This window comes from Balaenoptera acutorostrata, chromosome 11, assembly GCF_949987535.1.
Source record: "Balaenoptera acutorostrata chromosome 11, mBalAcu1.1, whole genome shotgun sequence".
NCBI lineage: Eukaryota > Metazoa > Chordata > Mammalia > Artiodactyla > Balaenopteridae > Balaenoptera > Balaenoptera acutorostrata.
In genome coordinates, this window is record NC_080074.1 from 88,519,534 (window position 1) to 88,663,712 (window position 144,179).

Sequence of the window (144,179 nt, forward strand, 5' to 3'; positions counted from 1 at the left end):
GTAAATGACAGAGTTACTATTTTTTTTTAATTAAAAAAATTACTTATTTATTTATTTATTGGTTGTGTTGGTCTTCGTTGCAGTGCACGGGCTTCTCACTGAGGTGGCTTGTCTTGTTGCAGAGCACGGGCGCTAGGTGCGTGAGCTCCAGTAGTTGTGGCACGCGGGCTCAGTAGTTGTGGTTCGCGGGCTCTAGAGTGCAAGCTCAGTAGTTGTGGCACATAGGCTTAGTTGTTCCACAGCATGTGGGATCTTCCTGAACCAGGGCTCGAACCCGTGTCCCTTGCATTGGTAGGTAGATTCTTAACCACTGTGCCACCAGGGAAGTCCCAGAGTTAAGATTTGAATCCAGGGATATTGTCTTCTTGCAAGTCCTTGGCAGTCCATTGAACTTGGGAATCCACCAAAAGCTCTTCTTACAGAGGGGTACAACAGTTTATTCAGTCAATAAAAATGTGTTGAATTGCCTACTGTGCGTAATGTGCCAGATATGCAATGATGAGGCAGAAATGGACAGTGTTTGATTTCTCAGGGCTTATGAAGTATTAGGGCAAAGTCTTTAAACAACTACTTGCATAATTAATTATTTAGTTACAATTATTTCAGTATCAGAAATGGTAACTTAAAGTACTATGACACTACACCACAGGAGACAGTAACCTAATCTGGGAATTCAGGGAAGGTTTCTCTGAGGAAGTGACATTTAGAGTGAAACTGATTCCTACTCATCTTTCAGATTTCAACCTAGATGTCATGAGCACCCCAGACACAGGATGATAATTCATGGTAGAAGAAACTTTAAAAGAAAACTTTTATTATTTTTATGTATTTCTTGTAAGGGCAAAAAAATTTCTCTTCTAGGTTCTTTTGCTTGTCTAATAATTAAGACAGAATAACAGGAGAAAAACACATTTAAATACGTATGTACAGGAGCCCCTCAGAGACAATGAGACTCAAAGGAGGTCAGGAAATTGAGGCTTATATACCATCCTGAGCTGAGGAGAAGGGGGTAGGGGTCTGGGGCTTCAAAGGGGAGGAAGACAAGTCACAGGAAGAGAAGAGTGGATGTTTGGTAATCAGGTATTTGCCCCACCATGAAGGTAAATCTTTCAGATAGAAAAGTTATCTCTGGTAATAGCTCTCTCTCTGGGCCAGGCCCCCTATCTAAATTCTTTTAGGCAGTTGAGAGAGAGAGAAAAATTTTTCTTGAATCTGTTGGGTCTTGAATGCCTTCAGCTCAGAATAATCCACATATGCAAAGGGACATATTTTGGGGTGGTGTATTCTGCTTCCCTTCACTCCAAAATACCAAGAGTTAAAATAGCTATGACACTGTTATTATGCCTAAGAAACTTGATAATATTATCAAATTTCTGGTCAAAATTAAAATTTTCCTGATTGTTTCAGGATGTTCTTGCAGTTGATTTGTTAACATAAGGATCCAATGAAGATTCATACACTACATTTGGTAGAATTGCTTCTTAAATTCTTTAAAGTATATAACATTTTGTCACCTTTTTTTTTTTTTAAACAATATGTTTGTTGGAGAAATTGTTCTATAGACTTGCCCTTAATTTCAGATTTTCCTGATTGCAGCCCCATGATGTTGTTTAACATGTTTCTTTGTCCCCTGTATTTTCTGTAAAACTGGTAATTAGGTATAGAGATTTGATCAGATTCAGGTTCAATTTCTTTTGGCAGGAATACTTCATTGCTGTTGTACACATCCTATGGCATCAAATCAGGAGACATATAAGCCTAATTGTCTCTCCTCTTGTGATGTCAGGAGCTATTGATCACCATTGCATAAATCCAGGATTTCATTAGGGTTTGCAGTCTGGTAATATTTTTGTTGTTGTTTTTTAACTTTTTAAAATTGAAGTATAGTTGATGTAAAATACTGTATGTTACATGTGTACAATATAGTGATTCACAATTTTTAAAGTTATACGCCATTTATAATTATTATAAAATATTGGCTATATTCCCCATGTTGTGGAATATATCCCTGTAGATTACTTTATACCTAGTAGTGTGTACCTCTTAATCCCCTACCCTTATATTGTTCTTCCCCCCTTTCCTTTCCCCACTGGTAACCACCAGTTTGTTCTCTATATCTGTGAGTCTGCTTCTTTTTGGTTATATTCACTATTTGTTGTATTTTTTAGATTCCACATATAAGAGATAACATACAGCATTTGTATTTCTCTGTTTGACTTATTTCACTTAGCACAATGCCCTCCAAGTCCATCCATGTTGCTGCAAATGGCAAAATTTCATTCTTTTTTATGGCTGTGTAGTTTTCCATTGTGTATATATATGTATGTATGTATATATACACACACACACACACACACACACACACACACACACACACCACATCTTCTTTATCCATGCATCTGTTGGACACTTAGATTGCTTCCATATCTTGGCAATTGTAAATATTGTTATGAACATTGGGGTGCATGTATCTTTTCAAATTAGAGTTTTTGTTTTTTTCTGGTATATACCCAAGAGTGGAATTGCTGGGTCATATTGACAGTTCAGTTTTTAGTTTTTTGAGAAACCTCCATACTGTTTTTCACAGTGGCTACACCAATTTATTGATACATTCCCACCAACAGTGTACAAGGCTTCCCTTTCTCCACTACCTCACCTACATTTGTTATTTGTGTTCTGTTTGTTGATACACATTCTGACAGGTGTGAGGTGATATCTCATTGTGTTTTTTTTTTAATTGAAATATAGTTGATTTACAATGTTGTATTAGTTTCTGGTGTTCAGCAAAGTGATTCATATATAGTTTATATATATATATATATAAACTATAATGGAAAAGAATATATACATATAAAGAATATAAAGAATATATATATAAAGAATATATATATGTATATTCTTTTCCATTATAGTTTATTACAAGACATTGAATATAGTTCCCTGTGCTATACAGTGCAGACTGGTAATATTTTAATATTACTATTCTGTCTTCAATTATGAACTGGAATACATCTATATAGAGAAACTTTCCCTTATAAACTATTCCCTCAGGTTATACTGAGGTGCAGTTCTTCTAGGAAAGGCAAGATAAATGCTTCATTCATTCTTTGTTTAGTTTCTGTCTTCAGAATTATGTGTTGGTTTCCTAGCATTCTCCAAAGGGAACAATGAGGCTTTTTATTCTATTGTTGTAAATATCACTATGACTTTTACAAATTTGAAATGTTCCAATAAAAGTATACATACATTGATGTGGTCCAAGAATAAATGTATGTATATTACATACATGTATACAACACCAATATTATTACTAACAATTTGATCACAGAAAACAGATTAAGATTTCTTTGCAGTTATTTTTGTCCTTAGGATACTTCTCAGTAGGGATACATAGATAAATTCTTATGTTGTAAAGACATTTGGAATAATTTTTTTCTATGTGATTAATCTGCCATCTTTCTACATAATTAGGTTTATTTATTTTATTTTGATTTCAATTATTTTTTAAATTTTACTTTGCTTTAAACTTACATATTTCCAAAGTCTATGCTACAAAACAAAGTACTTTTGTGAAAAGATTAGCTTCTTTCCTATCTCACACACCCTGTCTTCTCTATCCCCTCATGGCTAACTATTTTTATTAGTTTTCACTTATTCTTCGTTTAAAAATAATATATGTGAATACATTTCTCTATATTATTATTCCTCCCCTTCCTTAGATAAAAGATACCTGGTGTTTGGGGAGGGTGGGAGGGAGGGAGATGCAAGAGGGAAGAGATATGGGAACATACGTATATGTATAACTGATTCACTTTGTTTTAAAGCAGAAACTAACACACCATTGTAGAGCAATTATACTTCAATAAAGATGTTAAAAAAATGCTGCAATAAACAATCTTTTAAATAGTTGTTTAAATATCTCAAATAAATAAATTGCTTTTCTTTAGCAATTTACGTGTCAAAAAAAAAAAAAAGATACCTGGTGTTTTATTTTTTTTCCTAAACATGTTTGTTTTCTAAACATGCTTGTTTTTCACGCTTAGCCAGTATATCCTGGTAATTACTCCACAGTAATATACAGATACTGTCTTTATTCATTTTACAGTTGTGTACTATTTAAACATGCAAAATAACATAGTAGTTTATTCAGCCTGTCTTTTCATGATGGGCATATATGTTGTTCTTAGTCTTTTGCTGTTACAAAGAGTGCTATCATTTATAGCCTTGTGCATTCAACTTTCTGTGTTTTTGTTAGTGTTTCTTTGGGATAGGTTTCTGGAAGTGAGAGTTTTGGGTCAACACAAATCCATTTGTACTTGTCCTGAATATCACCACGTTCTCCTCCATGTGGGTTATGTAATTTTGCATTCCCACCAGCAATGTATGGTAATATCTGTTTCCCCACAGCCTTGCCAACAGAGTATGTTGTCAAGCTTGTGGGTTTTTCTCCACCTGATATGCAAGAAATGGCAACTCATAATGGTATTAATTTGCATCTTTTTTTTTTTATTATGAGCAGCTTTCTATATGGTCAAGGATCATGTGATTTTTTTTTCTGTGAACCATCTGTTTCTATTTCTTAATCATTTTTCAAAAGCTCTTTTAGACGTTCTTTATACATCAGGGATAGTGCTCCTTTGTGATACAAGTTCCAACTATTATTATGTGAGGAACATGTACAATTTTTCCTTTTCCATACAGCTATTCAGTTATCCCAACATCAGTCATTAAGAAATGGAACATGGCATTGTTTTGCAGCTGAAAGGGGACCAATGTAGTTGGAATAGGTCAGTGGGAGAGTCATGAAAATAAAGCTAATAAAGTTGGCAAGGGGTAGATTATATAAAATTTTACAGTACAGATTAGAAATTTTCATTTTTATCTTGGTAGCAGTAGATAGACACTGAGGAGTAGTATATGTCAGGGGGTGTTTGAGCAAGCTTCCCTTGGCTGGGGGTGGTGGCAGTGGGTCAATTTCTTTACCCAAGTTGGAGGCAAGACAAGCCACAGAGGTTAAGTAGTAGCAAAGGTCCCAAGGTATGTAGCTGAATTTATACTTGGAATATTTATTCAAATCCCAACATCCTTAATATTAAAAGACATGTAGTTGACTCTTCTTGTTCCAATATGGTTCCCATAGGTATTGCTAAAATTTCAACTGGCCGCATCTGAATTGCAGTAGCTGTCTGCATGGATGGTGCCTGTAATGTGTGAGGCTGCTCCCTCCTGTGGGAAGCAGCTCAACCTACAGCAGGTCTAGAAATCCCTTATGCAACTGTCTGGAACAGACTGCATAGGCATCGTATCACAGTGGGCTGTACAGGGACACTAGCCATAGATTCGGCTCACTTCTGTTCTTCCCGTCAATTGCAGTAATTACTAACTGCCCCACTTGTTAGCACCCCTCCTCTACATAGTCCACAGTGAGTTCAGCTTGGGAGCTGAATCTTGCTCAAGACACGTTTAGTAAATATACATCTCTAGCTTTACTTTTCAAGGTACAGTGGATACATTATTGGACAGCCCCTCTAACAAAAGGAAAATATTGGAAGTTAACAAAGGGGTTGGGAAATGATGTATCAGTGTAATCCAGTCAGTGTTACAGTCAGTGTCTTTGTGAAGATAATGGCCTATAGCAGCGGTCCCCGACCTTTTCGGCACCAGGGACCGGTTTCGTGGAAGACAGTTTTTCCACAGACAGGGGGTGGCCGGGTGGGATGGTTCAGGCTGTAATGCGAGCGATGAGGAGCGATGGGGAGCGGCATATGAAGCTTCGCTCGCTGGCCTGCCGCTCACCTCCCGCTGTGCGGCTGGGTTCCTAACAGGCCTTGGACTGGTACCGGTCTGCAGCCCGGGGGTTGGGGACACCTGGCCTATAGTATCCTAAAAACTCTCTTAGTGCCACCTAACTGGCAAAGGAAAAATCATGTAAATATAGCGTTGAGTTAAAACTTTTAAGGGTCAGGTTTATAACTTGTAATGAACTGAGGTGAATTGGGATCTATTTCAGTTTGTATATACTGAAATGAAACAATTCATTTGAAAAACAATCCCCTTGAAATGGAACAATCTAGCACTAGGTGATAGGTTAACACAGGTGGAGAATCATGGTTTGACTTTAAACAAACCCAACAAGGCAAAAATTGAATAAAAACCCCACTTCTGACTGATGCTCTTCTCTTTAAGTTCTGAACATTTTAACTTTCTTATGAAGAAAAGCGTCTGACAAGAATTAAGGGGCGTCACCTGGTCTTTGGCAAAAAATTCCCCTAAAATAGAGTGATGCAAATATATTCACTATTTAAAAACATCACTTTGGCTGCTTCACGGTGAATGTATTAGAGGAAAGCAAGAGTGGAAGTGGGATACCAGTCATCCAGGTGATAAACAATGGAGGAAAGCAGATGGATTTGAGAGATGTTTAGGAGTTATAAACCATAGGACTTGGTGATTCACTGGATGTCAAGGGTAAGGAAGAGGAAGAGTCAAAGGTAATTGTCAACTGTGGCTAGACTTTTCCAGATAGACCTTAAATACACATAAATGGAAAATCTCTCAGCTTTGCAGTACAGACACTAAAAAAGGGAGCTTGTCCTGGTGCTGGCACGATAAGAAAGTCAAGGCCTTTAGCCTGCTTATTACACTTGGGTGACATGGCTCACTGAGTGCATTGTTGGTTACTGACACAAAGCGATGTGTGTCACTTTAATAATCTAACAATCTGGAGAACATCTTACTCAATGTGGTGAGGATGCCCACCACCCACTGGGCTTGGCTTTATGAGATTCAAGGAAACCAATGGGAAGATGAGCCTACCTAGCTGCCTATTTGGCTCATTTTTATCCTTTATGCAGCTGATTTGCTGCTTTAGAAGTAAATCAGGGGCTTCCCTGGTGGTGCAGTGGTTGAGAATCTGCCTGCTAATGCAGAGGACACGGGTTCGAGCCCTGGTCTGGGAAGATTCCCACATGCCGCGGAGCAACTAGGCCCGTGAGCCACAACTACTGAGCCTGCGCGTCTGGAGCCTGTGCTCCGCAACAAGAGAGACCGCGATAGTGAGAGGCCCGCGCACCGCGATGAAGAGTGGCCCCCGCTCGCCGCAACTAGAGAAAGCCCTCGCACAGAAACGAAGACTCAACACAGCCAAAAATAATTATAAAAATAAATAAATAAAAGATGACTATTAAAAAAAAAGAAGTAAATCACTGCAAAAGTAACTGAACCGAGTTCAAGTTTTCATTTGTATCTACCCTCAGTCTTAAACCAGTGAGTCTCTGGTTTGAGCACTTGACTAGGCATCTGGTTACGCTACCGTTTGAGATGGGGACCAGAGTGGAGGAGAACTGGGCCTTTTATTTTGCTGCTGTTGTTGTAACTGCTGTTGCTGCAGCTGTGTGAGAGGTAAAGAAAATAAATTCCATTTTGGATATGTTGAGTCTAAGGTCGCTTTGATATTCCAAATGGAAATAGGAACTAGGCAGTTGTATATATGGGTCCAGATCCCAGAAGAAAGTTGTGGGCTAAAGATAAAAATGTGAGAATCCTTAGCCAAACAGATAGAAATGGAAATTATGAACATGAATGAGATCACCTAGGGAGACAGTATAGTCAGAAGCGGAGCAAGAACGGGACTCTGAGAGAAACACATTATTTGTCAAGGACAGAGAGCAGGCTGGGAAGACAGATGTATATAGCAGAATAGGTAAGAGAAGCTTGGGAGACTGTTTCAAGGGGAACGTGATCAACTGTCAAATGCTATGGAGAGTCATGTAAAATGCAAACTGTCCACTGGATTTAGCGAGCAAAGTTTATTGATGGCCTTAAGTGAAAGCTGTTTTGGTATAGCGGTGGTAGCTAAAGCCAGATAGAAATAGTTTTAGGAGTGCCTGGGAGGTGAAGAGAGGACACCAAATAGAGACACCCTTGAGAAGCTGAACTTTGAGGGGATAGAGAGAAATTAACAGGTTTTAGGAAGCCAGGAAAGAAGAGAGAGCGAAGTAGTAATAGTATATGTGTTAAATGTTATGTAAACTTAATTCCACAAACATTTGTTGATCACATGAGGGGCACAGGGCAGGGAACTGAGAATTGCGAGATGAGAGAGTAGAAAGCAGTCCTTCCCCTCAAGGTGCTCAAAGTTGAATAGGGGAGAGACAACTAAATAATTATGTATAAGGACAATGCAATAACACATGTGCTAGACACAGTGGTAGCATAGTATGTTTATTATGGAGAACAGGGAAGACATTTGAAGTCATGTTTAAACTGAGTTATGAATTCTTAAGTGTTTTCTCGGATGACTATGAGAAAGGTATTCCAGGCAGAGAGAAAAGCATCATTTACTGGAAAACTGCATACAGCCTTTAAAGAATATGGGTTCTTGGAATGGCATTGTCTAGATATAAATCCTGCCTCCAAAATTACCAGCTCTGTGACTTTGGGTAATGACCATACCTTTGCCAAGCCTCAACTTCCTCATCTATAAAATGAAAGCTGATAATTCCTATGTCAGATTTTTAGGGAGGCATAAAAGCTGAGATGCACCGAATTCAGCAGCTGGTACACAGTAAATGTTCAATATACATTAGCTCTTGTTATTACTGTAGGATCTAAAATGCAAGAAGTGTGGCAAGGTATGAAGCTAAAGAAGGTAATCAGGAACCAGATCATGATGGATTTGTCAGGAAATTCAGCATTGTGCCCAGCACTAATGAAAAGAAACTGGTGCAATTATTAGAAGACAAACTGAAGTCAGGCTTAATTCCACCAAAAAAAAAAAAAATCTTCAGGAAGCGTCTTAATTATAATCTCCTGTTGATGAAGCCTAAGGCAACAGCTATGTACGAGTACCTCTCAGGCTACTAATTAGGAGGCTGAACTGCTAACCTCTAACTGTGCAATTTGCAATTTTTTTTTTTTTTTTACATTACAACATCTTGTAACACAATGCGTTATTTTCCATTAAGATTGTTGCTAAACTTCAGTTTTCTAATTCTTCTCTTTATATTTTTTGGTATTTAAAAAGAAAAACTGGTAGTACGGCAACGCTTTGATTTCAGTAAAAAAAGCTCTTTCACCTCTACCACCAAAACAAAACAAAACACACTAGGATTAGCTGATCATGTACTATAGCTGACCTTGAGAGTATGGTAAGGGCATTTTTAAGGGTAGAGTTAGACTCCATAAAAAAACTGCAGGTAGATCTAAGGAAATTTGCATTGCATGTGGTCTCTATGCTTTTGTCATAGTTTGGATGGATAAAGGTTTCTCTAGTCCAAAAAGTCAGTGGTTTCTCTTTTAGATTTTTATTTTGAGGTAGTTCAACTTCTGACTTATGTAAGCAATATTCCTTCTGTAGAAGAAATTTTTGCTTTAAAAAGATAATTCTGGGTCACCACTGCCTAGAGTACTTAATTTAACCTGTTGAGTAATTTTTTTTTTATTGAGGTAAGATCGGTATGTAACATTACATTAATTTCAGGTGTACGATATAATAATTTGATATATGTATACACCACAAAGTGATCAACACAGTAAGTCTAGTTACCACCCATACAATTGACCACTTTGACCCATTTTGCCCACCCCCAACTGTCTTCTTCTCTGGTAACCACCAATCTTTTCTCTGTATCTATGAGTTTAGTTTTGTTTTGTCTGTTCATCTGTTTTCTTCTTTAGATTCCACATATAAGTGAAATCATACGGTATTTGTCTTTCTCTGACTTATTTCACTTATCATGATACCCTCAAGTTCCATCCATGTTGTCACAAATGGCAAGATTTCCTTGTTTTTCTTTATGGCTAAGTAGTATTCCACTGTATATACATACACCACATCTTCTTTATCCATTCATCTATCAAGGGACACTTAGGTTGCTTCCATATCTTGGCTATTTTGTAAATAATGTTGCAATTCAAATGCATACATCTTTTCAAATTAGTGATTTTGTGTTCAGCAAATACCAACAAGTGGAAGAGCTGGACCATATAGTAGTTCTATTTTTAATTTTTTGAGGAACCTCCATAATGTTTTCCATAGTGGCTGCACCAATTTACACGCCCACCAACAATGTACAAGTGTTCTCTTTCTCCACATCCTTTCCAACATTTGTTAAACTTTCTTTTTGATAGTAGTCATCCTAATGGGTGTGAGTTGATATCTCATTGCAGTTTTGATTTGCATTTCCATGATAATTAGTGATGCTGAACATCTTTTCATGTGCCTGTTGGCCATCTGTATGTCTTCTCTAGAAAAATGTCTATTTAGATCCTCAGCCCATTTTAAAATCAGATTGTTTGATTTTTTTGCTATTGAGTTGTTTTAATTCTTTATACATTTTGGGTATTAACTCCTTATCAGATATATGATTTGTATTCCCATTCAGTAAGTTGTCTTTTAATTTTGTTAATGGTTTCCTTTGCTATGCAGAAGCTTTAAAGTTTGATGTAGTCCCACTTATTTTTGCTTTGGTTACCTTTGCTTTTGGAGTCAGTCCAAAATTTCAATGCCAAGACCAATGTCAAGGATCTTACTGCCTATGTTTTCTTCTAGGAGTTTTATGGTTTCAGGTCTTACATTCAAGTCTTTAATCCATTTTGAGTTAATTTTTGCCTATGGTATAAGATAGTAGTCTAGTTTCATTCTTTTGCATGTAGCTATCCAGTTTCCCACTGTATATTCTTGGCTCCCTTCTTGTTATTTAACTGACCATATATTTGTGGGTCTATTTCTGGGTTCCCTATTCTGTTCCACTTATCTGTGTGCCTATTTTTCTGACAATATCATACTGTTTTGATACTATAGCTTTGCAGTATAGTTTGAAATCATGGACTGTGATACCTCCAGTTTTGTTCTTCTTTCTCAGGATTGCTTTGGCCATTTGTGGTCTTCTGTGGTTTCATACAAATTTTAGTATTGTTTGTTCTAGTCCTTGAAAAATGGCATTGTAATTTTTGATAGGGATTGCATTGAATCTGTAGAAAGCTTTGGGTAATATGGACATTTCAACAATATTAATTCTTCCAATCCATGAGCATGGAATATTTTTCAATATTTTGTGTCTTATTTCTTTCACCAATGTCTTATAGTTTTCAGTATACAAGTCTTTCACCTTGTATTAATTTATTCCTAGGTATTTTATTCTTTTTGATACAATTATAAATGGGATTGTTTTCTTAATTTCTCCTTCTGATAGTTGGTTATTAGTTTAAAGAAAGCAACAGGTTTCTATACATTGATTTTGTATCCTGCAACTATAGTGAATTCATTTATTAGTTCTAACTATTTTTCCGTGGAGTCTTTCTTTTTACAGTATCATGTCATCTGTAAATAGCGACAGTTTTACTTCTTCCCTTCCAATTTGGATGCCTTTATTTTTGAGTATTTTTAAAGTTAAAAATATCATCCTGATATCTTCATTTGGGAATTTTCCACTCCTGATGAATCCAGTGGTATAATCTTTTTACTGGAATGGTTAATGCTGAGTTTAGTATTTGATATGCCATGTATTGTTATTGCTACTTTTGATGCATGGTATGGAGTGATTTGTGTTACCTCCTGCGTGTGTGTGTTTCAACTTCCCTAATTTTTTTCTGATGGTCTGAGCTTATAAATTAGGCCTCATTTTAGCATGTTTATGTATATATACAATTGGGTCGATTCTTCAAGACGTTTAATCAAGCTTATCTGGTCCAATTAGTCGAACACAATTTCCTATGGTAGGAGGTCCTGAACTACTGCCAGCATTGTAGGTCTTATCTTTAGGTTTGCAGATGTTTAATAACCACATTGAGATGATCTAAGAGTGCAGGGCAATTTCTTTCAAGCAGTGGCTTTGGATTTCGAAATTTTTTGTTTTTTGTTTTCCCCCAAGATCTACCTTAACATCTGTCACCTAGTACACGTGTACATGACTGAACAGAGTGTTAACTGCAGAATAATTACGCGACTATCCGAGAGGTTCCTTAAATTTTTCACTCTGTTTCAGATATAAGAAAAACTGTTCCCTTCCCAGGTGGAAACCAGTTAAGCTGATTTCACGAACTACTAGTGGGTCGTTAAAGGCAGACTGAAATCGCTCCTCTAGCAGTCTCCTCTGCTGCTCCTTCTGTCCCAACATTTTGGAAATGCATTGCAGAAGTTACCGAGCCGCAGCTGCGCTTCGTTCCTAGAGGGTGGGCCGGTTTTCTTCTTCCCGGGAAGCAGCAGGGCGCCGACCTACAGCCCCAGGCTCGGTGGATGATGCGGGGCTCGACCCGTTTCCCTGCCTACCAGCTTCCTCGAAGTCCGTCCCACCTCCTTCATCTGCTCTCGGCGAATTTAGTGCCTCCCCTGAGAAGTGGGCCGAGCGCCGAGCGATCGATGCCTCCTCCCCGCCCTGGGAGCCGCCATTTTGGGGGGAGGAGAAACACTCGTAGGGGCGGCTGCGGCTCAATGGGATGTTGACTGGCTTCTCCTTCTCTTGCCAGCGCTGTGGAGCCGGGTCAGAAGCCTCCACCGGGGCCGCTCCTCCGGCTGCCTCTCCGGAATGAGGCCTCAGTTCCCGCGCAGGACGGCTCCCTTTTCCTTCCGAGAGTAAGTGGCGGCCGGCGGCGCGGCGCGCCCCCGCGCGCCCTCCGCTGTCAGTTACCCCGCGCGGCCCCGTCCCTCCCCCGCCCCGCTGGGCGCTCGGCGCAGACTCGCTTGTTTATTTCTGCAGGAGCCCAAGGAGAGGCCGAAGCCGAGACGATGCCTGGGAAGCTGAAGGTGAAAATCGTGGCCGGGCGCCATTTGCCGGTGATGGACCGAGCTAGTGACCTGACTGATGCCTTCGTGGAGGTTGGTGCAAGGTCCTGCCCCTCCAAACACAGGGAGCGCCGAGCCCTGTGAAGGATCTTAGCCACCTCGCCCGCAGCCTCTCAGCCCATTCCCCTGTGGACCGCCCTGCTGGGTGCCGTGCTTGTCCAGCCCTCCCTGGAGGGCTGCCTGCCGAGACTGTAGCCCATGTGACGGGGGCAACTGCTCGCAGGCGTCCGCGGCGCGCTCTGCCGCGCGGGGAGGCTTTTACTGCTCTGCCTGCAGGGTGACCCTGATGTCAGGACTCCTAACAGGCCACCTGCCAGTCAGGGCATCCCGAGGTGTGACCACGCGGCCACTGAAACACACACACACACAGACACACACACAGACACACACACACAGACACACACACACCCTTCTTTGGTGGGGGGAGGGTAGCTAGCTTTTAATGCTACAGTGATGGAGATGATGTTTAAGAATGTAGATACGGTCCGTTATGGGCACTGGGGGAGCTGCAAGGCGATCTCCTCTTTAACATATTATTTTCTGAATCATCAGTGTAAGTTCTAAGACCCAAGCGCAACACTTTTCTTCTCTCGTATAGACTGGTAGGTCGAGGAGCTGTTTCAGGGTAATTTAGTGCCTTGTGGTAGGAAGCCAATTAAGTGCCATGGATTTAAATTGCAAAATTGCTTTTTAAATCTAATGATTAGTTTAAAACTCATGCTAATTAGCACAGGCCCCGGAAAGTAATAATCCAGAGAAAGAAGCCAAGTAAGATTGTAATAAAAATTGTCACGGTGAGTCAGAGCATTAGAACGATAATCGTTTGGGCTGTTAATGCTTAGAGTTGATAGATACATGGTAATATACAGCCTGATTCCATATCAATATAAAATACTGTTGATGTTCCCTAAAGATTCTCTGACCTAATCAGACATTGCCATTGCAGTTCTTAAGCTCAACTTCATTTTTATGTGAGAAACAGTTACTGGGTGTGTTCTTGGGCCAGATGATAGGTCATGGGGATACACAGATTGCCAAAGCCTAGTCTTTGCTTTCTGGTATCTCAGAGACTGACCCACACAATTTAGGTTAATAAATAATAGCTAATATGCAGTGAGTCTCATTATTGCCAGGTCTGTGCTAAGTGTTTTTCAATTCTTAGTCCTTATAACAGTCCTGCTATTGTATTATTTTCCCATATTGTAATTGAAGTCCCTGAAAGACACAAGTTTTTTTTTTTAATTAATTAATTTATTTATTTATTTATTTATGGCTGTGTGGGGTCTTCGTTTCTGTGCGAGGGCTTTCTCTAGTTGTGGCAAGCGGGGGCCACTCTTCATCACGGTGCGCGGGCCTCTCGCTATCGCGGCCTCTCTTGTTGCGGAGCACAGGCTCCAGACGCGCAGGCTCAGTAATTGGGGCTCACGGGCCTAGTTGCTCCGCGGCATGTGGGATCTTCCCAGACCAGGGCTCGAACCTGTGTCCCCTGCATTGGCAGGCAGACTCTCAAGCACTGCGCCACCAGGGAAGCCCCTGTTTGTTTTTTTTTTTTTTTTTTAAAGGGGTGTTTTAGCTCTATTTTTAATTAATTAATTTATTTATTTATGGCTGTGTTGGGTCTTCGTTTCTGTGCGAGGGCTTTCTCCAGTTGCGGCGAGCGGGGGCCACTCTTCATCGCGGTGCGCGGGCCTCTCACTGTCGCGGCCTCTCTTGTTGCGGAGCACAGGCTCCAGACCCATATTGCAGAGAATGCACCCGGAACAGCGTCTCACTGTGGCTTCTCCTCTGTCCTTGGACGTGGGGTGTCCTCCTTGGTGAAGTCCAGGGTCTTCCTGTCAATGATTGTCCAGCAGCCAGTTGTGATTCTGGTGCTCTCGCAAGAGGGAGTGAGAGCACGTCCTTCTGCTCCGCCATCTTGGTTAATCTCCTCCTGTTTGTTTGTTTTAATATCACATGGACTTTTGTTTCCAAGCAGTATATACATGTAATCAATCAAAACATATCTGAAAGGAACCATGAAACCTGAGAACTGCTATGGGGACTTGCTGGTACATAGGAACCTAGCAAATTCAGGAACCACGGGAAAATGTTTTGAGATAACATTTGCGTTGTCAACCTCTATTAACTGTTTTCACAATTAAAAATATTTTATAACTTAAAAAAAAAAGCCTAGGAACAGTAAATAATTTGCCCAAGGTGCCTTAACCTTGTAAATCTCCAAAGCCTAGTGGTCTGTTAATCCACGGTGCAAATACTGCCTCTCCAGGCAAGATGATGAGTGTTTCTGCAGACTGTGGAAGCTTAATTCTGTCTCTGAAGGTTTAGGGAGGCTTCCTAAAAAAAGTGACATTTGAACTGGGCCTTGTAGGGTACCCAGGATTTTACCAAGCAGAGGGAACATCGGAGGCACATAGTGGGATACACGGTGTGTTAGGAAACCATCTTAGTTTGGGATGTGTCTGGAGTCAAAGCGGATGTGTGTGTAGTGGAGGTTGTGAGGGATAAGGCTGGGAAGGTAGGTTGGCGCCAGCGCCCTTTTCTGTGTTTTTTGTAAATAGAGGGTAAACGGGGGAAGTTCTTCAAGCAGAAATGAAGTAAGATCATGTTTGGATTAGGTTGTTTCTATGTAGAATGACTTGAATGGTGATGTTATCGATGGACTGGATAGATGAGAGATGAGGCAAGGAGATCAGTTAAGAAGGTGGTAAAATTACCCAGACAATATGTGCACGTTTAGAATGGCAGTGGGAATGGATTAAAGGGGAAAGATTTGAGGGACATTTCTTAGGTAAAATTCTCAGGCCTTGGTAACAAATGGCTTTTGCTGGTGAGGGAGGGGTTGGATTCAAGGGTGACTCATTAATTCCTTCTTTCAACAAATAGTTACTGAGTGTCTGCTCTTTGCCAAGCCCCATGCTAGTCACCGATCTAGCTGATGCAGATGTGATGGTGAACAAAATAGACTTGGTTCCTGTTTTTACGGAGTTTATATTTTGGTGGGAGAGCCAGACATTAAAAAGTAAAGAAAGAGTACATTTATTTATTTATATTTTTATTTTTTCTTTATTGGCTGTGTTGGGTCTTCGTTGCTGTGCGCCGGCTTTCTCTAGTTGTGGCGAGCGGGGGCTACTCTTCATCGTGGTGCACGGGCTTCTCATTGCAGTGGCTTCTCTCGTTGCGGAGCACGGGCTCTAGGGAGCGCGGGCTTCACTATCAGTTGTTGTGGCTCGTGGGCTCTATAGAGTTCAGGGCTCAGCAGTTGTGGCGCACGGGCTTAGTTGCTCAGCAGCACCTGGGATCTTCCTGGACCAGGGATCGAACCCGTGTCCCCTGCATTGGCAGGCGGATTCTTAACCACTGCGCCACCAGGGAAGTCCCAAGAGTACATTTATAATTACAAGTTGTGACGAGTGCCATGAAAGAAAACGACAGAAAGAGAATCTCAGGAACTTTAGGTTGAATTATCAGGGGAGGCCTCCGAGGAGGTGCCAGTTAGGCAGAGACCTGTGGACGAGAAGCAGCTAGCTGCTCACAGTGTGTGTGTGTGTGTGTGTGTGTGTGTGTCTGTCTGTCTGTGTAGGGGAGGGGCCGGGCAAAAGAGGCTGGAGGATAGGAGAGTCTCAGCAGAGGGAAGATCCTGAGGGTTTGCTTTGTTTTAGGAAGTGAAGGAAGATGTGTGTGCTGGCATGTAGTAAGTGAAGGGGAGAGTGCTGTAAGGTAACGTTGGAGAGTTAATCAGGGAGGCAGTTGTGCAGGATCCTAGAGGCCATGACTGAAGGTTGGATTTTATTCTCAGTTCAGAGGGAAGAAGCACTTGTTGAGATGAGCACTCTTGTTGCTGTTTGGAGAATGGACTGCAGAGGGGAAAGAGCTGAAGCAGGCAACTAGTTAGGAGATTCCATTATAGTTCAAAAAAGAGGCAGTGAGGGTCAAGGTGATGGTTTTGCTAGTAGAAGTGGATGGATTCCAGATATGCTTTGAAGATAGACAGTAGAGGATTTGTTGGTAGACTGGAGTAGGGATCAGGGAAAGGGAGACTGAAAGGTGATTCCTAGCTTTCTGGAGTCACTGGGGCAATTTTCTCAGTCTCCATAGGGTTGAGGGAGATGGAGTGGGTTGAGAATCAACTTCCATTTGGGCATGTTAAATTTGAGATGTCTTTGGTTCCTTTAATTGGAGTTGTCAAGGAGAAAGTTGGATTTGTGAGTGTGGTTTTTCGAAGAGAGGTATGAGTTAAAAATAAGCTCACACAGGCCAGTGCTTCTCAACTCTGTGAGACCCGGTCCTGCCTTTATATAGCAGGTATTTTGAAATCTTCCCTCTACTATCTTGGCATGATATCTATAGCTAATATAACCTATCTATGCCCACAGTTTAAAAAAAATCAATATAATGCTCTAACTGTAATATGATAGAGAAATAAAAGTATTTTTTAATGTGTTTCAATATGGAAGTGCTTGTTAATGACCACAGAAGACATGAAGTAATCAGGTTGCGCCCATGATATTTACTGAGCCTTTGTATATATCAGATACTATACTGGCTGTTGTACAGCATGCTGGGGATAGAGCAGTGAGCAAAATGAAAGTTTCTGTAGTCACGGAACTTAGGTTCTAGTGGGAGGAAGGAGTTAATCAAAAAAATAGTTAAGTAAGAGATAAAGTATGCTAGGTGGTGAGAAGCTTCCCATGTGGAGAAAATAAAGCAGAATTCAGGATAGGAAGTACCTCACCTTCATGTAAAATCAAGTGAACATGACTGCTCCTCTCACAGAGTGAGACAGTTGTGTAGTTTTGGCATCTCAGATGGGCCTTCACTGCCATTGGTTATCTGATTTCCCAAAATACACTATAGTCAACTCATGGGAAAGAGAGTTGTCCATTAATTTTCACAGTGGTTGCATTTCTTGACAGTTAAAGTGTATTAAAACCCATCATAATATTCTATCTATAAACCTGAGTTAGGGTCTAGGTAGGTTTTTCGCCCACGTGGCTATCTGGTGTGGATATTTGAAAGTCATGACATGAGACAAGTCTTCATTGTTGGGGACTGTCTCTTGAATTGCAGGACAGCATCTCTGGCCTTCCTTACTAAATACTATTATTCGTCCCAAAAATGAAATTTTTGAAATTTAGAAATTATTCGTTCCTAAATTTGCAAAGTTTCTATAGAAGTTGGTTCTGTCCCTTTTGCAAACCATTAACTTAGGGGAGAGAAGAGGGAGCGAGAAGAGGGATGGATCCTTGAATGAACACGACATTAAGAATTTATTAGAGGTGGAGGACTAGGGGAAGGAAACTGAGATTATTAGCCAGTGGGTGGGAGAAAAATCTAGAAAGTAATGTCTCAGAAGGCAAGAGAGGAAGTTTCTAGAAAGAGGAAGTCCTTAACTGTCAAATGGCACTGAGAGGTCAAGTAAGGGGACAGAGAAATCACTGGATTGGACAACATAAGGATGTTAAGGGTCCTGGCTTGAGGAGTGACAAGGGCGGAAGCCCATACTGTAGTGATTTAGAGGGTTAAAGTACACGGGAGTAAGGAAGTAGGAGAGGCATGAATAGGCAATTGTTTCAGGAAATATGGCTGTGAAGGGAGAGGAGAAATAGTGTGGTATTTGGGGGGAGTATGCAGCTTTTAGTACTTAAAAAAAAATAAGTTGGAAGGTATTAGAACATACTTGTGTGCTAACAGGAATAACCCAGCAGAAAGGGAAAGATTAATGCAGGAAAAAGGGGATAATGAAGGATTACAATATAATAAAGGGGTAAATTTTGTGATATGGACTCCAAGTACCATATAAGCTCACAGCAAAGGGACATAATGAAGCCCGAGCTGGTGATGAGAAATCTTTGTGCTGGGCTTGAAAGGTGGTGGTGCCATTTCCATAGGCAGAGAGGAAAAAGGGGCGTTTTCTGGATGAAGAGGATAAACGATAAAAGCAAAAGGAGGGAATATAGCACATGTAATTGAAGGGAGGGTTCTTGTTAAATAGAAGTGGGAAATAAAATTTGGCTGGGTAGGGAGGATGCCGATTACTAAGCGGTCTGAAAACGATGGGGAGGAGTCTGTACAGCAGATGCTCTCTTAACCAGTTTCTGCTAACTGCCTCACAGCGCCCAGCGCTCTGCATTTCTGCCGTAAACACGTTCTTGAATACCCCATACGGTTAGATTATACTCCAGTGTGCCTGCTTCTCCCATCAGTTGGCTGATATGCTTTACTAAGAGGCAGTTGCGTTTATTCCCTAACCTGTTTATGCCAACACTATTTGTTGTTATTATTTATTTAAATCTTATACAAATCAGTGAAATAAGTGGGATAATGAAGTTGATAATGCTGTGTAAAGCATTATGGATACAGTTGCTAAAAATTGCTCTTGAATTAGATGAAGATTGTAAAGAATCTAGGATTCTCTATCCGTAGTTATTTTACCAGTGATTTTAAGTTTTACCACATTTTAAAGAAACCCAGACTGGCAAACACAGATGATATGTCATGAGTGTGGTTTATGCAAAAAAGATGACACAGAACTGTCAACAGTGGACCCTTACTCAAAGAAGAGGCTTCAGTCTTACGATAAAAGATAGAGGAATGAATATTTATTTATATGTTTTATTTGAAAATGTTTACTGTTTGTATCATTTTTAATGAGTATCTGATCTAACCAGATTATTTGCTTGAGTAATCAGGTATTGGTCCTGATTGCGTTGGGGTTGAGGGAATTTCTACTATATATGATGTGAGGAGTTTAAGGAAGCCAGTGAAGACCAAGTAGTACTTAAGGATGATTATTGTGGGAATCTCCAGGATGAACAGGATGGGATTCTGTACAAGGGGAGTATTAATCAAAATATATCCCAATATTAATGTGCATGTTATAAACTGTTCCGCTAAACTACATTATCATTTTGTTTATCCAGGAGCCTTTGAGGGAACAGGGATAGGAAAAGAAATTAATATTTAATGAGCATTTTCTACCAGACATTTTGCGAAGTCTCTACATACATTATCCTGTTTAATGCTTACAGCAACTCCCCTTTTCAGAGGAGGAAACAGCTTTAAATAACAGGTTAAATAACTTTCTCAAGGTAATTTAGCTAATGAGTGGGGAAAGAGAATGTGTTTACCTTACTAGGGAATCTTGTTAAAATCCCTGATGTTCTTTAACTAAATTGTAAGGCATTCATTTAATTGCTGAATAATAAAATCTCCTTCCAATTAAATAAGGCCAAATGAACTCTGATTCTTCTTTAGTAGAAGGGGAATCACCACAATGTTGGCAGAACATACACTCTAGCCTTTTTCTTCTTCTAAAATCTTGTCTTTTGCTTGTTTGTTTAGTATAGTGTGGGGACTATCAGATTTTTACTATATCTAGAACGGACAGTTGACCAAAAAAAAAAAAAAAAAAAAATCACAGTATAGCACTACATTATAATGGGACAAAACTGAAGAGGGCTCTGAAATCATAGCTTAAGAAATGATACGCTGTTTTTGGCAGTTGAGCCAAAATCCTTAAGTACATTTGGCTTTTGAATGGTTTTGAATGCTTTTATGAATCCTAACGACATTTTACTTCAAATAAAGCAGTATTTAGGTAAATTAAACGATAAGTATTTCTTTGATATTTTGAATATTGAAATGTAATGAAAACTAGATAAGTAAATGAGCAGATTTCTTCCCAGGTTTCTTTTTCCTTGTTTCATTTCTTTAACATTTGTGATTTAAAAGTAAAAAAAAAAAAATTATGCAAGTAATACAGTTGGCCCTTCGTATCCCTGGGTTCCACTTCCTCGGATTCAACCAACTGCAGGTAGGAAATATTTGGAAAAAAATTCCAGAAAGTTCCAAAAAGCAAAACTGGAATTTGTTGTGTGTGGCCGCTATTTACGTAGTATTCACATGGAGTTTACAACTGTTTACATAGCATTTACATTGTGTTAGGTACTAAAGAGATGATTTAAAGTGTATGGGGGGTTGTGCATAGGTTATGTGCAGGTACTGTGCCATTTTATATGAGGGACTTGAGCATCCACAGATTTGGGTATCTGTGGGGTGGGGGGGTGGGTGGGAGGAGTCCTGGAACCAATACCCGTGGGTACTGAGGGATGACCGTACATGAATAGCTCCTGTTAGAAAAGATTCAAATACTCAAGTAAAACTTGAAAACCCCTTCTTACCTACAACACTATCCTGTGTTGTCTACACCCTTATCAGTCCCTTCTTCAGAGATAATTGCTGTCACTTCTTTGGCATGTATTCATCTACTCCTTCTCCCCTGCTTTAAAAAAAACAAAAAACTTTTACATATCATATTTTTGAAAACAAATGTAATCATACTTTTTATATTCTACTACTTGGTTTTTTCAGTTATTATGCCATTGACATCGTCCCCTGACAGTACATGTAATCAACTCCATTCTTTAGTAGGGAGCATGTGATTTATTTAGTCATTTTCTTGTTGTCACTAGGTTTTTGTATATCTTTTGGGAAGGGGCCATATGTGAAAGTACTTCAGGATAAATTCCCGGCAGTGAATCCAGAATTTCATAACTGAATCAAAACAGTTTTTGCCATTTGAATTTTATTTTAATTTTTGATGTTTTTGAATTTTAAATAATCCATTTAAAAAATAGGTAATATATGTGCATGGCTCAAAATTCAAAAGGTACAGAATGAGTCAGCCTCTCATTGCCTTTCCTTTAACCGATCTGTCTTGTTTCGTTTAGTGGCCGCTGTTAACATTTGTTGTATATCCTTCCAGAAATAATCTGTGCATATCATATGCCTTATAACATTTTGTCATTTTTTTCCCTCCACAAAGAATGCCGTACACACTGCTCTGCAGTAGAGGGATGTATCTTGGACATTGTTCCATACTAGTGCACGGAGAACTGCTTCGATCTTCTGTATAGCACTGCATTGTGTGGCTTTCCCATACTTAATTTAGCTAGTTCCTGATTGATGGACTTCTAGGTTATTTCCAATCTTTTGCTACTATAATGCTGCTTATATATGTCATTGCGCACCTATGTATGAATATAAAGGATGTAGGCATTTAAAATTTTGATAAGTGTTGTCAGACTGCACTTTGTGAAGATTGTTCTAATTTGCATTCACAGCAACAGAGTATGAGAGTGCCTCATTCACACTGTGTTTTCAAACTTTTTGATCTTTGCCAACCTGAGTAGTAAAAATGTCGGTTTAGTTTGATTTCTCTTAGTATGAATGAGGTTTTCAGCTCTTGATATACTTAAAAGACATCTATATTTCCATTTCTTTGAATTTCCTTTGTTTGGTTGGTTTGTTGATCTTTTTCTTATTGCTTTGTAGGAACTTGTTAGAAATTGAAGAAATTAGCTGTTTGTGACATATTTGGCATATCCTTTTTCTCAGTTTCTTATTTATCTTTGACTTTATCGTATTCCTTACCGTGCAGGAACTCATTATTTTTATGTAATTTCTTAAACCTTTTCAACCCTCTGACCAAACTGCCTAGGTACCAAATGGTTGGTATCATTCCTTGATAATTCAAATTGCATGATAAAATAACTAGAAAAATGTACAGAAGATAATAACTATAGGTTTGGGTATTTTGCTTTTAGAACATTTTCTGGACTGATTAAACATTAATATCTACAAGTATTATAATACCAATAGTAGGGTTGTAGGTCAAGAAGGAAAGGAGATTTCATAGATTATCTGATTGAACCAGCATTTCCTAAGTGTCTACAACATGCAAAACTCTTTGCTGGGTATCGGGATAAACCTGTAGTGAATTTTGAGGTTAGAAAAGATACTTCATGGTGATAACTGATAGAATTAGGGAAGAGCTTAGAGAGATCAAATTTAGGAAAGGTGAGACAATCTAGGAAGTAGTTTCTTAACTGTTTTGCTCTTAAGCTTCCTGACCGCTTCTCAAGTCCAGCCTGAGGTTTCACAATCTCCATTCTTTCTTAGAAGCAAGTCCCAGGGATTTAGCCTCCTTTCTGCCTTCTTCCTTTTCTTCTTGTTTACGTTTGCATTTTGATTTAGTGTCTGCCAAGACTGGCTATGAAAAGGTAGTCTCCCCATTCCAACCCCTTTTATTGTCCCTAAAGATAGAAACATAAAACCCTTAATGACCATAGTTTATTGCTGATCACTGTGTATGCACAGGTAAGGATTTAAAAAGTAACAAATACTGAGGAAGTGAGAAAATATGAGGATATGTTACTAAGTTCTTATAATAATGGGCTGTAGTTCTGGATTCCCTTGATGAGATGGTAAGAGTCAGCTGTCCTTTCTACCTTCTGATTATATTTTGCTGGTCCTCCACCCTTAAGACTTTCCCCTTTTGTCTGAGCTCCTGTTTAGTGAAGGCCATGTGATTACTTTCTCCACACTGACATAATGGTCTGATTTTAATTTCCCTGTAGAGCTAGTCAAGCAGAACAGTGGGTGATCCCTTGTTCCAGGTGTAGTTTATAAACTTGCCTGGACCCATCCATACTTTCTTTCCTTTTGTCTCAGGGGACAGTTGTCTTTTTTCCCCTGCATGGTCCTATTGTTTAGCTGATGTTAAATTTTAATTTTATTCACATTTTTAATATTTTTATTTGAACTGTTCTTACTTGTTTTTAGGTAAAATTTGGTAATACCACCTTTAAAACAGATGTGTATCTCAAGTCCCTCAACCCTCAGTGGAACTCAGAATGGTTTAAATTTGAGGTAAGTTTTTAAATGTCAGCATTTTTGCATGTGTATTTTTGAGGTGACCCTTTTTTCCCAGGAATGATTGGACTACGTTTTATTTCAGGTATAGTAGTTTTCCTACACCATAAAAATATTTCCTAAGAATATTGAGTTTTCAAAAAATTATGTTACAGTTCAGAAAATATCGTATATGAATAGGAGAACCCAGATTAAAAAGGTATTATATTATTATATAGTAATTTTCTCTGGATTTTAGCATATACCAAAAATCACTTAAGAATAATGTACATATTAAACATTTTTTTGAATTGTGATAAAAATACATATCATAAATATTGCCATTTTAGCCATTTTTTTTTTTTAATTTATTTATTTTTATTTTATTTTTATGGCTGTGTTGGGTCTTCGTTTCTGTGCGAGGGCTTTCTCTAGTTGTGGCAAGCGGGGACCACTCTTCATCGCGCTGCGCGGGCCTCTCACCGTCGCGGCCTCTCCTGTTGCGGAGCACAGGCTCCAGACGCGCAGGCTCAGTAATTGTGGCTCACGGGCCCAGCTGCTCCGCGGCACGTGGGATCCTCCCAGACCCGGGCTCGAACCTGTGTCCCCTGCATTGGCAGGCAAATTCTCAACCACTGCGCCACCAGGGAAGCCCAGCCATTTTTAAGTGTACAATACAGTAGCATTAATTGCATTCACATGCATACAATGTTGTGCAACCATCACCACTATTTCCAAAATTTTTTCATCACTCCAAAGAGAAAATATTCATTCAGCAATGACTCCCCATGCCCTCCTCCCTCCAGCCTCTCGTAACCTCTAATCTACTTTCTGACTCTGAATTTGCCTATATAAGCATTTAATATAAGTAGAATCATAAGTATTTGTCCTCTGGTGTATGGCGTCTTTCACTTAGCATAATGTTTTCAAGGTTCATCCATGTTGTGTAGCATGTATCAGAATTTCATTCCTTTTTATGGCCGAATAATATTCCATTGTATGAATATACCATATTTTGTTTATCTATCTGTTGATGCACACTTGGGTTTGTTTCTGCCTTTTGGCTGTGGTGAATAATGCTGCAGTGAACATTGGTGTACCAGTATCTGTTTGACTCCCTGTTTTCAGTTCTTTTGGGTCTATACCTAGAAGTGGAATGGCTGAGTCACATGGTAATTTCTGTGTTTAGCTTTTTAAGGAACTGCCAAACTTTTCCACAGTGGTTGCACCATCTTACATTCCTACCAGCATCTATGAGAGTTTTGGTTTTTCCATATCCTTGTCAATACTTGTTATTTTATTTTATTTTTTTAAAAAATGTAACCCATCCTAGTAGGTCTGAAGTGGTATTCACAGTATAATTTTAATGTGCATTTTTATTATGAATGAGGTGAGTTTGACTTCCTATGGCTAAGGACCATCTGCATTCTTTTACTTTGAACTGTCTCATATTTAAACCACCTGAAGAAGGTATTTAGGTTTCGGAGGTTGATTTCACCAGACTTGATGACCAGTTTAATACAAAGAATGTAGATGTGAGGTGTTATCTAATCGGTTTTGATTTGCATTTCCCTAATGACTAATCTCTCTACCTTTGCTTAGAGATAAATCTATAAGATTTTTTTTCCTGGAAATAAGTAATCTTTTACATTTGGTATATGTATACATTTATGGTAGTGAAGATTTTTAAATTATAAGATTTAATTTTTAAGATATACTTTTTTAGGTGGATGATGAAGATTTACAAGATGAACCTCTCCAGATCACAGTTCTTGACCATGATACATATAGTGCAAATGATGCCATTGGTAAAGTGTACATTGACATTGATCCTTTACTCTACAGTGAGGCTGCAACGGTCATCTCAGGATGGTTTCCAATTTATGATACCATTCATGGTAAGCAGTTCATTTTAAGAAAATAAGTCACAGTCTTTTAATTTATCCTTAAAGACTTTTGTGCTGTGCCTGGTATTTTTAAAATACGTATCTTCAAAAGATGTCTTCTCTTTTAATAGACACGTGGTAGTATGTATTGTTGGTAGGATTATACCTTTTCTGACCATAATTTGAAATAATGCCTGCTAAATTTGTACAATATAGTAAGCAAATGCATCATTTGAAAATCATCTAATATTGCTACTGTGTTTCTAAAACACATTTTAAAATGAATAATCTTGAAACTTTTCTGCTTAGAAATTCTTGAAAGGAAAGAAAATTCTTCAAAGGCTTTTTGTTGCCTAAAGCAAAGTTCTCAAAGTATGGTCTGGGGACATCTGTGGGTCCATGAGATACTTTCACAGGCTCTGTGAAGTGAGATGAGAACTGTTTTCAGGACAATACTTATATGTCATTTGCCATTTTTAGTCTCACTTTCTTACAAGTTGTACAATGGAGTTTTCAGAGGTTTTATGATGTATGATGTTACCACACATTGAATGTAGAGCAGAAATTAGAATCTAACTATTTCATTAAGCTACACACTATAGAGATTGGCAAAAATGTAATGTAATGCCACTCTTATCACTAAAATATTTTTGTTTTTCAAATTAGTTATTTTTATAAAAAATGTTTATTTTGACATAAATCGATTTACTACTACTTTAAATGAAGTAATAAGTAAATATTTGTCTAAATTCTCAATTTAAATTTATAATATGGTAAATATTGAAGGTTTTGACCCACATAGAGAAAGACTCTTTGAGATCAATAATTTTTGAGATTGTAGAGGGGTCCTGCAATCAAAAAGTCTGAGAACCACTAGTCTAAAAATATGTCATCTCTTTAAAATGGCAGATGGACCATTATGGGCATAAGGAACTGGCAGATGCTTCTGCCTCCAGTCTTGCATTTTTCTGTCTATTTTACATTTTTGACCTGGCAATTCCATTGATAGTAGTTTAGTATAAGAAGATAAGATGTTTGATGAGATTTATGTGTATTGTGACATTATTCATATTCTGTATTATTTATTGATGTTTAAAATGGTAAAATAAATTGGAAAACAGGATTTACTTAAATAAATTAGAGCATCTATAGAATGAAAATAATTAGGAAACAAAGTTAGCATTGCTGTTATGATATGTTATTTTTAAATCATTAATTATTTGCCTGATTATTTAATTATACTTTATTTTCTTAAGGTAGAAACTTGTTTTTCCTTTTGAAATTATAGGTATCCGTGGGGAAATCAATGTAGTTGTCAAAGTAGACCTCTTCAATGATTTAAATCGATTTAGGCAGTCGTCATGTGGAGTCAAATTCTTTTGCAGTAAGTAAAAATATTTTATTACTCATTTGACAGGAAATTTAATAATTGTTAAATGAGAAATCAAATTAATGTTTCAGAAGTCTAATGGAAAACCTATTATACCTTGGTCTTAATGCCAAAGAGAAAATTGCGAATTTTTCAGAAGTAATTACTGTAGCTCTGGGAACTGTTCATCTGATTTTAAAGTAAATGATATCTAATTTTTCACAAGTTCATAGAAAGTTTTTTTAGAAAAATCCAGTGGGGCATGTGTGTGCATGCGGTCATCATGACAGTGACACTGTGGCCCACAGGGAGGCTGCCTCTGGCTGTTCCCCACATGCCCCCTTCTCGAATCTCTGTGCCAGCCTCTGCCCGCAAGAGCGTGATGAGAAGGAATCCCATTAATCATTGCTGGTTACAGTCACTTAACTCCAGTAGAAAGAGGAACAGGTGAAGATTTTGGGATCTTTTTCAGAATTTTTAAAGAAGAATCCATATATTAATGAGACAGTATTTACATAAACCTTATGTTTAGTGATATTGGGTCTGAGGTGGAGAATTGATTGTTAAAGCACTACGTAAGATTACAGCTCTGAAGTACTTAAGAATGACTAGAAACAAGATTGAAGATAAAGGTGGAATTTTTTTTCCTGCAATGCAACAAATAATTCATCCTTAGAGAAATTAGATATGGGAATGCAAAGTGTACATTTGTAGGTGAACTGTGCATTTGCTACAGTCCTAACTCAAAACCCAACAATGAAGGGAATAAACCCAAACGGACCTATACAGAAAGAGTCCACAATTCATTTAGGCCACATGTTGAAAGAAAATCACTGCATTGTTAAACTAGGTATGTGTCTGCATAATATAAAACATTGTGATGTGAAACAGGTGGTACACTGTATCTGAACAGTAGCCTATGCTACTTTGATGTCAGCCGGTTGTCAGAGGTTAGCGACAACATAGAGGGAGAGGACTTGTCACACTTTCTCAGCCAATGAAAACAAATCCCATTAATGTCTACATTTGGGAAACAAATTTGATGAGGCTACACGTGTGGCGTATTCAGACTTAATTCAAGTGGGCTCTTCAAAACCAGGCAATACAGACGTGGAGCCATTTGTGGTGGATGGACGGGTATATCTTGCAGAAGTCTCAAATGGCTTTAAAAAGCAGAATTATTTTAAAAACATAATTACTGGACAGTAATTTATAGAGAAGATTGCAAGCTACTCCTCTAATGTAGGTTTTACTCTTGTACCAGTAGGTCAACAAAAGGTTAAAATAATTTTCACGTATTTGTCTTACTTTATAAAGGTTAATATTTTATTGCCTATTACATTTCTTTCAAAAGTCAGAACAAATTACTTTTGTCAAATGTGTAAAAGATCTGACTATAATTAAGCTTTGAATAACTGTTAAAAAAAGAAAAAGCCAGTGGCATTTTATGCTGGTATAGGATGCTGAAAGATAGGAGCGGAGCACTAGAGGCGGCACTGTGGTACTGTCCACAGTGACATAAGCATCTACAGGTGTGGAGCCCTGCGGATGCCATGAAATATGGGTCACAGTTCAACAGATCTGGGCAATTCATAGCCAGCCTGGACTAATAGGGTTGAAAACTCCTAGGTAGTTGAGTTAGTTTCAAGGCATGAATATAGTTTGGTATAGATGTTCTCACATTCTCCCCTTTTTAATAAATCCAGTGACGTTTGTTGTTCTATGTATTGAATGAGTCTGTTAAGTAGTACAGTGACTACTGAACCAATTGGCCTTATAACCATGGATTATTAGAAACTACAGGCCTGTATGACTTCTCAGATTATGTCAGAAAGGTAATGGTTTGGTTTTTAAGGCTGCAGTATGTGGTGTGCAGAACTTTTTCAAAGGGTTTCCAATAATTAGAGTGTTTTGGTATTCATTATCTGCTTTCTGATTTTTTATGTAATATCAGCTAGCTCACTTTAATTTTGACTTTTTTACACTTTGTATTGAACGCTATTTAAGATGGTCTGTAGCTGTTTTCTAAATTATAAAAATACAGTTTATATCTACTATGCTTGCTTGAGAAAGACGAGAGGCCTCATGAAGGAAAATGATTATTTCTAAGAATAAAATGGAACTTAGAAGACTGTTTGATTGAAAGTATTATTATGATTGCATTGAGGTTATCACAGTAAAAGATGTTCTTGTACTATGTATCCAAAAGGTGAGAACTTAGTTGTACATTTTTAAGAAGTTAAATTTAGCCTTGTGATAAATAGAAGCATAATAGATAATTTTTTTAACAGCGACATCTATTCCAAAGTGCTATAGAGCTGTAATAATTCACGGATTTGTAGAAGAACTTGTGGTCAACGAAGACCCAGAATATCAATGGATTGATCGAATTCGCACACCAAGGGCATCAAATGAGGCCAGACAGAGACTCATTTCTTTAATGTCAGGTATTTAAAAAATAATAATAATAACTTCATGGCTGATTGACTTAATCCTCCAAAATTCTTCACTTCCTTTTGACATGCTACTAAAACTTTACAATGAAGACTATGAATTGTTAACTGACTGATTCCCTATCCCTGGTCCCGTCCTCCTGAACACATGTGCATTGCCATCTTATAACAAGACGAAATCTGAATCCGAAGCTTATAGTTACTTCTTAACTAAGTAGTAAAAGGAAATTGTGCTTATGAAGTGGCATAGTGGAAAGTGCCCTGAACAAGGAGGTAGGACACTGAGTTCTAGTTTTCCTCCTTGGAGTGTGTATTTGTAGTCAGAGCTTAGGTAATCTCTCTAAGGTGTTTTGTTTAAATGTTGCCTTTTCATAGTCCTTCTCTGACAACTTGTACCTCCTTTTACCCCTACTCCCCTGCCACTCTTACCCCATTACTTTATTTTCCTTTGAAGAACTTATTTCCATCTAAAGTTTGTATTTATTATGTACGTATGCGTGAGTGTATATATACACTCACGCATACATACATACACACCCACACACTCTCACACAGATATATCAGATAATAAATATGTTATATTTATATTTAATAAGTACAAATGTTATATTTATAATAAATATATGTATTTAAATAGAAAATAGAAATATTTATACTTGTATTAACATGTTAATTATATTTAATATTTATAAATACATAAAAATGTTATATTTATATTTAACATAATGTTACACTTAATATATTAAATAATCTATGATTTTCTGGACTCTTTCCTCTTACCACCATGTCCAGCTTTGTATTATGCAACATGCAGATAAGAGGCCGACTGTGTTTTCTTCCTTTTTTCGTAGGTGAACTGCAGAGGAAGATTGGCTTGAAAGTACTTGAAATGAGAGGAAATGCAGTTGTTGGGTACTTACAGTGTTTTGATCTGGAAGGCGAATCTGGGTTAGTGGTACGAGCCATAGGAACAGCGTGTACACTGGATAAATTAAGTAGCCCAGCAGCATTCCTTCCTGCATGTAATTCCCCGTCCAAAGAAATGAAGGAGTAAGTATGAATCGATGAATTGTTCTTATGGAGCTTTTTATCTTTTGCCTACATATTTTCATTTGATTTGAAACATTTTAGTAGAATTGTTCAACATACATTTTTTCCTGCAGCAGTTTTCTTATCAGAGATGACTATCAAAATTTGAAGCTTAAAACTATTTAGATATTCCTAATATTTTATTTATACTGTCATGAAATTCAAATTAAGTAATGTAAAATTAAACTTGTTCCACATCTTTAGACACTGTATATCTAAAGCACAAAATGAATGTTTATGCATTCTGAAGAATTTTACTTGTTGTCTGGGGAATGCTTAATACCCTATGTCTGATAATCCAATTGTGCCTATTATTCGCAACACAGTATAGAAAGCAGGAAAGATTGACCTTTGCAGGGGTCTCAAACTCCAGTGTCTACAGAGGCCAAGCAGTTTATATAAATAAAACAGTTGGGTATAATGGAGAATACTGGGGACTGCATAAAACAGATGTTGGCAAACTTTTTCTGTGAAAGGCCAGATAGTTAACATTTCAAGCACTGGCCATATAGTTTTTATGTTTGTTAACCAAAAAAAGAAAAAATGCGTTTGCCGATCTTGATCTAAAGGAATTTAAACTCTTACATTTTTTAAAAAAGTATTTGTGATCCAACAGAACACTTCTGTTGGCTCCATTTGGCTAATGTGTCATAATTTGTGCCTAAGGCAGAGATTCTCAACATGGTGTTGGTGGTGCTATCAACAAAGAATGCTTGAAATGAAAATTTTCTGTCATAATGCCTGGGGTGAGGGGGATGATTCTTTCGGGGACCAGAAATGCTGACTGTCCCGCACAGCTAGGGACAACTCTGTACAACAGAGACTTGTTCCATACTAAATGCCAATAGCACTTCCATTGAGAACCATTGCTCTAGAGATTCTTCTAGATCAAGGGTCAACAAACTTCTTTGGTAAATGACCAGAATGGAAATAGCAAGGACTCAGCTCTGCAGATGTTGCATGAAAGCAGCCGTCAATAGTATGCAAATAAATGAGTGTGTCTTTGTTCCAATAAAACTTATTTATTTTTGAAACAGATAGCAGGATGGATTTGGCCTGTACTGTATAGTGTGCTGACCTCTGTCTTTTGTCATCAGGAGGTCAGAGTTCCGTAGTCAGAAAACCCAAAATGTTTCCCATTTCAGCAGTAGTCAAGAGAGGTTGCCTAGAAAGCAATCACAATTTGTTTTTTCAAACCGTCTATGTAAAAGTGAGATTTTTATCTCAACTTTTTCTTTTTGTTTAATTATTCCTTTCTGCTGGCCTTTAGTTATTTGGGTTAAATTTTAGTCACAAGAGGGAGCACAGTATTACATACATTGCCTAATTTTATTTGGAAATACATTGATAAGTGAAATAATTGTTTTAAATGATTTATTGAGTGAATTTGCTTTATCTTCCATTTAAAATCTGTCTTAAAAAAGATATGAACTGCTTTCTGCTACAGGTGAAGTCAGATTGCAGGTATAACTTTTTGAGGGATTTAGATTTTTTTTCTCTTTCCGTAGCAAATTTAAGTAAAGACCTGGGTCCCTCTTCCTTCTGCCACCCTCCAGCTTTATCTGTACTGCCTGAAGGGGCCTGGCCTTTGCAACTGTGATGTTTGAAGTTTTCCTCTTTTCACTGAATTACTTAGTGGAAAGAAAGCTGCAGTACCTGTTGGTGCCTTAAAGTGATATATGGATGGTAGGGGAATACATTTCGCCTTCATTCAGGAAGAGCTCCATTAATGTAAATCTGAGCTTGTCTAAGTTTTCTTTTTCTAATTTTGTTGTAGCCATTTGCCTTAAATTGTCAGTTATTCACACCATGAAGAATTTAAGTGGCTTCATTAAGATTTTCTAATGGCATCTTACTGCATAAGTCATGTTATTTAAAAAAACAAAAACAAAAACCTCAGGCTGCTTTATTTCAACCAGCTTCGTTGCATTTTTGTTAATGAATCAATTCGGGTGCTAGTTTAAAATTGTTTTATGAGTCACCTGATTATAATTATTTTGGTATTTAATTTTAACCTTGTTGATTCTAGACAGGGATTTGATAAAGGTAGTTTGGATTATGTTCTTGCCTGAATAGATTTAACGTTAGAAATACCACTAGGGTATTCTTGTAAGGCAACCTTTCATGCAAGGAGAGTGATATGAATTAGGACTCAAAGAATACATTATGGTGACGCTCTCTCCATTGTGCTTGGATTTTAATTTGATGTCATAATTTGAACATTTAATGATGTTCATTTTATTTTACTTTTATTAATGGTGTGTTCTGCTCCATCAGTTTGTGTTTTCCTTTTAGGTATTTAGTGTATTACGGAGTATAAAGCTCTTTGGTGTTTCCTAGCTGAACTATCTTGATGGTAGAAAGTGCATCTAAATATGGTTTATTGATTCTCTACTTTAAAAAAAAAGTACTTTCTAGGAGACATTAGTCATAGTTTCTCCTCTGTACGGCACTGATTCTTAGACTTTTTAACTCCATTAGCCACTTACTTCAACAGAGAAAGAAAAAACAAAAATAAAACCTCACCCAGTTGCTTGTGTAGAAATTGGTCACCAATGAGATATTTGATTTTTACCAGTTAAACACTTTAAAAATTTAAATTAGCGACAAAAGCAGAAACATTTGTCCTATAGTAAAAGCAGTGATATTTTCAGAAAGTAGATGGTCTTTAAAAGACCATTATTGCCAGTTAACGAAAACTCATGTTTGGATCTTGATAAATTGTGATTATTGGGAATGTTCACTGGGCAGCGGAAAAGGAGAAAAGACCAGGAAAAGTTGGGCTCTCGATTACTTTTAATTTGAATTCTAAAATATGGGAGTATGGTAGTTTTTCAGAGTGTAGCCACTTAATTCATTTCCCCTCATTGTGCGTAAGGGAAGGCATTGCACAATGAAATAGTTGCTAATATGAAGTCCAGGATTCTTAATTATATAATATACCTTTTTTTCCCCATCCACTGTAACTATGCTCTTTCAGCTGAATTTCTTTGTGAAAATTTTAAGTGCTATAGATGAATATATATCTGTGTATCTGGTCTAAGTATCCTTTACACGTGCATAGATGTGATCTATTGCAGGATATTAGTTGATATCTTAACACAATTTCAATTTAGAATGTAGTTTAACTAAATTCTGTTTAAGTTTAATAATCTATTCTGTTTGAAAGCTACACAAAAGTCATTATATTGCTTAATTAATGTTTTTTTTTTTTTAAGTGGTGTCCCTTTGCTTTGTTTTGTCCCCAGTGTAACATGGTTTTAAGCTATATACTTGGGGTGCTGAAATATGGAATAATTGGATCTACTCATTCATTCAATTCACTCATTTCTCTTTATGCTGTCATTTTTCATATTCTTATGTAACTCTGTCTTGATATGCTAGACAGAAACAGTTCTGTTAGTTAAACTTCCTTTGTAGAAAAATATAATTAATTATATCAGCAGTTATTCATATCTCACTCTCAAAGTAGTATAAGAACATCATATTTGGCTTTTCATTTTTATGTGTGTTTTCTTCCTGAAATATTGTTTAGTAAGCTCTGTGGTGATCAAAATAATAGCAAACATTTTAAAGTAACTGAAAATCCAAATTTTAATCTTTTTCTTATTTAATTCCACTGGCAGTTCTGCTTGCTATTTTTCTTATTCATATTCCTAATTTATTAATCTGATTCTTTGTAACTATTTCTTAACAAATTAATATTTAGCTCTTTTTTATCTCAACTTGTTTTGTGCATGCTAGGGATTAAAAAATAATTCCTCTACCCTAACTAAAAGCTCCTTTGAAATTATTTTAACATAACTTTGCTATCTCTTGTATGTATTGTTTTCTTTTCTTCCACTTTGACCACAAATTCCCTCAGGTCTCCGCTGGTTCATCCTCCAAGCCATGGATGCCGCTCGACTCACAACAGCCCAATTCACACTGCTACTGGCTCACGACTTACTCAGAACTTCTCTGTGTCTGTTCCCACTCTCATCTATACTGGTACGAGACTGCTTAGACTCCAGAGCTGGGGAAGCAGGCCACGGGCAGAGTGGCTGCAGAGGGCAGGCAGGCAGGTAGCGTAGGCAGGTACCACGAGTCTTTGCTTCCTCCTTTTCTCACTCGTAGTCCAGCGGCACTGAAGAAATCCTGTATTTAGCCGCCGCAGAGGCTCTAACTACATGGAAGTGAAAGTGTTCTTCCAGCTTCCAAAGTCTCTTCCATAGATCCTCTAAGAACCCTATCTTGTATGTGTATACTGTGAGTTTTTAGGAGGATCCTCCAGTATGTGTTTTTGCCATTATTTCTGCAGTTGGTTAGAAATAAAATTGATGATTGGACTCTAAGTGAAATAGCTGCCAAAGCTTCTGATTTGCTTATTTTCTTTATATACAAAACTTGTTACAGTAGGGTCTGTTTCATTCTGTGGAAGAGAGCTGTTGGAAAACAGGTAAGCGACTCTTCTGCATAAAATGCAATGTTTCTGTGTAGCCTATATTGATTTTCCACTCTGCTGTGTTTTTAGCTGTGGCACTCTTGATGCTATAGGATAAGGAAACATGTTTTTCTTCTCAAGATATCTGTGTGTGCAAATATAAAAAATATTGTGAATATTTACACACACCATTTGCAGTCATCATTTTTTCTTTTGTAATTTAAAAAAGCATTGTTTGTTTGAAAATATTTTTATTCATGTATTTATTCTTTTTGTTTATTTCTTTTAATGTTTTTTTACCCCCTTAGTCTGCCATTTCATGCTTTTTGGCTTTTTTACTTGGCTTATTAACTGTTTCAATGCAGATAATTACTTATCTGGAGAATGATGAATGGTTAAACAGCAATTGGATGTCTTTGGCCTCATACCCAGCTCCACACTTAAGAAATGACTGCTGGCCCTGCCCCAATACTTTCCTGGTGTTTAGATCATGCTGCCTCCGTCAAGTCCTTTGGCACATGATTACTTAATATTTCTCCACCTTCTTCTGGCAGGATTCCCTTCAATGAAGATCCCAATCCCAACACTCACTCATCAGGACCCTCAACCCCTCTGAAAAACCAAACTTATTCCTTTTCACCTTCCAAGTCCTACAGTCGACAGTCCTCTTCTTCTGACACAGATTTGAGTTTGACACCCAAAACTGGTAAGGCACTTCCACTCACTTTTTCTCTTTTTCTTTTTTTCCCAGATTTGTTTATGTTCCTTATTAGCTTTCCATCCAAGCCTTTCTTCCTGTTTTTGGCATTTAAGTTAAAAGATAATGTGAATACTGATCATTTTCAGTTACTACAATTAAAATGTGAAAATTTTGTGTAGTTCAGAAGTTATCCTGTTCAGAGAGTGACATTTTGTTGATTTAATCATAGTGTAGATAAGAAGGCCAGGATTTATTTTTGCATGTAGTCATTTTCCATTTCATGCTCAAATTAAGAGGAATAACATCGTAAAGCATTTGGATAGAAAGTAACACTAGTAGCTTGCAATCCAATTCCTCATGCAGTATAAGCATTTTTGAATTCATTGTTTCTATTTTGGAATTTAATTCTAATTTTATTATGAAAAAAATCTTATAGCTGATATGGTTATTTTGGAGTACATATATCTGTTTATTAGCTTATTATTTAAAATATTTGGTTTTGCTAGTCTTACTCTCTAGGTTAGAAAATAGCATTTTTGCTTTACTTATTCTTGCATATTTGCCAGTGTATGAAATTTATAATTTTTCCCTCTCCTATCTGTATTTTGTTAATCTCTGAGTTTTTGTGAATGTTTTATGATAAAAACTGATTAAAAAATCAAATTAGTTTCTTACTCCTTAAAATAGAATTAGCTTATTTAAATCATTGAATTATTATTCTTAAGAAAAATAAAAAATAAATAAAACATTTAAAAGTTAATAGTTTGCAATTTTTGCAAATAGCATTTTTGTCTGGGAGTTTCCTTGCCAGATTGCTGAAAACATTTTGCCTAGTTTATTTGCATTATTTTTAATTTATCATCTTTAATAACTTTATTTTTGTGTTAGACAAGAGATTTAGAAAATGACCCCAGATTTTATGAAAACAATGAAAAGAACCAGCACTACTTCCAAAGTAAAGAAAGGGCATTTAAAAAAATCCTATAGACATAATATCTATTTTTATAAATATAGTCACAAAATGTAAAGAAGATAATTATTAACACCTAATTCTTTGAAAATAATTGCTTTATTTTTACATGTATAATTATAAATAACAACTTAAAATAATGTGATATTTGATAGTAATGGATGCTTTGGAATATGGCATCTTCACCATATTTCTGTCATAAAAACTGAACCATTGAAATTGTAGTGAAGTGGGTTTTTTTGTTTTGTTTTGTTTTTAAATAAAGACTGAGATTCTGGCCTTGAAATTCATAACAATGAAAACAATAAAGACCTAGGATAGCACTTGAAGAGTAAGTTTTCTTAAAATATTTTTGAGGCTTTGTCCACTGGTTGTTTATTTGTGTATTCCAGGTCACTTTTCAGTATTTCTTATCTTCCTTTTTTTTGCCATACTACAGACACATTTTGAAAGTATTTCCTTGGTCTTTCTGTTTCTTTTTTTTATTCTCCAGAAAAGCCAAGTCTAAAGAAGATTGTCAAGTAATAAATTAACTGAACGAGACTTCTCTTCCCTTAGCTTTCTAGTAGGCAATCAATTGTACTATCAATGAAAACTTTTTTGCATTTTATTTTCTAGCTCCAAATTTTTAGTTTTTAAAAATTAACTTACAAAAGACGTATTATTCTCATGTATTTCAATATTTATAAGCTGTTGCTAAATTAATCATTTTGTTTTCCTATAACTATTCAGTACCTCAGTTGCATATTTATAGGATATTAACAGTTTTTAGTTGTTTGGCCTTATCATGGGTCCCAAAAAAATCTTTGAATACTCCTGAGGAGCATTCCTATTTCTCATGGAGATTTAAAGTGGCAAAATTATGAATGTTCTAAAATTTCTAGAGCTGTAGTTCAGCATGTATTTCATGATAGATTAGTTGTTTATGATTGATTTATTATAGGTAAATCGGAGAGCCAAAAAGAGAACGGAATAAAGTTAATAAAACTTAGACTGAGAAAGTTGTTTTTCTGTTTGTAGTTAAAGCTCTCACCCACCTTCAGATGGGTCTTCAGATGGGTTTTTAAAAAATTTCATATTGATTTAAATATTTTTGTAGAGTCTAATTTTTGACATTTTACAAGGTTTTATTTTCATTTTTTTTTTTCAAGTATTCAACTAGTAGGAGTGGAATTTTAGAATGCTGGTGTTAGGATATTGATGTGACACCTGACTCAAGCCAGTTTTTACTTTTTTTGGTCAGGCTTTTTGCCATGTATGTTTTTTGTGATCCAGAGGGTATTTCTTTGGCTCTTAGGTACTCAAATCTTTGTAAATATAAACAGTACTGTGATAGGACTTGTGTATTTAAAATTTTAGAGGAGAAAGAAAATCATTAATGTACATCTCAAAGATGGACAGAAAAAAGTTAATATTTTATTTATTTAAACTTAATAATGGCGACTATCTGCTCAATGGGGTAGCAAGTGTTGATTTTTTTTGAATGGGTATTCAATTCAAATACTCATAAGTGGTATGCTTTAGTTAATAACATTTGAAGAACTATACTTTGACCACTTTAAATAAGTTTTTATATTTGAGACAACAAATTTCTGGCTTTAAAAAATGTGGTACATTTTAGCTTTACACAGTCTTAAGCAAAAAATGGCAGGAAAGTCAGCTAAAAGTAATTAGAATGGCATAAAATCCTATGTTAGTGATTTAAAAAATTTTAATGAGGGCAGAGTTTGTAAAGGTTTTGTTGGGTTTTAGACTCTGCCTCTTATTTATATTATGTTGAATAGATGATCTTGCTGATGACTTCATATGCTTACTTGATTTGTGTATGCATTTTACAGTTCATTTCTACTGTTATGTTTTGCTTCATCATTGCTTTCCTTATCCTGCATTTTCTGGTCATCTTCTGAACCTGCAACTTTTCTCTGCTACTTTCCTCCACAGCACCTTACCCACAGGGGGCTAGGATTTACCTGTGTCCCAGCTCCCCCTCTCTCTCTTGTGGTTCCCTTCATCTTAAAAAGTCCTGTCTTCTCCTCTCGGAATCTAGCCTTCCCCCTCATCCTTCTAGCCTTGTCAGCCCAGTTCTGAGGAAAAGTGTTTCTTTCAGTGAAGAGCTGTTCCTGGCTGCTTCTGGTAGGATCATATTATGTCAGCTTTTTAATCCCTTTATTTTAAATCATCTTTGAAAAAAATTAATTATTTCATACCATATAGAAGTATTGGGTGTTTTACACAGGATGTACTTCTTATTTTTCTTATTGGCAGAGTTTAATGGTTAGAATTATTATGAGGACATGATTGAGGATTACTTGATGGATAATTATGAATATTCTGCTAAAAGAATTTTATGTATTAAAAAATTATATGTCTAAGGACACATAGATCTGCATATTTCCAATAATTATTAGATTCTCATTACCAGAGTTTCTGTTTTAGATGCTTTACTTTCTTTCCCTTCACACCAACTCCATTCATGTTGGACCCTATACCATCATGTTGCTAAACCATATGGTTACATTAGTAAATTATTCTGTTTGAATCAGTTTAAGTCTCATTTTGGTGGTATTCTTTCATTTTCCTTTTTTTTTCTGTCCATTGCATTAATTTTCAAGTTATTCTGCTCTATTTTCTGATATTTCATTTATCTCTACAAAATTATGTTTTATTTTATGGCTTTCAATATGCTTCATATAAAGATCTTTGTTTCATTTCTGTGTTTAGTATTGTATAGTCTCTAAAAATTATGTTTAGGTTACTACAAGAAAAATACATTTCTTTTTTATTTTTAAAGAACAGAATGGGACTATACACATGCTAACTTTTGTTTCCTTATCCAAGAACAGCTAAAAATATAAAAGTAAATTAGTTCCTTTTTTAAGTCATCGTAGTAAATCTGCCTGCATGTATCTTCAGTTTTAAAAGGTGGGACTAAACTATTAACTCTAGTTTGTAGAGTACTGGCTTCTCACCTGTCCCCTGCTTTCTATAATTCTTTGACCATAAATGGTCTATTAGTATTATCAAAAGAATAAACTAAGATAGGGAAAGAAATTTAAAATTAAGCCTTTAAAAAAATACATCTAAGAGCTTGGGAAATGTAATTCTTTCATCCATGACTGTGTACATTTGTGAGGTGTCTATTATATGTCTCTGGTTTTTTAAAAAAACTATGTTAATTTTTGCAAACAAGTGTTGAAAACTATGATATGAATATTAATACTGTTTTGTCATGAATGTTATGTTTAGGAATGGGAAATTATCAGAAAATAGATTGACTATATTTCAAAATTGCCTGAAATTCATGCTCTTTAGAGAATTTTGGAATATTTTAAATAAGCCCAATTAGTGCTTTTTCTCTCTGTATATTTACTTTTAAACAAACATTTAATTTTCTCTTATTTCTTTTAGTACTCTTAAATTGTTAGCATGGTATAAATAATTGGTATTATATTGATTGTTTTTTATTAGAAGATTCAACTTTTAAAATTGAATATTATATAAAAATTTATCACCTTAATATAATTTTATAAATGATTTTTAGAACAAATTAAGTCCAAAGCTTGCTGTGATCAGTAGGACTTTGGCATCTTGCTTCTAAAGAAACTTTGTGAATAAAAAAAGTAAAATATGTGCTTAGTTGCCATCACAAATACTTTAAATGTTTGGATTGTTTTTAACAGATTTTGACTCATGATATTTATGAAGATGAATGCAATTAAACTGTCTGTTTCTCTAGTTGTTTTTTGGTTGTTATTTATGTACTGATGTTCTGTAGGAATGGGAAGTGGTAGTGCTGGAAAAGAAGGGGGGCCCTTTAAAGCTCTTTTAAGACAACAGACTCAGTCAGCTTTGGAACAGAGGGTAAGAGTCACTCAACATTCTTTATTCTTATACTGTTAATATGATTTTATTATCATGCTTCCATGTACTTATAACTTATTTTTATAAACTAGTTTTGGTCATGTATCTATAATACTATAATTTCAATCCAAAATATATTTAAGGTATCAGAGTAATTCATTTATGAATAATTACTTTTAATTTGGAATAATTCTATAAATATTTTTGTTTTGTCTTCCAATATTATATTAGAAATAATCTATTTGGAAATATCCATTGAATGATGAAATCATTTCTGATGTTACATTAAAGTTATAATATGTAAAGGAAAATAGGTAATTTTCTAGAAAAAATTTTATTGATGTTATATTAAAAATAATTCTTTAGTATATTAATATATTTATTTTCTGAGATGATTTTTATCACTGGCCAATGTCTTTGGGGTTAAGAAATGCAGATTCCATATTTCTACAAATTAACATAGATAATGTGGTTGTTCAGTATGTGAATACATCACTTTTAATTACTATAAATTTGTTTTATTAAATATGTTGTATGGAACAATGAATAGTTAAAGTTTTGGGATGATTTTCTCTTTTTATTTTTTTGTATAAACTTCATTGCTAAGGGAGGATCACCTCATAAGTTCTGTAGAAGGCGGGTATGTTTCTGAACCTGTGTGAGAGCCTATTTTGTGTATCGGTAGCTTTTGTAGTTTTAATCTTGATCATTTAAATTTTATTTAAGCTGTTAACAAATGTTGCCAGCTTTTTTTCTTTTCATAATGCAAAGTTTTTTTTTTTTAATTTAATAGCACTATGAGGCTCATTTTTTTTTCTGCTTAACTAATACAGTGCATGATTTTATATGTCATGTCAATTATTTTAAGGCATAGTTCCATAGCTTTCATTATGTCTGATTTGGAAGTTATAAGCGTTTACAGAATTTTCTTTTACATGTTCCATTTTATACTAGCATTAAATTAAAAAAAGATGAAACATAGTGAATGCCTGTAAAAGGATATATTTTATAAACCAAAGGTATTTCTTTTCTAGAGGTTGACTTTTGAGAAGAATGTTTTTCAGATCCTATTATTATAAATAGTACAATAAGTACTTTTTTTAGACTTCCTTTCCTGGTGCTGAAAGTATGTGTCCGCACTGTTTGCCTTTTAGACGAGGCTGGAGATAGCAGAGCTGAACAAACAGAGCGATGGGGCTTTAGCAATACCTGGTTCTTTGCCTTATGCTCTGTCAGGCAGCAGTTGCCTTTCAGCTACTCTCACATCTTGCAGGCATACCAACTACTGCCATCAAGTAGCCCACCTAAACATTCAGACTGTGCATTGAAACCAAACATAGACTAACAACATGGGGAAGAGGGTCAGATAAAGGTGTGTGTGTCACTTACAGTTTTTAGGCCAGAGAGCTCTTACCGCCTCCCCACTCCCAGTTTTACACTCTCTCGAGTCCCGTACACTAGGAATATTTCCTGTAATCTAATTACCATTCTAGAAATCACAGGAACAGAAAAACTTGAGTTGCCTTGACATTTGCTATAATGAGATTTTGCTTGTATGTTAAGCCCATGACTTTACTCTCTGTACTAAGAAGTTTGAAGAGCACCTAGCTTTAAAAGAAAAAAAAATACTAATCAATGAAAATTGTTTTGGATTTAGTTTGGATAATATTTATGTTTTCAAATATGCTTTCAAAAATTCTTAAAATTTTGGACACATTAACACTTTGGGCATACATTACTAGATAATCCTCGTGGCATTAACAGCAAAGGTGTGGAGAACTACAGTTTTCACTTACAACTTTATAAAACCTCAGTTGGCAATATATTTACATTACCGAACCTTGCAGTGGCAGTTACTTGAATTTGTGAGCCTCCCTCTCTACCCTGTGTACGTAATAAATAGAAAAAGCATTATCTTGTTTGGCTTTCCCACTTACCTGTGGTTGCCATTAGTATGGGAAAAATATGTACAGAAGTATGATGAATTCTCCCTGTATGTGTACAGATATGCCTTAACTCTGCCAAGTTGAACACTCGATCAAGTTGAACACATGATCTACTTATCATTTTATATATTCATTTTAAAATACTCATTTCTACCCCTTGCTACCTTTAATAAATTATATGACTTTTTTTTTCTTATGGAAAAGAGAAGCTTTATTTGTCCATCATCTTTTATTTTATGAGTTATTCAAGTAGCAGTTCTCAAAAATAAAAGCGTTATTATTTTTTTTCTCTCACAAAAGCATTAAAAAATAAGTTGACAAGATCTTGGTAATAGGTATCAGATTATTGGGAGATGAGAAATAGAGATAAAACTTTTACTTAGATTTAGGTTCTGCCTATGAACTATTTGCTGTAAAGCAAATAGATTTATTTTTTCAGTATGATTTTTTTTTCACTTGTAAGAAAAATGAAGTTACTTTTTGATTCCGGGATGTATATTTTTCTTCAATAAAGAAACCTAATTGACTTAGTTTAACCTAGTATTTCCCAAATATATTTTACCATGGAGTCTTCCATTTAAAGAAAGAAACTTTCTTTAACTTTGGGAAACTTAGATATAAAGCAAAGTCTTTTGACAAATTATCTTTTTAGAAGTGGGGATAAAATTATATAATAAATCATAGTAGGAACCTGGCATGGAGTTTTATATCTAGAAAGTTTACTCTGGTGTCTTGAGATAATAAAAAGAATCTCTGATTTCAAAACAAATTGCTTAAATATCTTCTAAGAAAAATCCTATTTAAATCTTAAAAAAAAAATCCATTTTTTGTTCTCAGAATTTTCAACTAGCCTGTCTTTGAGCACATGCTATTAAATGATTTATGCTGCATGTACTTGGCTTGTGTCAAAGTATCAACATATGAAGTCTTATCTAGGCTCCACAGGGCAAGATTTTTTTTTTTTTAATATATTTATTTATTTATTTATTTATTTATGGCTGTGTTGGGTCTTCGTTGCTGCACACGGGCTTTCTCTAGTTGCAGTGAGCTGGGGCAACTCTTGGTTGCGGTGCGTGGGCTTATCATTGCGATGGCTTCTCTTGTTGCGGAGCATGGGCTCTAGGCACGCGGGCTTCAGTAGTTGTGGCACGCAAGCTCAGTAGTTGTGGCTCGCGGGCTCTAGAGCACAGGCTCAGTAGTTGTGGCACAGGGGCTTAGTTGCTCTGTGGCATGTGGGATCTTCCCGGACCAGGACTCGAACTCGTGTCCCTTGCATTGGCAGGCGGATTCTTAACCACTGCGCTACCAGGGAAGTCCAGGATATTTTTAATATAAGGGCTTTCCAGAGAAAATGTCTTCTGTAGTACCTGGCATTCCCATCTGGACATTGAAAGCAGGGTGTGCTTGGGCTGATCTTAAGGAAGCTGTCCTTTTCAGTGAAAGAGAACCTATAGATTCATCAGGTATAGTAACAGACTAGAGATTAAAATCAATTCTTTAACTCAGTGTTTTAACCAGAAATGGCAAGAAGCCAGGTGATAAAATCTGTGGTTCAGAGAGAACCTAGGCCCTCTTCATCTCAGTTTTTGACCTGAAACACGGAGATGATAGTACCTCCGTCTCAGGGTGTGGGAAAGATTGTGAAGCATAGTTTTAAGCTGCTGTGCATAGGACTGGCACGCTCTAAGTGCTCCATAGTAGTCACTGGTGATGGTAGTGGGAGGATAGGTATTTAACAGTCAGCTGAGATACTGGCAGTAGCTCTTATGAGAGAATTGTCTGAAGATGCTAGTTTAGGTTGATTAACGATGCCATTTTAATTGTAGGTTAAATTTTGTGTGTTAAACTGAGGGAGTGTGCTGGATGAACTGGGGACAGTTAGGACAGAGTTTAAGTTGGTAGGGTGGGTCTCCGCCTCTTTGGGCAGCCATTCCCCTACATTTTCTGCTGTGACCGGCTCTAGAGTGATGCTTTCCGTCCTGTCCCTTTATCCCATCTTCTGAAATCTGGGGAGGAGAGTCAAAGAATCCTGAATAGAGAAATCATTTAGGTTCATTTTTTTCATACTTATCTGAAATCTTATATGCAGATGGTTTCCAGCATGGAATTTACCTAACTTATTTCTCAATTTTCGGTGGAAGTACTGTTTTCCATTTAGCTTACAAAATTTTCATTTTCAGTGTCTCTTACCCAGAATATTTAAAATGTTAAGTATCAAGATTAGGTGTAAAGTGCTTTTTTATACTTGGCCACAGTAGTTTGAGGAAATTTAAAAACCTCCGTATTCTTAAAATTGAAAAATCTTAAAGATCTAACTTATTAGGTAAAATACTAAAGTTTCCAGTAACATAAGCTTACCTGTACATTTCTCATTTAAAACTTATATTTTAAAAAATTTAGATGGAAATAAGGAGCTATCTTGACTAACCATTTTATAATACTTTTAAGTAAAATTCTCCTCCCGTCGTCTCCCTTCTCTTCCTTTTCCTCTTCCTATCAGCTGGGCCAAACCTGTCCACTTCCATTGACTGTTTTTTTACTCCTTTTTTATATAGCCTAGGTTTTTCTTGCCCTTGTTCAAGATTACTTTTAAATTCTAGTGAATTTATTTCTAAATACGTATGTGTGTATATGTATACACACACATGCACACACACATTTTTTAATACTGTATCTCATGGGTTATTGAGGTGTGCAGGACTGTTTGCCTCTGTGGTAAATGGCTCCAAGTTGCTATGCTGTGTGAATTATGCTTTGGCCAGTTCGTATTCTCCACGCTTTAAGCAGCCAGTCAGTAATCTTGCTGTGTTTAATGTGCCTGCTTCTAGTAGTATTCTGTATCTCTTTACCTCCCAGCTTTTATTTGCTGCATTTAATCTGCTGTGGGTCCAGAAAAAAAGATACCAATAGATTTTAGAATATGTTCCTAACATTATACATTTATAATTACCGTATATCATCGTATGAATATGGTCTGTGGGGATCTCTTATGAATGAAGTACCTGAAGTTTAGTACTTGGAACTGTAACAGTTGTTTTGACTGTTGAGAGCCCTGATTTGCTTATTATCCAGTTCTCAGTTACGTTCTGAATAGCTGAGGCTACTGGTAAGTGACTTCTGGTTAAGTGAGCTGCATTAATCTTGCAGCTAGACAGGTTGGATATTAAGTTTCCCTTACTTGCATCCAATTTGTGCAACGTGAGAGGCTTCTGTATTTGGGCAACCACAGGAACTCCCCTTTCTTTCTGGGTGTTGTTTCAATGAATTTCCTTTCTCTGCTTTACCATTTCTCTCTTGCATGCTTCTCTTTGTCTCTAAATTGACAAGTTTGATATCCTTGAGAGAGAAGGGGAGAATAAAGCCTAAAAGAACTTGTAGAATTTTATTGCCCCCCTTGCTGTCATCTGCATACCTCTCCCCTTTCTTAATATGCATTTATGTTTTTACATTTTTTTCCTGCTGCCCCCATGTTGATAGAGTAAATAATCTCACACAGTGATTCTCTGCCCACCTGAACTTGACATTGGCTCTTCTCTTCACCTTTCTATGTAGCTCTTAACCTGCTCTGCTCATCTCTGTCTCCTCCTCCCTGAGTCCCCCATTCTTTTCCATCTCCTGCCCCAGACCTTCAGAGTCTTTACCAGTGGCCCGGGATAGGGTATGTGTGTTGAGGGAGAGTCTACGCCCACTGAGAAGTAGATGTGGGGTAGCGGGGCAGGCAGGTTCCCCCCCCTCCCCGCCCCCGTCTCATTGCCACCTTGCATCAGAATAGGAGATTGAGAGGAAGGAAGAGTGTGTTCAAATATCCTTTTTGTTTTTTTTGGGCCACGCCATGCGGCTTGTGGGATCTTAGTTCCCTGACGAGGGATTGAACCCTGGCCCTCAGCAGTGAGAGTGAGGAGTCCTAACCACTGGACCGCCATGGAAGTCCAGTGTTCAAATATCTTAATTTGGAACTCTGAGAACGTTTTTTTTCTCATTTAGAATTCATAAAAAGCGTGTTCGGACTTTGTATAACATATGTGGGAAAATGGATTCGGAACTCTAACATCCAAGAAAACTTTTAATTACAAAGCATCTGTAATGCATAATTGGTAGCCTTTTGTAAGGGCTAGAATTCATTTCCTTATGACAAGCTTTTTAACAAGCACATTTTTTGTACTTCACACATGGTCAGTTGTTTTCTTCCCCCGTTCTTTCTACTAGGAATTTCCATTTTTTACCTTGACGGCGTTTCCTCCTGGATTCCTCGTGCATGTCGGGGGAGTTGTTAGTGCACGCTCTGTGAAGCTTTTGGATCGTATCCACAATCCTGGTATGTTCTTTAGAAGTTTGTTTTCGATGTTTCATTTACTTACATTGTGATTATTAACATTGATTTTTATAATTTTTTTAAAATTATTTTTATAATTTTTAAGCCAAATCTATCCAGAAAGAAAAATGACAAAGTATGAACTGACGCACGTTGCTCTAAAATATTTGCAGTAATCTTAATTAAAAATAATTAAACTAAGTAGAAGTATATATTTTAGTTACTTTTGTATACAGAACAAATCTTGATTCATCTTTGGCCAAGGTGTATCACTTTGAGGGAATCCTTAAGTCACTTTTGAGTCAGCTATTTTCTTTGACCCATGCAGATAACAAATTTTACAATTTGATCATTGTGGCCATTAGCTTAAGATGTTAATTCTTTTCACTAGCAATAACTCTTTATGGATTTTGAGTAATTTCCTTATTCATAAAAGAAGTATTCTTTTAAAATGTAATTGTAAACATTGTGTAGAGTACCTAAGAGTTTAAAAAAGGCAACTATTCTCTTTGGGTCCTTGGTTTCTTTTATGCAGCTATTTGTTCCATATAAGTGAACAAGAAAAAATAATAGCTCACTTCTTTAAAACATGGGGTCTTGATTATAAAAGAGAAGAGGCATGGAAGTCCTAGTAATTTCAAGCCCTTGGATTAAAAATGCTTTGATGATTTTTCTAAACCTAAAATAAGCATGATAAGTATGGTAGGAACTTTCCTATGTAATCTGTTCTCGCATCTCTCATTGACTAGATGCCCAATAACTTGCTCAAATCACTTATTATTTTGATGACATACCTTAAACCTGAAGTTATATTAATATTCTTACTTGGCACATACACAGATATGTTTTTGAAAATTTTAAATTGTCACTTCCAGTAACCTCTTCCTGGGGCTTGTACCGACAGCTATATAAAAGAGAAAAATGCTTTGAAATTATTGTATGCAAAACACAAATAGTAATTTTGAGGATACAGAGCATTACCATTCTTTTAGATTTTTAAGAAATTTAATCTGTGTCCCATGGTTTGATGTCATTTGAGTTAAGCAGAATGGAATTTTTCTAGACCCTGAACAGGATTTCAGAAAAGCAAGACTAGCTAGGATTATTTAACTCTAAAGCTGAGCAAATACATCTTTTAAGCACCAGTCTTCTCTTTTTCTTCTCTGGTTTATTTTTTTTTTTCCCTGTTCCTTACTTTTTGGGTCAATCTAAGATCTTATCTTCATGTAGTATTTGCATATTCTGCAATAATTAAAAGGCACGTTTAGACTGAGGCCAGTTTACTGGATTGAGACCTTGAGGACTATGCCAAGTTTCATATCTATGTGTTTAGGAACTTGAATTATTTGGAAAGTGCAGGGAAATACTGAGTTAATACGTGACATTAACTGGGTGACCCAAGGCCAGTTACCTGTGTTTCTGTGGACCCTTGACTCAAATATTTTGATAGATGGCACCCACCCATGGATCTAATAGCTCCAAAAAGTCAGGAATATATTCAGTTGTTGGTGATGTCTTCTGTTTATTGAAAACATTTTGATGTCATCGTTGCTTCCATGTACTCTGAGCAAGCTGTAGAGTCTGGGAGAACAAATGAAGGTTACTTAACTAAGTTTAAGTAGAGAGCCGTATTTTACATGGCATTACTTAAAAACAACAACAACTGCTTTTGGGGGTTTTCCATACTTGCCAGTTTATTCTAGCTGTGTAAGAAATGTAAGAATCCAGACCCAGGGAAGAAAGCACACATCTTCCTTATTACAGAATATGTTTTGTGTACTGTAACTACAGCTCATCCATTCTCTTCCTTTCCTTCTCTCTCAGAATATTTTTTCAATTCACATGGAGAAATTCTCAGTTACTAATGTTTTATTTCCCAGAAGATTGTGGGCGTATATATATAAATATTTTAATGTTATATAAGTTGTATTTCAGCTTTGTTTTATTTTCAGTTAAACACAAATCAATTACATAGTCTAATGGTCGAGTTATTATATTATTTTGATATAGTTATCACATTCTTTGGATTGTTTTTTTTGTATGTGTAGTATGCATTACAAAGGAACATTTGCTTAACATTTTCTTAATCTCCAGGCCCCTTAAATAATTATTTATGAAAAAATTTTAATTTTAAAAAGAGCTGAATGTTAAAACAAAACAAAACTCAGTTAGCATCTACCATAATGATGATGTATTAATTTTATGACACTGAGTTACTCTGCCGAGAGAAAATTATGATGGGTGAGGTGCATGTGCTAATGTTAAAAGTGCTGTATTGGACTCTCAGATGAATCTTGCAGCTATTTTTTGACTAGTGAATATGGGAAATTTTCTTTTCACACTGAGTGTAAAAGGAAAAGTCTTATTTTAAAATCACAACCACCTACTAACTCTATGGGTTGTTATTTTGGAGTTATTTCTTTTAGAACTGCCTCTTTTTAAATATTAAGCAAACAGGGTCATACAATAAGGGAAAGAATGGGGTGGTTTTGAAAAGGTAATTATCTTTAATCAGACTTTAGTTAATGTTAGATTATGATAGCATGTTCCTTCTTCTCTATCTATTTCTACTTCTTATTAACTCTGCTGTCTGTGTCTTTCTAGTTCCTGTCAAGTGGTGTTGTCAATTGTGTTCTTATTTGTAGTGTTTTTTGGTTTTTTCCTACTATTCTGCACCTAAAACTGATCTACTAATTTGCTGTTTTGAACTCAGCCTTTGTCGGAATTATGGGTAACACAAGATCTTACAAACTGCTAGACTGGAATAGTTTCAATTCAGGTATTTTAATGGTCATTCAGTACTACATATGCTGACAAAAATTATGGCAGCTCAGTGAAGTTTTTAGAAATGTTCTAGATTAAATAGGCTTAATGTCAATTCAGTTATACAGATACATTTTGCAATACATATGTGATAACTTTTGTAATCTCCATGGAAATGGCAAACATAAATATGTGTTAACTAAAATGAATTAATCAAAACCATAGAAATACCATAAATTATGAATGACTTCTGTTAGGTGATTAACTTTCAGAATGATAATTTTAAATTATATTTATTACATTTTGGACAGTTTTTTCATATCAGGTAAATGACACTGGCATTAGCTTTGTGATTAAGGAAATATTAATTGCTAAATATATAAGTATTCAGTGACTAGCTTAATAATCGTAAAGTATATTTAAACTTCAATTGAGATTTGATTATAATATATTTAGTGTTCTATAAATATTATAAAAATATAACTTAGCATTTTTATTTATAATTCTAGAGTGTTCCAAAATTTGGTAAGTAAGAGCAGATTTTGGGGGGATTAACAGCTTTCATAAGCTTTCCTCCTTCCCCTTCGACATGAGAATACATTTTTTCTTTTTAAGTAATTTTACATATGAATATAGTTTGTAGCTTTTAAAGAAACTAAACTAAGATAGCTTTACAGCTGATGATGTGGTTTAGAGTCAAAGCCAATTTTTCTTTTTGATAAAAGCATGTTCTCTTAATATAAATATCTACATTTTTATGTTATTTCTATTTTAGATTTAAATTAAATAATAGAGCCATTTTGATTTAGTATCAGAAACTGGTATTTTCCTGTAGAACTTTTTCAGTTAATTGTGTCAGAAAGTACATCTATTTACAGAAAAATAAAAACAGAAACACCAGGAGGCTTAGCATTTGAGATAATATCCCATAATCTTTTCAATATTGTAAACTTTTTTTTGTTCTTAGGGGTCCAGGATGTAAGTTCTGATGTAAGTAGTGCATGTTTGACTATGAAGTAACTCATGTTCATCATGTAGATTTACCCAAAGTCAGTCTAGTACACAGTCTGATCAAGTCCAACCTTTGCAGATTTAGACCGACATCAATTGGTAAACCTTTGGGGAAATTACCTCTATTTCCTATCCAAGTTTTTGCCAGCATGTTATCACATTGATTAGAATTAATCATTTGTAATGTCATGCTTTATAGTTGATTTTTAGTGAGAAATTAAAAATACCCTGCTGGATTCATTTAATAAAAATAAGAATATATTTTTAAAACATAGGCAGATCAGGGTAGTGGGCAGAGAAAAAGGCTAATTACATAAGAACAGGACATTGAGGGCATCAATCATTAATAGTTTAAGGAGCCTGAAACCTTGTGAGGGCAAAGATGTTTAGAATGAGAGGTGTATTAAATGATAGAACAGTTTTGGAAAAGTGGAAAAGGCAAAAGTTAAATCTTGTAGACATAATAAAGACTTTGTCCCATGTAAGCAGAATTACAGAATTTGGCAAGGAAAAACATGGTTGAGGAAGCAGTATATCTTGCCATCATTTAAAATAAAGTCCAGTAGTAAATATATGAAAGAAAAGGTGGATATGTTATAGCATATTAAAAGATGACGCTTTTAGTTTAATGTGCTCATAGTTGTATGCTTTGGATTGAGGTGTTAGAATCTTTTGATTCTAATTGAGGTGTTAGAATATTTTGATAATAGTTGGCACATATTCAGAAACCAGGTTTTTTCGGATACTAGTTTCAGAAAAATAACTTGATAATTCTGAAAAAAAGTGATTTATTTGGTAAATATATTCAAATCATTTATATATTTTTCTCCATCATTAGGGAATATTTAGCCACTCCTGTCCTGTATTACCATAGAAAATCAAGAATTGACCACATCAGTAAGAAAAGTAGTTGTTGATACAGTTTCTATTAATGCTAGAAACTGTTCATCAATATTGTATTTTCTGGACTCTCTGAATACCAGGTGTTAGATGCCTTCCAAGAGAAAAAAGAAGGGAACACATGGTAGTCAAACATACTTACTAATTATTAGACATTCCTATTTCAAAAACATTAAAATGTGGAAAGATATAGGAAAACATTTTATATCATACAATAGTATTCCATGAAATACGATATATCATGCACACATTTATTAGAACTTATTTTGTGCCATGCAGTTCACTAGATAATAGGTGTGCAAAGGTGCCAGTCCTCCTATTTTCAGAAAGCTCATATTCTGGGAGGATAGAAGAATATGTAAATGGCTTACTGTGTGTTATGGAGTGACACAAGATACAGAGTTAAAGAGGAAGGCAGGATTAACTCTATGTGGCAGGGAAGCTTATAGAGGTGGTAATTCTTGAGCTCAGTGTTGGATGGTATATGGGAGATTCACGCAGATTTATATTTCAGACAGTGTATTTGGAGCCATGTTAATACATTCTTTGAATGTAGTTCTGAAACTTCAAGCATTTGCAAAACAGTATCCTAGCCATTACTCATTCGATGATGTTTATTACATAGCTACTTCATACTTATTTTAAGTTTTTTGCCATTAATACAGAATGTCTTGGTTAGTTTACCTTTTTTTTTTTTCCTGCCCCCTTTTCTCCTGCTTTGTTGTCTTAGTTTGTGTTAACTACAAGTGATAGAAAATATTTTTATAGAGCAGGAAGAAGGGAACTCAGTATCTGAGAATTTATTTAAAAATTATTACCTTTTCTTACCTTGTTTCTTATTTTTTTGGCCTGGTAACAGACTTTGAGAAAGACAAGATGAATCTTGCTGCTAGGAAGGAGGATGTAACATTTGCAGATCTGTATGTGACACGCCAGGAACAGGAGGTGCATAGGAATAAGACAGGGTAGCCCATGGCCACATTTGCATTAAATCACTGACTAGAGGTTGGAGAATGGATTTAAAAGCAGCAAGACTAGAGACAGGGAGCCCAGTTAGTAGATGCAGTGGTACTGGCCAGATAAGTGACCTAGGATTTGGTGGTAATGGGAGAGCTAAAGGTTTATAGCGCACTTACTGTGTACTACATACTCTTCTAAGTGCTTTATGGTAGTAAGTCATTTAATCCTCAAAACACAACCCTGACATAGGCATTATTACTATTTTGTAGATCAGCAATATGAAACGTAGAAGTTTCCCCAAAGTAAAATAGAAAGTGACTGAGCCACAGTTTCAACCTGACTACTTTGGGTTCAGGACTTACGCTTGTAACCATAAATTCACGAACTATTTATAATGTAAAATCCACAGGATTTCATGATTAGTAGGATGTGGTGAGTGAAACAGGCTCTTGGCAACTTTCAGCTGAGAGAGAAAGATAGATGATGGTTATTCCACATGTCTACAAGTCTGACATCCCAGGGGGCATGTGGAAACTCAAGTCTATTTGAAAGTTCAGTTGTAAACTTTTAAGAGTAAATTTTCATAGCCCTAGCTTATTGTTTCTCAGATGGCTATGATCTTTTTTTTTCTTCTGAGTTTACCACTAAAAGTATTTCTGAATAGCTCACACATACATGTTTCTTAATTAGTAATAGTCTCAGTGAGTTGAGGAAAATTTGTTTTTCTTTCTTGTGTAGGATGCATGTCAGCTTAGATAATTTTTTCAGGAAGTGACAAGAGGAAATATAAAGTAGTTATATAATGTGGTTTGAAAAGTACTAGTTTGAAATAGCTTATAAACGTAGACAATATTTTTAAGAGTGTTTTTAAGTCCTGAGTTAGTAAAACAATGTGTTTGAAACTAAGTAACTTTCCTTTTGTTTCTGAGAATATTCTAAAAAGTTTTCTTTTTTTTAAAGTTTTAGACAGATTGTAGATTTTAAGACATATTAGACTGAAGATTTTCTCAGTCTTATAGTAAATGAACTTTGACTAGTGATAATACAAGCTCTAGATTAGTGGTCTGAATTTAGAAAATATTACTCTTTTTTGTTAGTTTTTAGAACTGTAGTTGTTTAGAAATTTCACTTTATTTTGGGGACAAAAATTAATAGTTAAAACCTAAGAAAAGTATAGATACTGCTTTAAAAATATATAATTTTAACAAAATATGAGTCAGCTGATATATAAGGAAATATTTATAGAATATACATATCAGTCTGATCATGCAGATATTTCTTCAGTGGTTGTTTGTGGAGTGCCCACCATGTCTTGAGCACAGTGCTGGGGAGTGGGAACACCAGTGTTCATCCAGTGTAAATCCTCATCCTTTTTACATACCTGGTCTAGGCTTTTTCTTATATTATTTTGCTCTGTGTGTGTGTGTGTGTGTGTGTGTGTGTGTGCGCGTGTGTTAGTTAAATGAAGATAGGCTTTCTTGGAACTTGAATTCTGCTGATGATCTCAGCAATTATTATTTTTCTACGTCTGAGAGACACTCATGAGCAGCTGTGTGAACTAGGCCTAAAGTAGTTAAGCAGCTTTGGGTTTTCAGTATTTTAATAAGGTTTTCAGGAAATAGATATAGAGTTCAAGAAGACATAAATATAGCATGCGTGATATGTGAGCTTTTCTTTATAATGTGACATATAACTGTAATACATAATTTTCTCTCTATACATAATGTAACGATATTCATTACTTTTCATTCTTTACTATCTGTTAAAAAAAATCAGATGGGTAATCTCCTTAAGTGTGAAATTTCACTCTTTTCATATATATGCATATGTAACGTGTAACTGGATATTCCGTTACATTATTATAATGTAACATGTAAATGTAATATATCATTCTCTCTCTGTATAAAATAATGTAACTGATCGCCAGTTACATTATATATAAAGAGTGAAATTTCACAATCAAGGAGTAGATTACGTATTTGACTTTTTTTTTTTTTACAAATAGTTAAGACTCCAGTTTGATGCAACATGGATTGTATCCCAGCCACCATCCTAACATTCTAAATTACTGTGTCTTGAAGTTTGCTCTGACTTTGCACATCACTTCTTCTATAATGAGACTCTTCTTTTTAGTCTGTACTGAATCACCACCCAGTTTAAGGTTGTATACTCCTTTGAACCTGCACTCTCTAATTTCTATTTCATTAGGGGAAATATATCTTCTTCAAAAGGTTGTTTTGGGTTGGAATATTCATTTCAGGTATTTGAGAATGTAGCTTTTTGTGCTGTCCATTAACAAGATACACTATCATTGTACTGAAAATCCTACCTAACACTTCATCTTCTCTTGCTTATTTAAAAATTAGATTGAGTAACTATCCATTTCCTGTTTTTCTTTCAACTAGATTAAAAGATTCCCAAGGACAGAGTTATTCTCTTCTAGAGCTATGTAAAAATAGAACTAAATTGAACACTTTAGGTAGTCAGCGTTTCTTAGTTGCAAGTGTGTAATTGCCTAAAATCTCAAAGGGATTCAGTTTTATAAAAGCATGTTATGTTGAGTTGTTCACTTCTTTACTTTTTGAGATGTAAACTATTACTGTCATTTTAGGAATCTTTACCAGTGTCACCTGTACTTCAAAAACAAGATAAAATGCTAAAACGATGGCAAGATATCAAGCTATGGCCATGCTCTAGACAAGTAACAGTAGTAAAATGAATTGACTGTGGTGTCAACCCAGGCGTGAAGACATTACCCCTAAAAAAGGCATCAGTGAGGTATTGATCTAGAGCTCAGTTCATGCCTACAATTAAAAGGATATAGTAAAAGATTTGTGATATTAGCAATGAAGAGTTTTGACCCTTAGAAGAAAAACATAAAATAGTATGAAATATAGTTTGAATAAATAAATAACTTTTAATATCTCCTAAAGTGATCATCTTTTTATAATTATAAATAATTCTATAGATTATTGGGAGGAGCATGGTATTTAAAGTGAAAATATTTTTTTCTTGACATCTCTGAAATGTTTATTTGCAACCCTCGCATCTCAGCTGTATATCCTTCAAGTGACCAGATTGTATCGTTTCATATATGGCATGTATAGTTGCCAGTAAATTTTTAAGCCAGATTCTTTGTTTTGCCTTTTATATAAGTATGGTAGATCCTTAGTTTTTACTTTTGTAGGGTGAATAAAACACTTCAAATTCACTAGTGTGTTTCCTGTAAGAAATGTAATTAGCTATTTCTAAGCTTTAAAAATTCCATTAATAGGGATTAAATGCTATGATATTTCTGAATTTTCAGTGGTAATAAGTTAGGCTGAGTTATGATTACTACTTGAATTTTCTCTGGCTCATCTCTGGCATTAAGTATAAAATAGGCTTTGAAGATAAATTTAATTTTTCTGTAATATTAAATAAATTGATTTATCCTAATTTTATCTTAATTAACCCCTAAATTTAATAGCCAAAAAGTTCCTTTGACTTCTTGCTTACAGTTGTAGGTAATTATTGTTAATCCAATTACTAGTTGTGATTAAGTGCTCCCTACTGTATGCTTGCCTTGCTTTCACCTAGAATCTAGGGCCATTACTTTCTGTAACCATTTCAGTGAGCTGCCATAGTTTTCAGTCTGTACTGTCACCTGATCCAAGCATGCGCCAAAACATCCACTGTTTCTGGCTCTTGTCTGCTGAATCTGCTTTGCAAAAACCCTTCGTTCTTTGAGCTTTTGCTTTAGCCAAAAACCAAATTTAAGAAATTCTTTGGAGTGTGGACATATGCCATTTGCTTCCTTAGCCCCCCTGTTATGTAACTCTTTAGCTTTTATTAAGCTTGTAAATACTTTATTAAGTACAACAGTGGCATCCCCATGTGTAATTGTGTGGCTCATGTGTCAAAATAAAGGCTGCTTGTGAACTTGTCAGAAGAGAATGAATGCTCTACTTGCGCTGCATTCAGCATTTTTTCTTGTTTGTTTTTTTGTTTTGTTTTTTTTAAATCAGCCACTTATTCTTTCATAGTGTTTGGTTTAATTATCTGATTATTTTATGTATTATACGAAGGTAAGTTCGATGTAAATAAACTTTGTATTCTATGTGGTTACATGTATCTCATAGTAATTATTAGTACATATTTTTCCATTTAGGCATGCTGGCCTTTCTAAATAAATAGATCTTGAACTTAAAATAAGTAACTTCCTCCATTTTTCATTAATTTAAACAACAATATTGTGGATTACTTCCTGTAAAATTCATTTTTAAAACAGAAAAGCTACCATGTATTACTTGCAGCAAGATGTAGGCAAACCTAATGTGAGAAATCTAAAAACGTAGTATACGATTATTTGGTTTAGCAAGTAATATTGTAAACTTCCAGAATGATTTAAAAAGTAAATAGCACGTTCTACTGTTAAATTTTAGAAAAGTTAGACTTTTTATTTTACATAGTTTTTCAGGAAAATAATTATTTTCTAAACTGAGATATATTTCTCTTATTTGTGATATCTATTTTCAAAGAATCATAAGTACTTTGATAGATTGAGCAACTACTTGAATAATAGTTCGTCTTACGATATAAAATTTCTCTATTAGGAAAGGATGATGTTAAATAGATATCCAAATTGGTCTGGAAACATGTATGTCCTAAAAAGAATGGATTTGAAAGTATATTTGTGCTGTTGACGTCTCCATGTCATTTAGGAATATGAAGAAGTTCTTTAACATAGTAGTGTATGTGCAAAATAGGGCCACCTAATTGTCTCACACATTTCTTAATTCATAATATTGATTGCTAACACCATATTGTAGTATTTTCTGTTTCTTTTCCTTCTTTATTTTATCTCGTACTCTGATCTTTTCCTGAGTTTCCTGGAGTTTGCATTTCTTTCTTTTCTTCTGAAAGAAAGTTTTAGGGTAACTCTGTATTGGATCCAAAACTTTAAATCAAGAACTGGCTGGCATCATTTGTAGTTCTGGCTTTTATCTCCTCATTTCTCCCCTTTGCTGATCTCCTCCCTGCGGAGGAGATCATAGGAATGTGAGCTATACCAAGCCTTTTAACCTTTCTTTACTTTGCTGTCTTCAGTATTTCACTAGTGAGTATGATTCTACTTATTCTACTTATTTTGAAAAATGTATTTGAAAACTGCATAAGTACTGAAATTCAAGAAAGAAGGCTTTTGGATTGTTTGATTTTCAGTCTTAATAGTGCCTTTTATGTGGAAAATTTACAGTAAGAACTCAGCATATTATTTAGAGTTGTTTTTTCTATTCCAAATTGTTCCCAAACGGAATTGCCACAAAAAGAAACAAATTAGGATATGCTGATTACAGACCGTTTCTGTTTTTAACATCTTTGCACTTAAAAAGTTACTATATATGCAGCTGCTGTTCACCAGTAGCTAAATGCAAGTGATTAGGAAGTATGTGTGACAGATGCTCCATCTATAATGCTCCATTACAAGCAATTTTGGACTCCTCTATGGTAATAAAATGCAATTCTGTGATTCTAAAGCATTTTCTTAATGACAGAGCCATTTATGGAGTTACAGTGTTCTATCCGAAATTTTTCCTTATATACATTAACCAGATTCTTTGTATTAATCTTTTAAATGTATTTGCTTTCCTTATTTTGCATTGGCCAGTCCCTTTATTTCTTGCCACTTTGCTTCAGGACCCACATCTCTTTAGAAGAATGGCTACAGATAGATGGCTTTCTGCTTTTTAACATTGACAAATCTTTGCCTTGGAAAGAACCCAGGATATAGCGCATTATAAAAAATAGGTACCAGGAAATGAAATCAGAATTTAAGTTAAATTTATGGATATGACTCATAAGGTATCCACTCAGTGAGGTGAGACATAGGATGTCCTTTTAGGTTAAGATTGGAATCTGGAAACTCTGGGTCTACCTTTCAAGTTGTATCTAATAAAATACATCCCTATAGATGTCCCTTAAAGTAATAAAGCAAATAGAACTAGGTGGTTTATCTTCTAGCAATTGAGTTTAAAATGTTAAACTTTTTGAGAAGTAGCATTAAATTAAAATGTTAATAAGCTTTTTGAGAAGTAGCATTTTAAAGATGTGAAGTTTTAAAAACTGTTGTAGAATAGTACTTCTTTGCCTTCCAGAGTGTGCTTATTTTAAACATTTCTTGTTCAAATAGACAATCTGCTATTGAGTAGTGAACTGATTTAAAATTTATTTTTCAGATGAACCAGAAACTCGAGATGCGTGGTGGGCAGAAATCAGACAAGAAATAAAATCACATGCCAAAGCATTAGGCTGTCATGCTGTAGTGGGCTACAGTGAATCAACTAGCATTTGGTAAATGAAAACAACTTGATTTTCTAGATGCTGTAAGTTACAGATTGTCATCTGAAAGGGGGAAAGCTTTATGCAGATACAGGGAAAAGAAGAATAGTGGAGTGGTCCAGGAGCATGGGCTTTTTTAGAGTACATCACACCGAGGTTCATACGCCATTTTTACTACTTAATTAATGTGAAACTTTGGGAAAGTTACTCTACTCCTGTGAGCCTCAGTTTGCACACTGAAGTGGAGATAATAACTGCCTATCAGTTAAGGTTATTGAGGGCTTAAATGAGAATATAATACTGGCACATAGCAAGTATTAACTCTAGGCCTACTTTACTCCAGTTTGTGACTCCACTAACTCCTCTGGGATTTTGGAACCCTTGATCTATTGTAAATGAACTTGCCATGTGTCTTTAAAGTTCATTGTAAACTCTTTCTGCCTTCTTTTACTAACTGTAACTTAACTTTCTCCTGCCAACAAATCATCCTTTCTAACTCTACCCAGTTAGGAAGGGACTTCCATACTCTTAGTTCTCAATCCACTTTTCTCCTACCTTTCATTTGGAGAGCCTCTCCTCCTTTAAAGTCCATGCCATTCCACAGTTCAGAATTTTCTACCTCCAAAACTTTCTTCTGCCTTGTTCATTACTGCTTGGCCCATCTCCTCCAGTTAAACAAGGTTATTTCCCTTCTAACAGCCTGGCATTGTACTTTCTCATTCTCAAATCCTCTATCCCCACGTGACTTTCAGCCTTATTTTGGACCTCATTGTGGCTTGAAACTGCTTCTCTTTAAAAATTTGAAACCATAAAATTTCCCTCTTGGATCACAACTTAATATTTTTCCACCCATCCCATTTGCTCATTTACACCTAGTTTGTTTTGACCCTTATCCTAACCAAGAGTTTTCCCAGTTCCTTACATAGGTTCTGACTTTACTTGCTATCTGCCATCCTTGAACCCTACTTTCCACTCATTCAGAAGTTTGTAGTGGATATCATCTAGAAACTGTTTGACCTTCTGCTGTCTTATTTTTCCACCTTGTGTTGGATAATTCTTACTGCTAGCTATTACATGGATAACTCTCTTGTGGTGGTGGTGATCATTTTTGTTGGAGAAAAAATGATTAGACTGTAGTAAATGAGGATGTTATCATCTTCTGAGGACCCTTTCTTTTCCTTTGCAGACCACATATTATACCCTTGAACGGCTGTATTCCCATAGTAGCTGTTCTACTTTTGTTAAACTACTAACTTTGTTATGCTTATCCTGCCTTACTCCCCAGTAGGTAGTCTTGCTTATTCATGGATTTCGTGTCATGCACTCTCCGGTCTTAGGGATATGGTTTTAAAAGACATAGTTCTTGCCACCAGATTCACATTCTCCTGGAGAATTATGACAAGTATAATATATTTTATGATAGAGACATCCTAGGATGCTTTTGGATCTCAGAAGGCTGGAGGTTAGAAGTAGGATTGGAAGAAAGTGTTAATGAAGTAACTGAAGCTTGAACTGAATCTTGGGAGATGAGCATGAGTTATATCAATGAAGAGAAAAGGCATAGGGAGGGTCTTCAAGGCGAAAAGACTAGCATGTGGAGAAGGCCAGAGGTGTAGATCAGTGGCTGGAGATAAATCACAGTTGCAGGAGCCTATAGAAATGAGTTCAGTGAATTATTAGAAGTTTCTGTTCACCTGGTACAAACTTCTCTTTTCCCTCTAGACCTCAAAATATCTTTGTCTTTAAATCCTGTCTTTACTAGTTTTTTCTCTTCTAACCCATCCTACTTACTATTATTGGATTCAGTTCCCTGAAACGCATACCTTGAAATGCACGCCTGCTCTTGTAGCTCCTTGGTTTGGCGCCTTCTGTGGCTCCCCGTTACTTTTTCTGACGTTCTCAGTGCCCACTTAAACATTGTTAAGCCTGGCCTCTTGCAGATCAAGGGACCATTTCTTTTATATCCTTTCTTCTGGTCCATTTACTCTTTGTTTCCAGCATTTCGTCCCTAGGCTGCTACTTTTCTCATTAGCTTTGGGTGATCTCATTCAATAATTATGTTGATTGTTTAATTTTTTTTCAAGCTGGGTGGTATGTAATCAAAGAGTTTCAAAGAATTCTTTTGAAAATCAGTTTTTATCATACATATAATGATGTAGCATAAGCTCTGTTTAGTTTATTTTGTATTTTATTTGTTTCAGATATCTTTTTATTATTAAGTTTGAATTAAACTATAACAATATAGATATTTACACAGTTGTGCTTTTAGAATAATTTTAATAAAATTCAGTATACACTTAAAAGGGTATTTTAATACAGTTTGATGGGTTATTACTGGATTCAGCAATATAGTTTATTACTACCTTTATTTTGAAGCATTCCAGCTTTATTCTTTATCAGCTTTACCATATTTTAAAGGAGTCACACTGCTCTATTTAAAATAAAATGCCTTTCCATGAAAAAATAAAAAAATAAAAAACAAACAAAAAACAAATAAAATGAATCAATTCTCATTAATATTATGCTTTATCTTTTACAATTTTTAAATAAGAAAGAATTCTTATCCTTTCCGTTTTAACAACATTACTTCTGTTTTCTATTCTAGGTTTAGGAGGTAATCCTGTGATATTAATATTTAGTAGAGTCTCACTTTAAGTTTAAATTGTCACCCTTGTAACCACTTTGATGTTTAACATTTTCCAAAGTTAGATTCCCTGAAAATGTTAACTTGTTTATGTTTTTTCTTTTGTAGTGAAGAGGTCTGTATTTTGTCTGCATCCGGCACAGCAGCTGTACTGAACCCTAGATTTCTGCAGGATGGCACCGTGGAGGGCTGTTTGGAACAGAGGTTGTCATGACAGCCTGGCTTACTTTCCTTAAGGGCAGAGAAGGGGGAGGTTGACTTTCTTCCTCAGAGCTGGGCTAGTCCTTCTCTATGAGGGTGGGTTACAGGCGTGCAGTTTTGAAATCAGGACCAGGCACTTTACTGATTTTTACTTAATCCATAGCAACAAAGAAGTGTTGGGTTCTGCACTGTATGACACATCATTATTCCTAATATCTTGATAAATGACACATATGATTACCAATCGAAGGATTTCAAGTATACATTTTTTTGTTTGCTACAGTGTAGAAATAATTTATTTTATTTGAGTTTTCTCTTCCTTTCCTTTTCCTTTCTCTTACCTCCAAAACAGGAAAAGGTCATGAAACAAGTTTCATAAAATTCTTAATTTACGAAACAATCAAAACACTATGTTGTCGGAAAATTACGTATAAAAGCTTCAATTATGTTATAAAAGCTTCATGAAATATAACTTTAATATGTGTGAAAGAGAAAGTAAAAATGAAAGCATTAGGTAAAATGAGATTACTTTTTGTTTTATTTGATTATTGGTCCCTTTAATCTGTTAGCTTCCATAAATGTCATAAGTATTTTCCATAAAACGATGAAGTTATCAAATATATATACAAAAAACTATTAGTTTGGTACCAGAGTTTTCCCAAATAATATAAATTTTAAATACACCTTGCCCTACACTATGCATATTTATTTTCCCCCAGTATTAATATATTAGTGTATATTAAGGAAGAAAGCAAAAAAAATTCTGTATGTGATCAAATTTAGTATAAATTTGCAAGTCTCTGTATAGCAAAGAAAGATATGCTAGCTCTGGTAGGCACACAGAAGACCTTGGTCAGTTTCTTCTTTTGTCAGTATTAAAAATGAATTTTGACCATGATATATTTCTGAGCATTAAAAGTCATGGTAAATAGGAAAGTGGAGGTGGAACATTTTGAAGTATATTGAGCAATTGGAATATTCCTTTGAGAAAACTGACTTTGCCATTGAGTTGTCCCAGTGCTGTCGTATAGTTCTCACCTGTGGCAATAGATTCCATTCTTCACTAGATAGAAGCCTAATTAAACAAACAACCTTTCCCATCCGGCTTGGTTGTTTCGGTATTGTGGCTTGGATGGACACAGTGAGCTCTCTTGAACGGCAGTCTGATGCAACAGATACCATCCCTATTTGTAAAAGAGGAAAATGTCTTTTTCTTTCTGCTATGCAATTATTAGTGCTTACTAGAGAAAATTTGAAAAATGTAGGAGAGTAGAAGGAAGAAAAAAATTCCCTAGGGTATGAGTATTCAAAGATAATGCCTTTTGTACATTTCATATTTCAAATGCTTTCATAAATTTTAGCACTTTTATTTTTTATGCCTTATGATGTTACACCACTTATGTTCAAATTTCTGTGAGGTGTTTAGTTAAAAATTGCCCCAGTTTTCATCTTTCTGTGTCCCCTTTTAACACATGGGCTTTGGATTCAAACAAACTGGCATAAAAATCTGAGGTCTGCTACTTAGTACTTAGTGTGACTGAGCAAGTTACTTAGTATCTCAGCTTGGTTTCAGGCCAAGTGGAACTAGTTTTTGTTGCCCTCTGTTGGGTGTTATATTACAGGGGGTGAGTATTTAGCTATAGTTTTCTTACTTAATCTTCAAAAAAACAAAAAAGACCCTTTCTAGGTAGATATTGTTGTTGCAGTTTTATAGAGGAGGCTCTGAGAGGTTAAATGACTTGCTCAGCGCCACACAGCTCTGCCCAGATCTGTCTGATTCCCCTGTTACTTCTAATAGGCGAGAATGCCATCTCAACAATAAAAGAATAATATCTGGGAGAAACTTAATTTGATTTAGAGGGTTATTGTGAAAATTCAGTGAAATAATGTATACAAAGAATCTACAGAAAGCCTGACTCCTGGTAGGTGTTGTATGAGTTTTCTTTTCCCTTTTTAATGTGTCTACCTGCCAAATTTCAACTTTTAAAGGGTTGCTTTAGATGAAAAGGATTTGAGAACCCACATCTTACCAGAGCCATAGAAGAGGTGGCTGTGTGAAAGCTGGGATTTCTCCATGGAGCTTCCCTCTGTTTCCCTTCCTGTTCTCCTCATTTCCTCATATTTAATGACTGAATAAATACTTAATCATTCTAACATGATTTCATAAACAGCACAGTACAACAGACATTTTACAATGAATGGGGAGGTTGTGGGTTGTTCATTTGTGCTTTATGTATGATGGATATTCATTTCTGAAACACAGGTGTTTTGGTTTTGCAGAAATGCTAAAACAGACATCATAAATTAGAAACTTTAGAGTATGCCTAGCTTTAACTTACATTTTTTCCTCTTAAATAGATTTGTTTTTACCCATAGATTTTTTTCAGATTGTTAGATTGGTTAAAAAGTTTTTTTTCTTAGGAATTATTTTGTGATTTTATTTGTGTTATCTTTGTCACACAGTAGAAAAATGTCATGCTTATTGTCTAGCCATTTGTTTTTATGTTGTATCCCAAAGGAAAAACCATTGGAATGATAGTGGTTTTTGTCAGGTGATAAGTCATCAGACATAAGAATTGATGCAAAATGACTCTACTTGTATAAGCCTCTTCTTTCATAGCACAGTGCATGGTTCTGATTTCCTGGTCATTTCTTATCAGTCATAGTGGTACTTACTATGGTCGAAGTTGTGGTGTAGTTTGTATACTAGTACTGGATATGTAATATATGTTTTTGAAAAAATGCATAGAATTTTCAAGAATACCTTTTTTTTTCCTTAATGTATTCTTAACAGGCTAGAAGAAAATTTGCCTGCAGGCTGTGGATTTTGCCATATACCATATGATGAACTGAATATGCCATTTCCAGCTCATCTCACATATTGCTATAACTGCAGGAAACAAAAAGTTCCCGATGTTCTCTTTACAACTATAGACCTCCCAATGGATGCAGCAGTTATTGGAAAAGGTTGTCTCATTCAAGCAAGGTATGTTTGTGAAGACGGTATTTGGGGTCCTTGGAGGAGTACAGGGTATGGAGTCAAATAGACGTATTTTCAAATATCTGCTCCTTCCTACCTGTGTGATCCTGGGCAGGCTTGGCAATTCTATCTGAACCTCTTACTTTACTGTATGGAAAATATGGAGGAAAAATATCCTCTTTATGAAACTCAGATAAGTTTATATGCAAAAGCAGTTTTAAACATTGAAATTCTGTACAAATGTGTATTATTATGAGGATTATTAATTAACCTGTTGCATGCTGGGGGTGTGACTCAGTATGCCTTAATGACATTAAATATCTAATACATTGTGGAAATTGACTTTTCCGTCTTCTTAAGAACAGTGCTATGTGGTGTTTCCTTTACAACTTCAGTTAGCTGTTAAGAGTTCCTTTTAAAGTGTACTGGAATAGGAAATGCTAAATTGTGGTTGGCACACAGGAAACAGCTGCAGCTATCTAGGTCACCAACAACTGCCAGGCTACCAAATCCATTGAGCATTTCTGTCCTCATTTTACTTAACATCTCAGCAATAATCACACACTTGATCATTTTCTCCTTCTTGAAACTTTTGACTTCACAATGCCACACCTCCTCCTTTTTCCTGCCTTTATGTATAGTCTTCAGTCTACTTGTTGATTCCTCCTCATTTCTTGTTCCTTGAGAGCCGTGAGTTTGGACCCCTTTTCAAAGCTTTCTCCCTAGTTGAACTCATCAACTCCTATAAGTCTGTATGCTGTCTGTAAGTCTAGGACTCCCAAATTTATAGCTCTAGTCCAGAACTTTCTTCTGAGTTTCAGACCCATATACTTTCCTGTCTGCTTTACACATCATTTCCTTAGGCATCTCATACTTGTTCCAAATTGAACTGCTGATTTTCTCCATTTCTTTCATATTGGTCTTTTCTGTTTTAATAAGTGATACTTGCTCTATCCAGTTCTTTCTTCCAGATATGGTATTCTACCTCCCCATATCAAAGTTATTACAAAGGCATGTTACATCTTCTTCTAAAGTATGTTTCTAATCCATTTACTTTTGCTTTCATTCCCTGTTGCATCTTAGACCTTCCATTTAGGATTGTTTTTCTTTTGCTTGAGTTATCTCCTTGAGTATTTTTTTTTGGTGGATCTGCTGGTGGTGAACTGTCTATTTTTACTTGTCTGAAAATGAGTCTATTTTATCTTTAAAAGATATTTTGGGCTGGCAGTTATTTTCTTTAAGCACACTGAAGATACCCTTCCACTGCCTTCTGGCTTTCATTGCGACTGTTGAGAAATAACCTATTAGACTAAATGTTGTTCCTTTGAACTTTGTCTATTTATTCCCCTCAGGCTGTGTGTGAGCTATTTTATTTATCTTTGGTTTTCTGCAGTTTCCCTATGAAGTGTTAGGTATGGAGTTCTCTTTATCCTAATTGTTATACCTTGGGCTTCTTGGATCTGTAGATTGGTGTCTTTCATGAACTTAAAAAAAAATCTTAGGTTAGTTCTGTGTTTCATCTGTTCTCTCTTCTTGATACTCCAATTAAAAGTATGTTAGACTTTCTCACTGCCTCCTCTATGTCTGTTATTTTCTTGTCTTATGTTTTTTAATCTTTTTGTTTCTTTATGTTATATTTTGGATATTTTCTTATTTCTCTTTCAATTCTTTAATTTTCTCTTCAGCTGTCTTTAATATGCTATTACACCTAATAATTGGGTTTAAAAATTTTTGATAATCTATTTTTATTCCCAGAAGTTTTATTTTGTTCTTTTTCAAATATATCATATACTATAGTCTGTGATTGATTCTGTAACTGATGATTTTAATATCTTTTTTTTCCTGTTGTTTCTGCTGGTTATTGTTCATTGTGTTTTACTTGCTTTGACTCGCAGAAAGTTGCAAAAATTGTATAGAGTCCTGTGTACCCTTCAACTAGCTTCCCCCATTGGTGACATCTCATACAGCTGTAGTATAGTATCAACTAGGAAATTGACATTGTTATAATACTGTTAACTATGCTACAGACCTTATTCAGTTTTACACTTTTTTAAACTTGCATTCATTTGTGTATATATGTATAGGTCTATGCAGTTTTATCCCACAAATAGATTTGTGAAAACCACCACCGCAGTCAAGATAGAGAACTGTCCCACCACCACAAAAGAATTTCCTTATGCTACCTCCTTATGTTTGTACCCTGCATTGCTCCTTGCCCTGGTCCTGTGATGCTTTTAGGAAGATTTTTAAAGATATAGTTTATTCAGTTTTTTTTTTTCTGTTTTAGGTAAGAGGGGATTAGTCTTCATCAGCAGTTCTCAGAGTGTGGTACCTAGACCAATAGCATCACCATCTTTGGGGGACCGTATAGAAATGCAAATTCTCAGGTCATGTGCCAGACCTGTTGAATCGGAAACTCTGGGGATGGTAATTGTTTTTTAACAAGCCCTCCAGATGGTTCTGATGCAAGGCAGAGTTTGGGAACTATTGGCCTAAATAGCCTGGCTTGCCAGTTTGGGGATCTTTCCTTCATCTTCACAGCTACCTTTTTTAGTCCAAGCTCTCATTGTCTCTTACCTAAATTTAAGCCTCTTGTCTGCCATCCCCGCATCAGTTCTCTTATCTTTACTCCATTCTCTGTGTAGCAGTATAAACGATGTCCTAAAATATACTTTGGATCGTGTTACTACGTAAAACCTATGTGGGGGTTCCCATTGCTGGCAGAATAAAATCAAACTCCTCACCATGACCCGAAGCCCCTAACATGCTCATGCCCATGCTTAACTGCACCCTCATCTGTGCTGCCCTCACGCTTGCTCACTTCATTTGACCTACAGTGGTCTCCTTTTGGTTCTTCTAATATGCCAGCTCCATTCTGTCATTGTCTTTTTCCAGCGCTCCCAATTCCATCATGCTTTTAAGATCCCAGTTCAGGTGTCATCTCTGCTGTGAGGCCTTATGTCGAGTTATTCTCACTTTTCTTCACCTGGTTTATTTTCTGCACAGACTGGATTCTTAAGCATTATCTGTGGTTGCCTTGTTTCTTTGTTTATTCCTACTCCCCTCCCCTCTGCCCCCACTGGAATATAAGCATGAACAGGGACTTGGTGTTTTATTCATTGATCAGTGCCTTTGTGTTTTATTCATTGATCAGTGCTCACCACCTAGAACAGTGCCTGGCACATGGTGTATACTCAAGTAGGCTTTGTATTCTTTTAATGAGTAAATTAAGTTTTTTCCTTTGCTATCCACCTATTATATGATCACAGGGAGTTATGAAACCTAAGATGCAAAATTATTATTATTCTCTAGTGATTTTCATCAGTATTTATTTCATTTGTAGAGATTTTGAGATTTTTTTCCTTTTTATTCAAATAGGACTTTTAGCAAAAGTATGTACAGTGAAAAAAATGGCAGAAAAGATTATTGATAAAACTTAAGGAGTCCGTTTGAAACAATTAAATGTTTTATCAGGCACACTTTTAGAAACTTAAAAAAAATTGGACATTTCTTAAGATTGTACCAAGAACACTCTCCACTGACTAAATTATTTTCCTTAACAGGTTGTGTCGCTTAAAAAAGAAGGCACAAGCAGAAGCAAATGCCACAGCTATCAGTAATCTGTTGCCATTTATGGAATATGAAGTGCATACTCAGCTAATGAATAAACTAAAACTCAAAGGAATGAACGCTTTATTTGGACTGAGAATTCAGATCTCAGTGGGTGAAAATATGTTGATGGGCTTAGCGGTGAGTTTCGATGTTTTGGTTTTGTTTTGTGATTCCTGTAGTTGTAGATTGTTTTATGTGATTCAAAGAGTCTTCTAAAAAGACTTATCTAAAGATCTGGCATTAAGGCTTTTAAGGCTTTAGGGATATTATAAGAAGTAAAAAAAAATCTAGTGATAGGCTTTCAGATGTTTTTATATTTATAAGATTATTATTTGAAATTAAATTAATAAACTGTTATATAAATTTATTTATATTTATACTATTATTATATTTTTGTATTCTGATCATAATTCCTATGGTCAGATTTCTAAGAATTGCCATGTATAGCTTGTTTTGTAAGTTGGCCACCACTGTTCTGAACTTTATTATTGTTTGTACGTTGCTAAAACAGGGTTTCTCCTTCTTGGCACTGCTGACATTTGGGGCTGGATAACTCCGTTATATGGAGCTGTCTTGTTCATTGTAGGATGTTTAGCAGCATTCCTGGCCTCTGTCCACTGGATGCTAACAGCTTCCCCACAGTGTGACAACCAAAACTGTCCCCAGACGTTACCAGATGTCCTTTGGGGGACAAAATCACTCCTGAGCGGGGAGGACCACTGTGCTAAAAGAATCTTTAGTTTTAATGGAGAAAATCAATACATGAGAGAATGTGCACCAGTGCTCAGCAGTGCAATGTGCAATAAAATACGTGTGTTTCTGAAGTGCTAATAAATTGTGAGGCAGTGAAAAGCTCTTTATCTCAGCTTCATGTTCACCTTGGCTTATTAGAAAATAAGTTCCGACTAGAAAGTTACCAGTGGGGAAAGTGAGAACTGCCTTTTTAAGTAGCCTGAGACCCAGAGAACTAGATACCTGCAAAATATTTATGGAAATTCTCTCATATTCTCCACACTTTGCCAGCCAGAATTTTTGTCTATGTCACCAGTACTTTTCAAATTGGAATTCTCTGTCATCTTTCTGAGACATGCATAGAAATTTAATTTTAAGAAATTTATGGGGGACTTCCGTGGTGCGTCAGTGGGTAAGACTCTGCACTCCCAATGCACGGGGCCCAGGTTTGATCCCTGGTTGGGGAACTAGATCCCACATGTCACAACTAAGAAGTCAGCATGCCACAACGAAGACCCAGTGCAGCCTAAATAAATAAATAAATAAATAAATAAAAGAAATTTATGGAATTTGTTTTCTTTTTCTCAGTATGCATTTGTAGATAAAATGCTAAATTGTTTCCTGCTTCATCTGTTCTTTCTATGAAAGCAAATATGCAAATTTCTGTATGTAGGGGATAATTGTGTGTTGATGATTAATTAGGAAATCTCACTTTTTTAACAAGAGGAATTTGTAGTGATTAATAAAGGTAATCTGATTCATATTAAAATACTTGATATTTAGATTAACTTGGGGAAAAGAGTGTTCGTTATAATTCACCCATCTAAAAACTCACAGGCTTAGCGAGGGCATAACATAAATGTGTAGTCAGGCTGAATACAGAACTGTAGTTATCGGTGGGTGTCTTCGGAACTAAGAGCTTGGTTTAGATTCAGAAGTTTAAAGAACATCGTGCCAATTGTAGCAAACACTTGATGGTTGAGCCCCAGGAAACTAGTTTGTGACCCTGGTATAATTCTTCAGTGCCTGCCTCAAATACTGCCTTTTCTGATTCTTACTAATCTTTTCTTCCTGATCACTAGTGACACTCATTATAACTGTTTGAGCTTTTGATCTTTGTGCTGTTTTAGCCTGTGCAGTTAAATCTCAAGGTCCCAAGAGTTGCCTCCATGATAGCTAATCCCCGACGAGTGCCTCCTGGGTGTCCGGCACTGGGCTGCTCCAGAAAGAATGTAATATTATCTTCACTTTAGAAGACGAGGACACGGATGCTGTGATAGGTGGAGACTTGTCCAAAGTGATATGGTTGTAGGTACCGGAACTCAGTTTCAAACCCAGGCCTGTCTAGTTCCGGAGTTTGTGTTCTCAGCCATTCTGGGCTGTTGCCTCATTAGTGAATGCAGTTAAAGTGTTAGAGATGGGGCACTATGGCGCAGAAGGTGTTCTGAGCTTGACCATGAGACTGGGTGGTGAGTGCAGTCATGGACACATGAACAACCCAGGAGAAAGAGCTTCTGGGGATCAATTTCATCTGCTGCCCAGACTTCATCATAGAGTACTATACCCTTTCTAGGAAAGACTTTTACAAAATTGGCAATTGTGTAATAACAGTAACAACAACAACAAATCTAACAATTCAAAATATGCAAATATCCAGAGTTAAAAGAATTGTCTTCTCTTTTCTCCATTCCACTCCTTTGATGTTAACAATTTGATGTTTGTACTTTTATACATTTTTTTTTTTGCTTTGCTTTACTTACAGAAGCATATTTAAACATAAATGCACATAGGTGTGTGTGTGTGTGTGTGTTTTATCTTGTTTTGTATTTCCCCTAATAGTTTTTCAGTACTAATGGCATGTAGTACTGTTACAAAGTCACAATTTAGTAGTTATTTAATTAAATATTTAAAATAAGTCTGTATCAAGTTTTCTCTCTTGGTGATTATGGAGGCAGAATGGTATAGTGGAAAGTTCTTGGTATTCGGAGTCAGAAACAGATTCAAGTCTCTTCCCCACATTTATTGACAGTGTGATCTTAAGTTTCCTATCCTTTCTGAACTCAGTTTCTTTACTTGCTTTTCATGTTTCCCTTTTACTTTTGCCACTTTAAATGTAAACTACTCATTCATGAAAAATTTACTTTTTAACAACTTTCAATCATATTTTTATAAGCTGTTTTTTTCAGTGCAGTTTTTTACAATCATAACAAAAAACTTTAAAGTCCAGTTGGGTATGCAGTGAAAAGTAAATCATCCTTTCACTGCTGTCCCCGACCTACCCACAGTTCTTGCTGGAAGTAACCAACCCCTGTTAGCAGTTCTGATTTTTTGTGCCCTTCCACATATGTCCTATGCAAGCACTGGTGCTAATTATCTTTTTCCTCCAGGGCAAGGACCACATTCCTGAATATGAAAACTTAAGGACTATTATTCTTTAGATATTTTTTTCTGATTATTTCCCCATTATTTTTACCAGTCAGCCACAGGTGTGTATTTAGCAGCTTTACCAACGCCTGGTGGTATTCAGATTGCTGGGAAGACTCCTAATGATGGCTCGTACGAGCAGCATATATCTCATATGCAGAAGAAGATAAATGACACGATTGCTAAGAATAAAGAATTATATGAAATCAATCCTCCGGTAAGTGAAATAAATCTCCACTGTGAATATATAAGTTGCTATTTAGATTTTAGTATATTTTTAGGTTCTCTTAAAGATTTTTCTGCCACTGTCTAGATTTGCTCTCCTCATTGCTCATTCTTTCACCTCCCTTTACATCCATGCTCAAATGTCTTATTTTTTAGGGAGGCTGACTTTGACCACCCTATTTAAAAAATTAACTCTCCTGTCAATTTTTGGTACTTCCTATCCTCCTTCTGTGTTTTATTGTTTTCTGTTTCTCTTATCTCTGTGTGTCTTTGTGTGTGATATATGTTTTTGATTTTTGTCTATTACTTGATACTCCCAATAGAATGAAGCTCCATCAGGGCTGTATTCCTAATGGCTAGACCAGTTCCTCCTGGTAGTAGCCACCTGATAAATACTTGTTGAATGACTAAAGAAATGGCTTAAAATGTTCTTTTTTAGTAAGAAGAAAGATTGCTTATCTGTGGTAGAAATGTTCAAGAATACAGAGTCTTTTCTTTCTCATTTTGTAGTCACTGTAATAGGTACCCTGTCAGATTTATCTAGGGCAGGTTAATGGGGAGTGTAAGTAAGATAAATGGATGCGAAGGTGCTGCAGAGGTAGCTGTGTTACGAAACTGTGGTTGCAGTTTTATGCAAGGTATGCCCTAACAATGAACATTGAAAACATTTTTGAAAAACCTTTTTTTAAAATAATCTTTTTTTTTTTTAAAGATAGTTCTGTTACACCAACAACAGGCTGTGCCTTTTACATTTGTGCTTACATACCCACATTCTCTTGATATTCCTTGTGGCCAGCAGATATTCAGAACCTCTGATTAGCTGTGATCTTTGGCTAAAAAATGGGTAAAAGCTTACTAACCCATATAAGATTGTAGCCTATACTGACCTCAAAAAGATCATTATTGTAACTATCAAAGTTTATTTAACTAAATAAGTTGCATAGCAAATACATGTATAATATGTGTATTATATAAATATACACATACATAGATACATGTATCATATTCCTCACTTTACTATGTGAGGCTTTGAAAAGTTACCACTGCATAAGATATAAAAGATTAGAATCTTATTTGGGTACATAAATCTTTAATTCTTTATAGGTTATTAGGACTTTTAAATGCTGAGTAGAAAATACCTTCTGAGCTGGAAGGACCGCCAATTCCCTACTAATTGTAGTGTCCTCTTTGTACACTAGATGTCAGTGTTGCCTTGCTGTGTCTGTGACAGTTTCTGGATTAGTGTATGAAGGTTGCTATTATCAATTAAAGGAAATAGCTATGTACTCTATAAAAGGTTAATTAGTCATAAAGGTTATAATTAAATATGGACTATGAATACATTTTACATACTCCCCTTCCCCCCGGTAGTTTTCTGTTAATATAAAAATGTAAAACCAGACTGAAGCATACAAATATCAAATCATTATGTTGAACACCTGAAACTAATATGTTACATGTCAGTTGTACCTCAATAAAAAAAAAAAACGACTGCAGTTTACAAAAAAACCCCAAAACAGAAAAAGACAGTCATATGATATAAAGCAATTATATTTCTTTTAGGAGATATCTGAAGAGATTATAGGATCACCCATTCCAGAACCTAGACAACGCTCAAGACTTTTGAGATCTCAATCAGAAAGCTCTGATGAAGTTACAGAATTGGACCTTTCACATGGGAAAAAAGATGCATTTGTTTTGGAGGTATTATTGCATTGGACTAATTTCTTAAAGATTTTGGAAGATAAGATATATATTTTTACAGTCAGGTCCTAAATTGATGTGATATTTTTGTATCATTACAACTGTTAAAAATATCAAAAGAATATTTTATTATAGAAATTACAACAAACTTGGTAATATATCTTTTGTTTAAATAAAAGTTAAAAAAGTTTTGGAAAATTAGTTTTGGAAAAATTATAGTGTTTGGGTTGAAATATAATTAAAATATTAAACTTTTGGAGCTTTTTTTGTAAACTTGGATTAATTTCAATAAGAAGGTTCTCTCTTTCACTTACTCTAATTATTACCTGCTTTATATGTCATAACATTACTATAATTATAACATTTTTACATGTAACACAATAATATAAGCACTGTGAATTCTGAGTGTAGTGTTTTTTTACTGAATTCAGAGGGTGTAATTGAACTTTCATTGTAAAAACGCATCCAGGATGAACTAACTTTCTTGGAGAATAAATGTGACATGAAAGGTTTATGGAGCCTGTGCCCTCACAGATCTTCTTCCCATGCACTCCCCTGTAGAATGGTTAGCTTTGAAAGGATAGACGATCTTCCTTTGATACTGAAGGAAAGGAAAATAAATGAGGATACTTAGAAATGTTTTCTGGTAAGGTGCCAGTTGAGAGAAAAAAATCAGATGCCTGGATCTCAGTAAAGCAGGAAGGTGACAGTAGAGTTGTATTGGGATGGGACTGGAGGTTTGAAGAGTCTAGAATAGTGCCCTTGAATGTGATCAGGATGTCAGCTGTGGGAGATGCTCAAGGCTTAACTGAGGTGAGAGTGTTACCTTGTAGAAAACTCAAACTATATGAATTTGTGCCTCTTTCTCATAATCTCTACAGTCTGCGAATGGAGAAAAAAAGTGGAGGTTGGTAAAAGGTTAAGGAGTAAAAAGTTCCAGGGTACAGTTTAGAGCAGTTGTACTCAAAGTGCCCTGTGATGGTGGCATCAGCAACACCTGGGAGCTTGTAAGAAATGCAAACTCTGGGGCCCCTACTTCAGACCTAGTAAATGAAAATTTCAAGGTGGGGCCCAGGAATCTGTTTAACAAACCCTCCAGATGAGGGTTATTTTCACTTTGATCCAGAGCATTTTTCATATTTTCTGATCCAGGGATCCTGGCTAAGTAGAGAACAGAAGTGCTTGGAGTATGGGCAGAAGAGGGCAAGGTGTAGATTCAGTAAGAGAGATGGGGGTTATAGTTGGAGAATGCTGGAGATCTGAGTGTAGAATGTTTTGGGGAATACCACAGTCGAGTTATGACCATGACTGTGAGTGGCTAAAGCAAAGTGGAAGTGAAAGTGGTTCTTGACATCTTGGGTGTAAGTCAGGACTTAGATCCCCAATGTACAGATGAATGTCAATATATGTCCAGTTGGATATGTTCATTACTTATAATTCACAACAGAATATTGTGATGTAGGAAAAATGGAATTTGTACTTATTCTTTTAAGACGTGCCTTTAAATTTATCCCTACGTAATTTTATTTTAAAGCAGTTCTGTATTTAGTCAGAAGATTTTTTTTAATTGCACTTTATTAATGTAAATAAATAGAGATAATGATTGCTTGTTATCTTTGTAAATCTTTTGAAACATGCCCTCATAAAGACTTGAGAAAAGGCTCGTTGTTTTTAAACTCAGTATACTTTATAATGTAAAATATTTCTTTTAGAAGTATTTATAATTACTGTGGAAAAATTTATAGATAGTAGAAAAATTTTTTCAAGTTTTATATTTTAACTTAGGGAAAAATGGCCCTACTTCTCCTTGACTCTTATGTTTTCTATTTAATAAATAATAAAAACAATTTTTAAAAATTTGAAACAATTATATATTTACTACTTATGTGATAGGTTCAATCTTTTCATTTTCAGATCGATGACACAGATGCTATGGAAGACGTACATTCTCTACTCACTGATGTTCCGCCTCCTTCAGGTGAACAGAGAAAAATTACCTGGAGATGAGACTAGTTTTGCATATCAATATTTCGGTTCATAATTATTATAGCACTAACTTTATTTTAACGGCTTTATCAGTGTTACCTTCTGTCATGTTCTTTGCTGCTCCAAGATTGAAAACACATCGTTTAAAAATATTTACATTAGAACTTAGGGGAACTGATTTTTAATCCTTTTATGTTTATGCATTACAAAAAAACCATAATAATTTATTAACATGGTCTAAAGTTTCCCAGAGGTATAGAGTTTTAGAAAAAAAGAATGAATGGATCTTACAGTTAGAACTTCATGTAATAATTGAAAAATGTTATTCTTTTTTTTTTTAAAATTAATTTATTTATTATTCATTTTTGGCTGCATTGGGTCTTCGTTGCTGCATGTGGCTTTCTCTAGTTGCAGCGAGCAGGGGCTACTCTTTGTTGCAGTGCGTGGGCTTCTCATTGCGCTGGCTTCTCTTGTTGCAGAGCTCGGGCTCTAGGCGCGTGGGCTTCAGTAGTTGTGGCACGTGGACTCAGTAGTTGTTGCTCGCGGGCTCTAAAGTGCAGGCTCAGTAGTTGTGGTGCACGGGCTTAGTTGCTCCACAGCATGTGGGATCTTCCCAGACCAGGGCTCGAACCCGTGTCCCCTGCATTGGCAGGCAGACTCTTAACCACTGCGTCATCAGGGAAGCCCGAAAAATGTTATTCTTTAACACAAAAATAAATGAAATGTTATCATATGTTTTACCTATAATTTATTTTGACAGGCTTTTATAGTTGTAATACAGAAATTATGCCTGGTATAAATAATTGGACATCTGAAATACAGGTAAACCTTTTATTCTTAATTTTAAGCAAATATAGCATATGTGATTTTAGCAAGTTTTTTCTTAATATATGTTTTCTTTTCGGCCTCTTTACTGCAATTAAAATCTTATCTTTTAAAAAAATACCACAGTAGTTATGATTGTTTATTTTCTGTTACAGTATTTAGTTCAGAATAATGAAATGACATGCCATTATATCTCCCCATATTTAGATGTTCACATCAGTAAGAGTAATCCGATTAAGCAGCCTTAATCTAACTAATCAAGCCCTCAATAAGAATTTTAATGATCTCTGTGAAAACTTGCTCAAGGTAGGAACCTTTTGACTAACTATACTTTAGCTAAAACTCCTCAGTATCATGAAATAAAAGAAGAAAAGTATTTATATTGTCTGGAATATCTTACACAGTTGTAGGTCGAATTATTTTTATTTACTTATCAATCTTAACCTGCCATCAAGTAAAATGCTAAAGATGTCCTCTCCATCTTAATATGCCACACTATAAAAGGAATATATTTTAAGTTATTTCATAGTGTTAAACTTCATAAAAATCTATATTTGTAAATTTAAAAAAACCCTTTTTTTATGACTTAGAAATATGATTAAATCTTATTGTCTGCTTAGATATTAAATATGTATTCTTAATGAAAGAATAGACAAAACAGAAGTGTTTTAATCTTCTCAACTTTATTTGCCATAGTATAATGTACATTAAAAGATCAGTTTTTATAAATTTTTAAATTAAAAGAAATGATATTACTAATATTTTCTTTTGTGTAGAGCCTGTATTTTAAACTACGGTCTATGATCCCCTGCTGCCTTTGCCATGTAAATTTTACAGTATCTCTCCCTGAAGATGAATTAATTCAGGTAACTAAGGTTCAGTCTGTTATTAAAGAAGACTTATAACTTTGGTCTGTTTTAATATTATACATTTGCCATAATTAAAGAAGTATAAGCTGCTTTACTTCAAAATATTTTTAAACGTACTAGTATGAGTCAGACCTTGTCTGTCTGTTTCACTTTTGGGAACTCTAGTTATCTGAAGGTGGACTCATATGTGTGATCCAGTGTATGTACACTAGAAGGTGTGCTTCTGTGCGACTTCTCCACACCCCATCTTTTAGAGAGGGTTTTTGAGCTCTTTCTGGAATACCTACGTTTAGGTGTACATGTTGGGCTTAGTTGTAGTCTGAATGTCTGAGTTTATGTGCAGTTCTGATTGAGAATCTTAACCAGGAAAGGCAAATTAGCCAGTTTGTATAAGTTGTTCCGTGGTACTGAAAAAGATTTATAAGAAGCTTATTTGGGGAATGATTATTTTGCTAATCATATTGTTTCTGTGATTCTAGGTTACAGTCACAGCAGTTGCAATAACTTTTGACAAAAATCAGGCTTTACAGACCACAAAAACACATGCTGAGAAGTCATTGCAAAGAGGTAAACCTATGGTAGATGTGAGCATAGTTCATGTTTGTCTGTGTTATAGTTCAGTGATAAAATATAGAGGATAGGTAGAATAAATAAATGACGTGTTTCTTGACAAGATACTGTCACTTTTTCTGTTTTCTTTATCAAGATAACTGTGTGGATAAGCATATGGCTGACGATATTTTTCACACATGAATACGTGGTTGGCTGCTATTTACATAGAAAATGCTGTTTTTTAGAGTTAGCGTATAACATTAGTTCTGCAGTAATTTAGAGGCCCCTATCCTAGGAACTCTGGGGAGGTCCTCAAGGCATCTGAGAACCAACTGATGTAGCAAGTACCATGGGTTTTTCTCAGGAAAGGTCCCATAGTGTTCAGCAGATTCTCAGAGTTGTTCTTTATCCAGTAAAATTTAGGAAGTACCATGCTTAATATATTCCAAAGAAATGCAAAATCTTAGAAACCATTTGTGTGTTCTGAAAAAAAAGACAAGGGAAATAGTATACTTTTTAAAGTTTAATGACTTACTGGCTAAATAAATATTCATGATTAATCTAAAATGTTTTAAGTTGAATATATCCAACATCTATAGCATTGAATTAATGTCAGATAGATGTATTAAATGATTATATGTCCAGATATTTATCAAAAAAGATAGATAAAAACTGGTTTAAGTGTCATAGAACTAGTATAGTACAAAAAGTAGGATAATAATAATCATTAGTGAGTGCTTATTCTTTGCCAGGCACTGTGCTAAGAGATTTATATACATTATCCTTTCTAAATCTCACAACAGCCCCACCAGAGAAGATAGCAACCACTCTCAATGTCTGCAGGTGAAGGACCCCCATGGGAGAAAGCAAGGACAAAACAACCAGAATTAATTGAGTTGGGGGGAAATTTATATGTTATCCCAGAGTAATTTTTTAAAAATTAGTAAGAGATCATTACTAATTAACTTGTGCTTTTCCTGCCTCTCAAGCCTCTACAGATAATGAAGAACTTCTGCAGTTTCCCCTCGAACTCTGTTCAGATTCACTTCCTTCTCATCCTTTTCCACCGGCTAAAGGTTGGTTAAGTAAGGGAAATGCAAGCACAAATACTAGTTTCTAGATCCTTTCACTTGCTTCTTCACTGTAGGTAATCTTAACTTAATTTTGAGATGGAGATTTATTCTTCATTTCCTCATTGTATGTTTCTTCATGTTCATAAAGGGGAGAGAGTAATGTTCCTTTTATTTTAATTTCTCAAGTAAACTCATCATAACTTATTAAGGTAATTTTTTGTATGATATTCCATTCTTGTAACTCAAATGTATTAAAGTTTTATTTTCAGAGATTTGGATTTCCCAAAGTACTCACATATGGTATATTTTGATATTTATATTCTATCTGGTAAATTTTTTTCTAGCAACACTAACCTTCTGCAAAAATTTTTAGATTTTCATAGACAAACAATACTTATTTTCTTCAGAAGCTATGTGGAGAGGTTTTGGGTGGAGGTTAGTACAAGTGAGAAAGGGATGAGCTTTCTGTCTTTTGGGTGTCTTGGTTATATTTGAGGAACATTTTTTCAAATGCAAAATGATTGTCCCCTAATTCAGTAGCAGTAGATCTACTTAGATCTGTACCATCTTTGGAGAAAAGTGGGAGGTGGTTTTTTCCATTTCTCTTCTGATTTCAGTGTAATTTTTATTATAAAAATTTCAGAATTACTGTACCTTATCTTGTAGCATTACATACACAATAAATGTAGTTTGTGTTTTTTCCTAAATTTTTTTTTCTGAGAAATGATGCATTTGTTATTTAAAACCAAATTGGCTTTTCTAATTTTTCCATTTTATAATACAAGTGACATTATTTTATGGTTTCTACTTGTCAGTTACTTTATCTGATACCATATTAGTTATAATACAACATAGTTTTATATTCACATTGCCTATATATCAATAGAGTCTTTACTAAATCAGTGCAAGGCCTGTGTAGATAAATAGATCTTGTCTCATATTTTGAAGCTGAAAAGAAGCTACTTTCAGATTCTGAACTTTCTAACATGGTAACTGTGGTTCTTTTTCCTTTTTGTCTAAATTAAAATTCTGATTTAGAACTCCATAGAGAATTTCTTGAAAGAATAGAGAGGAAAAATCAGATCCAAAGATAATCTGAGTTCAGATTAATAACTTAAACATAGCTTTCAGAACAAAAAGCAGAACAGTCTAGAATCTTCCTTAAACTGACTAGATAGGATTTTTTTTTTAAACACCTACTTTCTACAGAAACTTATATTTAACACAGGGTTAGTTCCAAACCACTTTTAGGTATCACTTCATTTATCCTTACCCAGCAGTGGTGGCGAGGGGGAAACCAAAATCAAAAACCCAATCAGCAACAGCGAAAAAGTTTGATCAATTGCTAACCTATACAAATATTTATTTGTGAATTTGGGGTCCCTGTTAGCTCAACTTTACATGTTGTTAATAGCTACTGAATTCTGCAGAAGATTGGATTTAAACTCTGTAAATTGGCCATATCTATATTGATAACTTACAGTTTCTGCAATAGCTTTCAAAATATTTTCAAAAGTAATGAGACCTGGTGCTTTTTGAAGTCATTAGTATATTTTGCACAAATGGTACTCTGAACTTAAAAAACAAGGAAAGAAGAATTTGAGTAGAATAAGTCATATCTGAACAGTCCCTAAAATATTTGCAATTTATTTTAAGGAGCATAGAGAGGGGCCATAGGTGGAATAATAAACCAAGAGACCTGGCTTTTCTTTTCTACTGATAAAGTGTGAGATCTTGGGCCAGGTAACCTCTAATTAAGCCACTTAAGCCTTAGTTCCTCATCTGTAAAATGTGAAAGGATTAAGATTCTCTCTAGCCTTTAAAATTCTCTGATTTCTTGAGTTTCTATAGTTTATGGTTCTTCAATTATTAACATGTCCCTATTATTAAAAACATAAAAGCTAAATTATGCCTGAGGTCAACACTGAGCTTCTGTTAATTAATTTTCCAAATAACTTCAAATCAGTTAAACCAATGATTTTTAAACTCTGTTCCTCCAAACCATAGAGTTTCTTCAGAGGTGCCTCATGACCTTCCAGGAGGCAAGGTGTGGGGGCTGAGAAGATAGGTCTCTAGACCCCCTACCTCTGAACTAGAGCAGCTTCAATGCACTACGCTTTATGTATCAGCTTTCTATATATGATTTTGTTGGAAGAAAGGGTTTCAAAAAGTTTGAAAGTCACTGCATCAGATCATGCCACCCTTCATCATCATCATCATCGTCACCATTGTCAGCTTCATAATGATCAATATCACATCTAATACTAATATACATAAAACTTTAATACTAAGTGCTTAACTATAAAACCTATGTGCCTTTCCTTGAATGTTACATTTTAAAATCATCAATGAACACTAAAAAGTTTATCTGTTTATTTTTTTTTAAGTCATGTAAATTGTGGTTTACGTTGCATGCTTGTGTGTTGTCTTTGCTTCCTCATGTCTTTCCAGGAGAACATGGGCTATGATGTATATATTAGAAAAAGTTATCTCAAAGTATTTTGGAAAATTTGAGGATAGAATGGGTTTTGAAAAGGTCTGAAAAGTGTAATAATAGAGTGTTATATCATGAATGTAGTAATTGAACATTGTAACATGAAGGAAGGCTTTGAATAGAGAACAGAAATATCTGGGAAAAGTTAAGCTTAGCAGTTTAGAGGAAATAGGTGGGAGAGAGAAAGGTGAGGGTGAGGAATAAATGCTCAGAGAACTTCTCTACTTTCTTATCTGCAACCACAAGAGGTTTAAAAGTTAACTACTAATACTGATAAGTAAATAAATATATAGTTTTTATAGTTTTGTTAGGTCAGTTAGCTAAGCTGATCGAGATTTATCTTTTTTAATTCTGAAAACTTTGACTACTAATTTATTTTTCATGTTCTTATCACAAATGGGATAATTTATTAAATTTTTTATTTCCTTTTATGTTGACAGAGTAGTCTCAAGAGCTATGCACAGTATGTTTATTAATACTTCCATCTTTTCACTTGTAGATAAACCTTTCCTTATCTTTTTGTGTTATTGAAAATGAGTGAATATTATATGAAGAAAAGATGCTTCAATAACATGTTTCCTAATTGACAGTGTAGAGTAAGCTTGGGCCTGAATTGTCCATCCATGCTTAATTTTTTTCCTTCCATCTTTTGTTATATTAGTTATATATTTTGTTTCTCAAGGTAATAGAATAGTTTGATGTATGTCTCAAATTTGTGGTTGATTTGGTGTTACCTTGATGGTTATCGTGATTTTTCTGATTTGAAATATTAAAATGTGCTGAGCGTAAGTAATTTCTTAAAGGACGTTATCATGTGAAGGTCATCAGAATTCTTTGATGACTACTATGAGGAGCAGAGATGATGTGGCATCACCATAAATTACTTTTTTTTAATATGAAACTGTGTTAAGAAAAAAGGTGACTATAGCAAATTTTTTATACCACTTTCATACTGTTTTTTCCTCATCATTAATATCTACATGCCAGCTTTCTGAATATCTGTCACTTCACTCTGAAATGGTTTTTTAAGAGGCTTTAGAAATGATATATATGTTTATGAAATGAAGATGAAAAAAGATGGAGCAAATATAGTAAAAATAGGGAATCTGAGTGAATGTAATCTGGGTAAAATTTTTTAAAAATTCAATAAGATATTTCTCATGAACTGTAATTGATCTTAAAAATTTTATGCATGTAATTTTTTTTTTTTTTTTACAAGAGATATATAGACTGACACCAAGCATTGTACATGGATGACCACAACAAAAGCAACAATGATTGCAATTACCAAACACGAAACACACTCATACTATGTCATAATATTGACATTCAGTCCAGTAATCCTCCACTGTAACAGCTCCTTTAGTTTGCAGTGAAAATTGATTTGTATATTCTTTGCCTCTGAGTCCTTGTGGGATTTTTTTTTTTTTAATTCAGACAGAAAGTCACAAAAATTATACTCATCCTCATCAGTTCACTCAGTCCCATGTAATTAATTTTTTTTTATCTTGATCTTTTGTTAGTACTTTTATGAGTTCATCAGTTTTTCATTAGAGTTCTGAAAATGCTTATTCATTCAGTTCAGCAGTACAGTCAGTTACCAGAAACCTGTACTTGTCAGTACAGAAGAACAGAAGATTAAAACACTTCTGTTTCGTCTATTCTTTCATTAATGCATGTAATTTTTATAAAAGGTTGGCATGTTACTTTAGATACATGTCTAAAGACCTGAATCTCGAGATATTTGATACCATATTGTGGGACTTAAGAACTTATATTAGACAAATGTGTTTGAATTATATACCACTATAAATAGATCTCAAATACTTTATAAATCTAATCTATAATAGGATAATTGCTTTCATTAAAATTCTGAGAGTTTAAGGCTATAAAAGGGTTTAATTAAGTCAGTTTTAGTGTTTATATACTATTGGATGAAACTGTATAGAGGAAAAGCTTTTTATACCACCCTTGTTTCTGTGTTCATTTTGCTTTATGCTGGGGTGGTATCCTCATGTTCAGTGGCATTAGCTATAGCCTGAGAGAAGTTCTCTTTTCACTGAGCAGTTGCTGATGAATAAGACAAATATAGGTCAAATTCTGGATTTCAGTAAAAAAGAAAACAAGTTTGCTTACACCCTCAATATATTATACTCCATAATTAGGTATACACATTTGAAGCTTTTTTCTTTATTTTTATGGTAGGCTATCAGAATTACTTTTTGTTAAACCAAATTTGATTTTAAAAGATAGTTTAATTTTTAAACTTAAATGACTTGCCTCACATTATTTTAAACTTGTATTAGAAATATAAATCTATAAGAACTACAAAAGTTAGCTTTTCCTTTTTCCTGCCAACTAATGGTTCTGAATTCTTACAAGTATATATAATTCTTTATCCTAACTAAAAATGTTTATATGTATTAAGAATTCATTGCATGTCTGTTTTCTCTCTTATTTTTTTAAGATATATTTTGTCACTGTGACCAAATGGTAGCAACTATAAAAAGTGCTCAAGTTCTTCATGTTATCCGTGGCCACAGCAATGAGTGAGGGGTCCTGAAAGGAGAAAAATGCTGAGGGGAAGGAGAATGAGAGGAAAACAGAAACTAAAGAGTGAAAAATGTGAAAACCTCATCCAAGAAGTGGGAAGGAAAGAAAGAGTTGATGGAGAAGTAGAGATAAGGAATCTTAGCTTCTCCAAGAGCTTGAGGGCAGTGAAATCCAGAGTCAGAGGAAGAGGGAGTGAAAAGCAAAGAAAATTGAATTGGGTTACTGACCCAAAACAAGGATTGTTTGGAAAAAAGGATACAAAGGATGGGAGTGAGAGGAAGAGTGAATGATGGGGATTGAGAAGAAAAGCAAGTGAGTTAGGATGTTGTACACCCGGGGTTGGAAGCTTTAATGACTCAAATAGGGCAGCTAATTGTCTTTCGTCATCTACTGTTATGTATTACCTGTGTATTACCTGTGTACCTTTGTAGTTGAATTTTTTTTTTTTTTACTAGTGGAATATCCAGATCGAAGCAATTTGTGTCTTTCTCTATGCCTTAGTAATTTTTAACTATAATATGGCAATTTCATTATCAATCCACCAATATTTAAAGACCATTATGGACCAGATTTATACTGAATGTTTATGTACATCATTTGTTTAACTCAGTCATTAAGCCAGATTTTATAGGTATAAGACATAGCTGATCAATGCATTATAGATTGATGGAAATGCTTAAAGGGACATAAAACCAAATTTTGATCATCATAATTTAAAACTAAGAATGGTTAAACAGGAAAATAAAGCATACAGTTTAAAGACTCCAGATGGCGTATATTTTAATCTGCCAGAGAATCCTTTCAGAATTTGCAGGAGTTTTTTCAAATTTTGTAATTTGCTTAGGGTGACTGGAAAAGATTATCTCAAATACTTTTTAGTTATTCAAAGCAAAGGTGATCTGTAAATTTTAATGGTAGAAAGTAAGTTGTTAGAAGAGTAGTCATTGTAAAGCTTTATCATAGCTAACCCATACCTTTGTCGTTGGTTATTTAGGAGAATGGAAGCATCTCAAACTTCGGAAGCACGGGCAGGTGTATAATTGAGGGAGGAGGAATTCTTGCCACATGTTTTTCCTGTTTTTCATCTATATGCTCATTTCCACTAATAAATTGCTTTAATCTAGGTTAATCCCCCTCCCCACTCCGCTAAGGCCTGTTAAAAATTGCTCAAGTGTAGTAAGAATAGTCAATCTGCATGTTCTGTTTGCCTCAGTAACTTTCTAGGGTTGTTTTTTGAGGAATAGTGGGATTATCAGTAACTGGTGACTTTTTAAAAAAGCAAAATTGTATTCAATGGGAAAGGAAATGGTAAGAGAAGTGGGCTGCTGGGTGGCTTGATGTAGACTATCTTTGCAGCTACAGTGTGGACCTCGCATACGAAGTATTTGTGTCAAACTCTTCCACAGAGATGTGCAAATAGCCAGAACTGGGTGCCAGCTCCTCAACAAAGCCCAAAGGACTTTTAATAAGATTTCTACCCCTGAGTATGAAATATGTTGTCTTTTTTTAAGTATTGGCTTAGAGATTGTATACGGATTTATTTATTCTTAAGCAGAATTACTGCTTTGTCAGTGAGCCAGACAGCTAATATCTGCAGTACCTTCTCTTTGGAAAAGCCTGTTATTACCTGGGAAGCCAAACTGTAATCAGAAGGAGCAGAGTGAGAGTCTGAGGTCATTAGATATTTGAGGTGTTCAAACCAGTCCGAGGTGCTGATGTCCAGTTGCTGCCAGGACCAGCTCCTCTTGGGCCTTTTCTCTGAGAGAAAAAAATGAGCATCCTGGCAAGCGTGTTAGGAGATGAACCTGCTCTCCTTCAGTGAGGTCAGAAATCTCGTCGCTCAGCCTTTCCCTCCACGTCTCTAATTTAAGAGTTTTGTTCTTTTCAAATTTTAATTCAAACACATTCATATTTGAGGGCAGGGAATAAATATTTTCCCTCACTTGTTTCTCCTCTACCTTTCGTAAAATTTTTTTTGGAAAAGTAGTAAGTGTACTTACTAAATGTACATGGTGAAAAATTCAAATACTACAAAAAAAATCACATTGTCCAAAATAAAGCTTCCTTCTCCCTTCGTTTTCCTTCCCAAGAGGCAGATACTCTTAACAGTTTATTGTCTGTCTTTGCAAAGATACTCTATCCTTTTTTAAAAACACAAATATTCTACAGATCATTGTATACCTTTGTTTTTTTTCCACCTGACATATTTAGAGATGGGAACAGATACCTTCTACATGTTCAAGCTCTTTTCATGGGTACTTGCCATTAAATTATATACAGTTGCTACTAGAGAATTCCATATTACCAAGATAATATCAAGGTATAGGGGACAATTTTAGTAATTTTCCCTTTTTCTTTTAGTTTCCTCCCCCTCCTTCCCATCCCCACATTTTAAAAACTTTCACAGAATACCTAATGCCGACTATATTTTCTGTGTCTATACTTACCGAGGCTATACTGCACAGGGCATACGAGAGCTCTGGGACCCTCCTGGGATGTATGAGCCTAGGGTGGGCTATTTACTGTCCCAGCTTCTGCACTGGGTCTGTTTCCAGGCTGAGCTGTCCCTAGAGATCTGGTAAGCCTCTGAATGTCAGTTCTGTTCTGGTCTTCCTCCTGTAGGTCCCATCGCTTCCTGGGCTTCCATTGCCCCTCAGGATCCTGAATCAGGAGGATGCTCCCTCTAGAACTACAGCCTGAGGGCCTGATGGTCAGGGCACGTCCAGCGTGATCTCCTCATAGTCATTTTGTGGACCTCCCCTAGTGATCCCTTTTACTGGACAGCTCTGTATTGTAAGAGGATTGTCAGCCACTGTACTCTCTCCGGTATTAGCTTGTGGTCATCGCCTTAAAAATTGGGGGGTGGGGTGGGTGCGGGAGATACTTCCATTGCACCCAGTTAGCAGAAACATTCTGTATAAATCCAATTTTTGAAAAGTATAACTTCTGCTAATTTAAGAATATCACCAAAAGATCAACACGTTAAGCAGAGACAAAAATACGTATATTTACTTAGTTTATAATTTAAAAAAAGACTGGCTGACCCAAATTATTCTTAGTGTTTTTATGTGTTATTTCTATCTTGGCCACACTATATTCTCAGTTCTGAAATTCTTTGAAACAAAAATTCAAATAATGCTAGTGTGGATAGAGCCTGAACATTAGAAATAGATTATGAAGTTTTCTTTTTTTATAGTACTGTTTCAATTTGTACAATGACTTAAATATCTATAGTAAAAATATAAACTATCAGGGAGAATGCAGGATGCTGCTTTTATGAGCTTACTGTAAAGGGGATTCTAGTTTGGGATTCCTAGTTATTTCCGTGGAGAGCGGTCACCTTTTAGTTCCACAAAGTCTGGATAGCTCCAGAAGGAGCTGTTGAAAGCGAAGACCTTGAATGAAGGGGGCGGGTCAGGCTGAGGTTTGTGTTTATCGGTGAGACATAGGTCATTGCCTTGTCTGTAATTTTTAATCTTACTGGCTCTTCCACCACAAACATTTCCCTTCTGTTTTTCATTTCAGTTTTTCTTCCCAGTAGGTTGACCCTTTTCTCTGTTCAGTTTTCTCACGTCCTGCTTCCATCCCACTAACATTTGTTACTATGTTGATATTTTGTGTGTAGAGTTTCTGAAACTTTTTTTGTGTTATAGTAACAAGTAATCTTTCTTGGCATGGTATTTATTAATGGAGCTAGTTTTCATATATCAATAGAAACTGCGTTTTAAACCTAAATACTTCTATTTGGTTTACTTTTATAATGAAGCCATAAAGATTTCCTCCTATTCGTCTGGCTTTTAGAGAGTATTAACCAAGAGCAAAGAAGAGATACTGGCTTATATTTAGCACCCAAGCTAATGTTGTTCATATTGTCTTATTAGAACACCTGGAGAGTGCAAGTTCTAACTCAGGTATACCAGCTGCACAGAGAGGTGAGTTTGTCTAATTAAGCAAATAGTCTCCAAAGGTGTGAAATTCTAGTGTGGTGATTCATAAGCGTACAGACATCAGAGAAATGCACTGGACGATGGAATAGACACCAAAATGTGGCTTTATTGTAGTTAGAATGTGTCTTACAAAATAGTAATTAAACGAATATTTACATTTTTAGCATTTTAATAGTGTTCCACTTTCTAAAAATAAGGCTTTAGCTTTTTAACATTGTCTTTTAGCTCAGCAGTAGTAAAAGTTATTCTTTTTAAAATGAGAACTTGTTAGGCTCACACTTGCCCCTCACCCCATGTTATCAGAAGCTTTATTGCCAAAATCAGATGTGGAAATAGAATATTGACAACAATGACCCTTTGGCTTTCCTGTTACTATTGGTAGAAAGAAGATATTTTAATAAAAGATAAGTTAACTAGTGATTTTTTTTCATGTATTCTTCATTTGATTCTCATTATTTTTATTTTTGATTTCAGGGTAAAAATAGGGCAAGGAATTATTCACAAAGTTCTGATTGTAAATTAAAGCCCTGAATATAAACAGCTAAAACAGTGTGAAGTAAAAAGAATGGGAAATGAAGTTAGTTAAAACACAGCGTATGGTCCTTTCCCTGATCTCTCTGTTAGACCCGCTTCCATTCCCCCTAAGAGACCACACGGCTGTGACATCACCAAAGATGCTCAGCCAGCCGAGAACTTGGTTTTGGACAAATCAGTGTCTAAAGCTTGACTCTTTACTATCTCTCTTACCTGACTTGAAAAGGACCACTTTTTCCCCTAAGTTACAGTTAAATTACGTCATCGGAAGGAGTGTTATGACGAGTAAGAGACGTCATCCATATTTTTTCCTTGTTTTTTCTTTTGTTTTCTGTCTGTGTTTTCAGCAACGTCAGTTGATTACAGTTCCTTTGCAGACAGATGCAGCAGCTGGATAGAGCTCATTAAACTGAAAGCTCAGACCATAAGGCGTGGATCAATTAAGACAAGTAGGCGGATGTTTCTACCATGTTACAATCTGAGAAGCATATCCTTGATTTCCCAGTGGTGAAGGCTAGACCTGACTACTCAGTAATAACATTGCCAATCAATCATGTGTTGGAGTGTGAAAGCTGCAGACTCTAAAGGTCATTTAGCAAAAGCTATTGAAGGGCCTTTAGATTTTTTTAACTTTAACTGTAGGGTTGTGTTTTTAGTATTTTATTTTCATGAAGGTATTCTTGAAAGTATATAAATAGATATTATATCATCTAGCGTAAGGAAATGATGAGCTCTCTTATTGAAGAGACACTCTTCCAGGACCCAAGGTACTAGGTAGTGTACGGTATTTGTCAGTTTACTAAGAGCGATATCCTGAGTGATAAAAGAATGAGGTATTTCCAGAGAGAAAGTGGTCAACTCTTATCTCACTGCTAGACTCAGGATCAGTACTTACATGTTCTTTATCTATATTCCATGTGTTTTGGTAGACTTTGAGGTATTTGAGTGAAAGATTTTACATTAAAGGGAAGGAACTGTGTTTTAGAGAGAAGATCACAACATATGGAACCAGCCAGATCTGGTTTTGAATCCTAGTAGTGCCATTTTAATAGCTGTGTGACCTTGGGCAAGTGATTTAAGTTTTGTGAGCCTCAGTTTCCTCATGTGTAAAATGGAGATAATAACACCTACGTTGCTGGGTTGTTGTAAGGATTATATATATACATATATGTGTGTGTGTGTATATATATGTATATATGTCTGGTTTATAGTAGTTATTTGATAAGTGGTAGCTATTATTTGTTATTTTATGAACAAACAACTTTTAGACAGCCAAGGTCATTTGTTGAATTTTTTAAATTACGAGTTTGATCGAGAAGGTTTGGAAAAGAAACCTACTACAACTAGTTAAGATATGGTTTATCTACAAGTTGACAATGATGAAGTCGTCTGAAAAAAAGATGGAAAAAAGTGCACTGGGAAATGTAACAACTTTCACACTCTCCTTGTAATAATTTGTTCCTACAGCAGATAATTTTTAATGCTCTACCGCTTTTTCTTCACTTTTATAACGATCATTGTGTGTGTAGCTCCACCTCATCAACATTTTCTTTTGCAGGAATGCCATTTTTCTTCCAAAAGATTCCATTCCAGCATTTCCTCTTATGTTTTTCTTTCTCTCTCTATTTTTAATTGCATGCAGTGCATGATAATTTCTTTCATGACATGGCTTAGCCTCACAGACAGCTGAATGTTGTCACCACTTATTTGGAAACCTTAGGGAATAATTGAGTCACCAGCATATGATCTTGATGCTTTCTCTTCTTTCTCCAATTTTAGCTGTGACAGTCGAAAAAGCAAGTCCAGTGGGTGAAGGAAATTTCCGGAATCGCTCTTCTCCACCTTGTGCAAATTCTACAGTTGGGGTGGTTAAGATGACACCTCTTTCCTTCATTCCTGGAGCAAAAATAACGAAATATCTTGGGATAATTAACATGTTTTTTATTCGGGAAACCACTTCTCTTCGTGAGGTAATTTTATAGTTGTTATTTCATTGTTTTTGTGCGTTTTCTGTGGTTGAAGATATTAGTATCAAAACCAGACAAGTTTCAAATTGGTTGTTTATTTGCCAGAAGTAACACACACACACACACACACACACACACACACACACACACACACACACACACACACACACACACACACACACACCCCCTTTTTTTCATAACCTGTCTGGATTGTCTCTAGCAGCTAGTATCATCTAAAGAGTTGTTTTGGGTTTAATCCCATTTGTTATTAGAAACTCCAGGTCCTTATCATGTGGTAACTAAAACAAATAAACGTATCCATGTTTGATTAGAGGTTTTAAAACAGCCCTGAAAGAACAGCTTAGTCTTCTCAGTAGATATTTGCCTGAGATATATTTAAATAGCAATTTTTAAGGGTTTACATTTAGAAATAGTAAGGGGCTGTATCATGGAGAGATGTCTTGGGGATTGTTTATGTCATTTAGCTCTATTGTTTTCTTCCTCTGAACAAGACTGAGGCTGCTTGTTTACCTCTCCTCTCGCCATCAGTGTGTAAAAATGTTTGTTCAGGTTCTTACCTCACACTGGCTGGGTATCATTAAACTTTAATTTGTTTTTTAAGTAACAGCAGTTCTAATCTTCTACTTGATGTAGTCAAAGTTAAGAATCAGAGTCAGCCTATTATATTTTGCATTACAGAGGAATTTAAACTCAAGAAAAGATTATATTTCTATTTGTCTTATGTTGTGGAGCAGGACTGCTAAGCAAATTATTGTGAATGGGGAAATTTTTAAATTATTTAGGTGTGAAACCCAATAAACTCTTCAAAATTTACTTCAGCGGTAGTTTGTATTTTTAAAAAGTGTGTTCATTATAAACATGACTTAACTATGCTTTTTCCCCATTGCTTCACTAGCAGTGTTTCTATACTTTCTTGGAAATAACAGCTGCTTATTAATTTTTGATATCATGCTCACCCTCCTGCACCTAGCACAGTGCCTGGTGCAGAGTAAACATAAATTGTTTTTGTGTAAATGAGGGAGTGACTTCTGACAGATTAACTAATTAGATAGATGTTTCCTTTAAGATAAATTACTTTTTAAAATCATATTCTAATTGTGTTGAGATGGGAAAGAAACTATCTTAAGATACTCTCAAAAACCTTTTAGTGTAGAATTAAAATAGGTGACACTTTTAAGTCCATTAAGTTTGACAAAGAAATTTGAGTGTGAGAAGCTGGCATAGATTGGTGAATTGACCTTTTCCGGTTGCTCTTACTAGCACATGGATATTGTACTATTGAATCCATAAAATGTTATTTCCTAAGTGCCTTCTCTACTGCTTAAGCAACCATACCCCAAAATGTTACTTCACAGTAGATTTCCTTTCAGTAGAGATTTGTAATATTAACTGTATGGTATAATATCCCAAATTTATTCATTGCTTGATGAATTATTTGCTTACAATTATATAATCTTTTAAAAATTACCCCTCTGTAGTCTCTGTTACTCTGCTATCAGAATTTCTTGATTTGAGATGGAGGAGGAAAACTGATAAAAGTAAAAGAAAAAACTGTCCCAGGTGATGATTGAGTCAGAGGCAGGCTGACACAACTCACTTATTAATTCCTTAATTACAAAGAGAGATACCTGTACAAAACTTTATGTAGGATCCTGTGGCTTTTCAGAAAGATAAGACCTGGACTAATGGTTCTTCTAACAGTGTATTAAATTTTGCCCTTAACCTCCAGTTTAAAGTTGGAAATTTCTTCCTAGACTATAAATAACATCCAGTAAAATTTGTGGAAAACTTAGGTTGAAAAGCATTTTAAGCTCTCACTTAGCCTTTGGTGTCTGTTTTGTTTGTTTTTGAACACTGAAAAAGTTCCCCAAACTATTGGATTTCATTCCCTAACTAATATGTACGGACCACTTAGTACGTGCATCTGTTGAAGTAGGTGTTAGCGTATGTAGTTGTGAGCACAGCAGAGTCAGTTCCTGACCTGATGGGATTTAGTCTAGTGGAACTCAGGCATGGTGGACAGTAAATAAATAATCATGTGATTAATAGGTAACTCCTAGTAATAGTAAGTCATATAAAGAAATACAACAGGGCCTGTCAGAGAATATAATGGGAGAACTTAATTTAGATCTGATAAGGAAGGTTTCTCTGAGGAAGTCACATGTAAACCAGGACCTGAAGAATTGAGTAAAAATTACCCTGGTGGAAAATTCGGTGTGGAACCTTTATGTGCAATGACCCCGAGGCAGGAAAAGATGTCAAACCTTTGAGAAAGTGAAGAAGACAAGTGCGACTGGAGCCTGGTTCATTTTCAGAATAGGAGATGCGGATAACAGGGAAGTCTCATTGTTTATATTTACCATCAATTTATTTGAGTGATGTTGGGAACGACTTGATAGAGGGAGGTGCTGAAGATGGAGGGACAGTTAGAACTCTTGCTCTGCCATCTGTCTGCCAGCTCTGTGGTCCTGGCTCGTCATGGGCACGTCACAGATTCTCTGAGCTTCAGTTTCATCATCTGTAAAATGAAGATAGTAATCCCTGTCATAGACATGTGCTCAGTAAAGGTTTGTTCGTTCATGCAACAAATCCCATTATGGAGGGAATTAAAATGATTGTCCGTTATATTAAGATCACTTAAGATGCTTTAATATGTATTCTTTGATGTTTGATGTACATTAGTTTACACATGTATCCAGTTTGGTTTTTTGCGCGTCATCATTTAGGAAGGAGGTGTCAGTGGTTTTCTCCATGCTTTTATTGCTGAAGTGTTTGCGATGGTGAGAGCTCACGTGGCTGCACTGGGAGGGAATGCTGTTGTCTCCTACATAATGAAGCAGTGTGTCTTCATGGAGAATCCAAATAAGAACCAGGTGAGATGGGGTTAAAAACCTCTGCTGGCGGGAACCTGTGAATGTATCCATGGCCTTTTCACCTCCCACCCTCCCCTGAAAAAGAGAATTGCTCTTCAAAGCTCTTTGATTCTAGAGGCTTAAAACATGTTTTAATGAATATGTTGGTAACCGTGGTCCTGCATAGGTCAGATGCTGTTTTCACATCCCCAGTGATTAGTTATTATTCTTAAATACCTCTGGCAGTTTTGCTCCTAAATTACTGTTTCCACCACCTTCTTGGTGGGTCTTTGGGATCCAGTGATGGCTAACGGAGGACAGTTAAAGACGCCCTCTGGTTTGGAATGTGATGCTGTCTAGTGCTAACTGCCCTGCTGGTGAGGAGTACATCAGATGGGGCCACACCGTTTGTTTATTTCTGATAAGTAACATAATTCTGGTAATGGGGACAAGGGAATGTTGCTTAGGTTAAATCTTAGAATAAATTTCTTTTATCAGTTTGTTAATAACTCACTTACAGTTGTTAAAGATCCCTTTAAAAACTTGAATAACTAGATTAATGAGTTTCTTTGTTTCCTGTGAATTGCCTTCTTATCCTTTGCTCATTTTTCTCTTGGGTTGTACGCTTTTTCAGCTCTACGGCACTGCCCCCAGGGTAGCAGAAGAGTATGAGCGTGTTGTTGAGTCTGTGACTGAACATGTCCTGTTGTTCTTATAGGCACAGTGTCTTATAAACGTAAGTGGTGATGCAGTGGTTTTTGTTCGTGAATCTGAATTAGAAGTGGTGTCAACTCAGCAACCTGCTGCCAACTGCCAGCCCTCATGTACTGGAGGAGAAGTTACAACCTGAAGTCAGTTAGAAAGAATGAGCTCCACTAAATGACATTCATGGGTCTCCTTTGTTTTGTCATTCGTTTATCTTACTAGACATAAAAAATGAACTTGAGAGAATTGAGGAACAATTGATACATTCTGAGTATATTTGATTCGTCTGGGATCACTTGGAGGCCTGAGAATTTTCAAATCTTGACATTTTATTTCAGCCAGCCTAGACAGACAGGCCCCGAGGAGCTTTGACCCCACCTCCCCACCCAGGAAGTTCAGATAAATTTCTCTGAGAACTGTAGTAAAGATGGAAGCTATGTATAATTTATGTTGATTTTAATAAAATCATAATTTAGAAAATGAAATGGTAAGATTATCAGGAAATTAGGATAGCTATCCTAGTGTAATTTAGAAAAACTAAGCAAGAAATGAACAAATTGTTAATGAGTAAGTAATCTGATTCGAGGAATGTATGGGGAAAATGGAGAAGAGTTTTCAGAAAGCTGTGCGGGTTTCTGAATATGTTATTTTGATGAGGAATTTGGTAACAACTGAAAGGGAAAATTGCTTCAGCCATCTTTGAAAAAGAAGTTAAAATTCTGCAACTTGTATCCATAATATGTCCTAACTACTGGAAAAGAAAAGTAATTTATCAGAGCCAGTGTCCTTCCATTGGAAGTTTAAATAAGGAAGGAGGAAAAAAACTACTATATAACTCTGTTTCTAGCCAAGTTTCAATTTGTGTTTAATTTGTCTGGAAGAGGCTTGGCTTCAGCTGGGAAGAAAAGGCCAGTGAATTTTGTTGAAGTAGTTAAAATATAGTTGATCTAGAAGGAACAAAATTATTTTCTAATAAAGTCATACTGTACTCCCACCAAATAAACAGAATTTTAGTAATATCTTAGGGATTTTTGATGGTGAGTTAGACTGTATTTGGCATAGAGTTTGGAAATGTAACTTGAATGTAAATATGCTGCAGAATGTTGAATATATAGATAGAAATACTTTTCTTGTCAATGCCAAATACCTATTACAAATGAACCTTTAAAAGTACATTCCTCCTTTGCACAACAAAATTTCTTTATAAAACTCATGATTTTGCTCTTCCAGGATAACAACTGCCCTAAAGATTAGGAGTCATTTCCTTGTTATCACAGGTGTCAATATTTTTCTGTACTTCGTTTATAATTTTATTTTTTAAATAAAAAGTTTATAAACTGGAATATTCCTAAATCTCTTTTTTTGCCTCTTTGATGTAGCACTGTCAGTGGTCAGAAATCACTTTCCATCTGATCATCTCCATTCATTTCTTTAGTCAACAATCATCTGTTGTGCGTCTACCATATGCAAGGCCCTGTTCTTAATTTGGGGGGAAAAATACATATGTAATTGTGCTACTCTCATTGCCTTTGGTAGGAAACCTGCACTGTTAAGTGAGAAAATGTGTGTAGCTTGGGATGAAGGTAGCTTCCCCAAGGAAATGATACTTAAGCTCAGTCTGGAAAAATAGGCAGGTCCCTGGAATTGACTGACTTGTTCATAGTTTTATCCATCCATCCATCCATCCATCCATCCATGCGGCAGCTATTTTGGGATTCCTGAGTATGTTTCTGAGTCCTTTCTTGGCAGGGGATTAATAATGTAATTATCACTAATTGAGTACCTGTTTCGTGCCATATCCTGTGCATATGCATTATTACTAATTCTTAAAACAAAACTAGCTGGGTGGCGTTATCTCCATTTTGGTCTGAATATTTGGATACTCAACAGGGGCACAGGCCGATTTCTAGAAAAGCCAGAGTTACAGAACTCAGGCTTGCTGTCTGCAGACCCAGGCCGTTTGCTCAGTGTGGGTTACCTGTGAAGTACAGTCAGCCCATGCCAAGATCGGCTCCTTCCAGAAAAGCTGATGTTACCTGATGCCCCAAGAGTTGCTGCTGTTCCCTGTGTGTGGATTCCCTCAGAAACATCATTTTAGACGTGCTGGGACTTAATCTTTTGGAAATATTGAGGCCAGTTATGGGGTTTAAGGGCACACCTCATAGTATCTCTTTCATTCTTCATTGCTGCTCCAAAGCTTAACTACACAATTTAACCAATACTTTGTTAGATTTGCTAAACTCACTGTCCCATTTCCTCCACCTCCTACTCTGCTGTAATCCATCACCATCTGGCTTCCATCACCTGATCTACCCCTAAATTTGAACATGCCAAGGATGCAAGTGTTGGATTTCAATATTGCAGCATCGGATAGCTGACAGGCTTCTTCATGCATGCACATATAATTTTTCATAAATGCATAAATCGGATCATGTACATAATTTTTAAATAGAGTGGTTTTATTTTTTACCTTTTCACCTAGATTTCTCTTCCCCATCTCATCCCTCCCAATCCATGTTAATAACCTAGTATGTATCCTTCTTACATATTAAAGTATGCTAATGAGGTATAATTTACATTCAATAAAATTTAAGTGTACAAGTTTTGACAAATAGATTCAGTTGTGTAACCAAGATAAAGTACATTTCGTCCCCCGAAGAGCACACCCTGTTCCCTTTTGCAGTCAGTTCACTTCCCCTTCCATGTAAATAGGATCTTGTGCTTGGTAAATTTCACGTAGTATAATACTTTCTAGATATCTGCATCCCCATTTGGACAACATTTTTGGCTATTATGAATAAAACTTTTTTATGTAAGTTCACACTTTCCTGTGAAAATAGGATTTCTGTTCTATGGGGTTGACTTCTTATTGATAATCTGCCCTATGTGTGACAAAACTTCCCCTGATTTTGCTGTCCATCCATGTAGCTTATGGCAACTTTGATCATATCCAAACTTGTAATTTTATTATAGATAGTACGACTTTCCTTCCTTAGATTCCCTGAGTTAAGATGAGCTCCCCTCGAGTTTTTGGCTGTCTTGCAGGTTCTTCCAACTTGTCCTGAATTGCTTTCATCTTGCTGGCTGCCCATCAGACTTGCTGCCTTCATTATTTGTTATTAGATAAATGCCATCACCACTTGACCAGTTTTAGCTTGAGTCAGACACCTGAGAGATTCAAAGCCCACAGTCTTCCCACGATAATCCCCCAGCCTCACTGAACGAGATGCAGAAAAATGTAGAAGCATGAAAATGTACGTTATGCGAAAGCAACATATTTATTGACAAACACTTTGTAGCTTTTTCTTTTTTCAGGGGGAGGGTCTTTCAACGAGTACTTTGAGAATCTGATCTAAGCTCTGTACCTTGTCTCCAGAAAAATAAGCATACATGTAAAATTTTGCACACTACTTCAGGAGGTTTATCAAAACCTCTTTGTTGACCTCAAGTTAAATCTAGTATAGGCTGAATGGAGGGGAATAAGGAACCAGGCTGAAGGAAATATTAGGAAGGATTGGGTAAATCCTATCCTAAAAAGTTTGACTTTTCTCCAGTAGAAAAGTCAAGACATTTTTAGGATTAGACTTTTAAACATTAAAAAATACGTATTTGTAGTAGGCAGAATAATGGCCCTCCTGCCACCCCCCTCAAAGCTGAATCTCCAGGGCCTGTGAATCTATTACCTTACATGACAAAAGGGACTTTGAAGTTAGGATCAAAGCTAAAGACCTTGAGATGGGGAAATTATCCAAGGTTATCTTCGAGGGTCCTCGAATCTAATCAGTTGAATCCTTAAAAGTGGAAAGGAGGGGTAGAAGAGTAGGTCAGAGAGATTCGATGAGAGGTGAACTCAACCTGCTGGCTTTCAAGAAGGAAGAAGGGAGCTACAAACCAAGGAATGTGGGTGGCATCTGGATGCTGACAGCCAGCAAGGAAACAGGGTTCTCAGTTCTACAACTGCAAGGAACTGAATTTTGCCAACAACTTAAATGGGTGAGGAAACGGATTCTCCCCTCGAGCCTCTAGAAAGGAACAGGGCCGAAGCCAACAGCTTGGTTTTAGCCTGGTGAGACCCACGTCAGACTTATGACCTGTGGAACTGTAAGATAAACTTAAGTCACTCAGTTTGTGATCATTTGTTATGGTAACAGTGGAAAACTAATACAAGTTCTCATAAGTTTAAACTGTAGAGATATAGTTCAAGTATCAAGTTACCATAGTTATGCCGTTTATGATAACATCTAATATGAAATGCTTCGCAGACTCAAAGTACAATTGTAACTTTTACTTTCCAATTTATTTTTTAATACACATCTGAATAATTAGCAGAAATCCATAATCTCCAGTCTTTGAAGTCATCGTCAATTCTAGGAGCTTGACACAGTCGCCCAGATATTCAATCAGCTTCCAGAACATCTTTGGTTTGCATTTGCTTCTCACTGCCACATGGTGTCGCTGTTGGAATGGGTTCCACATAGTAGAAGATGTTGGTCTTCTGCAGCAAGGGTGCCAAACCGGCCAAGACTCCCATACAGGTTTCCAGGATTCTTTAGCAGGTAATTTCCTCCATGCCTACTCCATTCGAGGAAGGCTGCCAAGTTTCAGTTCCTAGTGCTCAGCAGCCGTCAATTGAGTTGTGAGAGCTATAAATTCTAGATGTCAGGTTTTTTTTTTAAAATATGTATTTTGCAAACATCTCCCCTCAGTCTGTGGCTTATTTCGTGCTCTTTAAACATTATCTTTTGAGGAAAAGAAGTGTTTAATTTTGATGAAGTCTAATTCTTTTTTTTTCTTTTTTGGTTCGTGCTGTGTTCTATCTAAGAAATTTTTGCCTGATGAACCTCACAAACATTTCCTAGAAATTTCACAGTGTTTGGCTTTACATTTAGGTACATGATCATTTCAAGTTACGTTTTTATATGGTGTGAGGTAGGGGTCAAGGATTTATTCATTCATTCATTTGCTTGCATATGGATGTCCAATTGCTCCAGCAATGGACAATGTTGACTAGCTTTTCTACATTGGATTGACATGGCATCTTTGTTGAAAATTCATTTTTAGTATATACAAGTATAATTGATTTTTTACATTGATCTTGCATCCTGCAGCCATGTATTGATTCTAGTAGATTTTTCCGTGTTTCTTTGGAGTTTTTATGTAGACAATCATTTTATGATTGTACATGGGGACAGTTTTATTTATTCCTTTGAATCTAAATAGCTTATATTTATTTTTCTTGTTCCTTACTAAATTGTCCTTATTAATTATTACCTTATTAAATTATTAAGTAAATATAATGTAGAGTGATAAGAGTGGATATTCTAGCCTGTTCCAGACCTCAGGGGGAAGGCATTCACTATTAAGTATGATGTTATCTGTGGGTTTTTCCAACATGCTCTGAATTTTATCAAGTGCTTATTCTTCATCTACTGAGATGATCAGATGAATTTTCTTCTTCAGTTTGCGGATATGGTGAATTACACTTATTGATTTTCAAATGTTAAAACCAAATTTTCAAATGTTAAACAAAATGTTCCCTCCTTTTTTATTTTCCAGAAGTTTGTCTAAAATTGATGCTATTTTTTTCCATAAATGTGCGATAGAATTTGCCTATGAAGCCATCTAAGTCTTGAGTTTTCTTTGTTCAAATATCTTTAACTATAAATTGATTTTATTGAATTTATTAATAGATATGGGGCTGTTCAGGTTATCTTTTTCTTCTTGTGTAAGCATTGGTAGTTTGTGTCTAAGTAATTTATTTTTTCTGATTTGTGGTTTATTGCTATAAAGTTATTAATACTAGCTCCTTATTTATCTTTGTAATATCTGTGGGAACTGTAGTGATGTATCCTCTTTAATTCCTGATATCGGTAATTTGCGGCTCCTCACTTCTTTTCTTGATAAACTTGGCTGGAAGTTTATCTCATTAATTGACTTCTTCAAAGAACCCGCTTTTGGTTTTACTGATTTTACTCTATTGTTTTTTCCTCTGTTGTCAATGCTATTTGACTCTGCTCTTATATTTATATTTCCTTCCTGACACTTGTTTTGGTTTAATTTGCTCTTATTTTTCTAGTTTCTTCTAAGGTGGAAGCTTAGATCATTGATTTGAGGCCTTTCTTCTTTTCTAATATATAAAAGTGAATTTGACACATTTCTCTATATACACTACTTTAAGAGGCTTCCCAAATTTTGATATGTTGTTTTCATTAAATTCAAAATATTTTACAATTTTCCATTTTACTTCCTCTTGGACTAATGGGTTATTTAAAAGAGTGTTGTTTAGGGATTTTTCCAGTTATATTTTTTGTGGTGATAACAAGATCTAGTCTCTTAGCAACTTTGAAGCTTGTAATACAGTATTGTTGACCATGCTCTGCATTAGAGCTCCAAGACTTACTTATCTACTATTTGCAAGTTTGTACCCTTAAACAACATCCCCCCAAAGCCCACCCCATCTTCATCCCAGGCCCTGGTAACCACCATTCTGCTCTCTGTTTTTTACGAGTTTGGCTTTTTTATTTTAAAATATGTATTATTTATTTATTTATTTATTTATTTATTTATTTATTTATTTATTTGATTTATTGATATAATTGACATGTAACCTTGTGTAACTTTAAGGTGTACATGTTGATTTGATACATTTATATATTGCAATAGGATTAGCACCATACTGTTAACTAACACCTCTATTTCAACATGTAATTACCATTTCTTTTTTGTGGTGGGAATAATTAAGATCTAGTCTCTTAGCAAGTGTTACATTTGCAGTACTACAGTATTGTTGTCTATAATCACTATACTATACAAGTTGGATTTTTTTAAGATTCCACATACTTTACAGTATTTATATTTGTCTTTTTTTGTCTGACTTATCTCACTTAGCATAATGTCCTCAAGGTCTGATTTTTTTATTTCATTTTATCTTCAATATTGACATATAAACCATGCCTCTTCTTAAAAAAGTTTTGATAGTTGTTTAGCCTTTTCAATATATACTTTTAATTTATCACAGTCAACCATCAAATAATAGTATAGTATTTCTTCCTTCAAATAAACTAGCATAATTACTTTGCAGTTTGAGAATATTCTCTGAATGATTGCAATCAATTTTACTTTTTTATTTCATTTTTCTTCCTTTAGGCTTTATCAGCTTCCTGGGGTGAATACTTAGCTTGTTTATTGTCATTCTTAGTTTCTCATAAGTGTATCTAAAGTTATAAATTCCCCTGCAATTGCTCTTTTATCATCCCACAAGTTTAATGCAGTATTCTTATTTTTAAATCTGAATATTTATAATTACCGTTATGATGTCTTCATCAGTCTATAAATTATTTAGAAGTGTATTTCTAGTTTCCAGATACATGGTTTTTTTGTTTTTTTGTTTTTTACTTTGTTGTTTTCTAATTAAGTTGCACTATGATAAAATACTGTGATCTCAAGGAAAAGTTCTTTGAAAATTGCTGAAAATTCCCTGGTTGTTTTTCTATTCAGTTTGTGTAACTGTTTCGTATGCACTTGAAAAGAAAATTTGTTACATGCAAGTTATGTATCTCTGTATTATCTATCTAACATCTATCATGGATCTATAAAATCAAGCTTGTTAATTATGTTATTAAATCTTCTACATCCTTACCACTATTTTTATCCACTTGACCTATCAATTTCTGAGAGAGGTGAATGTGACATATTGATTACATTGATGACCCTAAATAATGGCCTCTGGGTAACCATGCATTTAGTATATGACTTTGTGACACCTACCATCAAGAGGTGGAATCTGTTTCTCCATATCTTGAGTTTGGGCTGGCCTCCTGCCTTGCATTGGCCAATAGGATAAAGCAGAAGTAATGATTTGCCTACACTGAGCCTAGATCACAGATGTATTATGTGCTTCTGCTTTCTCTCTGGAACCTCTGCCTTGCCATGCAGACAGGCCCTGGCTAGTCTGAGAAACTCTGTGAAGCAAAGATAAGTCATCCTAACTGGGTCCATCCTGCACTTGAATTAATTAACTGAAGTGTAGATTCATGAATAATAGCAAAGGACAATTATTTTAAGCCAGAGAGTTTTGGGGTAATTTTTATAAAGGAATAACTAACTGATACATAGCATTAAACATTTCCACTGTAATTATGCAGTTGCCAATTTGTCTTTATAACTTTGGCACTTTTACCTTTTATATTTTGAGGCTACGACTTTAGGTGCATGATATTTTACAATTTTCATATGATTTTTGTTGTTTATATCGTTTACCAATATAAATATCTGTTATTAATGTGAAATGTATTCCCACTAATGCATTTTTTAAAAATCACATTTATATTTTGAACAATATGAACACTGATATACCAATTTTCTTTGGGTAATTTTGCCTGATATACTTTTTCCCCAACCCATTATATTTTTAATTCTCTGTGAATTTTTGTTCTGATTGTGTCTTTTCTGTGTGGTCCACCATTCCTTTGCTTGTTTTTTCTTTTCTCTTTCTCTGTTTTCTGTTGAATCGATCAAGTCCTCTCACTTTTTTTGTCCTTATGAGCTAGATAATTGAGATTTCAAAAGCAAATGTTTAATATCCTGCTTTCCTCTATGTGTGTTCAGAAGCAATTGAGAGATGGACAGGAGGAAGGCAGATGGCAATCAAATGCCACCTTTATTACTAATGACGGTTTTGGAGAGTGTGACTTTAAGTCTACCATCTCTGCATTAGACAGACTTACCTGGTCCCTAACAGTGTTGAAGGACCACAGGACCCCTTCCTTACAGAGGAGCAAAGCAGAGCAGGGCAGAATGCATGGTCTCTGCTGATAAGCTGATCCCAAGACAGGTAGGAGATTAGAAAGGACTGAGCTGAGTGTTCAGTTATTGGAAGAGATCATCAAGAGGATGTGACCACCGTTTGACCCCCGAGCTGGACCAGGGCAATCAGAAGCCCCTCTCCCCCTCCCCTCCCCTTGGAATGTATGTTCTGCCCACCTTTCCCACAGCCAAAGCCATTTTCAAGGATGCAGCCTTGAGAGAGTGAGGTGTTGTTGAGACCATCTGGAGTCTATCTGTGACTGAACCCAATTAAGGTCTCTGCATAGACTTTTAAGATTCTGTTGGGCGGGTGCGGAGATCTACTCAACTTGTGGTCCCAAGATGAGCCTCCTAAGTAAGTAAGTTCCATGCTGATTACACCTGCCACCTACCAGTCTGGAGTGGTCTGCCTCTTTCTTTGGTCTCTCCTTGCCCTCTGTGTGCAGGGTCAGTTTGAGAAGCAACAAGTTGCCTCTCCCAACCATCATTCAGAGAGGTAATTTTGTTTCTACTGGACAAGAGTGAGAAGGCGTGGCCTAAGTGCCCGGGAGTATTATTTTAATAAAAATCACCCCTAGAAGCAGAAGAAGGAGAGGCATAAGTATTCTCCCCAAATAAGTCATATATTCCATGTTTATTCTTTTAGTGATTACCCTCACATTCTTCATATATCCATTTCCTACAGCTGTAGCAGTAACAATTAGCACAGATTAGGTGGTTTAAAACAACACACATTTATTCTTTTTCAGTTCTGGAGGCCAGAAGTCTGAGAGGATCACTGGGCTGAGGTCGAGGTGACGGCAGGGCTGAGCTCCTTCCAGGCGCTCTAGGGCGTAAATCTGCTTCCTTTTTTTTTCAGCATCTAGAGCTGCATTCGTTACATTTCTTGGCTGTGGCCCCTTCCTCCATCTTCAAAGCCAGAAATTTAGCATCTTGCTTCAGTCATCACATTATCCTCTGGCTGTGCTACCATCATATCTTTTATGTGGACACTTGTGGTTACATTTAGGACCCACCTGGATAACCCAGGATAATCTTCCAACCTCAAGATCCTTAATCCCATCTGCAAACTCCCTTTGCCATATAAAATAATATTCACAGGTCTGGAGATTAGGACGTGGCTATCTCTGGGGACCATTATTCAGCCTACCACATATATGTTCTTAATATGTGATTTCTCTAACAAGTCTAAGCTTAAAGTGTCTCTATCCTCCCAAATAAGCAAAGAGTTAATGTTGTTGTCTATGATTTTTAATTCTCACATTTTAAAATATATACAACTTGTGGTTTTTCTTTTTTTTGACGTCTTTACTGGAGTATAATTGCTTTACAATGGTGTGTTAGTTTCTGCTTTATAACAAAGTGAATCAGCTATATATATACATATAGCCCCATATCTCCTCCCTCTTGCATCTCCATCCCACCCCTCTAGGTGGTCACAAAGCACTGAGCTGATCTCCCTGTGCTATGTGGCTGCTTCCCACTAGCTATCTATTTTACATTTGGTAGTGTATATATGTCCATGCCACTCTCTCACTTTGTCACATCTTACCCTTCCCCCTCCCCATATCCTCAAGTCCATTCTCTAGTAGGTCACATTTAGGTCTTTAATCCATTTGAGTTTATTTTTGTATATGGTGTTAGGGAGTGTTCTAATTTCATACTTTTACATGTACCTGTCCAGTTTTCCCAGCACCACTTATTGAAGAGGCTGTCTTTCTCCACTGTATATGCTTGCCTCCTTTATCAAAGATAAGGGAACCATATGTGCCTGGCTTTATCTCTGGGCTTTCTATCCTGTTCCATTGATCTATGTTTCTGTTTTTGTGCCAGTACCATACTGTCTTGATTACTGTAGCTTTGTAGTATAGTCTGAAGTCAGGGAGTCTGATTCCTCCAGCTCCATTCTTCGTTCTCAAGACTGCTTTGGCTATTCGGGGTCTTTTGTGTTTCCATACAAATTGTGAAATTTTTTGTTCTAGTTCTGTGAAAAATGCCAGTGGTAGTTTGATAGGGATTGCATTGAATCTGTAGATTGCTTTGGGTAGTAAAGTCAATTTCACAATGTTGATTCTTCCAATCCAAGAACATGGTATATCTCTCCATCTGTTTGTAGCATCTTTAATTTCTTCCGTCAGTGTCTTATAGTTTTCTGCATGCAGGTCTTTTGTTGCCTTAGGTAGGTTTATTCCTAAGTATTTTATTCTTTTTGTTGCAGTGGTAAATGGGAGTGTTTTCTTAATTTCTGTTTCAGATTTTTCATCATTAGTGTATAGGAATACAAGAGATTTCTGTGCATTAATTTTGTATCCTGCTACTTTACCAAATTCATTGATTAAATCTAGTAGTTTTCTGGCAGCATCTCTAGGATTCTCTATGTGTAGTATCATGTCATCTGCAAATAGTGACAGTTTTACTTCTTCTTTTCTGATTTGTATTCCATTTATTTCTTTTTCTTCTCTGATTGCCATGGCTAAAACTTCCAGAACTGTTTTGAATAATAGTGGTGTAGTGGTGAGAGTGGGCAACCTTGTCTTGTTCCTGATCTCAGAGGAAATGATTTCAGTTTTTCACCATTGAGAACGAAGTTGGCTGTGGGTTTGTCATATGTGGCCTTTATTATGTTGAGGTAGGTTCCCTCTATGCCTACTTTCTGGAGAGTTTTTTTTATCATAAATAGGTGTTGAATTTTGGCGCAAGCTTTTTCTGCATCTATTGAGATGATCATATGGTTTTTCTCCTTCAGTTTGTTAATATGGTGTATCACATTGATTGATTTGCGTATACTGAAGATTCCTTGCATTCCTGGGATAAACCCCACTTGATCATGGTGTATGATCCTTTTAATGTGCTGTTGGATTCTGTTTGCTAGTATTTTGTTGAGGATTTTTGCATCTATGTTCATCAGATATATTGGCCCTTAGTTTCCTTTCTTTGTGACATCTTTCTCTGGTTTTGGTATCAGGGTGATGGTGGCCTTGTAAAATGAGTTTGGGAGTGTTCCTCCCTCTGCTATATTTTGGAAGAGTTTGATAAGGATAGGTGTTAGCTTTCTCTAAATGTTTGGTAGAATTTGCCTGAGAAGCCATCTGGTCCTGGGCTTTTGTTTGTTGGAAGAATTTTAAACATAGTCTCAGTTTCAGTGCTTGTGATTGGTCTGTTTATATTTTCTATTTCTTCCTGGTTCAGTATGGGAAGGATGTGCTTTTCTAAGAATGTGTCCATTTCTTCCAGGTTGTCCATTTTATTGGCATATAATTGCTTGTAGTAATCTCTCATGATCCTTTGTATTTCTGCAGTGTCAGTTGTTACTTCTTTTTCATTTCTAATTCTATTGATTTGAGTCTTCCCCCTTTTTTTCTTGATGAGTCTGGCTAATGGTTTATCAGTTTTGTTCATCTTCTTAAAGAACCAGCTTTTAGTTTTATTGATCTTTGCTATTGTTTCCTTCATTTCTTTGTCATTTATTTCTGATCTGATCTTTATGATTTCTTTCTTTCTGCTAGCTTTGGGGATTTTTGTTCGTCTTTCTCTAATTGCTTTAGGTGTAAGTTTAGGTTGTTTATTTGAGATGCTTCTTGTTTCTTGAGGTAGGATTGTATTGCTATAGACTTCCCTCTTAGAACTGCTTTTGCTGCATCCCATAGGTTTTGGGTTGTCGTGTTTTCATTGTCATTTGTTTCTAGGTATTTTCTGATTTCCTCTTTGATTTATTCATTCAGTGATCTCTTGGTTATTAAGTAGTGTATTGTTTAGCCTACATGTGTTTGTATTTTTTACAGATTTTTCCCTGTAATTGATATATAGTCTCATAGCGTTGTGGTCGGAAAAGATACCTGATATGATTTCAATTTTCTTAAATTTGTCAAGGCTTGATTTGTGACCCAAGATATGATCTATCCTGGAGACTATTCCCTGAGCACTTGAGAAGAAAGTGAATTCTGTTGTTTTTGGATGGAATGTCCTGTAAATATCAATTAAGTCCATCTTGTTTAATGTATCATTTAAAGCTTGTGTTTCGTTATTTATTTTCGTTTTGGATGATCTGTCCATTGGTGAAAGCAGGGTGTTAAAGTCCCCTACTATTATTGTGTTACTGTTGATTTCCCCTTTTATGGCTGTTAGCATTTGCCTTATGTATTGAGGTGCTCCTATGTTGGGTGCATAAATATTTACAATTGTTATAGCTTCTTCTTGGGTTGATCCCTTGATCATTATGTAGTGTCCTTCTTTGTCTCTTGTAATAGTCTTTGTTTTAAAGTCTATTTTGTCTGATATGAGAATTGCTACTCCAGCTTTCTTTTAATTTCCATTTGCATGGAATATCTTTTTCCATCCCCTCACTTTCAGTGTGTTGTGTCCCTAGGTCTGAAGTGGGTCTCTTGTAGACAGCATATATATGGGTCTTGTTTTTGTATCCATTCAGTCAGTCTATGTCTTTTTGTTGGAACATTTAATCCATTTACATTTAAGGTAGTTATTGATATGTATGTTCCTATTACCATTTTCTTAAGTGTTTTGGGTTTGTTATTGTAGATCTTTTCCTTCTTTTATGTTTCCTGCTTAGAGAAGTTCCTTTAGCATTTGTTGTAAAGCTGGTTTTGTTGTGCTGAATTCTCTTAGCTTTTGCTTGTTTGTAAAGGTTTTAATTTCTCCGTCGAATCTGAATGAGATCCTTGCTGGGTAGAGTAATCTTGGTTGTAGTTTTTTCCCTTTCGTCATTTTAAATATGTCCTGCCACTCCCTTCTGGCTTGCAGACTTTCTGCTGAAAGATCAGCTGTTAACCTTATGGGGATTCCCTTGTATGTTATTTGTTGTTTTTCTCTTGCTGCTTTTAATATTTTTTCCTTATATTTAATTTTTGATAGTTTGATTAATATGTTTCTTGGCATGTTTCTCCTTGTATTTTTCCTGGAATGGACTCTCTGTGCTTCCTGGAATTGATTGACTATTTCCTTTCCCATATTAGGGAAGTTTTCCACTATAATCTCTTCAAATATTTTCTCAGTCCCTTTCTTTTTCTCTTCTTCTTCTTGGACCCCTGTAATTCGAATGTTGGCGTGTTTAATGTTGTCCCAGAGGTCTCTGAGACTGTCCTCAGTTGTTTTCTTTTTCTTTATTCTGCTCTGTGGTAGTTATTTACACTATTTTATCTTCCAGGCCACTTATCCATTCTTCTTCCTCAGTTATTCTGCTATTGATTCCTTCTAGAGAATTTTAAATTTCATTTATTGTGTTGTTCAGCATTATTTGTTTGCTCTTTAGTTCTTCTAGGTCCTTGTTAAACCTTTCTTGTATTTTCTCCATTCTATTTCCAAGATATTGGATCATCTTTACTATCATTACTCTGAATTCTTTTTCAGGTAGACTGCCTATTTCCTCTTCATTTGTTTGGTCTGGTGGGTTTTTACCTTGCTCCTTCAACTGCTGTGTGTTTCTCTGTCTTCTCATTTTGCTTAACTTACTGTGTTTGGGGTCTCCTTTTTGCAGGCTACAAGTTCGTAGTTCCCATTGTTTTTGGAGTCTGCTCCCACTGGCTAAGGTTGGTTCAGAGTGTTGTGTAGGCTTCCTGGTGGAGGGGACTGGTGCCTGTGTTATGGTAGTTGAGGCTGGATCTTGTCTTTCTGGTGGCAGGACCACGCCTGGTGGTGTGTTTTGGAGTGTCTGTGACCTTATTATGATTTTAGGCAGCCTCTCTGCTAATGGATGGGGCTGTGTTCCTGTCTTGCCAGCTGTTTGGCATAGGGTGTCCAGCCCTGTAGCTTGCTCATCATTGAGTGGAGCTGGGTCTTAGCATTGAGATGGAGGTCTCTGGGAGAGCTTTTGTCATTTGATGTTATGTGGAGTCGGGAGGTCTCTGGTGGACCAATGTCCTGAACTCGGCTCTCCCACCTCAGAGGTACAAGCCTGACACCCGGCCAGAGCACCAAGACCCTGTCAGCCACACAGCAGTCTTTTTCCAGAAATAGAGGTCTCAAATTATTAATATGTCTTTGGAGCAGTCTCTCAGAGGAGATGCTGTGTCCCGGGCTTAAGTCCTCAGTTTTGTCTCCAAACTCCAGAACTCCACACTCCGGAGGCCCTCCTTTGGACATGCTGCCACTCCCCCTCCATGTGTTGTGGTTGTTTTTGTATTGTAGGTACTTATTTAGATTAACAATGTACTTTTCTGATTTCTGCATAGCATTACTTTTTGTGTACCATCCCTTTCTTTTGGGTTCCTTTTCCTTCTTGCATCGCAAGTATATTTATTAGAATTTAGTTTACTCAGGTTCTGAGTATGTCTAAAAATTTGTATCCAGAATTGTTTTTATTCCACCTTCACTGTGTAGTTTAGTTGACTATATAATTCTAGGTTCACAATATTTTTTCCTCAGAAGAGTGCCATAGTTCCTAGCAGAGCACCAGACACCTAGGGATGAATGAATGAATGAACTTTACAGATATTAGGAGAATAGAATAGTGAAAATCATCCTGGACTAGGGGTCAGAAGTAATGCCAGATCTTCTACTTATCACCGTTTGGCTTTGGCAAAGCCACTTAACATAACAATCTCACTTGAAAATGGGAATAGTAATCTGTGCCCTAAATCACAATAGTCTTGTGAGTTTCAAAATAAAGAGAAAATAATGGATTTGAAAAATTCTTTGTTAATGCAAAATTTTACAGTTTCTGAGCAATCAATTAATTATTGTAAAAGAATTAATATCAATTGAGAAGCATTTCCAAAATGCTGATTTAAATCTATATCCACTTATTGAGCTTGATAATGTCTCTTGCAAATGATTCAGAATTTTTGATAAGGTTGGTTTATTTTTCATTGCTAAACAAGAGAATCATTTTATAATGTCTCACAGATGTAACTTTTACCTGTGAGATTTAATTACATCAATTAGCAAAAAGTATACTGCCAGAGCAAAAAATATTATATAGTTGAAGATTCTCCTTCAGTATATCAATGTACGCTTTCATTGTGATGATTTTTGAAGTAACTTTACATTTACAAGGTTAATTGGAAAACTTGATACTCCTAGCAGTAATGTTTTCTTTACAGGAAATTATTTATCTGAGATTAAGGGAATTGAGTACATCTGTAGACAAGATGACAGATGAAACAGAATGAATGATGACCCAGAGAGTGGTTAGAAAACTTTTTCTCCATTTACATTGCAGTCAGTCACACATAGCATTTTATTCTCACAGATAAGATTTTCAAGGAAACTGCTAGACTTCAGATTGAGGGAACAAGAAAGATTCTTTTTGGCATATGGATGAAGGTAACTATTTCGTACCTTATAAGACAAAGGCACACATATATGTTTTAACAACAGAGTCATCTAGTTGAATTATTCTTGTCTGCCTTGGGTGGTATTTGCTAGGCGTATTTAGAGAAACGGATCTATTTACAGACACTCCCATCTCTTTCTCACTCTCTGAAATCGAGGAAATTGAGGAAAAAATCCTTTCTATGTTTGCTTGGACACACTCAGTTATGTTTGATGGGCCTTCATCAGAATATAGATTGATCAGTCTCCTAATCCTCCACTTTGATATAAAGTACTCAGCCATTATTGGCTCCCAGAAATATTTATTGGCCCGTAAGGTTGTCCTCCACACATTGGCACAAACATCTCATTCCCCAAAGTGGTTATAATGATGGAAATAAAAGCTGAAGCATCAATTTGTAATGGGTGGAAGGAGGTGGGGAGCAGCTGTGTTCAGTGGATTGATTGCTATTTGTACCCTTGGGCATTTTCCAGAAAGCCCTTTCATATTTATTCTTATCATGTTTCAGAGGCATGAACCTAAGGGACTGCCACTTAATGTCTGTAGTTGGGAAACTCGAGACCAATTTTCTTGGATGCTCAATGGGACGGACATAGGTACCACTTTATCCCTCAGATTTTAGGTCTTAAATTATTAATAACCTATTTGCAATTGCTTTTATTTTGCGTCAGCTGAACTTGGCATATTACAAAGAGTTCCACAACCAACCAAGAGTTCTTGGCATATTACGAAGAGTTCTTAGCACATAATAAGGGCAGAGTAAATATTTATTACAGGTAACATGAATGAAAGCTTTCGTTTTTTCTTTAAAAAAATTGAAATGCCATTGTTTAGGGTTCAAGATAAACTTTTAAGCATAAAGCTGTTTAAGATAAAAACCAGTTAATTCTCTTAGTGCTTATAAATCTCTAATAGCTTTTACCATTTTAGTGTCATGCTCTCTGAGTTTTAATCTATCCTAGGAGTTACCTTGTTTGTCTTTTTTATTAACTTTTTATTATTTTTTAATCCCAGTGTTTCAGGAGCTTTTATTTTATCAGGTTTTTTTGTAGGCTTGTTTTTGGGATTTCAGTTTTCAGAATCTCTGATATTTTAAAACTAAATTACTGGCCAAGAACCTTTCAGTCATTCTCTTATAAACATTCTGGTTTTAAATACCTACCACCTAAACAGCAATCAATCAAGAAAAGAATAAAAAGCCAATGAGGTCAATTATTCTGTCCAGACTCCAAATTGATAGTCTTCAATTCTGATATCAGTTTTGTCTAATTATTTAAAGCTTTGGCAAACGTTTTGACAGGAAATTTGATGTTAAGTGTGTTATTCTCCCTTCCTCCTTCCTTCCCTCTTTTTCTTTCTTTCTCTTTCTCTCTCCATCTCCCACCATTCTTCCTTCCTTCTTTCCTTCCCTCCTTTCTTCCTGCATTTCACAGGGATTTTCAAGATTCATTCTCCTAAGGTCACTTATTACATAAAAAGTTCAATGTGTTTATTTTATTATTATTATTTTTTTAAAATATTTGTTTATTTATTTGGCTGTGCCAGGTCTTAGTTGTGGCATGCGGCTCCTTTAGTTGCAGCAAGCATGTGGGATCTAGTTCCCCGACCAGGGATCGAACCCGGGTCCCCTGCATTGGGAGTATGGAGTCTTAACCACTGGACCACCAGGGAAATTCCCAATGTATTTTAATGCATAAAACACCAGCCATCTAGGACAGTTCCATTTAAAATGACGAGATGAGGAGTAGTTTGCTCTAAAGTCCACATTCACTTTGAAATAAGAATTGTGCCTCCAGAGTGAAAAAGAACTGTGAATAGGCTTTGGCACAGTAATTATACTATCAGCATGCAGAGGTATGTTGGCAAAGGTGCTGGTGTTCAGGAGACTCTTCTAGTCCTGGATCTTCCACCCACCTAGTATCATTACTTCTTCTGCTTAAAGTCACCTCCATGGGGTGAGAAACTTGATCATTTAAAGAAGCCACCCAATCTCTCTCTTGAACATCACCTAATGCTAATTCTCCACATAGCCCTTACTACTCACTACTTGATATTTTCCTTGTTTGTTTCTTTTGATTATCCTCCTGGAATTTAAGCTTCAGAAGCTTTATGTCTTTTCTTCTTTGCTGAATATCCGGCGTCTAGAAGAGAGCCAGGAATATACCATATCTCACTGACTAGCATGACATCAACTGTAAGATACACCATCATTTTACATTTTACATCTGAAAAAAAATGCCACCATTTATGCTATGGGACAATGCCTTCTTGTCACTTTAGGCTTTTAATTTTAATATATTGAAGAGCTCTTTTAGATTTATTTAGAAAGAACATACATTTATCATACGTAGCAAAAATAACTTGGTTAAGCTATTCCTGAAACAACTACTCACTCAGAATCCAAATCTCCAGTATAAATTTATTTTCAATGAAAGTTGCCAGTACACACATTTTTCCACACAATATCATGGTCTGTGTCATCAAGTGCATCAGTGAAGCAGTATTTCTTAAGAGATTGCTCCATTATTGTCTTTGTGATTTTCTTCCCAGATGGTGATACTCGCTCTGCAAGTTTTGATGCTTGTGGGAAGTCAATGCCTGGCAGACAGCAACTCTAAGACTCACCCAGATTTCAGAGATGTCAAAATGTGAGAAACTGTACATCCACGAATTGCAAGAATAGGGTTGTAGATAATAAATAAATGATTTTTGAATACTTAAAGAAATGACTGTTGTCAACTCTCTCTGTCCTTGGGCAAGCCAGTTTATTCCTTGAGCCTTACTTTTCTCATTTAGAAAATTAAGGTGTTAGACTAGAAGCCCTCTAAGATCATTTTTGCTAAAAGAAAAACTGTAAGTGCTTTGTAAGTAGCTGTAGTTGTATAAGACAATATAGTGTTGGTGAACCATTAAAAAATACTCTGTCCAACAGGGTCTTCAAAGGTTCAAGGTTCCAGTTCAAACAATAAGAATCCCACCCACCTGTCCTTTCAGATAATTGATGGGAGATGCAAGAGCTCAGCTCAGAAGGTATAAGGTCTGTGGAGTGTGGGCATTCTCACCACACTTAGCTGGCCCCTTTCTTTATGTGCCTGGTTGTGGCTGGTGAGTGAGTACAAAGCACACAGAGCACTGCCATCAGAGAGAGAAAAACTAATCATTGAGAGGATTTACAGACAGGAAGAAATGTATGCTTAACCTCTATATGGCTCAGGATGTAAGGAAGGGATGACCTCTGGACCCTTTGCCAAGGTTAGAAAGTACTTGGAGGGGCCAAGCAGAGAGTAGGACTCAGGTTGCAGCTGTGGTAAGCAGACTATCTGGCCCAACTGCAGGTGACCCAACTGGGCAGAATTTTAAAAATCTTGGTTGTCAAGTTTTGTCTTGGTTCTCTCCATACACAGCCCTCATAGTCTTGTATCTCCAGATGTGGCTGAATGGACACTTTGTGAATACAGAATTGTTCCTTCATAAGCCTGAAGTCAATGCCTACAAATTTGGGGAGCAACTCCATGAACCACCAGATAACCCGTGTATGTATGCACAACATCCAGCTAAAAATGTCTATAGGCGCTGCCCGACATGACTACCTACACCAATTAATCTCTATGGCCTTGAACTTGCTATATACCTCGCTATGTTTCAGGAGGCCCTATCTTAGACACAGTGACCTTCTGCACATCAGTGAGAGGATTGAAACTAGAATAAGGAAAACAGGGATTGGTTTCTCCTTTGTTTCTTCTCTTACTGAAAGTATCCGACTATTGTAATTAATTGCTTCCTGCCTGTTTCTTTCCCTAGGTTATGAGGTACTCCCCAGAGAACTGAGGAAGAACAAAGGAGTACATTATTAACTAAAATCAGCACATTCCTTTTTTTTTTTTTACCATCCTGGAATAGATAATTTATCATAGTTTGATGCCTCAGGAAACAGTCCATTTTGGTTACAAGACACAGAAAGAGGCTGTCTTAAACTTGCCTCACAGACCCCTTCATATACTTGGCATGGTGCTAATGCCTCCTACTGCCATGGGATTTGTTCCTTCTCAGCGTAATTTGAAATTCTCCTTCCAGGTCAGAACCAAAGAAGGATTAGAAAGAAGTCCATTTCAACATTTAAAGACCACTTCAAGAATACTTATAATATCCTGCCAGTTATGAATATATTACATTTACTAAAATTTGCTAAGTACCCTGCCAAATTTTTTCTTAATATTATAATCAAAAGTATTTAGTTATTGGTATTTCTGTAGCCACTGAAAATGCCAAGTAACTATATACAGAATATATTTTCTCCTTTGAAACTGCAAAGCTCCAGAGGTTCAGACTATAATGGCCACACTCTTCCAGATACATTATTCATTATAGACTAGCTCTCGAGAATCCTACATTATAGAAAACTAATTACCTGCTACATTTTAAACCACCGTATGCTAATTTACATTATGAGCATTTTGAACAATCTCTCACTCCAGGTCAACTTTTTTTTTTTTTTTTTTTAATAATAAAGGCACTGAACATTTTTTGGTAAAGCTTAAAAAAATAAAAAAAAAACAAATTAGGGAAATTTGACTAGTGAAGAATTTGACAGAATTCATTATTAGATGCATGATAAACAAGTATATTGGAAGATGGGTAAGAGATTTATGTTCTGGGACAACTGTTTAAATATAAGTCTTTATTGCTTTATGATTCTGTACAGATGCTAAGGCCTGAAATGGAGGTGATAAGAGATGTGTCTACCTATTGAGGATGTGAAAGACACCACTTATCCGTTTGCAGGCCACACCTCGGAGAGGATGAGGTAGGATGCTTTTTCTAGGTGCCCTGCTTCCCATACATGGAAGCTTCCCAAAGGATAGTATATGGAATTATATGCCTGGTAAATTTGGGTTTATAGTAAGTCCCCTACATACGAACCTTCAATTTCGAACTTTCAAAGATGCGAACGTGCGTTCACATGTCCAGTCACGTAAGTTAGCTCACGTGTCTGGCGTGCATTGTCACGTGCATGCATGTTCTACAAATGGTTGTGCTTTTGTGTACTTTACTATACAGTACTGTAGTACAGTATCTTTATTTCAAGGCCAGGATGTCTGGAAGCAAGCATAAAAGCAGCCATGATGTAGCTGGTACTGCTAAGAAGCACCAAGCGATAACAATGGAAACAAAAGTGAAAATAATTGAGAGAGTGGGGCGAGGCGAAAAGAGGTAGACGTTGCTTATAGCAAGAATTGTTCAACCATCAGCACGATTCTAAAGACAAAATCATGGAACATGTGAAGTCTCCTGTGCCAATGATGTCGACAGTAATATTGAAGAAGCATGGAAAAGTGATGGAGGAGATGGAGAAACTTCTCAGTGTGTGGATGCAGGATCAGCATCAGCATCGAGTCCCGCTCAGCTTAACGCTGATTCAAGAGAAAGTTAAAGCCTTTATGAAGACTTGAAGAAGAAACACGGCAAAGAATCAGAGGGCGCATCTTTTAATGCCAGCCATGGCTGGTTTCATTGGTTCAAGGCTAGAGCCAACCTTCACAACATAAAAGTAAGTGGTGAGGCAGAGGGTGCAGATATGGTAGCTGCCTGGGAATTTCCTGAAATGTTTTGAGAAATTATTGATGAAGGCGCATATTTACCTGAGCAGGTTTTCAGTGTGGTTGAGACAGGACTGTACTGGAAGAGGATGCCAAACCGAAGTTACCTCAGTAAGGAGGAAAAGTTGATGCCAGGCTATAAAGCAGCAAAGGATAGGCTAACTCTTGCTTGGTGGCAATGCTTCCAGCGATATGAAGCTGAAGCCTCTCTTAGTTTTTCAGAGTCCGCAAGAACCCTTAAAATCATAGCCAAGGGTTCTCTTCCTGTTGAGTGGAAGAGTAACCCCAAAACCTGGGTTACACAGACCATTTTCCAGTACTGGTTTTTCCACCACTTTACCCCAGAGGTAGAGAAATATTGCTTGGAGAAGGACATCCCATTCAACATTCTTTTGCTGCTCGACAGTGCTCTGGACCACTCCCCATTCAAGGATGACTTTCATCCCAATATCAAAGTAGTGCATCTGCCACCGAATACTATGTCCCTCATCCAACCTATAGACCAGGGAGTTATAGCGACTTTCAAGAAATATTTATGTCACACTTTTCATCAGGCAGTAAAGGCGAGTGACGAATCAGGAACAACCTTTTGACAGTTTTGGAAGGACTATAACATCTACAATGCCATAAAAAACATTGACTTTGCTTGGCATGAGGTTATGGCCATCACCGTGAATGGGGTTTGGAAGAACCTTTGCTTGCTGTTTGTTCACGATTTTTGTGGATTTGAGAAGGTGGATGAGGAGTCCAAAGAGGTCTTCAGCAACTTAGTGACCCTCAGTGAGGAGCTGGAGCTAGATCTGCAAGAGGACGACTTCACTGAACTCTTTGTGTGCAGCACGAGGAACTTACTAGTGAAAACCTGATAGAATTGGAGGCCCAGAGAAAGGAAGAAGAGAGACAAGAGGAAGAAGTAACTGAAGAACAGAAGAGATTCATGATGCAGGAAATGACAAGGGGATTTTCTTTATTTGAGGAGTCACTGTTAGGTTTTGAGACACAGAACCCAAACGTAGAACGACACACGAAGGTTGCAGCAGCCGTTCAGAATGCAATCCAGTGCTACTGTGTCATCTATGATGAGAGAAAAAAAAGAGCTACTACCCAGACATCACTGGATCATTTTTTCACGAGGGTAGATAGAATTGAATTCAGCAAGGAACCAGACCCTGTGCCATCAACGTCAGGCGTGAGTGAAATTGCAGCTTGCCCTCCGTCTCCTATTGCTGATGACCCTTCAGCTCTACCATCTCCCACCTCCTCTCCCTCCTCCAGTCAGTAACTCTTCTTGCCTGTTCACTCGATGCCAGCCCCTGTATGCCAGCTGTTGTACTTTACTACTGTACTTTTCAAGGTACTGTACTGTAAGATTAAAAATGTTTTCTTATTTTTTGTGTTTGTTTTTTATGTATTATTTGTGTGAAAAGTATTATAAACCTACTACGGTACAGTACTATATAGCTGATTGTGTTAGTTGGGTACCTAGGCTAGCTTTGTTGGACTTAACAAACAAATTGGACTTATGAACCTGCTCTCAGAACGGAACTTGTTCCTATGTAGGGGACTTACTGTACCCAGGCCAGTCTGCTGCCCATTAAGTTTATTATTTGCTACAGTTTTTAGGGAAGGATATTCAAAACTCGTCTCATGTATAAGTGTTCAAAAACCCTGGGAAGGCCTGGCATATTATCACATACAGAACAACCATAGAGAAAACTTCAACAATAACAACAAACCAGGCACGACTGTATTAGTGACACCTAGAACACAGAGCTTTTCAAGTCAAGCTCTCTCCATTAACCCCATCACTCTGCATTGAAGTCTCATTCATTTAGAATGCAATTAAATTCCTGCAAGATTCTTTATGAATTGTCCCCTGCCACCCTCTCCGATGGCAGCTCTTACCGCTGTCTCCCAGACATCCCAGCTTCCTCTGCTTTAAGGGCGCTACAATGTCTCTTGTTCAATGTTTCATAAGTATTTATACAGGTCTACAAAAAATATATATATAGGTGTACATATATATATGTAATTGTTTAAATAGCAGTGCTTTATAGTTTTCAGAGTACCTTTACCTTTTTTCTTGGATTTCTATCTTGTTTCCAGAAACTTTCTATCAGTTTCTACCAGTTTTCTAAAAACTCTCCTATACTTGATATTAGATTATTAAGATATTGTTATATAAAGTATATCAATTACTTTCAGTAGAAGTAATTGATAATGTAAACGAGTGAATCAGTGTGGCATGTTGGTGCCACTGAAAAAGTACAGCAAAAGATGGGAAAAGCATGTTTATTTGCTGTCAGGAAATACATGAAAAAGTCAGTGGCACTTCAGACCCAGGGACACATACAGAATGAAAGTGAGGGGATGGAAAATGATATTCCATGCAAATGGAAATCAAAAGAAAGCTGGAGTAGTAGCAATACTCATATCAGACAAAATAGACTTTAAAATAAAGACTGTCATAAGCGACAAGGAAGGACACTACATAGTGATCAAGGGATCAATCCAAGAAGAAGATATAACAATTATAAATATATATGCACCCAACATAGGAGCACCTCAATACATAAGGCAGCTGCTAACAGCCATAAAAGGGGAAATTGACAGTAACTCAATAATAGTGGGGGACCTTAGCACTCCACTTACACCAATGGACAGGTCATCTGGGCAGAAAATTAATTAGGAAACACAAGCCCTTAAATGATACATTAGAGCAGATAGACTTAAATGATATTTATAGGACATTAGATCTGAAAGCAGCAGAATACATTTTCTTTTCAAGTGCACATGGAACATTCTCCAGGATAGATCACATCTTGGGTCACAAATCAAGCCTCAGTAAATTTAAGAATATTGAAATAGTATCAAGCATCTTTTCCAACCACAATGCTGTGAGATTAGAAATCAATTACAGGAAAAAGACTGTAAAAAACACAAACACATGGAGGCTAAACAATATACTACTAAATAACCAAGAGATCACTGAAGAAATCAAAGAGGCAAAAAGGCACATGAACCCCATTGCTCATTGCAGCACTGTTTACAATAACCAGGACATGGAAGCAACCTAAATATCCATCAAGAGGAATGGATAAAGAAGATGTGGTACATATATACAATGGAATATTACTCAGCCATAAAAAGGAATGAAATTTGGTCATTTGTAGAGATATGGATGGACCTAGAGACTGTCATACAAAGTGAAGTAAGTCAGAAAGAGAAAAACAAATATCGTATATTAATGCATATATGTGGAATTTGAAAAAAATTGGTATAGGCAATCTTATTTACAAAGCAGAAATAGAGACACAGAAGTAGAGAACAAACATATGGATGCCAAGGGGGAAAGGGGTGGGTGAGATGAATTGGGAGATTGAGATTGACATATATACACTATTGATACTATGTATAAAGTAGATAACTGGGACTTCCCTAGTGGTCTAGTGGTTAAGAATCCGTCTTCCAATGCAAGGGACGTGGGTTCGATCCCTGGTGGGGCAACTAAGATCCCACATGCCGCGGGGCAACTAAGCCTGAGCACTGCAACTACTGAGCCTGCACACCACAAATAGACAGCCCATATGCCACAACTACTGAGCCCACGCGCTCTGGAGCCCATGTGCCACAATCAGAGAGAAGGCCATGTGCTGCAACAAAGAGCCTGTGTGCCACAACGAAAGATCCCACGTGCTGCAACTAAGACCCAATGCAACCAAATAAATAAATAAATATTTAAAAATAAAATTAAATTTAAAAAAAAGATAACTAATGAGAACCTACTGTATAGCACAGGGAACTCTACTCAGGGCTCTGTGGTGACCTAAATGAGAAGGGGGTATATGTATACGTATAGCTGATGCACTTTGCTGTACAGTATAAAGTAACACAATATTGTAAAGCAACTATACTCCAATGAAAATTTTTTTAAAAGTCAGTGGCTCCAGTTAGAGAAGGCAAACTGGAAGAAAGAATTTTAGCCCAGTCCTTCTGGAAGCAAGGTTGCATAAGGTGTACAGATGCAGAACAGAGTGACTCAGTGAGCTAGGATTCAATTAGTGGAAGGTAAAGAAGCTGCGTTTAGGGGAAAACCTGTGAATCATAGACACCAGCCTCAAACCAGAGTGAAAAGTCACGCATCCTTAGATTGGAAAATCTGTCCTGTTTTTATGCCTCTCTTGTATGAAGGTGATAATAGCTCTTTCCATCATGGTGCCACTTAATGAGAGTAGAAAACCTGGGCTCACATGCCCTCAACAGCAAGAATAATTAATACGTGTGTTCAGATTCTGTTTATGCTTCTGCCATGAATGGAAGTCATCTTCTAGGTTGAATGAAAACAATATTTTTAAAAAATTGGAGTATTGTTGCTCTGCAATATTATCCAAGGTACAGGTGTACAATATAGTGATTCACTATTTTCAAAGGTTATATTCCATTTATAGTTATTATAAAATATTGGCTACATTCCCTGTGTTGTACAATATATCCTTGTAACTTACTTTTATACCTAACAGTTTGTACCTCTTCCTCCCCTAACCCTATATTGCCCTTCCCTCCCTTCCCTCTCCCCACTGGTAACTACTAGTTTGTTCTCTATATCTGTGAGTCTGCTTCTTTTTCCTTATAGTCATTAGTTCATTGTATTTTTAGATTCTGCTTGCGGGTGATATCATATGGTATTTGTCTTTCTCTGTCTGACTTACTTCACGTAGCATAATGCCCTCCAAGTCCATCCATGTTGCTGCAAATAGCAAAATTTCATTCTTTTTTTATGAATGAGTACTATTCCATTGTGTATATGTACCACATCTTTATCCATTCATCTGTTGATGGACACTTAGGTTGCTTCCATATCTTGGCAACTGTAAATGATGCTGCTAAGAACATTGGGGTGCCTGTATCTTTTTGAATTAGTGTTTTTGTTTTTTCCATTTGAATGAAAACACTCTTACCTGCCTCATCCTAGCTCCAATTCCAGCCACTGAGAACTGGGTATTGACCGAATGGGCTGTGCTCACTTGCTCAGCTCTGAGCTTTCCCCTCCTTTATTCAGGATATGACAAAACATCGACAGAAAGTATTCATGTGTATTTGACAGATCTCCGAGGTTTTGAGGTGTGAAGCTAAATGCTTTGGTTTAAAAGCCAGACCACTGAAGAATGTTGAATAAAGGCGCTGTAAGCAAAAGGGAGGGTGATACACCCTTCTCCCTCCCCCAGTAAGCTTTTCAAAGAGACACTGGCCTGGCTCACAATGGGAGCCTCCTGCCATGAGCTATTGTATGGCAGACTGTATCTCCAGTTCCACATGCTTTTCAGAACTTTGCCTTTCCCCACCAAGAAATGGGGTAATTCTTTTCCGCTTGAAATTGGAAATAGAATCCAAGGAATAAAGAAAGTAGAAGAGATGTTGGCCAACTTCTGAGGCTACATTATAAAAAGGTGATACAGTCAGTACCCCCCCCCTGCCCCACCCCATCTCTCTCTCAATACTAGGTCTTGGAATCTAGCCACTATGTTTTTTTTTTATTTGAAGTATAGTTGATTTACAATGTTGTGTTAATTTCTGCTGTACAGAAAAGTGACTCAGTTATAAATACATACACACATGGTTTATCTCAGGATATTGAATATAGTTCCCTGTTCTATACAGTAGGACCTTATTGTTTATTCATTCTGTATATAATAGTTTGCATCTACTAACCCCAAACTCACATCTATGCCTTCCCCACCCACCCCCCTTGGCAACCACAAGTCTGTTCTCTATGTCTGTGAGTCTGTTTCTATTTTGTAGATAGGTTCATTTTTGTCATATTTGAGATTCCACATATAAGTGATATCATGGTATTTGTCTTTCTCTTTCTGACTTACTTCACTTAGTATGATAATCTCTAGTTGCATACATGTTGCTGCAAATGACATTATTTCGTGCTTTTTTTATGGCTGAGTAGTATTCCATTGTATACATGAACCACATCTTCTTTATCCATTCATCTGTCAACCTAGCCACCATAGTTTGAAGATTAAATGTGAGGAGACCACATAAAGAAGCCATCAACCCCAACAGCCAGCATTACTGCCAGACATATGAGTGAGTTTTAAGCTGATTCCAGCCCTCACTTTGTTATGCAGCAATTTATAAGTAATACAGATTTCAAGTTCTTTGCTCACTGAGTTTCATTTTGGAGGCTCATCATGTTCAAATTCTACGTGGTTTTCTTTGGCTTCTGCACATGTCATACACTTCACTTGGAGTGCTCTTCTTCTGAGGAAATATTCATTCTTCATTTTTGTTCCCTAACATAACTCAAAATCTCTTTTGAGACTATAGGGACTATTGCTATTCTCTTTATTCTGCATATCCCTATGCACAATGATCTCCTTTAGACTGGATTTTCATTCACATTTGTTTTGTTTTTCTTTCTCTTTGCTTTCTCCCACAGAGTCAAGTCCTGAATATTGTGAATGTTCAATTAGACTGCTAATGACTGGAATTTACTGGAGGGGCTGTGTGGTGTGGTAGGTTAAGAGCATTGGTTCCAGACCCAAACCACCCAGGTCAGGATAGTGGCTTTACCACTTACCAGCAGTGTGCCTAGAATAAACTACTTACTGTCTGTATCAGTCAGGGTTCTACTAGAGAAACAGAACCACTGGGAGATACACACCCACACCACCCCCACACACAGATTTCTTTCAAAGAATTACACGACTGTGTGGTTTTGGCTGGGCAAGCCCAAAGTCTGTTTTCTTGCCACACCAGCTGACCAGATCCCAATCCTAGGCCACTGTAGCCATTTACCCTTTTCTTGCAAATTGGTGCTGGAACAATCTCTGTTTGACAGTAAACCATGTGTAGGAGGCCTCCTCCAGTCTCTGGTCTGCTCTCTGTCCCCTTCCTCCCAGTAGCTATTTCCAACCTTGTCTCCTCCTCTCTACTTTGTCAGAGGAAGGGAAATCCCATCTCTTTTTTTCAGGCTCGTTTCTGTACCTCAGTTTTAAGTCACATCTGTGCAGTTTCCCCCTAAAACTTCTCCAAATTCTAGTCCATCTCTTATTTTCAAGCTTTTCACTTTGCTTGTTCTTGATCTTAAACTATAAACGTGTTTCTACTCTTCCCTACGTCGGGCTTTAGCTACTGGGCCTTCCTTTGTCAAACAAAGTTCTTTTTCTCCCAGCTTTATTGAGCTACAACTGACATATAACATTAACATTAGGTAAGTTTAAGGTATGCACATGTTGATTTGATACATTGCAAAATGATTACCACCAGGGGTTAGCATACACTTTCATCATGTTACCTAATTACTATTCTTTCTTCCAGTGAGAACATTTAAGATTTCCTCTCTTAGCAGCTTTCAAGTATTTAATACAGCATTGACTATAATCACTATGCTGTACTTTGATCCCCAGAAATTATTCATCTTATAATTCAAAGTTCTTGAGAAAAGCATATGATTTGCTCTTTTTACATCCTCACTTGTCATTCACTCTTCCATGCACTAAAATCTGACTTCTACCTCAACCTTTCCACTGAAACTGCACTCACAAGGTTGATGACCTAAAGCATGGATCCAAGAGATGACTAGAAAGCATCTTCAGCAATCTTGTTCAAATCTCTGTAGCTCTAGACAGTGCTCACCACTCTACTCTGCTTGAACGCCTCTCTTCTCTTGGCATCCATGGCACTCTTCTTATAACACATATCCCGTTAATATTTATAATTGCTCAGTCATCCATTTGCTCATATCAATAAGACTTTGTGTATTTTTCTCATACTCTCCAATCAAATGTGGAAGAACCTGCACTTAGCCCAAAGGGGCCAGTCCCATGAAGTGTCAGGTGAAAAAAGAGCTAAAGACTCTGATCAACCCATTGGGAAACCAGTTTTTCAGCTGCTATTATGTCTGTCACTGCCTCTCAGCGTTAGTGTGGAAAACCCATGAGACGTGGAGTTCTCTTCCATGAACAAAGAAAATGCTGACCTAGTTGAAAAAGTGGGTTTACCTAGACATAAAAGAGGTTGGGAACTTATATATGGCCAATTAAAAAAAAAAAAAATCTTGCCTAACTGGGCATCATCACATTTCATGTAGAAGTTATTTTTCAATTACAGGAAAATATAAATATTTCTCAGAATTTAGTCACTTCATGTAGGTTGGACATATAAAATCTATGTTATTTTATATATTTTGGGGGGCAAACTAATTCTATTAGCATTAACTCCTCTGGTTATTATTTATTGACTGTGATTTCAACAGTTCCTGGCTTATACAGTGTTATTGGTGTTAAATTTGTGGGCTGTAAGCTTAGGGGATACATTTTGTAATCCACCATCTGCTATGAAAATATATGATAGTTTAGGGATGTCAAACTATCAAGTATAGAGGAAGCTAAGGGGCTATATAACCACTGCCTCAACTGGCTAATGGGTAGCTGTAAAGAAAATGCAATCAACAAAAGGGGGTGTGAATGCCTCGAGGTAAATAGGATGAGCCAGTAGTTTTCCTGAAGACCAAACAGGAAGAAATACACTGAAATCATAAGAGAAGGTAGGACACCAGCTCCATCTGTGTTGTTCTTCATTTCCACTTGAACAAACCACAGTATAAACAGCTGACATTTATATCATGCTTCTTATATACAGATACTACTTCGAAAGCTTTACATCTATTAACTTTTTAATCTTCATGCAACAATCCTGTGAAGGACAAATTGTACTCTCCTCATTTTTTATTTTGTGGGCTCCATGAAACACAGAATAATGAACTCTTTCCCCCAAAGTCACACAGCTAACAGTGGCAAAACTGTCATTTCAATTTAAACTCTCTGAGCACAACATTGCAATAAACCTGAACAAAACTCTCTGAATCCATTTCCCCAGTATGAGCGACGACAGCTGTTTCTGTTTTTCTTTTAATACCTTTTTTATATCACTTCCTCTTTTGCCACAAGAGAAGAACAAAAAGGGCAAGTGATACTCTAGAACAAGGAAGTGCTTCTCCCCTGGGTACTTCTTATGATTCCCAAAGACAGTAAAAACAAGAAACTACTGCTGCTACCCCAGGGGCATCAAGGAGGTGCTGGAGGGCAGGGGGGTGGCTGGCTTGGGAACCAGGGGAGGGGCATGTGAGAGGGTCGGAGTGTTTTGAGGGCTTCTCCCAAGTCAGCGGTATTTTAGGTATTTATAATCCTTAGAAAAAGAAAGATGCACATCTTCTATTCCACTCTAGATTATTGGAAGCTGCTAAAATAGAAATAACTGCAAATGCTCAGCAAATGTGGAAAGAATCTTCCGATGGCCTTTTACTGGCTACATATAAAGTCGTGTCTTGCTGATACTCCTTGTGGAGACTGAGGTGCTTTGATATTTATGTTGTTGAGGTTATAAAAATAAAGAAGTGGAAGAATTGTAGAAGTGAATCAACAAGACCACTTCCTAATATGGAACATATTCCCATTCTTATGGACAAAACTGTTTTTTGAATGACAAGATTTTTCCTCCGCAGATCCAAAAGACTTATTTTGTCTTTTTGCTCTTTGGACTGTAGATCTTGGAAAAGGGGAATCTATTTTCACATTTCAATAATAAGCCTCAACAGCCTCTGTTTAAATACTTCCTGTGACAAGAGTGGTACTACTCACAAGACAGCTTATTCTATTTTAAGAAATACAACTCAAAGTATGAGAACATTGATATTGACAATCGGTAATTGTCAGAAAATGTTTTCATGATGTGTAAGTACAAAATATTCCTCATGGTCTGTGGCTGAGAAAACGTCCATCTGACAGAGGTGTAGTCAGAATGTTGTTTGGGGTCTTTACCAGTTTAAAGGACTCCTCAGCTCTTCCTTATCTCCCCAATCCGCGTCTGGCCCCGTGGTTGCCCCCAAATGCTAGTGCTCATTCTCCATGCTCACCCCAAACTGGGACCTGAATCTAGGGACACGTTTTACTGCAGTTCCGTACTCGGCGACACCACCTGGCTGAGTTCTGGCATAGAGCAATCCTTCCAGTAGAATGTTTAGAATAGCAAACCTCTGCGATTCTATTTCCTAATTTTCTACTTAAGACAGCTTTTAATTTTTCTGACTTGAAGAGCCAGACCTCTAGCACAAAGGGCAACGTTGTTTCAAAATTGCATTGAAAAACTGTACTGGTAAACAAGAAAACTTCCCCTTTTAATTATATCCTGACACGAACAAGTTAAAACTCGAATGAAACAAGAGTTATCTTTTAAAGTTATTTATTTATTTATTTATTTATTTATGTCTGTGTTGGGTCTTCGCTTCTGCGCGAGGGCTTTCTCCAGTTGCGGCGAGCGGGGGCCACTCTTCATCGCGGTGCGCGGGCCTTTCTCTATCGTGGCCTCTCCCGTTGCGGAGCACAGGCTCCAGACATGCAGGCTCAGTAGCTGTGGCTCACGGGACTAGTTGCTGCGCGACATGTGGGATCTTCCCAGACCAGGGCTCGAACCCGTGTCCCCTGCATTAGCAGGCAGCTTCTCAACCACTGCGCCACCAGGGAAGCCCAGGAGTTATCTTTTTAAAAATAAAATAGCCACGTTGAAGTTCCCCGTGTGGCTCCGTGACAATGGTTACTACTCAACACTCGTCTGGGAAAAAGAGCTGGAGAAGTAATTACTAGAAGATGATTGTGTAATATTGGATTTGAAAATCATCCAAGATGTGAGTGTTGTCCTGGAATGGAAAGTTATGATAGCCCCAAATACTACAAGGTAATATTTGTTACAAGGGGTCCTGAAAGAATATGTATTGGAAGGAAACATTATCAATATTTTTAGCTGTTTTCCTTCAAGAGTGAGAGTGTAACAGATACACGCTTGAAACAGTAAAGTGATGTATTTTTCTTCCCTTTAAATTGTGGTGTCCTGGGACTTTCCACCTAATGAACCAGTGGGTTTCAGTGCTTCGGAGAAAGGACAGAACACACTATTTATTGCTCAGATGCATTTAGGACTCTTGTAAAAGCAGGCTCCTTAGAAGCAAGTTTTGGAGAGAGAGAGAGAGAGAGAGAGAGAGAGAGAGAGAGCCTTTCTACATTTGCAAACTCCTTAAAGCTTGGTCGTCTGAACTTCAACTTTTACTAGGGATCGCAGGAAGAGGGAGCAGACAGACTGTGATATAGGAAGGATGTTGATCGCATAGGGAAGAATGGGAGATCTCCAGGGATGAACGGAGAAGAGGAAACAAAGAGGACATGGTCAGATCTATAACTTCTTCCTCCCTGCTTCACGTCAAGGCCTGAGAGTGAGGCGTTAAAAACAACCAGACAAGGTTTGGGCATGTGGGAGGAGGGAAGCTTTCTCTCCATTTTCCTGGGCACAGGCTGGAATTTCACGTCCCCTTACAGAAGGAGAGCAACTAGAAAGATGCATCCAGGTGACAGGTTAGAACAGTTGAGGGGAGCTCTGTTGACTTCTCTTCTGTCCAACCAAGGCCAAGTTCAGTCATCATAGAGGCACCAGCACAAGGATCTGGTCAGGAAAGAGAAAAGACTGCAAGATTTCCTCCCTGTGACTTTTAACAGAAGATACCAGAAAAATGCCCAGTGTCCAGGCAGGATGAGAAACAGCCTCAGAGAAGTCAAGGAGGGCCAGGGGCACAGTGCAGGACCCATTCTCAGACCCCAGGATCCTTTTCTCCTCACCTCCACACCCATGCATCCTCTGATAGCGGAGACACTCTGAATGCCTGAGCAATTACCTGAAATAAAAGAAGTTAAACCCAAGTAGATTTTTAAAAATTAGGGGAGTCCAAGTTATCTTTAATTGGCAAGTTTAATTGTCCTTTTGTTTCAAGGCTTTGCAGATCAAGATGGGAAAGCCTTCTTCATTCTCTAGAAAAATAGTGAATGCTACACCTTTCTTGTTTTTTCCCCTCATTTGACAGTAGTGTAGAAATGCTGATTCCTCCACACACACAAAAACAAAGCTCTAGATGTACTTGTTAACCTTATTTGGTCCAGGCACTAACTCCAATTGAGTAAATTCTAAAATTCCAAAAATGATTTCGTATTTTTCATTATCACACCAGGCTGGTGGACCCTGACAAGCAGATCCCTATATCCTTTTCAAGACCTGTTTCCTTTTTCTCCTGAGCACACAGTTAAATAATTATCAATTTCCTGTTAGTAAGGTGGGGTCATACAACTACACTTGAGTCAATGGAATGTGGATGGAACTGATTTATGCTGCTTCCAGGCCTGGGCCCTAGAACCTCCTATACAGTCCCTCTTGGTCCTTCCCTCACCTGTCAGTTAGATGCCGAATAGGTGGGTGAGGACTCTGGCTGGAAGAGCTAATAGCTAGTATATGCCTGGATCCCTGAATGATTGTGTGGAACAGAGCCCCAACTTCCACCTGTCAAGAATTATGAAGGATCTGGGAATTTACTCTACTCATAAGATAACAAGTGTTATCTGTTACTGTTACTGTTTCATGGATCTTGGAAGAAGACACAAAATTCCTGAGTCAGAAACAGAAGACTTTATTAATCCTGACAAAAGTGGTAGCCAGAGCTTCATGTTGGTTTGCATCTATTCATCTTGTCTCCCAAGTTCCATTCAGTCAACTCAGGACACAGGAGAGATGTCTCCACATGCAGTGGGCTATACTACAGGAGAGGACCACTGAGCTTGGGGAATTCACCACTTTTATTGTAAGCAGAAGCAAGCCTGTCCTTGCCCATGGGGAAGACGTTACTTCACCCTTCAAGGCTGATCACCGTAACTATAACCCTGGGAATGGCCCTGGTAAAGAATGTCAGGGTCTTGACATGACTAGCTGAAACTTGCAATGATGCTCACAATCCAGGCAGGACTGGGTAGTGAACAAACTTCTGCAAGGTTAAGCCACTGAGGCCTGGGGTTGCTGTTGCAGTTAGCCTATTCTACTTGGTACATGGATTCACCTGGAAAGAACCTTCCTTGCTCATCCCAGAAATTTAGCAGTAATTCCTCTTTTTCTGCCTCTTTGCATATGCTTCATTTTCTCTATCTACATCTGATAAGCAGCCAGGGGCTAGATTTTTTAGACTAAAGAAAGTATCCATTTTTTCTAAGGTAATTTTTTTTTCTCAAAAATTATGACTAGAATACAAGTATCAAGGTTTCAGTTTAATTAGATTCAGTGTTCATTTTTTTATTTAAACATCTACATTTGAAAAATTTGATTAGTAGCAATTTGGACAAATTGGCAAAGGTTTTCAAGGTATCCCAGTTAATGAGCCATCACAAAAGATAATAAATAAATTCTATTACTTTTATTATACTGATATTTATATACTAGTGGTAATAGTATTTACACTATTACTATTATTATTAATTTTTTTGTTATTAACTTTTTTTTTAAATTAATTTATTTATTTTTGGCTGCATTGGGTCCTCGTTTCTGTGCAAGGGCTTTCTCTAGTTGCGGCAAGCGGGGGCCACTCTTCATCGCGGTGCGCGGGCCTCTCACTATCGTGGCCTGTCTTGTTGTGGAGCACAGGCTCCAGACGCGCAGGCTCAGTAGTTGTGGCTCACGGGCCCAGTTGCTCCGCGGCATGTGGGATCTTCCCAGACCAGGGCTCGAACCCGTGTCCCCTGCATTGGCAGGCAGATTCTCAACCACTGCACCACCAGGGAAGCCCTGTTATTAATTTTTTAATAGTTATTTCTTTAACTCACAAAGGAAAAGTCAAGTGCTAAAAATATTGTAATGACAAGTGTTATGGAAAAGTACTGACAGAATGACATTTTGTAATATGAAGGGCAAAGTCATTAGAATATATTTCTTCTCCATGAGCTACTATGGTGAGTTCTTTTAATGTTTAATGTTGAGCTAGGGAAATTCCAAAGAATACACAGTTTTCTGTGTGAGTTAAGTTGTTACTAGTTTCCACATGACATATTGGGTTGGCCAAAGCCTTCATTCGTTTTTTTTTTTTCCATAACATGGCTCTAGTAGCACTTAGTTGTCTTTAACCTCATTTGAAACAATTTTGTTAGATTGTATTGTGACAGTTGTCATATCAGTGTGAATTTTTAAAAATTGGTGAATTTTTGTGTAGCCATTTTAATATTGAAGATGGAAGAAAAAAGCAACATTTTCAGCATATTATGCTTTATTATTTCAAGAAAGGTAAAAACCCAACTGAAACGCAAAAGATTTGTTCAGTGTATGGAGAAGGTGCTGTGACTGATCAAACATGGCAAAAGTGGATTGCGAAGTTTTGTGGTGGAGATTTCTCTCTGGACGATGCTCCACAATTGGGTAGACCAGTTCAAGTTGATAGTGATCAAATTGAGACATTAACTGAGAACAGTCAATGTTATACCACACAAGAGATAGCCGACATACTCAAAATATCCAAATCGTGTTGAAAATCATTTGCACCTGCTTGATTATGTTAATCGCTCTGATGTTTAGGTTCCACATACGTTAAGCAAAAAAAACCTTCTTGACCGTGTTTCCACATGAGATTCTCTACTTAAACATAACAAAAACGTTCCATTTTTAAAACAAATTGTGACAGGCGATGAAAAGTGGATACTGTACAATAATGTGGAATGAAAGAGATCATGGGACAAGTGAAATGAACCACCACCAACTACACAAAAAGCCAGTCTTTATACAAAGAACGTGATGTTGTGTAAATGGTGGGATTGGAAGGGAGTCCTCTATTACGAGCTCCTTCTGGAAAACCAAATGATTCATTCCAACAAGTACTGCTCCCAATTAGAAACAGCACTAGACAAAAAGCTGAAAGAGCACTAGACAAAAAGCATCTGGAATTAGTCAACTGAAAATGCATAATCTTCCATTGGGAAAATGCAAGACTGCATGTTTTTTTGATGACCAGGCAAAAAATGTTACAGCTTGGCTGGGAAGTTCTGATTCATCCACTGTATGCACCAGACATTGTACCTTCGGATTTCCATTGATTTCGGTCTTGACAAAATTATCTTAATGGAAAAATTTTCAATTCCCTGGAAGACTGTAAAATGCACCTGGAACAGTTCTTGCTCAAAAAGATAAAAGGTTTTGGGAAGATGGAATTATGAAATTGCCTGAAAGATGGCAGAAGGTAGTGGAACAAAACGGTAAATACGTTGTTCAATAAAGATCTTGGTGAAAATGAAAAATGTGTCTTTTATTTTTACTTAAAAACTGAAGGGGGCTTCCCTGGTGGTGCAGTGGTTGAGAATCTGCCTGCCAATGCAGGGGACACGGGTTTGAGCCCTGGTCTGGGAAGATCCCACATGCCGCGGAGCAACTGGGCCCGTGAGCCACAACTACTGAGCCTGCACGTCTGGAGCCTGTGCTCCGCAACAAGACAGGCCACGACAGTGAGAGGCCCGCGCACCGCGATGAAGAGTGGCCCCCGCTCGCCGCAACTAGAGAAAGCCCTCGCGCAGAAACGAAGACCCAACACAGCCAAAAATAAATAAATTAAAAAAACAAAAAACAAAAAACTGAAGGAACTTTTTGGCCAACCCAATAAAAGTACCTTATCTCATATCAAAAGTAAAAGTTATATTTCTTGAAATAATATTTAACATTTTCCAACACTGATATGAGTTACAAGTATCTGCTGTGTTCATAATGATTGGTTCTCTCTTGTTGTAAAGGTGAGTCTGCTGACCTGCCACCTACAGAGTAAGCCATTTGAATAGCTTTCCAGTAATAGAGATAGATTCTTACATTCCCAGTGCCCCCCATTTTTGGTCCTATTTAAGGGCAAATTGCACAATGTAGACTGAAAACAAAGAAAATTGGCCCACCAGGGATTGAACACAGAACTTTGGCCTCAATGCTGGTACATTACCACCATTTTCTACTCAAAGAGCAACCCTTGTCACAGATTCAAGGTCCCTGCCACTGTAACAAGTATGTTCTTTATCAATTTTCTGTTTCCACAGGGTTCCATGCAGGCTGCACTATGACTCTATCACACTGAGTTATATTTCTGTTCAAATATAGAGGCATAATATATATATTTTTTTCTCCTAGAATTGATCATTCTGGGATTTGATGTTTTATGAAGATAGGAATTTCCTACCTGTATTTCTGGATGACGTAATTTATGATGATCTAACCAACTTCCATGATAGATACCTGCTGTGGCAAAACTAGTGACTGTCTGTACTGATGTATGGATGGATGCTATTTCCTGAAGTGATTGGTTGATGTTTGTTTCCCCAGAAGATTTATGTTGTCTATTAAGTCTTCCACCACCATCTGGTATAATTAATGACTTGTGAAACTTGCCTCTTTTAGCACAAAATCCATTGCTTGGCAGACAAGGCAGGTGGGTATTCCATGAGATGAGCCAAGGTTTTGAACATAAAGTCTTCCTCAGCCAGCTGAGAGCAGATATATGAAGAGCCCTTGCCACCTGGAATTTATTCTTCTCCATTCATTGTCCTGGAACATGGGGCAACAGCTAGAATTTGACTATAACTGAAACTGAAACTGAAACTTAGCAGCAGTATGAGCCCAGCCCAACCTATGTCATCATCCAGATGTTGACGTCAGACTTTATTGTTATTTGGTAGTACCTTTGTTTTCTTGTTCTTTATTCATAGCTCTTTCCATTGCTCTGTGCTCTATTCCTTTTATCGCTTCCCTGACCTGACAAATCACCATTTTCTTCTTTCCATCTCATTTTTTTTTCAGAAATAATACATGCTCATGATAAAAAACATTCAAACATTAGAAAAGTATTATAAAGCAAAAGCCTGATATTATGCAAAAGAGGTAAATATCGATAATAGCTTCTTTTGTTTCCTTGGATAAATTTTCTATGCATATTACAGTGTAAATAATACATATGTGTTTTGTTTTCTACAAACAGAATCATACTCTATGTACTATTTTGGATTATTTCCCTACTTAAAATATGTTTCATGGTCTTTTTGAATTAATACGTATAATATTACCCCATTTTTATACAATGAGGGATGTTTATTATGTTATGCAAACCAGAAATCCTGAGATAAGAAATCTCTAAGGCTTTACTCAGCTATCATTGGCAAGTTGGCTTTCCCCTCCAGGTTACACAATGGCAGTAGTAGTAGCTGGAAACGTATTCTGATATAGCAAAGCAGAGAATTAGAAGAGGGACTGTCTTTTCTTGTCTCTTTAAGAGTGAAGAAATTACCTGTACTTCAGTTAAAAAAAAAAGAGTGAAGAAACTTTTCACCCAAGGCCTGTAGTAGGTTCCCCCTCATACATCATTGGCCAGATCACACCAAATGCCCACATCTAAGCAAAGAGAGTGGGACCACAATGATTGCCTAAGACTATTTACAATGTACCCTAGTAATGACATGAGAATGGGGCATTCCTTCAGTCACATAGAAGGAGGTGAACACAATTGGAGCTCTGCTAATAAGAAAGAATGGGGAAATGGTTGCTGTGTAGGCAACTAAATATGTCAGTTATATTTTTACCCTCCTTTTTTCAAAATTGTGTCAGTTATCCTTAAACGTTTATTCCTTCACTTAAATTTGAGAATCCGTTTGTCATATTTTCTCAAAGTCCACCTGGATTTTGTTTGGGACCACGAGGAATTTATGGATTATTTTTCTTTATGTGCTTGTGTGTAAGGAAAAATATCTTTGCAATCTCATGTTTTTCAAGACGAACTTGGTTATCGTTTCATTACTTCATTTATTTTGTTCCTTTTCTAAGTCCTTAATAGAGTTTAAAGTTGTTCCTCATGTAATTCTATATATTCTTTGTTAGATTTATTCTTTGCTAGACATCTTATAGTTTTATGGTTATTGTTTAGGGTATCATATTTCCTTGTACATTTTCTAGTTGTTTATTGCTGCTGTAGAGGAATGTTGTTGATTCTTATTTGTTGACCTTGTATTGAGCAAACTGGCTTCCTTATCTAATAAGATTCTCTGTATCAATATTGGTTATATTGTCTCTTTCCTTCCAATTCTTATACCTCCTATTTCTTTTTCTTGTCTCATTATGTTGGCCAGGACTTCTCATACCATTTTAATGAATAGATGGGATAGTAGATGGTGTCTTAGTCACAATTTTAAACAGAATGTATCTAAAGTTTCTTCATGAAATCATATGATTGCTGTGGCCTTGCAGTAGGCAGATTCTGTTAAATTAAGGAAGTTCCTTTCCTTAGTTTTCTAAGAGAAGCACACTTATTAATGGCTACATACTATTCTTTTGCAAAAATACATCATAATCCATTTAATCAATCTCTTATTGAGAAACGTTTGGGTTATTTTCAGAATTTTATTTTTTCTATTACAAAAAAATGCCACATCAAAAATATTTGTACATATTTCTTTCCAGATTTGTATATGTGTAGAAAAAATTTCAAGAGGCATAATTGCTGAGTAGAAAGATATGTTCCTTAAACTTTTTGATAAATGTTATCAAAGAGAGAAAGAGTTAAGCATTTATTCATCTTGTTCTGTGCACCATTTCAAGCTAACTAAACAGCCTTAGTTGATGAGAGTGTAACAGAGAAAAACAAACCTGACTCATATTGTATCTATTCCTTTATCTCTTTGAGCTCTGCTGCCTGCGCTTAGTCATGCTGGCTCTGCAAAAGAATGTTGCCTATAGCCTGAAATATACATGAGAGCCCATTCTCAAGACTCTGACATTTAAATGTAAACACTTTTCCATTCATATAGTGATAAAAAGTTGCAGAACAGAAAATAACAATTATCTTGTTGGAGGTTTACAGGAACACTGTGACCAGACCTACATGGACAGCTGCAAGAACAGCACCAAAATGTTCGCAGCAACCAGCCACACCCGCTCCCTCTTTAGTATAAAAGACATCTGAATTCTAACTTGGGTAAGATGGGTATTTGGGACACTAGTCCATTATCTTCTCAGTCTGCTGGCTTTCCAAATAAAGTCGCTATTCCTTGCGCCAACAACTCGTCTCTCGATTTATTGGCCTGTTGTGCAGTGAGCAGTACGAGTTTGGACTCGGTAACAAAAGTAGTTGGTTTTATAGAGGAATTCCAGATGAAAACATAGGAAGGGTGATAGCATAATAGATGCACCATTTTATGACTTCTAAAGTAATAACTGATTCAAACAGTAATCATTAATGGATGTCAAAACATCAAGAGGAATGTTGATGATTATAATAGAAGGATCAGACAGCCACTCTTGAATTTACTTGTTAGTCTTAACAGCAACACAGCTAAACAAGCAGACTTTATGAAGTATTGTACACAGCCCAAAATATGAAGTATTCTTGCAAAAAAGCTTGAAGCTGACTGTAACTGAGGTTATCAATCTAACTTCCGGTTTAATGGGAGGAGAGGAATAGGGGAAAAGTTAAGTGGCACCGGGGGAAGCAATTAGGAACATTCAGAAGGGGGGCATTCTACAGAAGAACCATCTTATTTCATCCATATGTCAATGACATGAATATAAAAGGGAGGGGTGACTGTTCTAAACTGAGACCTAAGAAATGTAAAGTAACCATCAAATGCCATGTGTGGACCTTGTTTTGTTCCTGTCTCAAATGAATCTGCAAAAGATATTTTTAAGAAAATTGAGGAAATATTATTACAAACAAGGTATTAGATAATACCAAAGAATTATTATTAATTCTGTTACAAAAGAAAATAGGATTGTGGTTATGTAAGACAATGCTCCTATTTTTAAGTGACACCTATGGAAGTACCTGTGATCTTAAATAAAATAATACCAGGGATTTTCTCAAAAATACTATAGCACCAACTCCATCCCCCCCGCCCCCTGGACAAACCAAAACAAAACAAAATGTTTGGTTTGGCCAAACCAAACCAAACCAAACCAGACCAAACCAAAACAAAACAAAGAGGAAGGAAAGAAAGAAGAAAAGAAAGATCAGTTGAAAAGAATATTTTTAAAAATGTTGGTAATTGTTTAATCTGAAGAATATGCAGGTCAGTTATACTATTATCTGTACTTTTGTGTATGCTTGAGAACTTTCATCTTAACAGGTTTTTCTTTTAATTGTTGCAAATTACTTAAGTCCAAGGGATTTAAAATCTGAAACCAAATTATTTTGCTTTTGTGAGTTTTAAATAATAAAAAAAATTAAGTCCTAATCAAATTTTCTTGATCTTTGAAAGTCCAAAGAAATTATAATCCAAATTTCTTAAATTAAACCCCCAAATTTCCCAGTCGTTTTTCTGCTTAGTCTCAGCCAGGTGAATCTCACTCCAATTGCTTAAGTAGATTTAGTGTTTTTTGTTTTTTTAATACAGTGGTCCTTAATGTGATGTTCAGGCTTCTCCTCCAGAATTTCTAATTTCATTTGCTTGAGATAAGCTAGGGCAGTGGTTCTCAAACCTTTGTGTGCCTTAGAATCCCCTGGAAGGCTTAGTAAAACAGAGATTGCTGGACCCTACACCCTGGTTTGCTTTTGTAGCAAGTTCCCAGGTGATGTTGATGATTCTGGTAGTGGTCTGGGAACCACACTCTGATAATCACTGGGCTGTGGAACTGGCAGTTTTTAAAAGCTCTGAGTTGATTTTAATGCCAGCCAAGGCTGAGAACCACTGAAAAATCTTCAGCAGGTACTGTCTTTAGCGGATATGGGTGTGGTTCTTTCAGGATCTCAGAAAGTTACATATGCCTCATGTTTAAATAACAGGCTACACGAGATAATCAGTTTCAGCCCCCACACTTACCCCACCATAACATTTTTTAAAAATCCCAAGTTCATAGAGAAGAGCTATCCCAAGCAAAATGATGTTCCCCAAACCTAGTACTTGGTAAACTCCAAAGATGGGAACTCTGTGGTAACTGAATGAAAGACATCAATGGAAAAGAGAAAACCTTGATTTCAGGCTCATCAGGATGCCGGTCCATGCAAGTAAGTTGTTTGCATTCCATGGTTTGTCAATGTCAAGTCACCAGAGCTTATTATGCTGCTGTGTGTTTGCACCTGAGGGGAAAAAATCCACCTGTGTATACTATGTTCTATCTCAAGAATGCAGGCATTTCAATGGTTGCAATCCCAGTTACCAGGTCTTTTGTGGATCTCTATTTTTGCCTCAACAAGAATATCCAAAACCTCTTCATTTCCATTGACCCTTTGAATGTGGGCATTTTCCACTGCCTGGGCTTTTTAGGGCTACCCCTAAGGATGTGATTTCCAGGAGCTTACCTATCCTAAATTATTTGTTTGGAGCTAGTAATTATTAGTTTCTTGTTTTGCAAGTCTAAATAGCACATGTGTGCAGATAGGGTAACATTACATAAGGTTTAAGTGATCTCATCTCTAAGCCTCGTACTATCAATTTCAGGAAGGGCCACTTTGTCTTTCTAGGTGAATGGGGAAGACCCCTGGTCTTACTGTCCATCTACCTGCAGGAGAGATGATCTGCTTTTCCATGAGGCTAATCACAATTACTCATTCTAGCCTGCATCTGCCTCTCTCACTCTTGGGCACTGCTTTGTTTCTTCAGTTTTTCTCTGACGCTCTCTTTTTAAATTGGTTCTGCCAGCTTGGCTGTGTACAGGCTCTGTATGTGCAGGGATGTGGGAACCTCACAGTCTTGCTGGAGTTTGGGTATCACACATCAACTTTCAGTTTGAAGATCACTCTCTCACCTCTCACTTCTTCCAGACTCCTGGTATCTGAACTTCTGACGCATGTTGACTAACTCTGAAAATATATTTTTTTCTTTGATTAGTATCACTCATTTAATATCCCTCTCTTCTTTTATGAAAGAATGTAGGAGAGGAGAATTCAAACTTCAATTTTTTTGCTAAACAATTCAGAAGCTACAGAAGCTGTGGCCTCAAGCCAAACTACCTAAGCCATATTATTTTTCCTCATTGCTTGAAATGTCAGTGAGGTCTGGGTATGATGCCAGATTATTTCTGTTTTTTAATTTTTAATTTAATTTTTATTTTATATTGGAGTATAGTTGATTTACAATGTTGTGTTAGTTTCAGGTATACAGCAAATGGATTCAGTTACACATATACATATATCCATTCTTTTTCAGATTCTTTTCCTATATAGGTTATTACAGAATATTGAGTAGAGTTCCCTGTGCTATATGGTACATCCTTGTGGATTACCTATTTTATATATAGTAGTGTGTATATGTTAATCCCAAACTCCTAATTAGTTCCCCCCCCTCACCTTTCCCCTTTGGTAACCATAAATTTGTTTTCAAAGTCTGAGTCTGTTTTTGTTCTGTAAATAAGATCATTTAGATGGATTCTGTTATAGTTTATGAAGACCATCCTTACATAACCAGATTTATACCTGAAATAGAAAAGCAATAAAATAGAAATATTTGAAATAATAAAAGAGTAAAATAGTAGAAAATTATAACACTTTAATGTTTCGGTATCATTTTTTAATTTAGTAAGATGGATCTCCCTGCAAATGATGAAGCTTATAAATGTCTCAAAGACATTTAATCCAGATAATATACTATTTTGCTTGGCCCAGATAATGTAAAAACAAAGTATTAAAAGGAAATGATGTTCTATACATGTTGGCAATGAAAGTTTCAGGGATCTATTTAATACCTAGTTCAAATAGAGAAATATTTCTAAGGCTCTGCCTTTAAGCAACAGATTTTTCTTTGAACCTAATTTGGTTGTATAAATCTTAGTGACTCAGGCCAGGATTGTCAGTAAGGAGAACAATATTAGTACACATTTGAAAGGAGTTAGTTGAAAATATGAATTTATGAACCAGCATTTGAACTAAGCTATTTTCCCCATAATTAGCCTTTTTTCATTATTTGCAGATATATACTATGTATTTATCATTTAACATTTTAAAGTAGAAAGACTAGTTTTTTCATAGTAAGAGGCAGTATTCCTCTTGGATGCAGATTTCTGGTGTGACCTGACCCTTTTCCTCTCCCCGACATGTATACACCTCGGGAAGTCACTTAGCTTTCTTTGTGCCTGGGTTTCCTCATCTACAAATTGGGTTAAATAACAGTAATCCATTTCCTAGTGTTGTGAATGCTAAGAGAGCTAACATATGTAAAGCATTTGGAACAGCTCTTGGTATAGTAAGCATTGTGTTACCTGCTACAATTATTAACATAAAAAGCATTTTATTATCCTTATTGTTTCCTATAAGCAAGTTATTATTACTGTAATAAAAGTAATTTTTAAAATGTTATATTCTATGGCTACCAAATGGGATAGTGAGGTGGGGCAAGGAGATAAATTAGGAGTTTGGGATTAACATATACACACTACTATACATAAAACAGATAACCAACAAGGACCTCCTGTATAGCACAGGGAACTATATTCAATAACTTGTAATAAACTATAATGGAAATGAATCTGAAAAAAGAATATATATATGTATAACTGAATCATTTTGCTGTATACTTGAAACTAACACAACATTGTAAATTAACTGTACTTTAATAAAAAACATATGTTATACACTCAGAGCCACAGGTCTCAGCCTTTTTGGTGATGTCTCTGTCACTGTCCTGGGAAAGCTTCTCAACTTCTCAGTGTGTAGCTTCTTCATTCACAAAAATGGAAATCACACTAGTGCCCACTTACAAGGATGTTCTGAGGACCAGTTGAGTGAACATGAGTGAACAAATATCCAGAAGACGGTGTGGTGTACAGTAAGCATCCAACAAATGAGAACCATCCCCACATCTCTGTCTCCATCACTGTGAATGTCTGTATGTCTCCTTTCATTCTAAATTTTATCTCATTCTGATCCAGTCAGTTTTTAAACAGAACTCATTGATATATCTTATGATCTATTTTCAACCCTGTACATTTTTTTGTATTTGTGAAATGCACTATTTGAACATTTTACTAAAAGTAACAGTATGTTTCTTTTACAGTTTGGTGAAGTTAAATAAATATTTTGAAAATTTTTTGGCCAGTTTCCCTTCTGATTTTTGGGATTGGGTCTCAAATGTAAAAATAATCAAACAACAACAGCAACAACAAACCCCTGCCAATTCTAGGAGACAGGGAGAAAGGTTACCGTGTTTGGAGTAATATAATAATGCTATCCATCTTTCATGTATTATGCCCAATCCTTAAAAATGTTATCTCATTCTATCCTCATAGCAACCCTATAGGGTAGCTTCTATTGTTATTCCCATTTACAAATAAATAAACTGAGTCAGAGAATGGTTGAATAAGTTAAATAATTTGTCCAAGGTGACACCGCTGTTAAATGGCTGAGCCACAAGAGTTGAATCCATGCAGTCTGGTTCTCAAACATGGACTCTTAAACATACTGTTATGATTTGGAAGAGGGATTTTATAATGGGGTAATTTAATCTTTCCTGACAGGTGCTTTCTCTCAGTGGGTTTTCTCTTCTTATGACATTATAATCAGAGAGACCTAAAGTAAGGGCAGACAGATACCAAGTGATAATTTGGGAAGTGAGCAGTTTTTGGGAGGGCTCTTCGTGTATGTAGAGGAAACTCCACTTTTATTTGTATGTCATTTAATGTTTGTTTAATCCTTAACACAAAATTTTCCAAATATTCACAAACTCTTTTTACAACCAAAAATAGAAATTTATTTATGTATTCAATTAAAATTTCCAAATACTTAAACATAGGTTGTAATTGTAATGTTTTCATAAGTCTAATGCACTCAAAACAACACAATGATTACAAATTTTTTTCTTTGTTTTCATACCCAAACCAGTTTTTAAATATCAATATCGTGGCTCAAAATGTAGCTTCATCTTTTTACTCTTACAGAGAGGATTTGCTACATGCAAACTAGAGAATTTTTCAGCTTTAACTCCCTCCCCCATACTCTAACTCTTTTGTTAGAGTATAAGTTTTATTTATTTAGACTTTCTCAGTTTAAAAAAATGAAGATTTTTCTCTGATTTATTTCATATATAAATCATCTGTCCACTTATCAGGGTGAACCTAAGTTTTGTACTTTCAGTGCCTCTCAGAGATGAACAGTATTACCTGAGTCTGAAGACCCATGTAAGAGTAAATTGAATTTGCTAACTTACTATCATTCCTGGTAAAGAAGTACCCATTTTCCAAGTATTTGAAAATATGCTGGTATTTCACCCCTAATGCTAGTTTCTATTTTTTCTCCCTTTTGCTATTATTTTTAAGTGCCACAGGAATATTATTACTTCCCTAGTGGAGGCCAGCTGTGCAGTCTTCAGAACTGTGGGAGTTTCCATTCCCAGCCACAGGATCTGTTCCTCTTCAGAATTTATGTGGCTATATAAATCAGGGATCTGCCGCTCGAGTCAGAAACTGACTGCCAATGGTCAATATTACTGAAAACATCTCTTCTTAAGGCCTCTGAAAAGTCTGCTAACGGATCCTGTGGTCTCTTATCTAGAACAAGCGATGCTTATCAGAAAACCCCAAACATCCAAAGCTACAAAAGCCACCAGAAATCCAAACAAGTACTCGATCTAAAATTAGATACAGATAAGGATGTAGATGTTGGTAGATATAGATGAGAGCTTTCCAAACTTGGAACTCGTGATATTTTGGACTGGATAATTTTTTTATTGTGGAAGGAGGTCTTGTGCATTGTAGAATATTTATCAGCATCTCTGTTCCTGGCCTCCACCACTAGATGTTAGTAGCCCCCTTCTCTCAATTATCACAGCCAAAAACGTCTCCATCCAGACATTGCCCAGTGTCACCTGGAGAATAGAATCTCCTTGGTTGAAGACTACTGATATACATATGTCATAATCCAATGTAGGCTGCGGAAGGGAGAATCAGATCCAAGTAGAAGCTTTTTAAAAATCTTCTCTCAACTTGATATTGATGATTGGAGGTGAGGGGCAGAGGCTCTGCATACTCTTCTTGTCTCTTTCCCTACTCACTTTTGCAATTAGCTGCCCTATCTACTGGCCCTTCACTCTTCCTGCTGGTTTTACTGGTTGGTTTTTGTTTGTTTGTTTTTTCAGGAATTTGAATGATAAATGGAGAGAAGAACTAGTTTGTAAACTTTATTAGCCTAGGTGCTTTCCATGAGACTTGGCAGATCCTTAATTCACATGGTCTAATAAACATAGTACATTTATTCTCTCAACAACTGAAAGGTTCAAAGGTAGAGGCACAGAAATAGATCCAGAGCCATACGTGATACCGTCAGGGCCTCAGTTTCCACATACTATACATCTGGAATCTCTGCTTTCTCTGTGTTGGCTTCTCTCTCAACCCTCTCCACTTGGTAGTAAGATGGATACCAATATCTTAAGATGTGTACTCTACTAGTTCCACTTCAGTAGAAAAAGAGCTTCACTTTCCCAACAATTTTTTTAAAAGTCCTAAAATACAGTCTTGGCTCCGGTTGGCCCGGGTTGGGTCAGGTGCCCATTCTTGAACCAATCCCCATAGTAAGGGGAGCCTCAGACTTCCTATTGCCCATGCTTACTACACAAGCCTAATCCTGAAACTGGGAAAGTCGGCTTCACTGCAGTTACATGGACAGATATTAAAGAATGTTCGGCTCTCACTGTGCTAGGACCAGAAGAAGGGGAATTAGAGGCTGGCAAGGCCAAAAACCTAAGATGTCCATTCTAAGTGTGCTCATTGGAAATGCCAGGAAGAAGGTTCTGACGTGTTTGGGTCCAAGGTTCAAGACGTTTAATAATTCATCCCAATAGACAATGTATTTAGTAGAATTTCTCAGAATTTGATATATTTCTTCTCTTAGCTTTAATTTATAGCGCTCTTGGCAGTCTCTCTGTATATATTTTCATTGGCATTTTAATGAATGAATACAATTTGATTGTTTTGTAAGGGCTTGGTGTTTTATTTTAAGGAAAGAGGTTATTTCCTTATGCCACGAAGATATCCATGCCACATTGCACTACTGTAAATGTCAAAACACCACATAGTTTATCGATAACTTTGGCAGTCTTATAAGTTTATTTTAATGTTGTTTTCAACTTAACATCTATGGAGAAAGCAGTTTCCCTATGCTTAAAGAATATGAGAACCGGCAACAGAGATACTCACAAGAGAACAGTAAGACAATTTCATTTTCTCAGAAACACAGTGATATTTTATACACCAACTCTAAGGCAGAATAACTGACAATATTTTTATAAAGAAGAAGACTTTTAGCAATTTCTTTTAGTGTGTGAGAAGCTTAATTCAAAGCCAAAAATCGGTAACACTTTGCACCCAATTGATGTTTTTGCTTTTGTATCTACATTATGGGAAATGTATTCTGCATAAGAAAGATATAAAGATCTCATACACTCCCTATTCCATTTTATTTTCCCCACTTATCTGTCTTCCCTTTCCAACTCTACCTCTTCTCCCTTTTTACACTGTATTCTCCTTTTACCCTGCCTTGTACTTTTCATCTCCTTTCTGCCTACTTCCTTTGGCTTAGTTTCTTCACCTCTTAACAGTTTATTGAACAGCCTGCAATGGCTTTACTGAGTTTCTATATGGATGAGAGAATTGCAGCAATTGTTCAGTTCTACTGTCTGCAAATTTTTAATCCTCTCATCATTTCTTTTTAGGGGTCTGTACAAAAAGGTTTTTCACTAGCGAATAATTCCATGCAGAATTAAACTTTCTATGGTGGACACTACTAATTGTCCACAGAAGTCTGTTCTCCCCTTATAACAATTATTGCTAGAAACAAGCACCCAGGCATAATAAAAAATACTTGGAGATGGGATCTAACAAGGTTTTATTTTAAAATTTATTTTTATTGTAATTTTTTGATTTTACATACAGCAAAATTTACACTTCTTGGTGTACAGTTCTATGTGTTGTGAAACATGCATAAAGTTGTATAATCACCACCATCACAATCAAGAAACATAACAGTTTCATCACCTAAAAAAAGGTTTCTCATGCTACCCCTTTGTAATCAAGCACTCTTCAGTCCCCAAACCTGCAACCACTGATTTGTTCTCTACCCCTACGGCTCTGTCTTTCCTACAATATCATATATTTGGCATTGTACAGTGTGCAGCCTTTTTTTTTTTTTAATATTTATTTATTTATTTTTGGCTGTGTTGGGTCTTCTGTGCGAGTTGGGTTTCTGTGCGAGAGCTTTCTCTAGTTGCGGCGAGTGGGGGCCACTCTTCATCACGGTGCGCGGGCCTCTCACTGTCGCGGCCTCTCTTGTTGCGGAGCACAAGCTCCAGACGCGCAGGCTCAGTAGCTGTGGCTCACGAGCCTAGTTGCTCCGCGGCATGTGGGATCTTCCCAGACCAGGGCTCGAACCCGTGTCCCCCGCATTGGCAGGCAGATTCTCAACCACTGCGCCACCAGGGAAGCCCCTGTGCCGCCTCTTGAGTATGTTTTTCTAAACCTAGCATGATGCATTTGAGATTCACTCCTGTTTCTGTGTATCAATAGCCCTTTTAAAAAAATTGCTGAGTAATATTGCTTTATATAGATGTAACAGAGTTTATCACTCACCAGTTAAAGGACTTCTGGATTCTTTCCAGCTTTTGGCAGTTATAAATTAAACTGCTATAAACATACTGTACAGATTTTGAGTGAACATAAGTTTTTATATTTCTTGGATAAATATCTAGGAATGGGATTGCTGAATCATATGGTAAGTATATATTTAGCATTATAAGAAACTGCAAGCTGTTTTCCCAAGTAACAGTATCATTTTGCATTCCCATCAGTCATGTATGAAACTTTTCATTGCTGTGCATCCTCAAAAGCATTTAGAATTGTTAATGGCTTTTAATTAAATTTTATTAGTTAATTAATCAATTAACATATTTTAATAGATGTGTAGTGATATTTACAATAGTTTTAAATAATTACTCATTATTCATAATAGATGACAGACATATCTATTCACGTGTTTATTGTCCATTTGTATATTTATTTTTCTTCTTAACATTTTACTGGAGTAAAATTGCTTTACAATGTTGTGTTAACTTCTGCTGTATAACAAAATGAATCAGCTATATGTATACATATATCACCATATCCCCTCCCTCTTGCGTCTCCTTCCCACCCTCCCTATCCCACCCCACTAGGTGGTCAGAAAGCACCGAGCTGATCTCCCTGTGCTACGCAGCTGCTTCCCACTAGCTATTTTACATTTGGAAGTGTATATATGTCCATGCCACTCTCTCACTTCGTTCCAGCTTACCCTTCACCCTCCCCATGTCCTCAAGTCCATTCTCTA

The 144,179-nt window shown here is 36.4% G+C and overlaps 1 protein-coding gene and 1 pseudogene across 13 annotated transcripts; both read left to right on the forward strand.

The window, feature by feature from the left end:
• The first annotated feature begins 12,385 nt into the window (after positions 1 to 12,385).
• Positions 12,386 to 94,680, forward strand: C2CD5 (C2 calcium dependent domain containing 5). Of its 13 annotated transcripts, none has more exons than XR_009009683.1 (29): positions 12,386 to 12,574; positions 12,699 to 12,817; positions 23,408 to 23,494; positions 25,203 to 25,374; positions 26,651 to 26,746; positions 29,023 to 29,178; positions 30,036 to 30,234; positions 35,251 to 35,402; positions 40,142 to 40,227; positions 40,835 to 40,867; positions 46,380 to 46,488; positions 49,199 to 49,264; positions 58,335 to 58,449; positions 61,190 to 61,285; positions 64,077 to 64,268; positions 67,826 to 68,012; positions 71,083 to 71,247; positions 72,819 to 72,959; positions 74,874 to 74,937; positions 75,706 to 75,767; positions 75,978 to 76,076; positions 76,547 to 76,636; positions 77,119 to 77,206; positions 78,181 to 78,267; positions 87,193 to 87,243; positions 88,140 to 88,241; positions 89,572 to 89,762; positions 92,550 to 92,653; positions 93,351 to 93,488. XR_009009683.1 is itself a non-coding variant. In XM_057556175.1 (29 exons), exons 2-29 carry the CDS (start codon positions 12,728 to 12,730, stop codon positions 93,480 to 93,482), a joined length of 3,255 nt encoding a protein of 1,084 aa, XP_057412158.1. In that variant the 5' UTR covers positions 12,386 to 12,574; positions 12,699 to 12,727; the 3' UTR covers positions 93,483 to 94,680. The 13 variants fall into 13 exon arrangements, 12 of the variants coding, with proteins under 12 accessions (XP_057412158.1, XP_057412159.1, XP_057412162.1 ...); XM_057556175.1 differs by having other exon boundaries at positions 92,507 to 92,653; positions 93,351 to 94,680; XM_057556176.1 differs by having other exon boundaries at positions 88,170 to 88,241; positions 92,507 to 92,653; positions 93,351 to 94,680.
• On the forward strand, positions 26,831 to 28,135 carry LOC114235595 (leucine-rich repeat-containing protein 34-like; annotated as a pseudogene).
• Positions 94,681 to 144,179: the final 49,499 nt, after the last annotated feature.

Coding starts and splice junctions, on each gene's coding strand:
- C2CD5 (XM_057556175.1), top strand. CDS start 12,728: ATGCCTGGGAAGCTGAAGGTGAAAATCGTGGCCGGGCGCCATTTGCCG. Junction 29,179..30,035: donor ACTCATTTCTTTAATGTCAG/GTATTTAAAAAA, acceptor CTTTTTTCGTAG/GTGAACTGCAGAGGAAGATT. Junction 68,013..71,082: donor ATATGTTGATGGGCTTAGCG/GTGAGTTTCGAT, acceptor TATTTTTACCAG/TCAGCCACAGGTGTGTATTT.